Source organism: Mustela erminea, chromosome 1 (genome assembly GCF_009829155.1).
Source record: "Mustela erminea isolate mMusErm1 chromosome 1, mMusErm1.Pri, whole genome shotgun sequence".
NCBI lineage: Eukaryota > Metazoa > Chordata > Mammalia > Carnivora > Mustelidae > Mustela > Mustela erminea.
The window spans coordinates 219,047,365-219,187,252 of record NC_045614.1 but is presented as its reverse complement, the minus strand read 5'-3'; the positions used below and the strand labels follow the sequence as shown (position 1 = coordinate 219,187,252).

Genomic DNA, 139,888 nt, shown 5'->3' with positions numbered 1-139,888 from the left:
CAGACAAGGACATAGGAAGCTCCACACCGTCCAGAAACGTCTTGCTCACGGGTCCCGGTAACTCACTCTAAACACTGAAAAGCAGGGCGTCCCTGGTGTGAAAACAGTGTGAACCGGGGGGTGTGTGCGCCCCCGCCTCAGCGTGTTTCTCGGCCCCGTCCACACCCACACCCACTTCCACCAACTGTCTGCCCAGCCCCGCCGCGTCTGCCGCCAACCTCTCCAGGTGAAGGACTCGGAGGGGTCTCGGCCGCAGTGAGTTACCTCCTGCAGCCCCCGCGGCCCGACCCCCTCCCTGCCCACCCCGGGGTTGTTTCTGCGGACCCAAGGTGGGGCCAGGTGGCCCTAAAGCTGCCCCTTCCCCCCACTCCTTCCCTGGCTCTAGCAGGACCTCCTCCTGGAACTCCAGCTTCCAGAAGAATCTCTAGGTTCTTCTTGAGAGCCGCCTGCCCGCCACATCCCGGCCACCTCAGGGCTGGGATCTCCCGAGACCCCGGGACTCGCACAGCACACCTGCTGGACCCCAGGTCAAAGGCCTTCCCTCTCCTTCTCCCCCTCAGGGGTGGCTCCTGCGGCTCAGCCTTGGGGGGACCTTGGGTGGGAGCAGCTCCCTGCTCCTGGGGGCCTGGCCCTGTGTGCTCCAGGTCGGCCCCTTCCCCAGCCCCTTCCCTCCGCCTGGGCCTCCATCCCTGCGGTCAAAGGCCTCTCTTGCCCTCTTGTGGCAAAGTCCCCTCCGGCAGATGCGGTAGTCGGGGGAGGAGGGGACGGTGAGCGGCTCTGGCTTCACACGGGGGCAGGAAACCTTCAGTATGACTCCCATTGTGCGGGGGAGGAAGGAATTTGGTTATTTTTCTTACTGATTTATTTTTTCTGAGAAAGACTCACAGACCTCTCCTGGGTCATTCCCGTAATCCAGAGGTTGAACAGCAGAGGCGGAAGGAGGGGGAGGGGTGGGGAGGGGAGGGAGGAGGGAAGGGAGGGGAGGAGGGGAGGCGGGGGATCCGCCGGTGTCCAGGTGGCGGGTTCAGACAAGGAGCCGGTGGTGACGCATTTTCTGAGTCAGCTCGTCCCGCTAAGTCCCCCCAGAGCGCTGGGAAAACATCCATCTGTGGGTGTGCCCCTGAGGAAGCTTCCGGAAGACATTAGCGTTGGAACTGGTGGACAGACCAAAGATCCCCTTCCCCCGATGGGTGGACTTCACCCAACCCTCTGAGGGCCCGGGTAGAACCAAAAGGAGGAAGAAAGGGTGAATTCTCTCCCCCTTCTTGAGCTGGGACACCCGTCTCATCCCGCGCTCAGACAATGGAGCCCCCGGTTCTCGGGCCTTTGGACTTGGACTGACCAACACCACCCGCCTCCCTGGGCCCCCCGCTTGCCGACAGAGATCCTGGGGCCTCGGGCCTGCACAGCCCACGGAGCCCATCCCTGTAACCCATCTCCTCACATAGATCCACCGGGGTTCCTCTGGAGAACCCAGGGGGGTCCTGATCTGAGCAAACCTGTCGTGATGCAGGGCGTTCTGAAACCGCGAGGGGCCGGTGCGTGGGACAGTGCACTTGATGTTATAGCATAAGTAGCACATTTTTTGGTGAATTAATGGTATCATGGCTGTGAGAACATGTCCTACTTTTCAGAGATACATACAGAAATACTTCAACTGGAACAAGTTGATGTCATTGCCAAAAAAAGTCATTTACTCTAAAATAGTAGAGGCAACACCAGGGGAACAGGCTGGGCGCAGTCGGCGTGGTGGGAGGCGCCAGGGTTGTTGGGGGCAGCACACACGCCCCCAGTTCTGTCCTTTCTGTTCTGCGGCTGTAAGGTCAGGACCGACCCTGCTGGGAATAGTCTGGGGACGGCTTTACTGAGACAGAGAACAAGAATCCAGTCCCAGGGACGAGGGCTGAAGGGCAGGTCCGGGGACGGGGTCCGTGCTGCTGGCCCTCCTGGAGCAGAGAACCCGGAGGTGACCTTGTGTGCTCTGCAGGCCGAGGGCAGCGGGCAAACACCTGGTCTGCGCGCTGGACCGCACGTGGCTTCAACAGTAGAGGCGCTCCGGCAGGCGAGGAGAAGCCCGAGATCACGGTTCCGGGACGGGAGCGGCGGTGTGGACGTCTCCACCACTCCGTCCCCCCTCGCTGCCCCCGCCCCCGGGGTCCCTACACTGCTGGGCACAGGCTGAGGCCGCCCTCCCCCGGCCCGGGACCCAGGGTGCATTTCATGCCAGAAACTAGGAAGGCTCCGGTCACCCAAAGGGTCCCCCTCGGGCAGGAGCCTCGCGGAGTTAAGCGCCTCCAAGAGAGACAGTGTCCCCGGGGAGCTGCTGGGGGGAGGGGAGGGCGGTGCCGGGAAAGCGAGGGGTGGCCGAGGGGCCCGGAAGCAAGGCCTCCCCGCACCGCCCTCAGCTTCCTGCGGGACCCCTGCCGCCGCCGCGCAGCCCACGCGCAGGTGGGTGCAGACCTGGGCTGCCCAGGGACGGGGCGCGGGAGCCGCTGGCCTGCTGACCCCAAGGTCCGGCTCCTCAGATGCAGCTCCCACCCCAGCCGCTCCGGCGTCCTGAGCCCGCCGACACAGAGGGGCCGCTCTGCCGCCCCCGGGCCGCGGTCTTCCACAGGGAGACCCCCCACCCAGCGGGAGACACCTCGTGCCCCCGGAAACGGCTCTGCGGGTCACCGGGCCGGGCGGGTCCGCGGCGCGGGGGCCGCACCTGGCCAGCTGGGCGGGCCTCGGGTCGGCCCTGCGGCTTGCCGGCCCCGAACCCCGCCGGCCGCCCGCGGAGGCCGAGACCCGCGCCCCGCGCACACCTGCCAGAGCCCACCTCGGCCGCGCTCCGCCCCGCGCGGCCCCGCCCCCAGGCCGGCCCCGCCCCGGCCTGGCTCCGCCCACACGCAGGCCCCGCCCCGGCCCTCTGGCTCCGCCCGCAGACGCGGGGCCCCGCCCCTAGACCAGCCGCCGCCCAGGCCCGGCACCGGCCCGGCCCGCGCCCCGCGCCGCCCGCGAGAGACGTCCGCTCCGGGAGACGCCCGGCCTCGGAAGGACGCAGGACGCACGCGGGGCGTGGCCGTGGCTCCGGGAGACGCGCGGCGGGGGCGGGCGGGGGCGCTTCCGGGGCGGGGCGCGGCGGCCGGAAGTGCGTGGCCGGCCGTGGCCATGGCGGCGCTCGGCGTCGTCTTCCTGGTGCTGCTGGAAGCGGCGTCCTGGCCGCCGGCCTCGGGGTCGGGCGAGGAGTTCTGGCCCGGCCAGTCGGCGGCCGACATCCTGTCGGGGGCGGCGTCCCGCAGACGGTAGGAGCGCGTCCGCGCCGGGGCGGGGCGGGGCGGGGCGGGGCGGGCTCCACGGCGCGGACACCCGCACCCTCGCACCGCACCCAGCACCGGCCCCCGCATCGCACCCCGTCAGCGCCGCACCCGCACTCCCGCACCCGCACCCCCGCACCCCCGCACCCCGCACCGCCCCCTGCATCGCACCCCGCACCCCCGCACCGCACCCGCACCCCCGCACCCCGTCAGCGCCGCACCCGCACCGCACCCGCACCCCCGCACCCCCGCACCCCGCACCGCCCCCTGCATCGCACCCCGCACCCCGTCAGCGCCGCACCGCACCCCGCACCTGCACCCGCACCCCGTCAGCGCCGCACCGCACCCTGCACCGCCCCCCGCATCGCACCCCGCACCCCCGCACCCGCACCGCACCCCGCACCGGCACCCGCACCCCCGCACCGCACCCCGCACCGCCCCCCGCCGGCCGTCGGAACTGCGCCGCGAGGCGGGCTCGGCGGGGGCAGCGGCGGCGTCCCGGAGGCCCCGGAAGGGCCGGCTGCGGGTCAGCGTCGAGCGGCGGGCGCGGGGCCCGGCCCGACCTCCTGGGCGTGTCCGCGCGGGGCCGCCCCGGCTGCCCACGGGAGCGTCCGCGGCGGGAAACGGGAGTCTGCGGTCCCGCCGCTCCCGGGGCTCAGCCCGAGCAGCCCCCGCCGCGCGCAGACGACCCGGGGTGGCCCGCGGGGCCCCTGCGGCTGCGGGCGGGGGTGACGCCCCAGCGTCCTCGGTCGCGGCGGGGGCTGCGCGGGCCCGGGAGCCGCGCGGTGTCAGGCCGGCGTGCGGGGCGGGCGCGGGGCGGAGGACCGAGCGGGCGCTGCCGGCGACGGTCTTCGCTAGACCTTGAGACGCGACCCCGCGTCCGCGCCGCGGCTTCTCACGGGTGTCCTGCGTGAACCGACGCGTGCGGAGGCTCCGGTTCCCTCCGGATCCCGCAGACGGGCGGGGTCTGCGGTGACCGCTCAGAGTGGAGCCGGGCGGCAGACCGGACGAGCGCCCCGCGGGCGGCCGGTCCTCGGGCTCTTGTGGCCCGGACTCCGCCGGTCGCAGGGCGCGTGGTTGCTGGCCCCTGGCCGGCTCCGTGAGTGGTGGGCTGTGCCCGCGCGCTGGCCGCTGCCCCTCCTCGCCGGGAGCTGCCCAAGCGCCGCTCTCCTGCCGCCCCCAGGTACCTCCTGTACGACGTCAACCCCCCGGAGGGCTTCAACCTCCGCAGGGACGTGTACATCCGCGTGGCCTCCCTCCTGAAGACGCTGCTGGAGACCGAGGAGTGGGTGCTGGTGCTGCCGCCGTGGGGCCGCCTCTACCACTGGCAGAGCCCGGACATCCACCAGGTGCGCATTCCCTGGGCCGACTTCTTCGACCTTCCGAGTCTCAACAGAAACATCCCGGTCATCGAGTACGAGCAGTTCATTGCAGGTGAGGCCGTGGTCGGAGCGGTCAGCTGGCTGTCTGTGGCCAGGCGCGCTGACCCTCGTGTGCGCGGGGCCCGCGGCCGTCTCGCACCACAGTTCCCCGCCGTCCTGCTCCTTCCAGAACTGGTCTAGGGACGCCGATCTGAAGTGTGCGAGCGCGTGGCCCCTGCCTCTGAAGCCTGGGGCAGCGGGTGAGCCCGCGCAGGGCGCTCCCACGGCGGTGGGGAGGCTGTCCGTGCAGGGGCCAGGCGGTGTCCCCAAGAGACAGCTGTCCGTGCCCCAGGGGGCGCTGACCTGCTGGCATCTCCCTGCGCTGCTGGCGGAGATTCTCGTCGTAGTGTGTCTCGTTCCCCTGAATCCTGCACAGTCTCAGCTTCTTAGCGAGCGAAGTCGAGGGTCTGCGCAGGGCGAGGGTGCACAGGGTTCAGCGTTGTGTTTCCAGAAGACTCACGCTTAAGAGGCCGCGACACCCTTCTGCTGCCCCCTCAGCCGGGACAAGGGGAGGGGACGAGGGGGCGCAGACACGATGCGGAGCTCCTGCCGCGGGAGGACCCGCGGAGCTCTGGCCGCCGCTGCGTTTTCCACATTCTGCTCTCACGGCACCTTAGTCCCCGTCCCTTTGGGCCGTTCCCGTGGCGGGGTCAGTCCCGAGACGGCTGCAGGCGTGGGGCGATACGGACCCGCTGAAACCTTCGTTCACGGGGAAGAAGCAGACTCTGAGATTTGGAAGAAGCACGTGTGGAGCGCATCCTTCTGGGACCCGTGACGGGCGCCGTCGCCGGGCGCCTGGTCTGACCGAGTCTGGGCATCGGCCTCAGACTTGTCTCAGCCACGGGTCATGGAGCCTCCCGGGGAAACAGCCCTTCACCTCCGCACAGGGCTGTGGCCAGGGGGTTTCTTGACAGGCAGATACGGGGACGGGTGTGAGGTGGTGCTCAGTGGGGGACACGGGGTATGTGGGGTGGGGCGCCCGGTCCCCTCCCTGCTGCTGCTGAAGCCTCCGGCCTGGGGCCAGAGCAGCTGGGCGGAGAAGGCGGCCATCCTGGGTGACGGGCCACGGGCGGGCAGACCCGCTTGGCCTCCACCTGCCCAGCCATCTCCCTCTACAGAGGGGGCAGGAAGGGAGCCTGTCCTGGGACCTGCTGCCGGGACACGTGCAACAGGGCAGCAGGCCTCTTGGCCTTCCTGCGACAGGGGCCTCTGGAGCTCCAGGACCAGACGCCACCCGCGGTGCCGCCGAGTGAGGGGGAGGGTGGAGGAGACACCAGACTTGCACCCGGGGCCGGGCTCCGCTCACCCATCTTCGTGAACACTGTGCGCGTGGCCGGCAGGTTCCGAGGGGAGGGGGTGCCGTGGCGGGACGGAAGCGGACTCCTGCTCTCCTGGGGCTCCTGTGGGGAGCGGGGAGGCGGAAGCCAGGTGACCGGGAGGAGGCCCCGGATGGCGAGGAGCGGCTGGAGAAAATGAGAGCGGCACCGGGCTGTGGGGCGGGGGGCTGTGGCTGGCAGGTGTGCTGGGGTTTAAACGGCTTCCCGAGGGGTCAGGGTCAGCCCTGAAGGGAGCAGTCCCCACGAGGCTGGTCCCTGCAGGGAGGGAGCGTGTGCCGGCGGGGCGGCGTGGGGGACAGCACGTGTGGGGCCCGTGGCTGTCGTGAGGACCGGGAGTGCGGGGCGGCGAGGGCAGGCCCGGCGGCTGGAAGCGGGGCAGGTGAGGAGCGCCTGAGAACAAGCAGGGCCCGGTGAGCTCCGGCGCCCCAGGCAGCGCCTCTCCGCCGCTTGGGACCTCGTGCCCTGATGCCGCTCGCGTCCCGCGTCTGCCCCCGTGAGCTCTCTGCGGTGCGCGGGAAGGAGGGTGGCGTTCAGGGAAGCGATGGCTCTCGTGCCGCGTCCGTTCTGGTTCTCGTCACGCGGTCGTCCTTGGCCTGTTGCAGAGTCCGGCGGGCCCTTCATCGACCAGGTGTACGTGCTGCAGAGCTACGCGGAGGGCTGGAAGGAGGGGGCCTGGGAGGAGAAGGTGGACGAGCGGCCGTGCCTCGACCCGCTGCTGTACTCGCCGGACAAGCACGAGTACTACAGGTGCGGCTGGGCGGGGCCGCGCTGTGGCAGCCGCGGCGGTCGGGTCGCCCGGACCCCTTTGCCATCAGGAGACCTGCCCGCGGCGGGCTGTCCCCCCAGCGGCACCCGTGGACAAAGCATCCGAATGACTGGGTGCTCGAAACTCCGTGCTCCGGGAGGTCGTTGACGGGGCGCGGCTGTTCTGGGGCCGTTACTGCCGGGCTCTGGCCAAGAGGCCCCGTTTGGGTCCCGTTCCCGCCCCTCTGCACGCTCTGCCGGCCGGAGTTCCCCGAGTGGCCCCCCGGCCCCGTGGAATCGGATGGGGGTCGTGGTTTCTTCGCAGGATCTCAGGAGAGCGTCACCAGCCGGAGTCCCGAGCGGTCGCTCTTCCCCGAGAGCGGGGCCGGCGTGTCGCGGTGAAGCCGTCCGCGTGCGCGTCTGGGCTTAGGCGTCGCGCGCTGGGCGCAGGCTGACGGGGGCGCTGGCTCTTGTTTTCCAGGGGCTGGTTTTGGGGCTACGAAGAAACGAGAGCGCTGAACGTCTCGTGTCTGTCCGTCCAGGGCTCGGCTTCCGTCATGGCCCCGGTGCTGCTGAGGAACACGTCGGCCAGGTGAGCGCCGCCGGCTCCGCTTGGTCAGCGGCTGGGGAGGCAGCGCGTGTGCGCGTGTGTGTGCGCGTGTGTGTGCGTGTGCGCGTGTGCGTGTGCGTGTGCGCGTGTGTGTGCGCGTGTGCGTGTGTGTGTGTGCGTGTGTGCGTGTGCGCGTGTGTGTGCGCGTGTGCGCGTGTGCGCGTGTGTGCGCGTGTGTGTGCGCGTGTGCGCGTGTGTGTGTGCGTGTGCGCGTGTGTGTGCGTGTGTGTGTGCGTGTGCGCGTGTGTGCGCGTGTGCGCGTGTGTGCACACGTATGCCTGTGTGCTTGTCGTCCTGCCGGCGTCGGGATCCCTCTTGGCTGTGGCCTGTGTGGCAAGCACGGGAGAGGTAAACCTCGTCCGCACCCCATTCTCGGGCCACAGTGAGGTGGGGCTGAGAGGGAGGAGGAGGCCGCACGTGTCCCTGGGGAGAGCCAGGTTCGGGACTGTCCCCACGCGTGGGTCCCTGCGGCAAGGGCAGCCACTGCCGGCGGGAACTTAGCGGCCGGCGTCTCGTTCTGCTGCTTGTGGGCGGGGGAGTCGGAGTCACACCGGGATAGCCCGGGGCCCTGATCGAGGGGGCGGTGGGCAGGTGTGGAGTCCTGGGGGCAGGGGACAGCGAGGGCTCAGGCCCGACTGGAAGGGAGCGGCGATCTGACCCTCCTCATTCACCGGATCCGGTGATTGCCCGGGTGGCTGACACGGGGTGAGGGGGTGGCCCGCCGTGGCCCCCAGCCGCGTCACCCGAGGTCCCACCTGTGCTCGCCTCTGCAGGTGGGTCTCTCACTCAGGCTCCTCGGAGTGGTCAGAGGGGTGGCCGCGGCCTCCTGTCCGCGCCGTCCCCTCCCTGGCACCCTGTCCTACTCGGGACATGGGGATGAGGGCAGAGTAGGAGGCCACACGCCTCTCCCAGATGCGTGCCCCCGCGTCCTCTAGGTCCGAGTGGACATGGCCCCTGCTGGTGTGTCCCCTCTGCCCGTTCTGATGCTTCGGGCTGTTTGGTCGCCCTGGACGGGGCCTGACGTGGCCTCGCTCTGCAGGGGAGCAGTTGAGCGCTCTCTGGGTTCTCGCGGGTGGCTGCACGCAGGGGGGATGCAGGCGTCCTCCTGTGCGGTTTTGCCCTCGGGCTCGAGTCTCGAGAGTCCCCGACCTCGCAGAGAACCGCGGCTGCGCTCCTGCTGCGAGCCCCCTCGGCGCGGTCCGGCTCCGTGGGCTGCCGGGGCCGTCTCACTCGTTCACCTCGTCCCGTCTGTTTTGTGTCTGGTGCGGGTCGTCCCGGGGCCTTGCCCAGGTCAGTGGCTGGGACAGGAGAGGACGATCCCCGTCCCCGGACGCTGAGAACTTGCACGCCCGCCCCGGGAGTGTGTGTGGAGCCTCCTCCCCGAGGGGTCCCCCCACGGACCCGCGTGCGCCCGGGAGGCGCTCAGCTCGGTTCCCAGCGCACCTGGGGCAGCCGCACCGGCCGTTAGACGCTCCGTGTCGTTCCGAAACAGGTCGGTGATGCTGGACAGAGCCGAGAACCTCCTGCACGACCACTACGGGGGGAAGGAGTACTGGAACGTGAGTGCCCCGCGGGTCCCGCCACACGGCTCGGCGCGCCTGCGAACATCTGAGACGGGGCGCTGGCTGGCCCGCGTGGCGGGGGTGCGGCGGGGGGTGGGCACAGCCGCCGGGGTGCACGTGGTCGGCTGGTCGGCGTCTCTCACAGTGGGGCTGTTGCTTGCGGCAGCCGGTGGCTGGAAGAAACGCAGCCTGCCGTGAGCTCCGGCCCCACGCCGCCGCTTGCTGTGGGTGACCGGCTCGCCTGCGTCCTGGGGCGCGTGCCTGGCGCTTCGGGCAGGAGCCTGCAGAGTCGGGCTTCATGCCCCCTCCTCGTGGCCGCTGGCTCGTGCTTTGGGGGGTCTGCCCTGAGCGAGGGGTGGGGCGCTCCCGTGGGCGGCTGGGCGGGAGGACCCGGGAGACCCCTGCTCCCTGGACACGTGACGTGGGGGCCTCCCGAGTGGGTCCTTCCCGAAGCACGGAGGGGCCTTGTCGTCGCTGCCCACGGGGCCTGCGCCTCTCATGGGCACCGTGGCCCTGAGCTAGTGGTGAGGACAGTGGCTCCCTTCAGTGGGGGGCCTGTCCCTGCGTGTGGGGACCGTCCTGGTGGATCATTCTGCGTTCTGGTCACTGGGCTGTCGCCAGCAGACTCAGGAGCGCGTCCGCGTCCGAGCTCCTCGAGTGCTGGGGCGGCGTCCTCGGGTTCCCTGTCGCAGCCGGGGGCCGGTCGGCGGCCTGGGCTGCGGGGCTCCCGGGCGGGGCGGGCACAGCGGGGCGGGGCGGGGCGCTCGGCAGCGGCTCTCTGGCCCGCAGACCCGGCGGAGCATGGTGTTCGCCAAGCACCTGCGGGCCGTGGGGAACGAGTTCCGAAGCAAGCACCTGAACTCCACGGACGAGGCCGACAGGACCCCCTTCCAGGAGGACTGGACCCAGATGAAGGTAGCGCCTCCCGCGGCGCACGGTCGCCGAGCTGGTCTCTGGGCAGCCGCGGACGCCCCTCGGGAGGGTCCCCGTGTGTCCCCACAGGCTCCGGGCGACGGCTCGGCTCCCTTTCCCCTCGGCAAGCTGGAGGCGCCGCTCTGGGAGTGAGCGCGGCCGCGGACCGGTCCGTGCCGTCCGCCCGGAGGTGCGGGAGCCGCAGAAAGTGAGGAAGGCGACGATTGCGCCGGCGGACGCGGGGTCGCCGGTGTCGTGGAAGTCGCTTCTGGAGGGTCGGGTTTGCACGTAACCGCAGCCGGTTACACGCTGCTGTCCCGAGCGGGCGACGCTTCCAGTGTCACAGGCGTCCCGGCCAGCCTCCCGGCACTGGTCCCCTGGGCGCCTTCCAGCGCAGCGACGGGATCCCATGGCGGTTACGGGGGCGTTCGGATCGCATCTCTGGGGAAAATGCAGGAATAGGTGGTTTTGGTCATCTAATTTGCACGTTTTCCCCAGAGTTGTGTTTACCTGATGGCGCTCGGATAGAGGGTCTGTGTGATTCGCCAGTTCGCGGCCCAAGAGTCCCCTAGATGGGCCCATGGGCGGGCGCTGCCGTGAGGGGGCTCGCGGTGTCCCCAGGGCTGGCGGTGGCCTGGACGCTCAGCGCTCCCCGTCCTCCTCTGCCAGGTCACGCTGGGCTCCGCGCTGGGGGGCCCGTACCTCGCGGTTCACCTGAGGAGAAAAGATTTCATCTGGGGCCACAGAGAGGATGTGCCCAGCCTGGATGGGGCCGTGAAGAAGATTCGCAGCCTCATGAAGACCCACCATCTGGACAGGGTGTTCGTGGCCACGGACGCCACCAGGACGGGTACGCGGCTCCGGCTCTGCCGGCCCCCGTCTGCCGGTCCCCGTCTCGTCCCATCCCGGGCGGGCCCAGGTGCACCGCGAGCCCGCAGCGTGGCCAGGAGGCAGCGCCGGGTTTCGTGCCGGGGCCTCGGACCTGAGCCGCGGAGCCCGCGGAGCCCCCGGTCACCGTCTCTCCGTCGCTCTGCAGAGCACGAGCAGCTGAGGCGGCTGCTGCCCGAGATGGTGAGGTTCGAGCCCACGTGGGAGGAGCTGGAGCTGTACAGGGACGGCGGCGTGGCCATCATCGACCAGTGGATCTGCGCGCACGCCAGGTGCCTCTGCCCGCGGTCGGCCCTGCCGTGGTCTGTCCCTCTCCGTGGCGGTTTGTCCCGCGTGGGCTAGGCTGACACCCGGCTTCGTCTCAAGGCTGTGCTCCCCACCCGTAGCATTCTACCCGGTCCCGCCAGCGGACTGGGTCCCGGCGGTCCCCGTAGGGACCCCACCCGGGACTCTGCTCCCCTGCGCCCGGCCACAGCCTCCCGTCACGCGTGTCCCTGCGGAGCACAGCTGTGGTCTCCGTCTGTGTGTCGTCGTCGCGGGAGGCAGGCCCACCCCAGAGGAGAGCGGGGGGACCGGGCCCAGGAGGAGGCCAGCACGCTTCGAGTGGGGGGCCTGGTTTCTCCGCATCTGTAGGGTCCCCAGAGCCCCTGAGCCCGTGCATACAGGCTGTGGGGACAGGGTCCTCTTCCCCACCTCTGTCCCCAGGTCTCAGCCTGGCTCTCGGCACCCCGCCCCCCAGCCCCAGACTGCCGGGCGCTGGCCGCGTTCTCAACCCCCCCGTGCGGGACCCGTGGCCACTGCTCCGCGCGTCCGGCCTGGCCGCAGGGCTGCGGGGTGAGAGGTCCGGCCGGTGGGTGCCAGGCCCCTTGCAGCGGCTCTCGTGACCTGCTTCCTTGGCAGGTTCTTCATCGGCACCTCGGTCTCCACGTTCTCTTTTCGGATCCACGAGGAGAGGGAGATCCTCGGGCTCGACCCGCGGACGACGTACAACCGGTTCTGCGGGGACCGGGAGGAGGCGTGCGAGCAGCCCACGCACTGGAGGGTGGCCTACTGAGCCGCCGGCTCCTCGTGGGCCCCGCGCCCGGGACATCCGCACACGTGGCCTCGTCTTCCTCTGAGCACCCGTGTGGCCTCGGGTCGCGTTGGCCCTGGCCGGCAGGCAAGGCTGCCCCACCATTGCTTCAGGGTCACGGTCCCTGCTCACAGCCACGTGAGCCACGGCGCACGCCCGTTATCGGTGTTTCCCCCGCCGTGGGCTGCCTGGGGCTCTGCTGCTGGCCGGGCCGGTGTGATGTGAGGAGGTGCAGGGGCTCGGGCTCCTGGAGGGCGTCCGGATCCCCACGGGCTTGCTGCGTTTCAGCCTGCCGGCCCGCGCATCCTGCACTTGGACCCGCGGGAGGCGCCGTGTGTGTTAGCGGGAAGGCGAACCCCCACCTTGCAGAACTGGGCCTGAGGCCTGTGTTGGCCCGTGAGGGGCTCTCTGCTCCCCGGCTCGGGCGCCGGAAGGTTCCTCAGCAGGGCTTTGGGGCTTTGTCAGGTCCACACACAGGAACCCTGTGGCTGGCTGAGGCGCTGCGGGCAGGCCACGGCGAGTGTGGCGGCATCGGGGGTCGGATACCCCGGGCCCTGCCTCGCGGTGGGCGCAGTGCGCTGAGGGGCGAGGGGACGAGCAGGACGGTCACTCTGGCCTCCGGAGGGCTCGTGCCGCTGCCCAGAATCCCCTTCTGGGCCTCAGGTGTGGCCACCACGCACCCCCTCTGACCAGGAGCCCCAACTTCGCACAGACTGCCCGGGTGACCCAGGGACGGCTTCTGTGTTTTCTTCCCGAGCTTTGAAACCCGCCCTGAGTCGCGCTCGGTTCCCGTGGTGTCCCCGTGGCGTGCGGGGAGATGATGAAGTATTTATTCTCTGCTAATTTGTACCTTCAAATGCTATTAATAAAATACATTTTCTAGAAAAGTGGAATTCTCGGAACAGTGTCTTCTTACGCCCTTGAATTTTTCCAGCTGAAAACGACACAAACAGTCCAGACTTTGTCCTCACTCTGTTTGAAGGAGAACGAACGCTTTGTCCTGCTCCGTGTGTGGCCTCCCCTGGGGACCGCGGTGGCAGGGCCGGCGAGCACACGTCTCCCACCGCCGCTGGACGGCTGCTGCCCGGCTGTCGTTGGGAAGAGCAGGGCCCGGGGACAGCAGCAGGTCAGGTACCGGGAAGGCCGGTCCTGCCGGGTCCGTTCCCCACAGCACATACGTGCTAGCGGGCGGCTCAGCTGTGGGCGGCCCTGGGACCCCACGTCCCTGAGCCGCTGTGTGGCCGGAGCTGCTGTGACCACGGCCCGGCCCGGCCCCCGGGAGGAGGAGCGTGGGAGGAGCGGTGGAAGGCGTCTCCCGGGACCCCCTGGAGGGACTGAGCAGAGAAGGGGGTGGACGGCCCACAGCTGCGGCCAGGTGATGGGACGGGGCCGTCCGGGAGGGCAGGACTCCGGCGGGGCTGGGGGCAGGCCAGGCAGTGGGAGGACATGGGGCGGGGAGGGGTAGCGCGGGCACAGGAGGAAGCACGGGAGCCGTCCACCTTGGTGGCCTCAGCCCGGCAGGTGGACCATCGGGCGGCGGAGCTGCTGTGGTCCTGCCCCCCGACCTGTGCGCCCACCTCCAAGACGGGCCGGGACAGCCCCGCACGCGAGAGGTGGGAGCGTTGGAGCCGTGCACACGCCTGGAGCCCAGCAGAAACCCGGTGCCTCCCTGGGCCTGGCCGTGCCCCCGATGGGGCAGCTCAGCATCCCAGCCAGGGCAGCAGGCCGGTGCTCCATGGGGCAGACGGCAGGTGCACGGCGAGGACTGTGTTCACGGACTCGTGTGCATCTGTGCGTCGGCACCGCTCCGTGGGAGAGGGGGGTGCGGTGGCCAACGGGCCCCTTGTGATGCCTGGGCCTCCCGCTCCCGAAGACTGTTCCCTTTGAGCAGGTCAGCGGTTTCCTGCGGCACATCCAACTCCCCACTGGGGCCCTGGGCGCGGGGGGCCGTCGCTGAGGGTCCAAGGGGCCATGGGCGGGGGGACCACGGCTGCCCTCCCTGCGCTGGTGGGGTGCTGGGCACCGCAGCGGGCAGGGCACTTGAAGAGGCTACTGCTGGGCCTGGGGAATCTGGCTGACCTTGCCTCCGACCCCAGTCTGGAGAACCGTAAGCTTCCGGGCACCTCAGAGCCACACCTCGGAGCTGTGCTGGAAGGGCTGGGGACGCGGGGTCGACTCTGACCGTGGGCTGGGCACTGAGCGAGCGTAGAGGGGCCAGGTCCCCTGGCGACCCAGGCATGCCCGCCCCCCGCCGGCCACAGACCCTGACTCCTGGCAGCCTCCGGCCTGACTCTGCACACCCCGCCGTGATCCGGGCCGGGGGCTGACCTGCCACAGCCTGCCGCAGCCTGTCACACTTTCCCCCCGCCCCAGCAGGACAGGCTGGCTGTGGAGAGGGGCAGAACAGTGTGGACCGTGGAGTATGTCTGCTCGCTGGCCCCTTCTCCCCCATTTACAGATGGGGAAACTGAGGCCACTCAGGGCAAAATAAATTGCCAAGGCCACTGTGGGACCGGAAGCCTGACCCAGGCCCGGCCTCTGCAACCCTCCTCCCTGCGGGTCGTGCCTCCCTGACAGAGCGCCTGGTCAGTGCACCTCGTGTGTACCCCCCACCGACTCTCCTGAGCGACCTCGCCCCCCAACCTTGGCCCCCCAGGCTGGGGCTCAGGCATGCGACCTGGGGAAACCCTGTACCCACCGGAGCATTTGGCGCTGGGGACACGGCACCTCCCTGAACCGGGCCTCCCTTGGACCCGGGCCCTGGGGCCGCCAGCGTCCGTGGGCAGGAGCCGCGGTCTGTGTGCCCCTCATCCGGCCGCCGGGTGCCCTCACCCTCTCCCCTCTGCTCAGCCTGGGGAGCCCGGCTCACCTCGGCAGCAGGGTCGCCCCTGCTGGCTACAGGCTCAAGTGTGCGCGACACAGTAAACCGTCGGGAGCTCCCTGGTGGGCAAAGCAGGAGCCGCGGTCAGAGCCCGTGGGTGAGCCTTGCGACGTCCCTGACCCTGCTGTGGAGTGTTCCCGTCACAGGGTTTCCGCCGCGCTCTCCAGAGTGAAGCCACGCGCTGCCCGGAAGGTCTGCGTGGCCCGAGTGGGACGCTGGCCAGGACCGCTGCCGGCGACCCGAGTGCAGACAGAGCCCCCCGCCCTGGCCTGGGCTCAGGAGGACCCTCAGCAGAGCAGAGTGTCACGGTCCTGCGGCCGCGCCCCCCACCCCACCTCACCGTCCCGCCCCTCCCGTCGGGGGCACTGTTCCCTCGGATGCCTTATCCCGTGGGCCCGAGCATGTCCCTGAAGACACCATCAGGGACATGAGTGGCAAGCAGCCTTTGAACGGCCAAGGGCAGGTCAGGCGTGGCCACCACATGCAGACGCGGCCACAAGATGTGGTTTCAGCTCCCTGTTTTCCAGACCGCCGTAGACGCCCACGGGGTCCAGTAACAGCTCCAGCCCGTGTGCCCCCTGCGGACGCCCTGCCCGGCTCGGCCGCCCGCGGTGATGGGTCCCAGGCCGCCCCCTGCACTGCCATGTGTGTGTGCCCATGTGCGCCCGTGTGTGTCTGTGTGTGCGCCTGTCCACGTGTGGCGTGGGTGTGTGTCAGTGCGTGTCTTCACGTGTGTGTGCACATGTGAGTCTCCACAGTCGAGACAGTCCCTTCTCAAGGGCCCCCTCCTGGCTCCCCTCTGCTGCCCCCGTCCACGCCCGGCGGCCACCCCCCAGTCCCCGCCGCTGCCATCTGTCACCTTGTGAGGTCAACGGAAGTGAATCGCGCCATCCGTAGCCTTTGGGGGTTGGCTTTGCTCCCCCAGTGGCCATCAACCCCTTCATGTTCGGGGCGTTAGCGTCATTTAATTAGCAGCATACTGACGGAACATTCCAGTCCACGCGGCTTCTGTGGGCGGGGCCCGCGTCTGGGTGGCGTGTGTGCCGACTCAAAGAGGGGCTACTGTGTAAAGCCGGCACACATTTGCATGCGGACGGCACGCACCGTGTTCAGCCTGAGATGCCCTCTGGGCGCACCAGCCCCGCCGTGACCCTGCGCACTGGAGCAGCCCGGACGCCGGGCAGGGGCTGGGACAGCCGCCAGGAGCAGCGTTCCCTGGGGTGGACACACAAGAATGCCGTTCAACGGAATCGAGAGCTCGGGGTCCTCTGTGCTGGAGATGGGGCCGGTGAGAGCCGTCCTTGGACGGGTGGTCAGGGACCAGCATTCAGGGGAGCAGGACCACCCTGACTCTAGGGCTGCGTGCAAAATGTGCTTGGAGGCCACGGATCTAAGGTCCGTGAGGACTCCCGCAGGGGGACTGAGGCACCTGCACCGGGAGGTCCGCCTGACAGGAGAGAGCTGGGCCCCAGCGGGTGGGAGAGCACCAGAGGAGAAGGCGCCCGTGCAAAGGCCCTGAGGTCAGCTCAAGTCTGGCTTGTTGGAGAAACACAAAGCAGGTTCCAGCCCAGTACAGTGGTGCCGGGGCACGGCACGGTGCCGGACAGGATGGCAGGAGCCCTACAGTCATGGGGCCCCAAGGCCAGTGGCAAAGGGCCTGGGGTGGGAAGCACTGTGCTGCGGTTTCCAGCTGTGGAGAGGGTCCCAGCTCTGGCAGGACGGGGCCCGGAAGGAGCCCCCGCAGTTGGCCAGCTGGGAGCACGAGGAGCAGAACCAGGTGCCCGTCGGTCCCTGGTGGGACAGTGGGCAAAGTCCTAAGCCCAGGGCGTCCGATGGGGACGTGATCAGAGCTAGACTGTTGCCCCAAGAGGCCCGGGCTGGGCGCCCCTTCTCCTGGGGCCTGGAGGCTCTACCTAGCGAATGAGAAGAGGCGTCCCCAGAGCCAAGCCCTTCCCTGGAGGACGGCGCCCTCTCCAGCTGCTTCTGAGAAACACGGCGACACTCGATCTTCACCTTTCCTGTTCCAGCCTGCGGCCAGAGCGGGACAGCGCGTGCGGACACGGGGGCATGCAAGGGCTCGTGTCCTCACCTGTGCTGGAGCTGCTGCGGGGACCGGGGAGCATCTGGAGGGGCACGGAGAGGAGCGCACGAGCGAGGACGCCGTTGGCGCTGCGGCCCCAGAGGCGCGAGGCATGACCTGCGCAGTGACCATGTCCTCCGTCCTGCCGGGCCAGCCGCACCTTCCTGCCTGCGCACATCTCTGTGGGCCCTGGTTCCGGAGGCGGTGCCACGGGCCGTGGACACTCGCCGCTCTGTGGCCGGCGCTAGAAAAGCCGCAGACCGTCCTGTGGACCTTCACACCAGAAAGAAAGGTAAATCATACGAAATCCAAGGTGTTATTTCAAGACAGACTTTCAGAAATTCTTCTTCTGTTGCTTGTGCGCCTCTCTGACCACGGGCCCCTTGGGGTCGATGCCGCTGAGGTTTTGGGTGATTTCACGAAAGTAAGGCGTCATCTCCATGCGGGACACAGGGCTCGGAGGGACTCCCCAACCAAGGGTCCGAGGCCTCCCTGAAGAGGTGGGCACGGGTGTCAGACAGGGTCTGGGTGAGTCCGGTGGGTCCTGGCCCAGAAGAGCTCCCAGAGGAGGTGGGACAGCTGCTGGCCCAGGCCTGTGGCAGCTCTGCCTGGCCCTCTCCAACGGGGCTCCTGCCGGGGGCCGTGTGTCCATCAAGACGGCAGAGACCCGCCAAAGCTGCTCCACAGTCAGCAAGTACAACTGCACCACTCAGAGGCCAGGAGTGGCCACCTTCAGGCACAGCTGGATCTAGGGCACCCCTGGGCCCAGCCCCAGGTGTGGGTACAGCCCCTCCCAGGCCAGGTTGTGGAGGGAAGCCACCCCCCTCTACCTGAGCACAGCCGCTCTGCCCCCAGGACTCGGCCCACAGTCCCACACGGTAATCCGGGAAACCCTTGTCCGCACTCCCCTAAACAGGCTGGGGGGACTTCAGGACAGAGGTCGTGCCTTACGCCTCGTTTCCTTCCTCCTGAGATCACTCTTTCTCATCGTTCTGTCTGCGTCTGCGTCTTAATCCCTGAGCCCGGGAGCGGAGGGAGCGGATCCAGCCTCCCCTGCCTGACTCGCGGCTCTGCGCTGGGTGTCGGGGTGGGGGGCACCACGCTCCCAGCAGACGGCCAGGCCCAAGCCCCTCCGGAGGCCGCCCCCACCCTCCTGTGCCTCTCCAGGGCCCCCGGCCGCGGCCCACTCACTGCCGCTCTAGGGACAGGCCACCCGTGTTGGGACCAGGCCATGGGTGCTCCCGCCGCGCGGTGGGTCTCTCCCTGGAGTGTGAGATGCCCCAGCCGCCCCCACACGGGATTTTGCGGCAGGAGGTCGCGCCCCCGGCCAGCTGAGGAGCGGGTCTGCCTGCAGGTGCAGGGAGGGAAGCCGAGACGCCAGACAGAAGATGCGCACGCGTCTCCGCAGGGGCGCTGGTGACAGCGGCTTCGGACCGTGCACGGCAGGCTCAGCTGGGCCACAGCAGGCCCTCCCCGACCTGCCCGAGTGCCAGGAAGGAGAGACACAGGGAGCCACACACCTGAGTGCTTCCCCAGGGCACCCTGAGAGCTCCCCAAGGACACACCTGACCCTCCCCCAGGACGAGGCTCCCAGGCCCGCGGGGCACAGGACGAAGCCCCTGGATCCTCAGATGACCGCCGTCCCCGGGGCCCTGTTGGGGGTTGGCCGCCCGGAACCTCCACGTCCCCCCCAGGCTCTGAGTCTGCTCAGGGCACCAGGAGGCTCTCTGCTTCCCCAGGGCCCACCGTACATGCGCGTACATATGTTTCTAACCCGGTCCGCAGACCCCCCGGCAGACGGCCATGGACGCCCGTCAGGGCTCGGAGAACCAGGAAGGCTCGGGAGCGGCACGGCCCTGCCCCCCACCCCAGACGGCGCCCGCGGGCAGGTGCCTGGTCTTGCGGCAGAGCCCCTCCGTCAGCACCCTGGGCCAGGCTCTGAGTCCACCACAGCGTGGGGGTCAGTGGCCACCTTTCCGCGGCTCCCAGGAAATGCCCACTGGCCCCTTCTTGCCCCCAGCACTGCAGAGATGGCCCCTGTCGTCCTGCCCGGGGCTCCTGCCGGGACGGCCCAGTGAGCTTGGAAACACAGGCCCCCACCCCAGGTGTCCCGGGACCCCAAGACGGCAGGGTGAGGAGCCAAGTAGGCGGGGGAGGGCCTGGGTCCCACTGTCCCGCCTGGACGCATCCTTGCCAGGCCCGCACAGCCCCACTCCTTCTCCTGCCCCGCCCTGATGCTGCCTCCACTCTGTGGCTGAGCCCCATATCCCCAGGGCAGGGACACTAGTGATGGCCCCATGCACTGCTTGACCCCAGCCCACCCCCTGATGCTTCACAGCCCCGCAGGCCTTGTCAGGGACTTTGAGCCTGTCCGGTGCCAGCCCCACCTCCACCTCCTCCCCGGGCACCTGTGGGGTGACGTCACCACAGCCCCCCCTTCCCAGGAGTCCCGCAGCCTCTCCTGGTCCTCCGTCCCCCTACAGCCCTGGCCTCGGGCACCAGAGCTCTTCGGGTTCCCTTGCTCTCAGGGACCTGCTCTGCACCCCTGCAGAGACCCCCCAGCCCACTTCTCTTCCTCTCTGACCTCCCACCACCTGCCCCCGTGCTTCCTGAGGAGGCAGAGCACAAGCTTCCCGCCCGGGCTCGACCTGCTGTTCCACCTCGGTCGGGTCTGCGCTGGGTCCCGAGCCTCGTCGGGGCTCTGCACAGTCGTCCCCGCTGCTGGTCCGGGGGCCCCGCCTCTCGGCCCCCAGCCCCGGGCAGTGGGCGGCTCTCGGCTGACGTCGCTGAGGACACTCACAGAAGATGTGACAGTCGCTGTCCTCCGAGCCGCAGCCCGGGCCGGGCTCGCTCACCCACGCCCCTGTTTGGGACCCCGAGGCTGTCCACACCCCTCCACTGACCGCTGGCCAGCCTTGGACTTCCGTCTCTGTGGACACTGGCTGATCAGACACGGGCCCTGTCCGGCCCTTGGGCCCGGGGGTCTGAATGGCTCCCCACCTCACGCCGGAGACTCCAGTGCAGGGAGCACGGCTCCGGCTGCGGAGCGAAGCCCGGGTCCCCACACGGCCCCTGACGCCAATGCTGCTGTCCCCACCCCATCCCCCAAGCAGGGAAGCCTCACCCCTGGCATCTTCTGGGCCCCCTGGGGATGGTGGTGCACCGTCCCCTGGCAGACTGGCGCCCAGTGGCCGTCTCCCCACTGCGTCCTGGGGGCGAGCACCGGCCTCAGGGACACAGCGGGGGTGGGGGGGTGGGAAGGCCACATGCCCTGGGCAGCTGTAGGTGTCTGCCGGCCATCGTCTCCAGACTGGGCAACCTCTTGACCCTGACCTCTAACCTTGGGCCGACCACCTCCTCACAGGCACCTCGGTCCAGCAGCTCCTCCCCCCTCTCAAGCCATCCCAGGCCTTGCACTGGAGTCCGAGCCCCGTCCACCCTGGTGGCACAGTGGCTGGGGGACCCCAGGACGGGGACCTGTGGGACCAGTGGCCGAGCTCTCTCTCACCCCGGGACTCCGAACCATCTTGTGCTGGGCGCCCCTGCCCCGCAGCCAGAGCCAGCGTCTCCCAGCTCTGTCCAGTCCTCACCCTGGGGCCCCCTGGCTCGGCCTCCGCTCTGACCTGGGCCCCCTGGTGCCCGCCGCCCGCCGCTGGGGGAACAGAAGCAGGACCTCAAGGCCTGGCTTCATTGAACACCTGTGGAGCCCGCCCGTGGCCTGCAGAAGGAACTGTCCGGACTCCTGCCCTTGAGCCCCCGAAACCCTCGCCGCACCCCAGGCCAGTCCCAAGCCCCCGAACCTCCCTTGAACCACTTCAGATCCTCCCAGACCGCAGCCGGCCTCCTTGTCTCCAGGCGGGCTCGGAACTTCCGCAGCGGGCATCAAGGGGTGCAGACCCCTCGGCCCCTTCCATTCGGGGGACAGCTAGAAAGAGGCGTTCCAAACCCTCCCCTGCCCTCGGCCTGCCCTCCGAGCCCCAGGCCCCACCCCCCCACCCCACCCCCGCTCGGCAGCCCGGCCTCACCCCGATTCCTGCCCCAGTCCCGTCACCGCCCCGCCGGAAGGAGACCGTGAACACGTCACTCTTGGCTCTGGGGACGTGGCGATGTTCGCGTGCCGGTCCTGTTTGGGTCCCACCACCTACAAAGACCCCGCGCCACACACGGAAAGGCCCGGAAGCCCCGGGGACGGCTGCGTGGACGGGTGAGGAGGCGAGAGACACCCTCACCCGGGGGCGTCCAAGCCACCCTGAGGGACCCCGGGGGGGTCTGGCTCCAGCCAAGGGGACCTGGGGTCCCAGCCTTGGCCCAGGGCCTCCGTTCAGAGATTAGAAATGCCGGTGGGCAGGTTGCCTCGTTCAGGTGGGAAAAGGGGCCATGGTGCTCCCCCAGACCCAGGGGGCTACGGGGCCTCCCATAGCCTCAGCTCCCTCCGGTGAGTCCAAGCCCCGCCCCCAGGCCTGGGCCAAGGTCACTTCCCATGAAACTCCGGACCTTGCCCTGCACCTGCAGCCCTCACTGGGCCCCGCAAGGACCCTGGGGAGCCGCTCAGGCTCTAGCAAGGGGGCCCGGCTGTTGGCTCTGGGGACGCAAGGGTGAGTGACATCGGTGCCCCCACTGAGCTGCACCCACGGAGGGCTGGGGAGAGCAGCAGAGCAGGACAGAACCCAGGGGGCAGGGAGACCCCCACCTGCCCCAGCAGGACGGCCCCGCCCACGGGGAGCCAAGACAGGAGGCGGCGTGGAGCAGACGAGCTGGCCCGAGAGAGGTCATGCCCCGGGCCCACAGCCACCAGAGGGCCACAGAACACTGACCAGCGTCTCAGGTACATCCCGCAGCCTCCCGAGCGCGCCCTCTGCTCCCGACCACGGGCTCCTCGGGGCCCGGGGAAGGACCGTCCTCCAGCTGCGGGAGCTGCGGCCCTCACCCCAGGCTCCGTCTCGGTGGCCACGCGGCCTGTCCCCTGCTCCCGCCTGACCCCACCCCCACCATCGCCTCCCTCTTTAGGGCCCCCTGGAGGCGTCAGGGCCCCCGGGGGAAGCCACTGGAGAAGCCACGGGAGAAGCCACTTCTGCACCTGAGCTTCGGGCTGCCAAGGCCCTTTTCCTCACAAGGTCACCTTCTCAGGTTCCAGGGTTGGGACCTGGTGTTTGGGGCCTGGTCTAACCTCCACAACCTCCAGTTCAAGACCCGTGGGGTGAAGAGTGCTCAGGAAGGCGCCTGAGCCGTCGACCAGAGATGGCGTCTCCACATGTGGGGCCGGACCACCCAGGGCAGAGGGACGCTGGGGCGGCCGCTGGGTGGCCTGTCCCACGGGGTTGGAGAGTCACCAGGCTGTAGCCGGGGGCATTTCACCAACAACCTCCTGGGGACGCAGCGGCCCGACCCGGGCGCACCCCTCCCCGCGGAAACTAACGGAGAGAGACACGTGTCCGCGAGGGGCTGGACGGCCCCGGCAGCCGTCCCCTGGTGCGGGGACCCCGAGTCGCCAGCCGCGAGGAGCACACGGGCTCCGCCCAAAGCCATGGGCCACAGATGGGCTCCGGGACCCTCCCAGGGCTGGCGTCCTGGGTCCAGGAGGGAGGCAGCCGGTGGCAGGTGGTGGCCTGGGTCCCGCCCGGCCTCCCCAGGGCCGCCGGGACGGCCTCCGGAGAACTCGAGCCGCAGGTGGGGGGACAAATCCCCTCGTGTCTGTCGCCGGATTCAGTCCAAATCGATGTTCACGTTCATGTGACAGCAGCAGCAGACGGGCGTCCCCGGGTCTGTCCCCCTGGCTACGGCAGACGAGCCGCGCTCCCCAAACTCCTGTCCCTCCTCCTGGGACCACAGAGTGTCGCTTCATGTGAGAAATGTCCTCGCAGGTGAGCCTCAGTGATGGTATCAGGAGGACATCGTCCTGGGGGACATCCAGTCTGGGGGCCCCACAGGGAGGAGAGGAACCACAGAGAGGGCCACAGCCGGGCAGGGGCCCGAGACGCCGCGGCCGCCGGGAGCCCAGCTTGGCCGTCCCCCCGCGGCCTCCAGGAGCGCGGCTGCGTGCTGGGGCTTCAGGCCTCCGTCTGTGGGCTCTGCTGTGGCGACCTCAGGACACGCCCAGGTCTCGGGCTGACTGCCCGATGTCACCGGACTGTGCCCCAGGCTGGCTCTGCGGGGGGCGCTCAGGACGCCGCAGGGCATCAGCCTTGAGTATCCCGCGCGATTTACATCTCTGCCAGTCCGCACACTCCAGAGGCAAAGCCGGGACCTGCGGGGGGAGGTGGACCCGGCAGGGCGGGGACAGGCCTGTCCCTGCTTGGGAGGGAAGCCTGGAGCCCCCGTCCCAGGGCTGCGCCAGACTTCGGTTTGGGATGGGCCTCCGTGCTCCCACCAGCAGGGCAGGTGCACAGACCGGGGCTGCTGTCCGCCCACACCTGCCCTCAGGCTCCAGCCCTGCCGAGGGGACGGCCAGCTCCACCAGACTTGTCACAAACTTTCTCCCCGCCCCCCCCCCCGCTTCTCCCCTGCTCACCCAGGAGCCGCCCGCAGTCACCCCTGAGAGGCCCCCGTGGTGGGACAGCCGGCGCAGCGTCCTGCCGAGGCCCGGAATTCCTCCGACACCCACTGAGAGAGCCTGAAATCAGCTCCAGCTCAGGGGACACCAAGGTGACGCAGCCCTGGCCCAGGGGACACTCAGGTCCCCACCCACAAATTCTGGAGGACAAAGGCTGGCGTGGCTGCCAAGTTTTGGGGGTGATCTGCTGTGCAACAGGAGTTCACGAGCTCACAGAGTGAGCCAAGGGCGCAGGGGATTTGGAGGTGACGACCGGTCACTGCAGGGCTCAGACCCTTGGGCACGTGGCCCAGGCTGCTGGCTTCGGGGCTTTCTTCTGGTGCTGGCCTGTGGCTCTGGTGGCCTTCGCTCTCCTTTTTTGGAGCCGACAGCTGTGACCTGGGGCCCATGTCCCGACCTCCCAGAAAATACGAGGCAAGTGGAGATTCAGGCTCACTGGAGATAAACGTCCCGCTGCTTGTGGTGACAGAGGGCTGCTCATTCTGCACAGCAGTGTCTTCTGCCCTGAGGCCCGGAACATTCTCAGGAGCTCTCCCAGCATGGGCAGCTGCGCGTCCCCAGAGGCACCCTTCAGCCCCCGTGGTCGGCCTGCCCGTCAGTCCTGTGCCCGAGCCCGGCTCCTGAGCCCAACGGACGGCCGACCGGAGCAGGACCTGCAGGACGGAGCACTGGCTGGGCGGGGAGGAGGCCGGCCAGAAAGGCGCCCTGTGCGGATCCCAGGCCGAGGCCGCAGGGAGGGGCCGGCTGGAGCCGGGCTGTGGGCTCCCTAGCCAGGTGCTAACGGGGGTCGGGCCTGACGCACACTCCTCTGGGCTCCAGAGCCATCTGTGCCCGCAGCCGGCCGGCCAGGGCCCTCGAGCCACATGAGGTAACGGTGAGGCCTCGACATTCGTGAAACAGCCCGTCACAGACTCGGGGTTCTGTTTCTACAAAAAGGTCTTTTCAGGACAAACCAGGACGGCTCCACGTCCCCTCGGCCTCGCTGTGCCATGGACGAGCCTGCGGGGGATGGGTAGTGATGTCATCTGTGCGTGTCCCCGAACAGGCAGGACCAGGCCTTCCCCCCCCACCCCGGCCCCTGCCCGCCGACACTCCTGTGCACGAACCGGCTGCAGGCAGGGGCCCTCCCCACGGCTGCTTCCACCCTGCCCCAGCCAGCTGGCCCTCACTGCGGTCCCCAACCGTGCTGCGTCATGAGGGCCCCTCCCTACCCTCCTAGGCCCTCAGCTTCCTGGGGACGCATGGACGGAGCAGCCAGAGTCCAGGCGGCGGCAGCCACGGTGACAGGAGGTCGCCCCCGTTGCCTCTACTGCCCGAACACCCCAGAGACAGCGAGACCCTCAACAGGTGATGGCCAGGACCCAGGACCCACGTTTAATATCCCCCCCGCCCCCCCGCCCCCCGTGAACCGTCCACCTCCCGTCTCCACCGTCTGCCCCCACGTAACACTTCCGGAGTCAGAAGGTCGTCTGGAAAAGTCGTTCGCAGAAATTACGTAATAATTTACCACCTGTCGGTCCGACGAGGCTTTTGTCACGGTGTTTGGAAAGCAAAGGGTGTGAACACCCCGGCCCGTGAAAGCGTCGCTGTCTGTCGCTGTTAGTCCCGGGGCACGGGCAGCTCTGCCCACACATCAAGGGACTGTCGTTGGCCCGTGGCCCCCGAGTACTACCGAGTTCCTTCCTCCTGGACGTGCCACGGGGGCTGCGGACGTCCAAGTGCTGATTTCATGGCCTTGATGCCAACTCGACGTCTCAAAATAAAAGCCTCTGTCGTTCTGTCCTCTTCACGCGCTCTCACCCAAACTCGGAGCCGCCGACGGAGCTCGCTCTCTCACGGCCGCGAGCTGCCTGGGATCTCACTCTTCTCGTCAAACCATCGAACCCAACTAGACTGATTTTCTGTCAAGAAAGGTCTGACCCACTTTTTCAGCTGCAGTAATTCCCCAGGATATTCCCCAAGAAAACCACTGAGCAATGAAACTGTAGAAGACACGCTGTGAAGCAAGTTCCCGGAGGCGGTAACAGCGGCACAAAACCCACGTTACAACAGGCCACGGAGAGAAAAAGTGCTGCACGCTGCTTGCCTTTGTGCGAAATCCACGATTTAAGTAAATGCGTAGGCCAGTGCCAGGTGACCCAGCGCTGAGGGGAGGGTAGATCGAGTGTCCGTGTTTGCTGAGTACTGCACCGCCGCCAACTGCATGTAAAACCATCCCTGAAACGTCCTTCCTTCGCCACTTCTATGGCGCATCAGGATCTGCGTCTCCTTCGTGTTTGATGAGAGGGAGACGCGCACACGCGGCTACGAGCGAGTTAGTCTGGCCGTTGGCGCGCGGCGAGCTGCCGGCCGCGGGACCCCGCACGGAGCACTGTCCCCCCGGACGCTCTTGTGCGGGTCCGGGGATCCCGGGTCTCGCCTGGGCATCTCGCACAAGCCGCCGTCGGTGCGGGTCCTCGTGGGAAGGCTCTGGGGCCGCGAGCCTGTAGCGGTTCGTGCTCTTCCAGGGCCTACGTCCCGGGAGGCTTGGGCGAGTGGCAGGACGGCCGCGAGCAAACGCGCGCCTCTGGCCGCCCGCTGTCCCCGTGTCCCGGGCACGGATGGAGCAGCGTAAGCGTTAGGAAGAGAGCACGCGGGGAGCTGGACGTTCCGGGGACGGTGGAGCGTGAGTACGCACTTCGGGAGACGCTGTCGGTGGCCCCGTTTATGAACCGGGAAGGTTCTGTTGCTGTGGGGGCATGTGTTCGAGCCCCATGTTGGGTGTAGAGATGACTTAAACAAACAAAAAACCCTTCCTGATAGTTCCCTTAATTTTTTTTAAACTTGGGGAATTTACATTCGCTGGCGTTTTATTTTTTCTGTGTGTATTACCTGTGTTTGTGTAAAAACAAATCCATGAGCCCTTAGAATATCATAAAAATGGAATTTTTAAAAAGTCTTTGTTCGGGGCGCCTGGGTGGCTCAGTCAGTTACGCATCTGCCTCTGGCTCAGGTCACGCACGATCGGAGGTCCTCGGGCGGAGTCCCGCATCGGGCTCCCTGCTCAGCCAGGGCTCTGCTCCCCCCGCCCCTCCCCCTGCTTGTGCGCGCTCTCTCCCGCTCTCTCTCTGCCAAGTAAACAAATAAACTCTTAAAGCAAGGAAGTCCCAGCCAGGTCACCTGCTGCAGCTCGGCTGTGACCCTCGCCTGCGTGGGGAGGTCAGTGTGTGGCCGGGTGACCCCGTCGGCCGGGTGTGGCAGTTGCCATCAGCCCCCAAACGTCTCGGGACGTCCTTGTCTTTGTCCCTTGCATCGTGCTGGCCAACTCCACCCGCTCGTCAGCTCGTGGTTTCCGATTCTTGTTTTCTTGTCCGTTCTTACAACTTTTACCAAGTTCACTTTAAAATCTGGGGTCTGCTCTGAAACATGGGAACGCGTCCTTACCGAGTCTAACCCAGTACCGACCATTTGGATATTCCTGGTTGTGCTTTTCAGACATCTCGTCTCCCCGAGGGGGTTTGCCGCCTGCTCTGACTGTGTTCCGGAGCTCGGTGTGACCCCGGCGTGCTGAGGGGGAGAAGAGGTGGAAGCCCCAGGAAGAGGGCCCAGACTCGGGGCACGCCAGAGCCCGCAGGACGCGGTGGCCCTGCAGGTGGAATCAGGCAGGCGGGGAAGCACGGGGCCCCCCACAGGGCACAGGGCCTTTGCACGGCCCTGACTGCTGCAGGGGACGTGCCCACGACCCCCAACCCACGGCGTGTGAGCACCCGTGGTCGTAGCCCAGCCCAAAAGCTGAACCGCAACAGCTCTGTGCACCCCATGGAGTGGCCGGCTGGGGTCTCCGCTGAGCCTCGGTGTGCAGGGCCGCGCAGGGTGGCCGCAGGCAGGGCTTCGGGGCTGCTCTGCTGTTGTGGGACCCACGCTGCCCACAGGGTCATGGGGGGGTGCGCGGCGCCTGCAGGTGCCCACGGGGCTTGGGCACTGCGATGCGGGGACGCGGGGGGCGGGCATGGGCTCTCCGTGGGGGGTTGTGGGCCCAGCAAGCGGCTGACCCAGCTCCGCTCCGGATTCCGGCTCTTCCTGGCACAGCTTCCGGCCTGCGAGCTCGCTGGATAGTTGCCTCTGCTCCTACTAAATATTCGTTTTAATTATTTAAACATTTAATTATGTCACTAATATGAAAGCTTATTAAATAACTGCTCCTCCTCCAGCGCGGCCGCCCGGAGCCAGCATCCGGCTCCGCTGACCACCCCCTTCCCTCACCCCTTCCCTGCCCGTGGGGGCTGCAGGCCGGCACTTCCAGCGTCCTTCCCCCGGGGAAGCTCGGCCTGCGGGGTGGCCTGCGCGGCGGCCACGGTACCAGCACCTGGGCGGGCGGGGACACGCGGACGGGTCCCCAGGCTCACGGCCATCAGGGGCGCGCCGCGGCACAGCCAGCAGCCTCCCCTCCGCCGCCGTGAGCCGGCCCCGTCCTTTCTCAGAAGCTTTGTGTGTCTTTTTAGGTGACATATTTTCATTTTATTTAACTTTTTTAAAAGATTGATTTGTTGGAGGGGGAGGGAGAGACAGAGACTCGCAGGCAGGCCCCCTGCTGAGCTCGATCCCAGGACCCTGAGCTCGCGACCTGCACAGATGCCGCGTCAGACTCACCCAGCTGAGCCCCCCAGGAGCCCCACACGTTTAATGTTGCTTTTATTGTAGGAAAATAACAGAATCAAATCGATGCAAAACAGAGCAAATTACTTGGCAACAGTGCGTTTTTTTTTTTTTTTAAAGATTTTATTTATTTATTTGACAGAGATCACAAGTAGGCAGAGAGGCAGGCAGAGAGAGAGAGAGAGAAGCAGGCTCCCTGGCGAGCAGAGAGCCCGATGCGGGACTCGATCCCAGGACCCTGGGATCATGACCTGAGCCGAAGGCAGCGGCTTAACCCACTGAGCCACCCAGGCACCCAACAGTGCGTTTTATTTGTGTGGGGATTTCTACTTTTAAAAACATTTTCCTGGTTATTTTTCTCTGAATTGTAGGAACATCAGACAAATGGGCTTTAAAAAGTAAAACTGAATTAAAATCACGCCAAATCCTCCGTCCTTCACAGGGGACGGGGCTGCCCCACGTACGCGTGTACGGAAAGCGTCGGCATTTCTTTAGCCCTAAATGCAAACGGTGGTAAAACAGTGCAATTAGCAAACGGTGGGTTTGGAGCACTCGTTAATTACCTGCTCCCTAATTTGTTAATTACCAATCTCTGGTAATCGGTGTCTGCAGCCGGTTTCACCGGTTTATTCTGAACGTCCTGCAGAAACGGGAGCCCTGAATAGTCAAGTCCCCCACCGTAACTTAGCAGCCGGGCCGTCTCCCTGCACCTGCTGCCGCCCAGTCCCCCCGCCCGGCGGCCCACGGGCGTCCACGCTGTCTTCCCGCTCGTGCCGCCCTCACACGGCCCGGCAGGTCAGCGGGGACTACATCGTCTTCCCTTCTTACCCGTGGGATCTCGCCCGGGGGCCGCCGTTTCACGGTCCTCTACACAACTTCCACGTGGGAGTGGGCGTGACGCGCGCTCAGGAAGCCCACGGGTCCCAGGGGCTCAGAGGAACTGTCCTGAGTTGGGTAAATGTGCTGAGCGCTGGGGCAGCGCACAGGGGACAAGACCAGTGGGCGGCTCTCAGCCGGTGCTTACGCACCCCTCCCAATCGTACTCATCAGACAGACTGCGAGGGACCCGGGGGAGAACTAGGAAGGAGAGAAAAGCCAGCCACACGGCAGCGGTGGAACACTGTGTCTTTTATTGAGAACATCTCCAGTCCTTTGTCTACAGGACAGCGTCTCATGCTTGGTTCCGGCTGGTCTCGGTGCGAGGGCAAGCTCATGCGGGTTGCACGGGTGGCATATACAGCAGTGTACGTACAGAGGACACCGAGGCCTGGGTCTTAGTGACAGGGCTCTTGGCTGAATTACATTCATAGAAAAGTGTCCCAATTCTAAAATAAAACAAAATAAAAGCACATCGCCCAATATCTGGAGAAGCGAACTGCTTCCAGGCTCACTCGACACACATTCCACAGACGGCCTTTAACACTGGTGGTGGCATCCGGAAGGACGGGCGTCGGCTCCTGATGTCCCGTCAGCCCACGGCGGGGCCGAGCTACATGTTCTTGGGGCTCGGGGGTCATCCCTGCATCGTGAGCGAGTGCACAGCGGCTCTAGAGGACAGCGTCGCGTCTGGATCGAGCCAGACCCTGGCCTCACCGGCCCCAAGGACGTGACTGGCCGCGTGGCTGGAGAGGGGGTCACAGAACACGCCAGGGGACAAGGACAGACAACACTGGACACGCGCATGGTCACAAATACTCTGCCCTTCCCGCTTACATAGGTGGGGGCTGATAACGAGGAATCTTTTGAGAGACTCTAGCTTCGTAGATTTTAGGGATGGGAAAACCAGCCGATGTTACTTCTCTTGCTAGAACGAATTTACGGTTGGGGTAGACCCTGTATTTTGGTGTAAAATGTTTCAGAAATAAAAAACATCTGATATTTGTGTCTTGAGAAAAAGCGGAGGGGCGTGCAGCCCTCGCCCACAGCGCTCACTGAGCCACCCCGGGGTCTGCCTGCGAGCGGCCTCGCCCCGGCGTCACGGCACAAAGCACGGGAAACACTTGTCACGAGGAAAGCGGCGGTCCCGTCGTCTGGGCAGCAGGGGATCACGGGAATAAACACACCCCAGGGAAGTGAGTGCCGGGTGAGATGCTGGCTTGTACGTTTTAAAATAAAGTAACTGTTTCTGACTAAATGAGTCAAGCACACTCTGATTTAGAATCAGAATTGCGCTGTGTGGCATCTGACCCGCGAAGAGGACACGCCCGGCCTGGGCTGACCCCGGACGCGGGACGAGCCCCGCCGGGGACACCGCTGTGACTCAGGCCTTCCTCTAGCAGGATAGTGGCCCGCGGCCGGTGTCTTCCTGGAATGAATAGGCTTAGCGAACAAAACAGAAGAGAACCCTCCAACCCCCTGGTCAAAATGTCCTCAAAATTGAAGATTTTTCTCAAACACCCAAGTTCTTGGCTGTGTCAATTTGTCTAAGTCTCTAGAATCCTGACTAAGGGCACGGTATGCCAAGTGACGCCTGGGGAGACGGGGTGGTGCACCCTGAGCCTCGGAAGGGACCCTTTCAAGGGCCGAGTCTCCAGACCCGGCGCCTGGAGGAGTTCACGCCTCCGCTTCTGTTCGGCTCCCGCCGGTCCCGGGCGGACGGGGCTCTGTTCCTCCCTCCCGACCACCTGCGGGCCTGGACACGCGCACAGGACAGTCGCGCACTCGGAGCGGGGACGCCGCGCTCGCCTCAGCGGTTAGCGGAAGGGAGGAAGTCGGACATACTGGGTGGGGTTTGTATGTATGATGCAATATATTTCCACTGAACTTTTCATCAAAATCCACGTATTTTTTTAAAAACTAAGTCCATCTCCCAATCCCCATTAGAAAAAATACCATTTATCGAGAGAATAAAAACGCAGCTCTCGGATGTTCTGTGCGCGGCAGCACCTGCTTGGGGAGGGCGGCGACACCAGCTGACACCCTTCCTGCTACAGCGGAGAAGGCCGCGACCCCTGAGCCGAGCCACACCCCCGGTCCCTGCAGCACACCAGCCCCACCCCTGCCCCCCAGGAACCGCTGGCAACAGGGGCAGGCACGACGCTTCTGGTCCCAGTCTCCTGCTCTGAGCACGCGGGGCCCGGGCGGAGGGGACCGTGGCCGCCCTGCTCCTGTTCTGCGTTTTCATAGTCTGGCAAGGGGAGGTGGGGTCTCCCGGCTCTGCCTACAGCCTCCACAGCAGCCCCTGCCCACTTCCGTGTAAACGGCCCTGATCCAGCAGGGGCAGGACGCTCCCCGGGGCTCCTGTCTGATCCTGAGTGGAAGCAACAAGGCAATTGGTGCAAATCTCTGAGCTCAGGTCCAGGTGCCCCAGGACCCTTGCCCGCACTCCTGACTGTCTGCTGGCCCAGCCCAGGGACACCCAGGGGGTGCTGGGGGATGTGCAGCAGCGCCCCTGGGCCACCCCGGGCACCAGCAGCACCCCTTCCCTGCCGTGACCGTCAACGTCCAGACCCTGGTGGGGACGATGCCCGCGGCACGCTGCCTCACCAGCTTCCAGCCTGAATACTGACTCAAACATGTCTTTGATAAAGCTGGAAAGAAGAATTTAAAAATACGCCTTACTGGCATTTTCTATGAACGACTCTATCTACTTAATTAATTCTACTTCCTTCCTGTGAAGGTGTCTGGAGAGTCACCCGCATCCGTGGGATTCGGAGACAGGCAGGGGGATTTCAGGCTGACTTTCGTGCACTGGCCCCTACGGCTTCCTCCGAGTCCCTGAAAGTCAAACACTGTCGAGAACCTCACGAGCACGGCCAGGATCACTGCCCCGTCTCATCTCTGGTTACGGAGACGTAAACCAACACACGTTTTCCATGATGTGATTCCAGGAGGAGCGCAGACGCTTCCAGGGGACTGAAGGTTCCGGGGATCTGGGCTGCGCTCCCCGGGCGCACGCCGTCACTGCGTGGGGGACTCGGGGGAGCGCAGGGCCGGGCCCCTCCTGCGGGGTCTCCTGCGCTGGGAGGACCCGCCAAGGCATCCGGGGCACCTGCCCGCGGCACGGCTGCGAGGCTTCTCCTCCTACCGCGACTTCCTCACCTTCTCCACAGATAAATGCTCTTCTGCAATTAAAATAACGTGGCCTAAGAGTGACTTGATCTAATTACTTTATAAACCACGTTCCTAACTCTGAATAAATTATTTATTCAAAAATTTCACACAAAGTAATTTCTATTTTCCTAAACTTAAGGAAGCCCTACTCAGTAGAACTCGACTTCTAGACGTAAACGGAGATGGAAAGTGGTCACTGGGTCATTCCAGGGGTAACGGTGGTGTAGAGGGAGACGCTGGAGCCCACACCCTCCCTGCCCAGCACCCCGCGTCCCCACACCCCTGCCCCCAGTTCGGACGTGAGGCTCCGGAGACAGCGCTGGACGCCCAGCACCCCGCGTCCCCACACCCCTGCCCCCAGTTCGGACGTGAGGCTCCGGAGACAGCGCCGGCGCGGGCAGCCTCTGCCCCACGCCCCCCCGGTCAGGGCGTGAGAGAGAACTGATCCTGCTCGGTGGGCTTCTCCACCCAGGCGCCCAGCCCCGCCTTGATGAACGCTTTGAACAGACACGCCTTGGCGGCCTGGTACTCCTTGGCCACCAGCTTGGAGTCGTGGTACATGTTGGGCTTCGTGATCTTGGAGCGCAGCAGGCTGGAGGGAGCCTGTGAAGAGTTCAAACACAGGCACAAGTGTGGGAGCAGCCAGAGCAGAGACCGAAGCTCAGTAAGACATTCCAAATCTGGTGTTCGGTCCCGTGCAGGCTTCCGGGGGACGTCACCTGCCGGAAGGCGCCTGCCTCCGAGGGCTGCATCACGGGGGCGGAGCGTGAGCCCCGGGGCGGTCTGTGAACTCTCCCCACACAGGGTCCAGGCCAAACGGGCGTTTTCGGACCCCAGGCTCTAAACAGGCACTTCTGAACCCACAGGGAGTTGATTCTCATTCCCAGGTGAGTGGTTTCAGACATGTACAACCCAGCACCGACCGGCCACCGGTCACGTAGAGGACTGGGAGGCACTGCCCCCGCGGCCGCCTGACTCGTGTTGGTGCAGATCGTGAGAATAAGTGCGGAGCAAGTCCCCCAGCCCAGACGCCCGCCCTGTAGGACCAGGGCCCGAACCTGGTGGCTTCTGTGCACACGGCCATGCCAAGGGCACCACCTGCTTTGCAACAAACACCCGCCACGACCGACGAAGGGGAACCAGGAAAATGCCCGTCGACCAGAGGAGGATTTATCTGGGGAAACGGACTCCGCCCTCCAGCAGGAAAGAGGCCCAGAGCCTTCTAAGGGCTTCAGGAGCCCTGGCTCCCCTCCTCCGGGTGGGGCCAGGGAGAGGCGTCCGGGGGGTGCGGGGCGGGCTGGGAGGAGCTGCGGAGGGGGCTGTACTGGGGGGATCCGGGGCCACACACTCGGGCTGGAGGAGAAGACCCCGGAAGGCTGGGGAGTGGCTGTGCGGGCAGCGCGGGGCGTCGGGGGGGCGGCTGCGGGGGGGGGGGGCGCTGCAGGAAGGAGGGGCCGGTACCTTGCCGTGCACACGCATCCAGCGACAGTACAAGGCGTGCTTACACAGGCGGGACGCACGGCCCAGCTCGTCCTTCCCTGTCGTGGCGTTGATGACCTCGAGGGCCGCGTCGCCCACCGTCCAGTTGACGCTAAAGTTGGGCGCCTTCCCCGGCTGCCGCGCTTCCGCGTTGCTGATGCCTGGAGCAGAGAGACACGGGTGACCAGGAGCCCAGGGCGCGCCCAGCGGTGTGTGCGGCCCAGGCGCACTTACCCCTGCCCAGTGCCACCTGCTGCCGCCCAGGAGCGGCCTTGACGGTGCTCGGGAGGTGGGCCGGGCCCGCAGACACCAGAGCCTGTCGGACCTCACAGCACCTCTGAGCGCCCTCGGGATCAACAGCTCCAAGCGCGGGCGCACGAGCCCCTTCTGGGGCTGAGTCGGTCCCGAAGGTTGTGCGGGTGGGGGCGGCCCTCACGCTCACGCCCCGAGCGCCCCACACGCCAGCGGCGGGGCACGGCCAGGCTACCCCCTTGCGCGCATGTACCCGAGGCGCGCGGAAGCAGACTTAAGCAGCGCAGAACGGTTTCTTGCGAGCTCCGCGGGGCTCCCACGCCAGGTCCTTCGCTCCATTTCTGCTCTGCGCCACTGTGAGCCCCCCACCCTGGACAGAGAGCCGACACCACAGGTGGGCCAGCAGGAAAGCTTCATCGTGGAGAAGCCCCAGTTCTTCAAGCAAAGCAGCCCCCGGTGTCAGAGCCGGGTGAAAAGTCCTCCTTATGAGTCACCCGTGTCTGGGACGGCTGCCATGCCCGACGGCCCTCAGCCGGGAGGCTGAGTACTCCCGTGGCTGCACTCAGGCCGCCGGGAGCCCCGGCCCTCTCCTGCAGGCTCCTCTGCTCCTCTCCGCAAGGCTGGCCACGGCCGGTGCCAGCTCGAGCCGACCGCGTGCCTGGAAAGCTCCTCCCGCAGCCCGTGCAACGCCCCGGGGGCCGCCTTGTGACCCGCTTCTGAGGAAGAAGTCAGGATTGTGGTCGCCACTCTCTCGTGCCGGCCCCTGGGCAGTGAGCGCTTCTCCTTCCTAGAGGCCTCTTCACTGACCTCTCACAGACCACGAGGGCACGGCCTCAGGACTGTTCACAAAGGGCGCACACCCGTCACCAGCGTCCCAGCAGCCGGTCACCGGCCAGGGCCCACGTGTCTGGGGGCTCTCCTGCCTCACAACCGGTCCTGCCCCACGCGGGTCATGGCACTGACCCCAGCACGCTGGCCGGGGCTGCCCGCTGGGAGCCTTACCTCTGTGGGGCCATTCACACACACAAACTCCCGTCCGCCGCACCCTTCGCTCGAGGTCACGTGTGTGAGTCACACACCCCGCGACAGAGCTGCCGCCTGCCCCCCTTTGCACCCGGGACCCTGCTGGGGGACAGGCCACTGGAGGATTCCTCACTCTGTTGTTGTTCTAGCACTTGGCTATTCTGAAGAGTGTGTGTGAGCATTCCTGACCACGCGTCGGTGCCACAGGGCCAGGTGTCTGACGGAGGCACACCAGGCGTGCAACGGCTGCGTGTACACGCAATGTCCCACGGAAGCGTTGAAAATACCAGGCAAACCAGGTCATGCCGGCTAGAGACGTTTCTTACTTGATCGCCTGGAAACGCTACAGGGAGCCACGCAACGGAGCGGCAGTGACCGCCGGGGAGCCGCGCGTGGCCCACCACCCCGCCGACTCACCGCACCGTTCAAGAAGCCACTTGAAACACAGGAAAATCAACAGAAATTACAAATCGATTCAACAAAATTGCCTTCCTACAAAGAAACCCCACTTGCTCGGACAGTCCCTGAACTTCAGCGCGGGGACGAGCTCCCGTTCTCGCGAAGCAGGCGGTCGCACAGGGCGCTGGCACCGTCCCGCAGCCCGCACGGCTCACGCGGCCCCTGGTACCTGTGGCACTGGCTTCTTTTTCCATTTGTCGAGATTAAACACAATTTTAAAGGTTCTGGGTGGTGTATCACTCACAGCTTTTGGTTAGATTTTGATAAAACCCCGTCCTGTCAGTAAGCGAAGGGCCATGAGAAGCCGCAGTCCATCCACCCGAGAGGCCAGAGACGACCAGATTAAGGGGAACCGCAGCCCGTGGGCCATCGGCAGTGAGACACATGGCCTGCCTACGGCTCTATCCCAGCACAAAAAGAATCAGGAAGACAGGGCCAGAATCTGTTTTTTTAAAGGCTTTAAACCAATGCTGATCTTGCTGAGACAGGAAATGCGACGTGTGTGGCCAGCCTCCCTGGGACGGCATGGCGGCAGGGCTCAACCGGACACCCCAGTCACGTGCCCTCCATCACAGGGCTGTGGGTCCCCATACACAAGCTCCCCGGCCGGCCACAGCAGACGGGCCGCGGACAGCACAGTTCTGGTGTGCCACACAGCCCGCAGGCCCCCAGTCAGGGCTCGCGGGGGAGGAGCAGCCCTCTGTGGGCACAGCCGTGCGGCGGCTTCTCCTGCAGTCCAAGCCACCTTTCCCGTCAGACTTCCCCTTCCATCCACCCGGCCGCTCGGAGCTCACACTTCCCGAGGAAAGCGCTTTATCTTCTCCCCTCAGTCTCTGCTGTCCAGGGAACGCAGACCAAGACCTGGAGATGTCATTCCAACTTCCACCCAAAACCAGCCCTGGACGACCGGCTGGCTCAGATGACCAGGCGCACAATCAGGGCTACACTGCAAACACCTCTATTTTGGAAGGGGACCATAGAAAGGACCGGTGTTTAAGAATGGGCATTCTGTGATTTAAATATAGGGTCAGACTTTCATTTCTGGGTGAGACGGAGTAAGAGCTGCCGGATTTACCCTCTTTACTAACATAGTAGCACACCAGACAAAATACACCAAATACCATGTTCAAGACCCTGGACATTAGGCAAGGAAGGGCAGTGGTTTCTGAGAGACAGGAGACCTATGAGGTGAACCCCATGAGTGCTCCAGGCTGCGGTCCCGACAGCGTCCAGGCAGCAGTGTGGAAAGAAGGAGCCGAGGCAGAGCCTGCAGACCCCCTGAACAGAGAGCTCGGGAAACTAAGGTGGCCGGGCGGTGGCCAGGAGGGTGCAGAGGCCAGAGAGCTGCAGAGGGTCCCCTGAGCGTCAGCGGAGGGCAGATAAGAGCACACACGCTGCTCAACACTGGGCAAGAACTGCCAGAAAGGGTCAGAGAACATACCCGATGGTCACATAGAGACATGAAGAGTTTAGGTACACACTTGAAGTCATCAACCACCACACAAAAAGATCTAGAATAGAAAAAAGATGAGTGATCTTAAGGATACAATAACAGAAACTATTCAAAATGAAACACACAGGAAAGAGATGGGGGAAAAAGAAAACCCAGCAAATCAGTGCACTGTTAGACAAGTCTGTCAGCCTGACACACATGTGACTCAGTTCCGGAAGGAGGGGAGGCAGAAGGGGGTACAGAAAACACGAAGAAAAAATTAGACAAATGTTCTGAGATCAGTAAACGCACAGATCTAAGAATCTCAATGAAGCCCAAGCATGAGAAATGTGCAGAAGGCGACACCAGCACATCGTGACCAACTGCTCCACGCCGGTGCGCAGAGGCAACGTCAAGCCCAGGCAGAGGAGCGGCACCACATACGGAGGGACAAAGATGAGGCGGCGGATTTCTTACTGCAAATAGTGCTCACAGCACGACAGGGAGCAACATCCTCAAAGTGCTAAAAGGAGAAGAAAAGAAAACACTGCCATTTCAGCAAAAATATATTTGCCCAGAAATATATATTTTAAAAAGGAATGCAAACTAAAGGCTTTTCCAGACACACTGAAGCTGAAAGAATTCATCACCAGAAGACTCGCACCACAAAAAAGTAAAAGGAAGTCCTTCAGGCAGGGGGACATGGTAACAGAGAGAAATGAGGGTCTACTTAGGGGAATGAAGAGCACCAGAAGTGGCAAATCTCTTTAAAAGCTAATTGGTTGTCAACATAACACTGTTTATCAACTATACTGGATAAAAATTAAAAAATTAAAAAGAAAAGCTAATTGACTGTTGAAACAAAAGTAACAGTATAGTATGGGATTGTTACCATATGCAAATGTTAAATGTACAACAATATCAGAAACACCAGGAGAGGAGAAACGGAAGATTCTTATACATAAGTGCTATAATATCACTTCAGGGCAGACTGTGATAAGTTAAGCATGTATGCTGTATAACCCTAAAATAATCACTAAATTAACAAAACAAAAAGGTATAGCCAAAGGTCAAGAAGGAGTTAAAATGGAATCATAAGACATAATTAATATAAAGAGAAAAAGAGTAAGGGAGGGACAAAGATAATATAGAACAAATAAAAAATAAGTGCCAAGATGACAGATTTAAACCTCACTATATCAATATCACAATAAATGTAAATGCCCTAAGCACCCTAATGAAAAGGCAGAGACTGTCAGTCGGGGAGAGGGAAAAAGCAGATCCAAACATGCCGACTACAAGAAACATATTTTAAATATAAAAAAATGTAAAGCAATTTAAAAATCAAAGGATGTTAAAAGATACACTATGCTAGTATTAATTGAAAGAAAAGAGAGGATCTACTAATACCAGACAAAAGAGGTTTCTGAGTGAAGAGTAGCAACAGAGATAAAGATCATTTTATAATGACAAAGGAGGCCAATTTATTAAAAGGAACCCACAATCCTAATTACAGAACTACAAAGTACAAGAAGTAAAAACTGATAAAAACCTTGAGAAATACACAAAAGCACAATTATAGTCAAGAGATTTTCCATCTTTTTCTCTCAGCAACTGACAGACCCAGCAGAAGATCAGTAAAGTCATAAAAGACACACACAACACAATCAACCGACTCACACACCACTCTTCACAAACAGCAGGGATACACTCTTTTCAAGTTTTCATGGAACGCCAACAAACATCACATCCTGGTCTGTAAAATAAACATAAATTTAAAGGACTCAAGTTAGAAAATGAAACTAAATTAGAAATGAACAACAAAATCACCTCTGCAAAGTCCCCTAATATTTTGAAACTAAATAGCAGACTTCTACATAGCACACAGGACAAAGTGTTTCGAAAGGAGTGAAAGCAGTAACACAACATGTCAAAATTGGTGAAATGTTATGAAAGAAAGAAAGGTCTCAAAACAACGGCATCAGCTAGTACCTTAAACACTAAAAAAAAAAAGAGCAACTGAAACAAAGTAAGCAAAAATAGTAAGATCAGAGCAGAAATTGGTTTGTTTTTTTTAAGATTATTATGTATTTATTTATTTATTTGAGAGAGAGAGACAGTGAGAGAGAGCATGAGCAAGGAGAAGGTCAGAGGGAGAAGCCGACTCCCCATGGAGCCGGGAGCCCGATGCGGGACTCGATCCTGGGACTTTAGGATCCTGACCGGAATGTATGGCAGCCGCTTAACCAACTGAGCCACCCAGGCACCCAGAAATTGTTTTTTAAAAGAAGCCAGGAAACGGAAAAACAAACCCCCAAACCCCTAAAACCAAAAGCTGGTTCTCCAGAGGAAAATGAAACTGACAGACCTCTGGGTAGACGGATGAGGAAAGAGAAGACACGGAGCAGCGGAATCGGGAAGGAAAGGCGCGGCGTCCCCAGAGACGCTCAGGCGTTACCAGAATAATAAAGCAGCGTCATGAACACCTCCAAGCCAATAAATTTGACAACTTAAGAGCAACAGACAAATGTTCCTGAGAGACACGGATTACCAAAGTTCACTGAAGAAAACAGAAACAGACTCACACAATTCGCCGTATCTATCCTGTTACAGATCATGAATACGTAGACACCTTCTCACAGAGAAAACCTCAGGCAAGATGGCTTCGCACTGGTGCGTTCTACCAATGTTTAAGAAAAAACGGGTATCGAATCTAAACCAGTTCTTCCAGAAAACTGAAGAGGAGGAAATGGTTCTCTGCTCATTTTATGGGGCCAGTGTTACCTCGTTGCCAAAAAACCTGACAGATACTCAAAGACAGCTACAGACCAACACCACCACAGGCCGCTGGACCAGAGATACAAACATTCGAAGCAAAATTATAGCACATTTCAGAAGATGAATATATAACGACTACACAAGGTTTATCCCAGGAACACAGGTTTATTTAAATAACTCAATGTCACCATGTCCCGAACGAAACATTAACAAACTAAAAAAGAACCAAATGATCAGCTCCACTGAGAGTAGAAAAAAATGCCTGACAAAATCCACCATTCATTCCTGATGAAAGACCCCTTCGCAAACTAGCGATCGAAGGCTCCTTAAGCGGAGAGAGGCATCTGTATACCCCACAGCTGGCCACGCTTACCGGAGAGAGGCTGACCCTCTCCCCGTGACCGCACACAAGACCCTGTGTGTGCTCGGTGCCATGCTCCACGGTCTCCTGGAGGCCCGGCTGGGCGCCACAGGGGAGGGAAGAACTCACGGGCATCTTGACTACAAGGAAGACCTGAAACATACACATCTCGGCCATCTACAAAGAAAATTCGATGAAATTCATAAAACAGCTATTGAAACTAATATCTCTCTATATCAGAAATGAACTGGAGTCTGAAACAGAAATATAACATTTAAAGCAGCGTCAAAAGAACAAAACACTCAAAGATGAACCCGACAAAAGACGTGTCAGATGCGCACACAGAGAAGGGCAGAGCACGGCTGAGAAATGTGAGCGGCTAACAGAGTGGAGGGCGTCTGTGCTCGTCCCCGAAAGGTTCAAAGTCCTTAAGGTGTCAGTTTTCCCTGAGCTGATCTGCATGTTCAAAGCAAACTTAATCAAAATCCAAACAGGGTTTTATGTAAAGCTGAGAAACTGGTTATGAAATTGCTATTGGGCACCTGTGTGGCTCAGTCACTCAGCACCAGGTCTTGACTTCGGCTCAGGTCATGGTTTCGGGGTCACGAGACCGAGCCCCGTGCCAGCCCCACGTCATGCTCCACGCTCAGCACCCAGCGAAGCGCTCTTGTCCCTCTCCCTCTGCTTCCCACCCCCTCATGCTCTCAAATAAATAAAATCTTTAAAATCGCTATGAAATGCAGAAAGGGCCCACGTAGCCAAAACCGCTTCGAAAAGGAAGTAGAAAGTTGGGATCCAATTCTCCCTGATTTCAAAACTTACAAGACTAGTAATCACGACAGTGTGATACTGGTATCAAGACAGACAGACAGTCTGGAGGTTCCTTTACCCTACGACCCAGCAACTGCGCTACCTATGATCCGAAGGGGCCCCTGCCCCCCAGAGTTCACAGCAGCAACATCCACAACAGCCAGCCTGCGGGAAGAGCCCGGACGACCGTCGGCAGATGCACGGACAGAGAAGACGGGGTTCGTCTACATGACGGAATGTGACTCGGCCATCAGAAAGGGAGACGTCCTGCCCTTGGCATCGGCGTGGATGGAACCGGAGGGGACTCTGCTGAGCAAAGTCAGTCCGTCAGAGAAAGACAATTCTACGATCTCACTCGTATGTGGGGTTTAAGAAACAAAACAGAATCATAGGAGAAAAAGGGTAAAATAAGAGAAGTGAAGTCAGAGAGAGAAACAAACCACAAGACAAATCTCTTATCTCTAGGAAACAGAGGGCGGTGGGGGAGGAGGGGACTGGGGGGCATTCAGGAGGGCGTTCAGGAGGGCGCGTGATGGGACGAGCACTGGGTGCTGCATGCCGCTGGTGACTCCCTGACCTCTACCTCTGGAACTAATAATACACTGCATGTTAACTGAAATGAATTTAAATTAAATTAAATTAAATTTTTTAAAAAAGACAGTAGGGGCGCCTGGGTGGCTCAGCTGGTTGAACAGCTGCCTTCGGCTCAGGTCCTAAGATCCTAAGATCCTAAGATCCTGGAATTGAGGCCCACATCGGGCTCCTAGCTCAGTGGGGAGCCTGCTTCTCGCTCTGCCGGCCACTTGTGCTCATTTTCTCCCTCTGATTAAAAAAAAAGACAAAAAGATCAATGGAAGATACTAGTATCCAGAAACAGACCTCCATGTGTGTTTGCAAATGGATTTTTAATAAAGATGCAAAAGAATTCAGTGGGGAAAGGGTGACCTTTCCCACACACGGCGCCGGGTTGACGGGGATATGCTAAACAAATGAACACGGGCTCAGGAGGGAGGTAGTCCCGAGCTGAAACACTGAGCTGTAGGTTTTCTAAGAACACAACAGAGGAGAAAATCTCTGTGACACTGACTTAGGTCAACAGTTTTTAGATGGAACATCAAAAACATGACTTAACAAAGAAAAGTTGATAAATAAGATTTTACCCAAACTAGAATTATTTGGTCTCTGAAAGCCACGGCTAAGAGAATGGAAAGAAAAACATTTTCAAATCATGTATCTGATAAAGATCCTATGTCCGGAACACGTAAGGAACCCTCCAACTCGGTGAGAGATTAAGCAACTCAGTAAGAAATGAGGAAAGCTTTGAACGGTCCGCTGAAGACAACACACGGAGAGCAAGAGAGCACACGAAGAGATGCGCAACTTCCTCGGTCGTTGGGGAAATGCAATTTAAAAGCCCACGGAGACCCCCCTCCACCCCTGTCGGAAACCCGGAGGGGCTCCTTACTCGGCACTGGCGAGAATGAGCACAGACGGAGGCTCACACGGCCCCGTGGGCGTGTGCAGGGGCACAACCCCTCCGGAAAGGTGTGACGGCGCTCGGAGAAACACGACCCGCACCTGTCTTCAGACCGACCCTTCACACCGCTCGGTACCCCCCGAAGAGGAGCGGCAAGGCATGTCCGTGCAACGGCGTGTAGCGAACGTTCTAGGCGCCTCCTTTGTAGCAGTAAAAGACTGGACACACCCCAAATGTCATCAACGGTCGGACGGACGCACAAGCTGTGGTCCGTCCGCACAACCCATCATGACTTAGCCACAAAAGTAACGACCGGCTGATAAACTCCACAAACGGATGAATCCGAGAACCGTCATTCTGAATGAAATACGCCAGACAAAACAGTACGTATCTCACGATTTTTGTCAAATCCTAGAAAATGCAAACCACTCTCCACTGGCAGAGTGCCGATCCATGGTTGCCTGGGGACGGGACGCAGGAAGGGCAACCGGGGGCGGGGGGAGGGCTGGGTACCCTCCCTGCGGGGAGGGCTGCAGCCACACAGAGTTCAACACTCACAAAACTGTATCTTTTAAATACACGGTTTATGCCAATCATACTTCAGTGAAGCCGAGAAAGAACACCACAAGGTAATTTAAAAAGAAAAAATATTGTTCTCATTAAAAAGTGACACTTGCTCATTGCGGGACATTTCAAAAATTTCCACAAACCTGAAAGATCAAGCTACGACCCACAGAGTCTTAAGCCGACAGAAGCTTCAATCCAAGAAGCTTTGAAGTGTGAGCGCACGCGCGTCCCGCCTCTGAGACCGGACTGGGTAGGTTTGTGTGCGCGGGGCGGGGGGTGGCCTTGGCCTCCAGAAACTCCTGAAGACTCTACAAAGGTTCTTACATCCCCTCCGCCAAGAACTCTTCCTTCCAGATGAGAATCGCCACTTTAATCCCCACCCTTCGGCCCGCGCATCCGCGCTCGAGAGGACGGGGCGCATGCCCCGCGGGCTCGCTTCTGGAACGCACCGATCCGATCCTCTCGAAGTCCACTCACAGCCGAGCGTATGACAGCTGCAGAACCAAGCTACACTTCGACTTCTGGGTCTGTCACTAAACTCGATTCCTAGTATTTCCCTCAGGAGTTTTGCATCTTTAGTCGTAGGTGATGCTGTCTGTGATTTTCTTTTTATTCGTGCCTCTCTGCCCAGTTTTGGAATTAGGTCAACTGTTCTTTCCTATGACCTGGGAAGTTCATACAGAGGCGGAATGATGTGGTTTGGCAGACTGATTCAACTCTGAACGTACTGGAAGGTAATGTGTTGATAGTATTTTCCAAGTCTTTGCTGGAAATTTCCTTTGCCAGATTTCTGCATTTCCTTTGGGGTACATTTTGGCAATTTACAACTCGCTTGTCCTTTTGTTGTTGCTGTTGAGATTTCCAAATTTATCAGTATTAGAGTTGAATAAAGAATTATTTTAAAATTCTGCGGCCGCCTCCATATCGGTAGGTGCAGCGAATCCTACCATTACTTTTGTTTTGTCTGACATTTCGACTTTTCTCTGATGGTGGTAGATCTCTCTCACGGTTCTTTCAAATCAACACGTTTACTCTCACTGATGGCCTATAATCTTGTTCCTTGCTCCGTCCTCCCCTTTGCTTTCTGTGTGTCTGATTTTCTTCCGTCCTCCCGCAGTCAGCGTCTTACTCAGCTCTGCTGCAGCTTTCCTTCTCAGTTCGGGGCCGAATGCTTAGCTCATTGTTTTTCATTCATTCCTTCGGGGCCGTGCACGATTCTGCCGAGTAAAACTGTGGCTCTGTCTCATCATTTCTGATGTGTGTATTCTAGGCATCCAGTTTAAGGACTGGGTTCTTCTCTGATTGAAGAATTACTGCCGAGAGTCTAACCTCCCAGTGGCTGAGGACTTTTGGTTTCAATATCAACTTTTTAGAGCTAACTTTGAGTTTTGAGGTCTGCAGTAAGAGGAGGTCACCTGTACAGTTAATGAGTCTGGATTTAATTACCTGTGACCGTGACTGTGTGAGGCCTGGCAGAGCTGCGTAGTGTGACAGACTTGAGAAGACAGTGTTCATCCTGTTACTACGTCCAAACGACTTCAAGGAGACCATTTCAAGCGTCCACTTGGAACGGACTCTGTCCCATCTCACACCAAGTCCTCAAAACCATGCCAGGGCTAGGTTAGAACCTGGCAGTGGTGCTCATTCTGAGCCCCGAGGCCTGACGACCAGGGCGGATGGGGTAAACCCTGGTCCGACGGCAGAAGAAGGCCGCACGCTGGCGCCCTCAGTGAGGCGGGGAAACAGAAGTACATTCCCCGCTCCGCCACTCTTTGTGCTACTTTGTGTTGTGCATTCTTTGTTCCTCAGAGGCTAGAAGATGTCCTCCACGGCGGGGAGATGCTAATTTACCCGGCAAACACCCTCCCGGACCAAAGCAATGTCTAATCTGGGTGCCTGGGGCAACTCCACGGGACACAATCTCAGCCGCCGCAGCACAGCCGTTTACCCCCCCTTGCCTAAAGAGCTTTTTGTGTTTCCTGGAGTTGCCATTTTCCTTTTTTTTTAACTGTTCACTGAGAAACATTTACTTTCACATTATTGCAAAGACCATTTACGATAGTTACGGTAGTTTCTTAGGCTATGTTAAAATGCATTCACTTTTTCCGGAAGAAAACATTCTTTTTAGAGTTCTCTGATACGATTCTCCATTCTAACATGGAACTGTTACAATTTAGTCTTGCTGACAACTTATCTATTTCACTGTATTCTTAGATTTACAAAGTATTCTTTCTTGGATTTCACATTTCTCTCTTTCTTAGATGCCTTTTTCATTTTGCTAGAGTATCTTTACTTTTTTTTCCTCAAACAAATATATATATTGGAAAGAAACCCTCTGAACCCTTGAATAACTGAAAATTATCACTTTGTCCTAATGCTTAATATTTGGTTAAATAAGAAATTCTACAAAAACCATTTTCTCGTCAGCGCTGGCTTCCAGTGTCCCTGGTAAGTGTTACATAAACCGGATACTCACTCTAGTTAATTTGGAAGCTTTCAGCACCTTCTCTTTATCTCTCCGCTGGTCTGAAATTTGTAAGGATGTGCTAGGAATGGATTTTTAAAAATTAATTCTGCTCACGACCCAGCGCGTTCTTTCCATTGCGGTACTCGTGCGTTTCTTCAGTACCCCCAATTTTCTTCTGTCATCTCCTCCTCTGCTTTCTGTTTCTGAAATGCCGCCAGAGGGACACCGGATTAGCTCTCCACATCTCCTGACTCTTTACATTTAATGCTTTCCTGCTCCGATTTCCAGAGACACACGTGACATACCTTCCTCCGCTCACAAGAATGACAGTCTGGGGGCGAGTTTGGTTCTGCTCGCTCCTCGTCCCAACCCAGAACACTGCCTATGACACACGTAACTGATGCATCTGTTGGATGCCTTCTAGACCTTCAGACTGACACCCGCCTTCCACACTCACAGAGCCCTCGGTGTCGACGCCCAAGGTTGGCTCTTTGTATTCTCTTCTATGCCCGGAGTTAGGACTGTTTCTCCTGTTGTTCGATTTTCTCCTACAGAACATTCACGTTTGTGCTGTTTATTTTCCTCAAATGATCACGGCTATTCATTCATGTTTGTGAATGAAAATTCCGGTTGATTACTTTGGGTGGCCGGCGTGGTTTCTTCCACCTGTTTCCTGCCTGTGTGTGTGACCGGACGGAGAGCCTAGAGGGAAGCCGCGTCCAGCCAGGACCCACATCACCTTCGAGACCAGGACTCCAGAGGTCCAGCCCAGTCACTGCTTGGCTGCTGGGATGGTCAGGGGACACTAACCACTTACAGAGCAGCCCCACCACGGGTGAGACTCCCTCAGAGGAAACAGGTGGCCTCTCCCTACAGAGGTCGCAAGACTATGGGACATCAAGGCACCGTTAGGAGTTAGACATAGTCCTGATACCACCTTTTTCTCATTTTACCGAGTCTCTGTTACCAGGAACCCATACCTTATCCTCTGGAGTTCTGCCAGGGTCTCTGGGTCTTTGACAGGGTTACTAGCACACCTGTCCTCTCTCTGGCACCCGCCTGGCATGCAGGTTCCTCCAGGCCATGAGCTCATCAAAGGACACGGCCTTTCAAGTAGACAGAATCAGGGAGGGTTTCCTGGGGGTCCTGAGTGGAGGTGGGGACCTGTTTAGGAACAAATTGGTGGGGAATCTCTACCATAATGGAATTGAATCTTTCACAAATAAATGGATAATGCTTATATTATCTTCCTTTAGAATTCCATTACTTGTTTACAATAAGATCAAAATAAAGGATTATTTTTAATGATACTTAAACCTTAGAATTACAACATTTCACATATTAAAACTAGAGTTAACTGAGAAAAATAAGACTTTAAAGTACAACTTGTTTTTATATTTTCAGCTAAATCAAGTGCCGTCTTTAGCAAGAATGGAGAAAATAAGGCAAAAAGAAATAGCTAGCCTGAAAGTTCAATGCAAACCATATGCCTTTTCTGGGGCGGAAAAGCTCTCAAATGGTCACAAGAGTGTATGTGTGTCTATGAGTCCCCGGGGCCAACACCACCATGGGGACAGACACTAATGAGGAGCTCCTCTTTCTGGGGCCACAGAGCGAGAACTAGGGTAATGAGTCAATCATGGGCCGTGGTGCAGAAACCAATAAAAGCAGGAGCAGCTCGGCTGGTAATGGGCGCCCCCCCGCCCCCCGCCGCTGTGAATGAGGTGTGCTGAATCCGAACTCTCAGAGCCTAACTACAGACTGGGAGCTGGCCTGACGACTGACACCGTGAGCCACTGAGAGCTCTGGGGGCAGTGGTGCGGCTGCGTTCCCTTCCTCAGACTGTATTCTACGGTTCCTCACACACTGATGGGGCCTCAGAACTGACGTCTGGATGGAAAGGTTGGTGACAGAGATTTAGGGCCATGAGGGGTTCCCGTTACAGAAACTGTTTGCCACTTGCTGGTTGACCAGAAAAATGTAGCGTTTACGATCTTGGTGGAGGCGGCCTCTGTTCTGCAAACAGCCCACGACCTGCGAAGGCGTCCGTACAGACACCGAGCATGTGGCCTCCCGCAGCAATGCCCCCAAGCCTGGGCCTGTGTCTGCAGACGTTTCCGCTGGCAGCAGAGCACCCGCGAGACGGTCATTCTGATTTTTGTTAAGGAAGGTGACTCCTGAGCGGACAGGGAAGTGAATGAAACCGCGGGGCAGTGAGGCTCAGGCTCCTCCTGGCCTGGGCACCGCCTCGTCTTCCTGGGTGGCCACTGACCCTGGCCACGTCCCTTCACACCAGCACTTCTGGCCAAACAACACTTCTTCTTGGAACCGGGCCTCGGGGTGTTAAGCACTGACTCCGGGGAAGAGCCCGGGCGCTCTCGTCGAGAGGCGAGCATGACGCCGGCGGCCGGGGCTGGGGGAGAGCCCGTCACACAGACCCGGGGCACAGGCAGGATCCTCACCGGACTCTGCGTTCCTGAGGCAATACGGGGCTCAAGTGTCCACCAGCCAGCAGCCCGTGGGAGTGACAGAGGGGCTCTGACTCGGGACGCGGGAGGAAGGAGGCCGGCAGCGCGGCTGTCCGTTGTGTGTCTGGGCGGCGCGGGGCGGCGTGGGGCGGCGCGGGGCGGCAGCTCGCTCCATGCCGAGGGGAGCCGGGAGGCAGGTTGTATGCGCCCCAGGACCTGGTCTGAAGGCAGCACTCCATCACGTATTACAACTTCTCTCGAAAAATCTTCAACGACGTCAATTAAGTAAGTAAATACTTCACCACCGGAGACCCCAGTGGAGAGAATTTCTGAAAAGCAACGTGCAGACCACGTCCACAGGACTTAAGAGTTTAGAAGACACGGGCAGGTCATCTCGGTGGCCTCCCACCGGAAGCTGCCGTCACCGGGTTCCCTGTAGGCCCTGGGGTCATCCAACGTGAGCACTTGCTGCTACCAGGGGCTGAGCTCCTGTCCGGAAACTCTGGCCGAGGCCGTTCCAGCCCCTTGCACCTGCTTCTGCCTGGAAAACACCCTCCTCACCCGCCGCCTGTCACACAGGCCCTCTCTTGTGCTCTGGGCGAAAGGCAGACGTGGGCTCCTCCGACCACGGTGAATGGGGACGTGGCTCTCCACCGGCGAAGGTGCGCATCTCACCCAGCAGGCCAGCAGCGCCCCTGCTTTCCTTCTGCCACGCGTCCCAGAGGCCCCCATGGACTGGATTCACGAGAACCTACTCGCTCCTGGCATTGCCAATGGTCATGCCCTGTGTCCACGCTGATGGCGCAGCCGGCCACGACCCCAGGGCCTTGGGAAGGTTCAGACCATGGGCCTTTCTTCCCGAGGTCGCTGCGTGCACCTGGACAGCAGCCCGGGCTGGCACAGAAGCTCAGACTCGAGGAGCAGACAGGTGGGAGCCAGAAGCCAGAAGTGTTCTGCAGCTCGCAGGGGCCACATTGGAAATGAATCCGGAAAGAAGATCCAAGAGCTCAAGAGGCTGCCACGTCCGAAACGTCAGGGAAGGCGTCACGGGCGTGCCCGTGGCCCCATGGAAGCAGCTCGCCACCGAGAAGCGCTTTCTTCTCGTAAAAATCTACTTTCTGTGCTGAGAGGAAAATGGCTCATCCGTCCTCAGTGGCACCAAGGACACCAGCCCAGAGCGACACCTTCCGCTGAAGTCCGCCTGGGTCTGCTCTGGTCTCTGCGGAACAGGCCGTTCCCTGTGCGGCGCTGACGGCCACCCCGTCCCTCCCCGGGATGCCGTGGACCTCGGTGCTGCCGCGCTGTCCATCTCCCGGAACCCAGGCACCCTCTGCGAGACAACGGGAGGTGACGGGCAGGACGAACGCCCGGAACTTTATCAAATGCACACACACCGCGACGCACGGGACCCGAGGGCAACAGCTCCAGCACCCGGCTGTTCCGCCGCCCAGGTCCCTTGTTCAACAGGAGGCTTCCCTCGCAAGCAAGCCTGCAGGGCTTGGCCGTGGGGCCCGCCTCACAGGAGTGTGACCTCCCAAACGCATGACGTCAACAGTCTCTGCTCTAGACTCCCCGTGCTTGAGTCCCTGTCTGGGACCACACATGCCACGTCGTCAGCCCAGACGGCGGGGCAGGACGTGGGCCCACGGAGCGGTGGCCGCACCCCCTCCTGCGGTGCTGGTGCCCCCAGTGCGCTGCCCCTGCCGGCCACGCCAGGACGCCAGGGCCTGACGACGTCTCCAGAGCTGCTTGCTGCACAGACCTGAGGTAAAGCAGCAGCACAGTCTCTGAATTCAGCCTCGCCCAAGGTAAACTGCCGCAAGCAGTCTGCGTTCTGAGACGGACTTTGCCGGCAGAGTGACGCTGCCCAGAGGCCCAGCGTCTGAGGAACGCTGTGCCTCCCGAACCCCAGGGCAGCCCTTGGATTTCACTGACGGGTCGTGCGGGCACCGGCCCGGCCCCGTCACGGGGAAGACCAGGAGCCCGGGCTGTGCAAGCCGCCGATGAGGCCCAGCAGCCGGCCACCCAGCCCCTCAGGAGGCCCTCGGCACCCACGGGCTCCGTCCACCAAAGCGCCCGGGAGCGGGAGCTACGCCGGGAGACGGCGAAGAGGAGACAGTCACCCGCGACAGACCTGGTCTCTGCGACAAGACGCACCGGACGACGCCGCGGTCTCCGCCTCGCAATCGCCGTTTTCACCACCGTTTCACAAGTACGTGCACACCTCACACACGCCGTGCTAAGAACACTCCTGACTGTCACAAATGAGTTTCCTTCCAGTGTCTTAGAACATCCCCTCGGCAACAGCACCCTGGGCACAGTCCTGGCCATCACGGCGCTGGTCAGGCCACGCCCGAGCACCCATCCTGTGCCCGGTGTCGCAGACGGCCGGCCGCTGAAATGGGACAGACCGCGGAGGCCCCGGGGGAAAGCGATTTTCTGCGTCATGGGAAATGCGCGTCCTACCCCACGACAGGATACTGACGCGTGTCCCCTCTCCCCGGGGCAGGCTCCCTGCGTGCAGACACCCGGGGCCCTCGCCGTCAAGTTTTAGCAGAGTCAGCACTTTTTCATAAAAGATCAAGGTTAAAGTCAGGAAGCCATAAAATGTGATCAGAAACAACCACTGGTCTTCTCCATTTTGCCTAACTTATGTGCTCTAACAGACGTGCCTTCAACTCAAACACCGTGCTGCTCTCCTCCAGCGAAGGGCGAGCCGGCAGCCAGCACCGCAACCAGGAGCGTGCACACGACGCCAAAACACACGTGTTAGTTTGGGGTTACGGTTTTAGTTCTGAGCGTTAAAAAAGTGAGTAAAATGATATTTTCAAAAGAATAAAAATACCTTAATTGTGTCCCTTAAAGAGGGGTGAACTGAGAAGTTAGGACCCTTGCACTCGAGAGCTCTACTCCCCTCACCGGTCACCACTGAGCTGCTAAAGGGAACACAGCAAACAAGTCAGTGACCCCAGGCCAGGACCGGCCACCGCCGCATCACGGCCTGTCCCGGGGGGCGCACACCTCCATCCCAGCCTCCCTCTGCAGGAGGCACTCGCATCCCTGAGTCTCTCGTCTGGCGCGGGACGTGAATACGTAGAAGGCAAAGAAAGATGGTGGGTGCCAGGTCCGTGCTGTAATCTCTCTACAAAGGCTTTCGGTCAGTAAAGAAAGGAACAAGGACCTCTCAGTGGCCCAGAGGCCCTGAGACACAGCCTCCCACTCTCTGCTCTGACAGAGAAGAGATTCCCTATGGCATTTTCACAGGTGAGACCCCGACGCGGCCCGGCTGGGTCATGGGAACACGGAGCCTGAGAGCCCGACGCAGCTCGGTCACAGTCACAGGACACCGACAGCCGCGCGGCCCAGCCCAGTCACGGGAACATGGAGCCTGAGAGCCGGACACGGCCCGGTCACGGTCACGGGACACCGACGCAGCTGCGTGGCCCCGTCACGGTCACAGTCATGGGAACACGGAGCGTGAGTGCCCGACGCGGCCCGGTCACGGTCACGGGAACAAGGACCATGAGAGCCCGACGCGGCCCGGCCACGGTCACAGTCATGGGAACACGGAGCGTGAGTGCCCGACGCGGCCCGGTCACGGTCACGGGAACAAGGACCATGAGAGCCCGACGCGGCCCGGCCACGGTCACAGTCATGGGAACACGGAGCGTGAGTGCCCGACGCGGCCCGGTCACGGTCACAGGAACAAGGACCATGAGAGCTGGACACGGCCTGGTCACGGTCACGGTCACGGGAACAAGGACCATGAGAGCCCGACGCGGCCCGGTCACGGTCACGGACACCGACGCAGCCACGCGGCGCAGGCACTTGCCGCTGAGCAGGGGCTTGTTGAGCACGTAGAGCGGGGGCAGGTCCTCTATGCCGCAGAGCCGCTGGTACATGGCCCTGGAGAGGTGGTCGCCGTGGTAGAGGCTGCCCAGGATGATACTCGAGAAGTAGATGGGCTCCACGAAGACGCTGAGCAGCGACCCCTGCACGCCTACCACGTTCCACCTGCGGGCAGAGGGCACACTGTGAGGGGGGGCTCCGCGCCGGGGGACGCCACAGCCCTGCGCGGCCCGGCGCCTGCACACAGACGTCCTTCCCGGCGAGCGGACCGCACAACCGGGAAGAGGCGGCACCCAGAAGTGACACAGCGAACCCTGCTCAGCGCTCCTTCGGGACTGTGCAATGGCCTCTGGCCACTCTATCTCCTGGGACGCATTCCTGAGGCTCAGTGCTGGGAAGGGGTCCACGAGCCACATTTCCTGGGAGAAAAACCAAAAGAGCACATACATTTTTCTTACTTCCAATAAAAGCAATGGCAAAGGAGATCTTGAAAACCTCAAACTGGCTGCTTCCTACTTCCTGGTGACAGGGTTTGACAAGTGGGGGGAGGCTAGGACGGGAGGGGAGGGCGAGCTCCCCGCCGCCCTGGGCCACGAGTCATGGCGCCATTCCCGCCGCCGGCAACCTAGGCCTTCTGCTCCCGCGCAGCTGCCCGCTCCCCAGCTGCCCCTCCTCCTTCCTGAGTCCCACAGACAGCAAGAAGCCCGTGGTGCTGGGTGCCAAGGCCACGGCGCCAGGGAAGGCCCCGCCCCGTGTTGCTGGGGCCGGAGGGCTGTCTGGACCGAGGCTGCGCGGGAACAAGGCGGACACAGGATGGAGAGCCTCGAGGGAGGTGAGAGCGACTGCGGGCAAAGCAGGGTTCCGAGAACAGGACGCGGGCGCCGGCCTCAGGGAAGGCTCCGAGGGCAGCCCTGACGCTCAGGCCCGGGAGGGACCCCTGAGGTGCATGGAGGGACCCAGTCAGACCCTGGAGGGCCGCAGTGGCAGCGGGAGGAAGACCAGGGGAAGGCAGGCCAGGGCCAACCTGAGCAGCCCGAGAGCCTCAGGGAGCCACGAAGGACTCTGGGCAAGGCAGTAGCACCATGGGATTTCACGGGAAGATTGCTGGAGACGACTCCCCTCCATGCTGCTCTGGGAGGCAGGAGCCACGGGGGGAGGCTGCTGCGGGCCGCCATGGTGGCAGCACGAGTCAGAACTGAGCGGGGACAGGAAGGGAGGCCCGTGGGCTCAGGTTCGGGGCTGAGGATCTGGGCAGGCTGTGGGGGTGGGGCTGGGGTGCCGAGCCCCTCTCCGCCCCCTGCGCTGCCCTCACCGCAAGGCCACTGTGGCTGCACCGTGCTTGTACTTCGGGCCCAAGTCCAGTGGCCCCCTTGGCCCTTGTAGAAAGGGGCAGAGGGCAGTGCCCAGTGGGTCAACACTGGCAACCAGTGGTGGCACAGGGCCCACTGCCCACACTCCTGACCCACCCAGCTCCATGCTCCGCACTGGGGCCAGAGCTGCAGAGTCACGGTGGGCGGCTAGCAGAGCTGGGGACGCCCCGTCAGAACGGACCCAGGAGGCCCCATCTTGCCACGGCCCCTACTGGACCACAGATCTCAAGTCCCAGGTCCCCATCTGTTTCGCCGCTGTCTCCCACCCGCAGTGGCCCGTCCCAGGAGAGCCGCCGTGGGACCCTGTGAACACAGGCCAGGCCACTTCTGTGCACAAACCCTCCAACACTCCCATCTTCCCCCTGGAAATCATGGGCATTTCAAAGGCCCCTCCACCCCATCTGGCCTGGCTTTCCCTCCCCTGCCCTTCCCCTCCTGGGCGTGGGCCACAGGGGTAAGGGGGCTTCTGGCCACTCCTCCCAGGCCCTCCAGCCTGGAGCCCGTCCCCAGCAGCCTCCGGGCCACAGTGCCTGCACCTCTGGGTCTCGGCAGGAAGTCCCTCTCCAGGGGTGGGGGGAGGGCTTCCACCTGCCACAGGTGTGGACGTCCCAGCCCTCCCCGGGGGCTCTAGTCCTCATTATCTGTCTCCACGCCCAGCCCCGGTGTGCAAGCTCCCGGAGGGACGCACTGGCTTCGTCCCCCTCACTGAGACCGCGGGGCAGCGGAACCGCGTCCCTAATAAAACCCGCTGAAGGGATGTACCCCAGTCCACATGTTCCTCCCACCCCCTGGAAAGGAAGTTCAAACACAGATTTTCCCATCTTCCAAGAAAAAGCGTGAAATGGCTCCACGCTAACAAAAACCACAGGGCCCCCCTTCTTATGTAAATCCAAGCCTCTATGGGGGTTTAGACAGTCTCCAAGTGGAATTCAGCTTCCCAGGGCAAACCCTGAGGCGTGATCCTGCAAAACCCTGCGTCTGTGCCGAGTCAGTAATTCTGAACACATGCTCCGTGAAGAATTCTAGCAGCCACGATGGCTCTGGAGGCCCCGGGCGGGGACACGTGGGACGCCAGCACTTCTGCAGATGGGCTCTGCCAACGCGCCACACAGAGCATGGGGAGGGCGGGGAGCGCAGAGGCAGCTGGGCTCCCAATGTCGCCAAGCAAACCTCTGCAAAGACTCGGGCCAGTGTGCCCACCCACCTAAGCCTTGGGGCCGGCTCAACCCCCCTGAGGGCGCCAGGATCCGCAGCACAGAGCTGGCTATACTAGGAAGAACCCGCAGGATCCGCAGCACAGAGCTGGCTATACTAGGAAGAACCCGCAGGTGTCTGGGTAAAACGGCCTCTCTCTCCCCACCCCATCCCCGCCGCACATGATTTCTCCGAGGCCAGGGCTCAGAGCTCGGTTGCCCTGGGTCGCCTCTCCTCTCCACGGCCCTACTGCCCTGCTCCCCACCCTGGGCTGCCTCTGAGTCTGCCGGCCCAGCAGAGTGGAGGGCACCCGCCTCAGGTAGGGGGTCCCTGCTTCCTCCCCCTTCCCGCCACGCAGCTGAGGGCACAGAGGCTACGGTCACGGGAACAGAGCCCCCGCTCCTTCTGGACAGGACTGCGTCTCCCCGGGCCCCGTGGCTACCCTCTCATCACAGGCCCCCACCAGACAGAGAGACAGCACCTGGTGACCCCCAGCTGCAGGGCCGCTCCTGCCTCCCCACGCCCAGCCTGCCCACTGCCCCGATCCTGTGTTCTTCTGTCCTAACAGGGACGTCTGTGGCACAGGGTGATGGCCCTCTGTAAGGGACACGGGCCCCTCACCTTCCAGAGGGGCCACCCGGGATGCTCTCACTCCCTCGGGGCAGGGACAGCCCCGCAGCCAGCTGGCAACACCCTGGCCGCCACAGCATTTCTGAGCGACATTCTAGCCGCCCGGCCCGTGCTGCTCCCTTCAAGCCTACCTGAGTCTATGCTGCTGAGGTGACCCCGAGAGGGTGGAGGCTGGTCCAGGGACTGGAGGGCTGGGCCACCCGGCCCCACTCCCGCACCCCACCCCCACTCCTGGGTACGGCAGAGGGCTGGAGCTCCCGGCAGGCACCAGTGACCAAGGACTCTTTCTCTGTTGCCTTCCAAAATCATTTCTTGACTGTTTCCTTCTTCCGATGTATTGGGATTTGTTCCTTTGTCACTTAGCAGCTGTGGGGCTTTCTGTGATCTGCTTACAATCATTTTCTAATTTCCGCTGTGGTTCCTTCTGGGAGTCACGGAGCTGCGGCTGACATACATACCGCGCGTGCTAAGGCACACACAGGGTAAGGTAAGGTGTGTGCTTGCTTGTTTTGAAGGAAGCTCCAAGCCCAGCGCAGGGCCCAGCACAGGGCTCCAACTCACGACCCTGAGATCGAGACCTGAGCTGAGATCAAGAGTCGGACCCTTAACCAAGCCTGAGCCACCCAGATGTCCCAAGAGGTGATCTGTGTGTGTTCTCTTGAGACCATCACCCCCAAAGCCCTCTCAAACCTTGTCCTATGCCTGCTCTGCTGCCCCCCCACCTCCGGCCCCTCCCTGGGCAACCCCGGCCTGCTTTCTGTCGTGGGGGTTGGTGCACTCTTTAGGAGGTCTGTAAATGGAACCAACCGGCACGCACTCCTGTCTGGTTTCTCTCACTTTGCATCATCCTTCTGAGCGTTAGCCGAGGCGCACAGGGCAGCACTGTTCACTCTCATTTTCCCCAGGGAGTAGCCCACGGCACGGACACACCAGCACGCGTTCATCTACCTCCCTACAGACGGCCGTCTGGGTTGTTCACACTTCTGACTACAAGGACAGCCGCTAGGCACACGCATCTGTGACTCTGGACGTGCGCTAGGCACATCTTCAACTTTTAAGACACCGCTGAACTCTGCACGGGTGGCTGTGCCGTCCGTACGACCACCCTCGGTGGCTAAGGGCACGGGTCCCCGGCATCGCCATCCACACCGCATCCGCTCAGAGTTCTGGTGGGTGTGTTTTGTGTCTCGCATGCGTTCCCAGTGAGGACGGGGCTGATGGTCCTCTTGACGTCTTCTTTGATGAAGTGTCCTGAGATGGAATATTTTGCCCATTTTAAAATTGCTTTTCCCCCATGTTGAGTTTTGAGGGTCTAAAGTTTAATAATGCAAACAGGCCCTTTATCAGATACCTGATTTGTGAATATTTTCTCCCAGTCAGTGACTTTACTTCTTATTCTTTCAATGGTGTGTTTAAAAGAGTTTGGGGTGCCTGGGTGGCACAGTCGTGTAAGCGTCTGCCTTTGGCTCGGGTCATGATCTCAGGGTCCTGGGATGGAGCCCCGCGTCAGGCTCCCTGCTCAGCGGGGAGCCTGCTTCCCTCTTTCCCACTCCTCTTGCTTGTGCTCCCTCTCTTGCTGTCCTTCTCTCTCTGTCACATAAATAAACAAAATCTTTCTTAAAAATTAAAAATATACAAGAGAAATCATTTTAATGTGATGAAGTTGAGTGCTTTTGGCATATTGTGCAAGACGGCGCCTACCACAACCGGGTGTCCCTGCTTCCTTCTACAGCTCCTACACATCTCAGTCTGCGATCCACCTGGGGTTAACCTTGGTATTTGTGCAGAACATGAAGTTCATTTGTTTGTTTTTACTTCCGGACGTCCAATTGTCCCAGCACTACTGGTTAAATAAAAAGACTTTTTCGACACTGAATTAACACTGCACCTTGGTCAAAAGTTAGTGCGACTAACATGGAACAAGTGGAATTTGAAATTATAGCACATAAATCCACTTACATTACTGACACCAACAATTAAATACTTAGGCATAAATCTAACAAAACACATACGAGATCTATATGAGGAAAACTGAGAAACTCTGATAAAAGAATCCGAGAGAGAAGCGGGAGAGGTATCCCATGTCCATGGACAGGTATACCCAACACGGTCCGGATGTCGGCTCCTCCCAACTCCACACAGATTCGACGAGGCTCAGTCAAAGGATTCCGCAGGTACTGACAAACGGATTCTGAAGTTCAAGTGGAGGCAAAAGACCCAGAGAAACCAACACGGACAGCACAGGAGGAGAACAAGGCTGAGCCAAGACCGCGGCTTCATGACTGACTACAAAGCTCCAGCAACGGTGATGCTGTGATTCCTGAGAATGCATCCGGCCTGACGTATACTTGGTCTCCGTTCCTGCTTCCCGGCTCATGGCTCCGAAAACCCTTGGGATCTCCCGAGTGAGCAGAGCACTTAGAGGTGTCTTTTGCTACGTGAATGAGGGAAGTTTTAGAAAGCACTTGAGGACGAGGGTGGAACCTCTAGTCCCATCCCCCAATCTCCAAGGAGCAGAGAGGGGCTAGACACTGAGGTAATCGCCAGTGGCCAATGCTTTGGGGGCCTGGCTGGTTCAGCTGGTAGAGCATGTGCCTCCTGATCTTGGGGTCATGAGTTTGAACCCAACGTTGGGTATAAAGATTACTTAAGAAATTAAAAAAATTTTTTTTAAATCACCAATGGCCAATGATTTAATGAATTGTGCCTGTGTAACGAGGCTTCCATAAAAACCCCAAAGGACAGAGCCTGAAGCTTCCAGGCTGGTGGACACGGGGATGTGAGGAGAGCAGAGCCCCTGGAGAGGGCTGGTAAGCTCCCTCCCGAGGCCTCATGCGACCCTCTCCCTGTGACCCGCCCTCTGCGTCTCTTCATCTGGCTGCTCTGAGTTAATCCTTTCCTTTTCTTTTCTTTTTTTTTTTTTTTTAAAGATTTTATTTATTTATTTGACAGACAGAGATCACAAGTCGGCAGAGAGGCAGGCAGAGAGAGAGGAGGAAGCAGGTTCCCTGCTGAGTAGAGAGCCGATGTGGGACTCGATCCCAGGACCCTGAGACCATGACCTGAGCTGAAGGCAGAGGCTTCACCCACTGAGCCACCCAGGCGCCCCTTAGTTAATCCTTTTCTAATAAGCTGGTGATTAATGAGGAAAACGTTTCTCTGAGATCTGCGAGCTGCTCCAGCAAGTTAATCGGACCCAAGGAGGAGGGCCTTGAGACCCCCAACTTATAGCTGGCGGGTCAGAAGCACAGGCGAATCGCGGGACACCCAACGGGTGCTGAGGATTCCTTGTTAGACGTGAGGGACCGACCCCTCCCCCAAACAATGGAACTGGATTCAAAATCCAACGGTACGACCGTGTAGTGTGGCAGAACAGCAGACAAACGAGTCCCGGCAACAGAACAAAGCCCAAAGACAGACCCGCAGAGATGCAGTTAACGATCCTTGATGAAGACACAGAGGCCACACCAGGAGGCAACCAGAGCGTCTTCAGCAAGGGTGGCCCAATAACCGCGCAGCCACGTGCAAACACGGATCCTGACACAGACTTAACGCCCCTCCCGATTCACTCACAGTGGGTCACAGACCTAAACGTAGAATGCAAAACTGGAAAACTCCTAGAAAAGAGCTCAGAAGACAATCTGGACGACCCTAGGTCTGGTGATGACTTTTCAAAACACCAGAAAGGCACAACCCATGAAAGAAACACCGACAGGCTGGACTGCCTTAAAATTCAAGACTTCGGTTAAACACAGTATCCACAGAATGAGAAGACAGGCCACCGAAAATTCTGCAAAAGATACGTCTGATAAAGGACTGTTATTTAAAATATACAGAAAAAACTCTTAAAACCCCAAAAGAAAACAAACTACCCTATTAACAAATGGGTGAAAGGTCTTAACAGACAGCTCACCATGTCTGTAGTTCTTGTGAGCTAACTTGAGCGTGAGTGGCCGTGGTGAGCGTGAGTGAGCAAGGATCTCTTGGAGACCCGCTCTTAGTCATTCGGGGCAAATACCCAGAAGGGGAATCGCGGGGTCACACGGTCATTGTATGGTTCACTTCTTAAGGAGCCAATATTCCTGGATGGATCGATTGAACTTTATGTTAATTCTTTCCATTTCCACCCATAATTTCACAAGTCCACACAAAATCTAAGCAAGACATCTGGTGACACTTGAGCAGATTCTAAAACATTCTCGGAAAAACAGAGCTGCGTAAGAAGCTGCAAAATACTTGGAAGACGGAAGAGCAGAAAACGACAGCGACACCGAGTCAGGCCGTCAGACACACTGCAGCGCCAGACGGGCAAACACTGCTGGGTCCGTACAGTCACGCCTGACGATGAGCTAACGGGGGTTCGAGAGGCTAGGAACGGACCCATCTCCGTAGGAAGAGAAAGGCCTTCACAGATCAATGAGGAGCACGAGGCCAGTAACTTAGTAAAGAGTATCCGGGAAACAGGTTCGCTGTATTAAAATAACAAAGCCAAACTGTTACTTACCATACAAACTTGTTATGGGCCTGAATTTGAAAGTAAAATGATAAAAGTCTCAGAAAAAGGTACGGGAGAACATTTTTATGTCCTTAATTTGAGAAGGAATTTCTTAAATAAGATCCTGAAAGTGCAAATCACAGGGTGAAACATTAATGAATCAGGTAGTAACAACACGAGCAGTTTCTGTTCAGTAAGAGCACGGCACGGACCAAGACAAGACATGAGTTTGGACTGGAGAAGACACGGAACCGTTTTTTTCCCAAAGATTTTATTTATCCATTTGAGAGAGAGAGAGAGAGACAGAGAGAGAGCATGAGAGACGAGAGGTCAGAGGGAGCAGCGGACTCTCCATGGAGCAGGGAGCCCAATGTGGGACTCGATCCCGGGACTCCGGGGTCTGACCTGAGCCAAAGGCAGTCGCTTAACCAACTGAGTCCGCCATGTGCCCCGACACGGAACTTCCGAAATCGTCAAGGACGGCAGTACGTACCACACGAGGAACGTCTATAGACAAAGAGGGAAAAAGCACGAGATCCCAAAGACAAATGGGCAGAGGGTATCGCCAGGCAAGTCTGACGAGAAAGCTGCCGCCCCATGCGCCCAGCAGACCCCAGTTTTCAGATGAGGAGACCGGTGTCACACACGGATGGTGGAGGTGTGAACCGCGTGAGCGCTCCGGGGCACGTCTGCTATCATCTGAGAAGTCCCCCACGAGTGCAGCAGAGATCCTGGACGGCAAAGGTCTAGAATGAGCTACGCTCGCGGAAACTCAAGGCTGACCCGTAGAGGAGAGTCAGGGCAGACCCAAGTCTGCTCAGTGAGGGAACGGACAGGGTAGGGTCCGCGACGGCGACAGGGTCTTTGCAGAGCTAAGAAGTTATCAGCATCAGGGACAGTCCCCGAACACCGGCTTGAGAGAAACTGCGAGATGCAGGACAGCACTTAAAACCCAATTTCGGGGGCGCCTGGGTGGGCTCCATGGGTTAAAGCCTCTGCCTTCAGCTCAGGTCATGGTCTCAGGATCCTGGGATCGAGTCCCGCATCGGGCTCTCTGCTCAGCAGGGAGCCTGCTTCCTCCTCTCTCTCTGCCTGTTTCTCTGCCTACTTGTGATCTCTCGCTGTCCAATAAATAAATAAAATCTTAAAAAAAATACAAATCCAATTCCATCTCTAAAAATGACAACAGACGCATAAATACCCCAGCATGACGCGTGTTTTTCAAGGCTGCACACACACACACACACACACGCACGCGCACGGACGTGAAACTGAACAGAGGGCGGACACGAAGGGCACGTGATAAGCAAAGGCGTCAGGGTGGGCACGTGGGCACCTGTGCTTGGGGGGGCAGCGGCTGCGTGTGAGGAATCAGGCTCCATATCCTTGAGGTTCCCTGACAAGATCCACTCAAGAAAACCAGCCCGGGAGGCTCACTGACCCCTGCGCGGGGCGCTGTGTGCACACGCTTGCGGGGCCGGCCGCTCTGGCAGCGCAGACGGGACACGCTCGCGACGGGCGGCCCAGCAGGGACGGGAAGGCGGACGAGATCTCAGCCTCACGGGCTCTGTACCGTCCACTCCCTGCCATCTCCCTGTGTTACTTCGCTTCTCTTCCCAGGAGACATCTGTGAAAACCTACGAGCACTGGAGCTGACGCCAGCATCTGAGCAAATGGTCACCCAGCCTGGACACACCTGCTTCTGAAGACACACCGTCACACCAAGGTGAACAGTGTGTCTGCGGCAGCCCAGCCTCGCGCGGAGCCACCCCCCGCCCGGACGCTAGGGACACCTGCGCTCCGTAACCCAAAGTAGCCGGTCGGCGGCAAGCAGGACCGCCCGGGTGGCAGCCGGGAGGAAGAGGACACTGTCCCTTCAGACGGTGGCAGACGCGTGTAAAGTCACCATCTGCAGCCCCAGACTCCGCAGAACCCACACGTGTGAACCCAGACGCGGAGCAGCGCGAGGGGCCCGGGGCCTGCGGCAAGCGGGGCCCAGCTCGATCCCCACCGGGGAGGAGCCCCGGGCCCGCGGAGAGCACGGCGACCAGAGCCCGGAGCCCGCGGCCGGCCTTACCGCGCCATCTTGTCGCTGCAGGACATGGTGAGCAGCCTCTCGCCCTGCAGCACCCCATCCCACGTCTGCAGGCTCGCGCTGGGCCGCACGGGGATCGTGCCTTCGCCAGACTCTATCTTCGTCCGCAGCTGTCCTCTGGCCTTGCGGTTCGGGTGTCTGTCCGCCGGTTCTAGGAGAGGGAGGCCGGGTGAGGGTCCCCGCGGGCAGCCGCCCCGGACGGCGGACGTCCGCTCGCAGCCCTGCGCACGCATCCGTCTCTCCGACACGGACGTGCAACACGGCAGAGAGAAGACCTCATCCGACAGACCTAATCCGGGACACGGGTCTGTCCGGGGTTCGGGAGGGAGGGCTTCCGTTCGAACCGAAATGGTTTCCCTCGTGAAAAAGGAGCTGGAGCAGAGGGGACAAAACGCGAACGTGCGTGACTCTACATGACATGACGGGTGTCTGAGTGTCGTGTCTTCTCCCTGCGTCTTTAAACTTTCAGAAACAAATCCCAGAAATGCTGAAATCAGCGGGCGGAAGCGGGCACGCACACCCACCTAACGGGCTATCTCTGGGTTACATGACCCCGGGCGGCCAGGGTGTTTTCTTACACGGTACAACGTGCGGCAATTTCCCATAGTGGGCGCGTGTTTCCTCGGTAATCAAGGGGACGACGGCCTCAGATGCTGAACTGGAGCTGCTCCCGCTCAGGACAAGAGATGAACAAGGTCACAGGTCACTCCACGACAGCGGCGCGGACCTGGCGCGACGACGCACCAGGGCCCCCGGTCACTCGTGTGTGCCTGCTTCTGACGTGCCCGCCACAGCACGCAGGTACACGCGCACCAGAGCACAGCTCGTCCGAAGCCCAGAGGCGGAGAACGGACGGCCCAAATCTAAATACGAGTCTGACTCAGCAGCCTCGCTCTAACCCGCTAGTGCACGTAGGGCACCTCTCAGGTTTCCTCATCCAATTATTCCTTGAAAAGAAAAGCCTTGGGGGCGCCTGGGTGGCTCAGTGGGTTAAGCCACTGCCTTCAGCTCAGGTCATGATCTCAGGGTCCTGGGATCGAGCCCCACGTCGGGCTCTGTGCTCAGCGGGGAGCCTGCTTCCTCCTCTCTCTCTGCCTATTTGTGATCTCTGTCAAATAAATAAATAAAATCTTAAAAAAAAAAATCCTTAAAAAAAAAAAAACAACACCTCGTGCTTTTATATATTCCCATCAGATCTACTTTCGAAGCCAGAAGTTTCAAGAAAAGGACACTAATGTAGGTCTGCTCTGCTGTCACCCCATAACCCGAGCCTCCCAGAGACGCAGCTGGCCGAGCCCCGTACCTTCCAGGATGGGCTCGTGCGGCGAGAAGATCCTGGCGTCCCCGCAGGGAGACGTGCTGATGTACAGGTGGAACTGCACGCTGTCCCTGAGCTTCAGCCCTCCACGCTCCGACTTCTGGAAGATGGATCGCTTTTGATCCTCTTTGTTACTAGAAGGAAGAGTTGCAAAAATGAACTTTAAAGCCGTATACAGCCAAATTTTTGTCGTAACTCACGACGATTGTCAGAGGCCACTGCTTTCAACAGGGTACGGGTCGCTCGAACCGGGACGTTTCCGTGTTGGTGAGAAGAACACAGCTAGTGACCGAGTCCACCCAGTAAAGAAGCCGTCGGAACGGCACGAGCGTCCCTTCTTCCCGTTCAGAACTTCGACACAGACAGACGGCACGTAAGCAGCGGCTCGGGAAAGATAAGCAGCTCAGACGGGACTAGAACGAAGGGCCCTGGGCCCCAGGCGGCTCAGCTCTGCTCAGGCTCCCGCTGCGCCCAGAAGCTCGCCGCCCTGAGCACAGACCTCAGATCGACGGCCGCGTGGGCCACGAGCACACGTGTGCCCACTGTGTGTGGTCACCCCTGGACTCGGAAGCTGGAGCATCATGGGAAAACAGGACCCAACTTCATCCTTGCCAATAAAGTCACTATTTTAAGAATTTTTCAGAGATTACAGAAACGATGGTTTTGCAATACACTCTGACGGGAGGCGTGGTTTTTAAAAACTGCTTCCTCGGGGCGCCTGGGTGGCTCAGTGGGTTAAAGCCTCTGCCTTCAGCTCGGGTCATGGTCTCAGGGTCCTGGGATCGAGCCCCGCATCGGGCTCTCTGCTCCGCGGGGAGCCTGCTTCCTCCTCTCTCTCTCTGCCTGACTCTCTGTCTGCTTGTGATCTCTGTCTGTCCAATAAATAAATAAAATCTTTAAAAAAATCAAAATAAACCAAAACCAAACACTGTCTGCTCTCGTCTCGCGCTCCCGGACTCACTTCAAGTAGAGCTCGAGCTGTGTGTAGAGGAAGCGGAGCAAGGCCCGCCGCGCTATGATCTCCGCGTGGCAGTCGTTCAGCGCGAGGCCGCGGTCGCTCATGTACTCGCCGTTGATGCACTTTGTCCCCGTGGAGACACTTATCACCTTGGCGTCTTTCACGTCTGTGCCTGGAGAATGAGCAAGAGAGGATGCCTCCTGCCTCGCCCCCTCCCGGCTCTGTGGCGCTCGCCGCCTGTGCTCCCGGGCGGAGAGGCCTCTGCCCCCGGCTGGTACCTTCCCGAACTGGAAACCGCCCCCACCCAAGGACTCATGGCGTGACGCTTCTGGACACAAACCTCCCTCGCCTGTGAGTCTATAGGCTCTAACCCCAAGGAAGGTGTTTCCTCTGGGGCAGCCTGGTCTTCTCCTGAACGTTCCCCGCTGGCTCCCGGGAGGCAGGCCCAGGTACGGGCCGACTAACTGGTCCATCAAGCACCGCTAGGCTACAGGGAAGGGCGTGCGGCCGCCAGAGGGACAAGGTGAAAGAGAGGACGTGGCCCATGGGGTGTTGGGAACGGCCCTGGGAGCGCAGCCACTGATGGGACATCTGCTGACAGACCACGCGCTGCAGACAGGGGCAAGACGTGGACACGGCCCTGCGGTAACCTCCCTCACCGCCCGCTACACGCACGGCGCGCCCCGAGCAGCAGGTGCAGCGCCGGCCCGCAGGGCAAGGGCTCCCCTTCATTCCCACACGTGCCCTCAGGGGCACGCGGCCTGTCTCCATTTAGCAGATAAGGACCCACGGGGCCAAACGGCCGCCCAAAGTCACTCAACCAGCAGGAGCCCAACCTGAACCGCCATCTGACGCCAGGGCCACAGGCCACAGGCTGGGTGGCACTATCTGCAAGGGAACACGGTGGCCCTGAGCATGAGGTCCCCAGGGAGATGCATGGCGAGGGCACCACGGCCCGGGAGCCAGTCCACCCTCTCCGGGCCGGCGAGAAGAGCTGTCCAAGAGGACCCGGTGGCTGCTCACTCCTGCTGCTGGCCGGGGCACAGAGCCTCGCCCAGGGAAGACGGCGTCCCAGGAGCCGAAGCATCCCCCTTTCGTCATGCGACAGACAGCAGCAAAGGGAGGGCGGGAGGGCACGGGTATCTATCCGCAGAGTTAGACCTCAGGGCATGTCCAGAGCACGTCCTCCGACCGCAGACCCACGCTCAGCTGCGCCAGGGTGAGGACGTGGTGCAAGGAAAAGCCGTCACTAAAACGGCACTCGGGTGTCCTTGACCACCAAGGGGCTGGCCACCCTGGGACCACGGACTCACATCCGGCCCGCGATGGGAGAGAGAGCTACCTTGGAAGAAAGGACAGTGCGTTCGCCCACACAGAGGAAGGGGTTTCCTCCCTGACCGGCAGGTGGAGACAGGCAAAGCGTTCCCAGCTTACTCGCTTGCTCTCCGGCCTTCGGGGCCTTTTTGCACACGGCCCTCCAGGCTCAGCCAGCCAGCGTGGGGCCGAGTGGATGCCCCAGGGCAGAGGGCCCCACAGGAGCAGGGGTCCCCGCTGGGGCCACCACTGTGGTCTCCTGCCCCTGGGAGTGGTCCCTGGGCAGACAGGGCTCAGCGTCCTCACCCCTGGGGTGCAGGAAAGGACTCAGGGGTACCTTGCGATGGTGGGAACTTCTGGGTAAATTTAACAGGGCTCCTTCTGCCATCCCCAAGTGTGCTTTTTACCTGTGCATTTCCTGTTCTTGCTAGAGCTGCCTGTCCCCACAAAACTAGCGATCAGGGTCACTCCTGGGTAAGTCAGATGTGACCCGCTGGCAAATGAAGCAGGAAGGGGGGGTGGTGCCATTTTGCTGGACTTTTCCAGAGTTAGTCAAAACCGCTCACATGGGATTATAGGAATCAGATGCTAATAGAGCAGCACGCGTTCTCCAAATAAGAAAATGTAGGTTAAAGCAATGAACATGTAAGAGAAAAGTTTGGAAAGTGCGGTTCCCACGTTTGCAGGTGGCAGGGATTCTGAAGAACTAGGAAAAGAGCCCCGTTAGTGTCACAGAGACGGTCGGTCGCGGCCCGAGAGCACGTCCTCTCTCTGTTCGGCGTGAAGCACAGCACAGCGTTTTACCTGTGGTCATGACGACGCCGGCTAGAACTTTCCTGCGAGCGTGCGGAGAGGAGAAGTTGTCCGTCAGGTCGCCGAACTTATCCTGCACCAGGCGGGCCACGGCATCGGCTAACACCTGAGGACCACAGCAGGGAGTCAGGGGTGTGGACTGGCCCCTGCCCCGTGCACACCGACAAGGCTGTCCCTTCGGAGTGGCCTTACAGACGGCTTCTCTTCTGGAAAGCCGCACGGGCAAATCTGGCAAACAGACACGTGTCTGTGCGTGGGCGGGCGGGCTTTTTTCTCCCTCCAAAACACTCCCTGGAAACACAGGCCCGCGGAGCTTTGGAGGCTCTGGGTGGAATTCTTCGAGAGTCTCAGGGACAGGGACAGTCCAGAGCCTGTGCCACCCCTCCGGCCCCCCCCGCCCCTGGATGAAGAAGCTGAGGCAGGCCCCAGCCAGAGCGGCCCCCTCCGGCCACCCGCCTCACACCCTCTGCGGCTCTGCGCCCAGCTCTCCCAGCCTCTGAGGCCACGGGGAGCGACAGGGCTTTTGGAGGAAGTGAAATTGCTCCATCCACTCGGGGGCTGACGGGGCCAGGGAACACTCCCCTGAGTGTGATCCACAACATCAGGGCAAGAGAAGGGGCTGCGTGATGAACGCCCAGGAGAAGAGCCACGCAGCTGTGCTCAGCCTCCGCCTGGGGCACCTGCTGCACGGCCTGGGAGGGCCCCCACCACAGACCCAGCTGCCCGCAGACAGCACTGACGGCCACGCTCCCTGGGGAAGGGGTGACAGGTGGCTGGTCCACCGCCAGACCAGTCGGCCTGCCCTGCAGGCCGTATTTCCCAGCAGCGAACACAGCCGTGGTCTTGCTTCACGGTTTACAACGTATCTTGGATACAAGCGTTTCTGGGAAGTGAAGCCCGACGGGACGTGCGTGTGGGCAGTACGTCCTCCAACCTCACACTGGTCCGTGAGTATCAAACGGCTATGTCTGGTGTCCCCAGCTTGGCCTGTGATAAAACACTCCCCAAATGGACGGAAACGTCCATCATCCTAAATGGTGACTTTTTTTAAAAAAAATTATTTATTTATTTGTGAGGGAGCGAGAGAGAACACAAGCAGGCAGGGTGGCAGGTAGAGGTAGAGAGAGAAGCAGGCTCCCCACTGAGCAAGGAGCCCGATGCGGGACTCGATCCCAGGACCCTGGGATTAGGACCTCAGCTGAAGGCAGCAGCTTAACCAACTGAGCCTCCCAGGTGTCCCTTAAATGATGACTTTCTTTGAAAAAAACAAAAGTCACCAGGATTTCTTCCTCCTGCCTTTGCCCCAGTAAGTACCAAAGAGCCCCCAGAAGACTGCGCTCAAGTCGGGGGTGGGGAGCATGGACAGAAAACGGGGGGCAGCAAGCCCCCCCGCACCCCAGGCAGAGGCCTCAGTGCCACACGCGTGGGAGCAGGCGACACGGTGGGAAGGGGTCAAAGATGAAGGACCACGTGTTCCAGTTTGCGTAAGAGAAAAAGTCTCGAGAGGCTCAGAATAAGCCACAGAAAAGAAAAGCTTCCGTTTCGTGCAAGGTCCGGCCAATCTCCAAACTGCAGAGCTCAGAGATGCTCAGAGGAGGTCAGGCCCTCGTTTGGACACTTACTGGTCAGAGGCGGGCACGGTCAGCACCAGGACTGCTCCTCCAGCCCCTCAGAGACTGCAGGTAAGGAAGCGAGTCTCTGTACGTGCTGGGGGCGCCGTACGCGGCAGTCACGCCCGCGCCCCCCAGCCCACGCCCGCGCCCCCCAGCCCACGCCCACGCCCCCCAGCCCCGGGTGTCTCTGCAACAGCCCCAGGTGCTGAGAGGCCACGGCTCAAAGCTGGGCTGGGGCCGATGGCCGGCTTTTGCCCCTCACAGAACCCACTAGAGGCCGAGGGCTCTGCACGCCTCCATGGTCCATGGCGTCTGGGTTTAAACCCTGGAATGCCACTATGGACACGATGAAGGCAACAAGTCCCATGACCAGGGACTCAAGGGCCACTCCAGGCCAATGGTGTGGATGCTCAGCGCTCCCGAGCGCGGGCCTGGAGACGTCCCGTGCAAAGATGGCGGAGCCCAGAAATCAAGCTGTGAGGGCTGATTCTGCAGGGACCACCCCAGGTCCTCCAAGGAAAGCTCCCGGGGGGTGCTCCAGAGACACCACGGTGGGGGCCCAGTGAGCAGACACGGGGACAGACGGCTCCATGGCCACAAGGTTCAGAAACGAGTACTGGGAGCCCGCAGAGCCCAGGCAAGCGGCCGGGGGCAGGGCTGACATGACCCCTGCCTACCTCCTCCCTCCCTTAGGTGGGATTCCCAGACGCTCCCCACCGGTGAGGCCCCACGTGGACCCCAGCAGAGCTCTGGTCTCTGCTCCCGCAGAAGTCCGGGCCCAGGCTAGGACCCCTGCCTGCCTCCCTGCCATGCTGGGACCCCTCCACCCTGCAAAACCCAGGCATCAGGGGTTCGCAGCGCTTGGCAGGTTTCCAATCGTCGAACATGCGACTCTTCCGATGCTAAGGGAAGTCAGGTGGCCGCAGACCGTGAACAGTCGCGAACTCAAGCTGGAACACGTGCAGCAAACAGCAGACCTGAAAACAGGAAATCTCCAGGGAACTAGTGCCACCAACGTGTGAAACGGTAAGTGGACTGACGTCCTCTGACACACGTTCGTAACAGGTTAATGTGGGACGTATTACCTGTGGGAGGCCATGGTAAGGCTTGAGACGAGGACCCAACCAGGCCCTGACTGTGCCTCCTTTAAAGGCTGAATAGCAGAACAAAAGGCTAAGGTCGATAAAGTCGAGTAGCTCTGAGAAAGGGTCTGTGCTCTGTGTTGGGTGCTCGCCCACGTGACCTCCCACACGTGGGCTAGTCAGCTAGAGGCGACTGGGCCGGGGTCAGACATTCTCGGCCGGACCTTGCTGTCCGTGCACGGCTCTAGCCTACACCACAGTAAGACTGAGCTGTGCTTACACAAACTATGTCTTGAGTGGCCTTGAACTCAGCACATCTGGCGCTAGAAGGTCTGCTATTGGTGCTTAGGAAATGATAATGGGAAAGCTTGGAGGATTTTCTGTGCTTGCTGCAAACTCTTTAGTAATCAGCTAAAATTAGATACTTTTCTTAGGATTGTTTCTGTTAGCTATATAATGCCTCACAGCCTTGAATAAAATCGGCTCTATGGGACGTCCTCCCTGGTGCTCCTCCTGCCCCGTCTCTTTGTCTCTTAATTTCTTTTCACCACCCTCTTACCCTCACGTTCCTGGTGGATTTGTCGTGCCGGCCGCGACAATTACCGGGTTCATTAACTGCCCGCAGGACACTCTGAACACGCTACTTCTTACATGATGCTGTGTTTGGCTCAGCTTTAGGCAGAATAGTTTCTTCTTCTAAACCCTAGCAGTACCGGTCACCTCGGGCAACAGCACAGAGAAATTACTCTAACTGTGTTCAAAGGCACCAGAGAAGCCACGACCTTCCAGATTCTTCTACGAGAAATACAAGCGGTCCGTGTACCAATCGGAGTCCCTTCATTCTCTCCTCACATCAGTACACAATTCATCTTCAACCTCGGTACTACTTCAACAAAAAGGAACAGAGAAGGGTAATCGATTTTCTCTCTAAAAAAAAATTTTTACCCTCACCCAGAAAACTGGATTTCCAAGAAGAGAAGCGACACACAAAGGTTTCTAGGCTGTAGAGATGCCAGCCACCTGCTATCCCCCACTTCGTGCTTCTCCTTTTGTGTGCAAGCCACGAGCCCGCCTGAAATTCTATCTTTGTCCTGGTCTTATGGGGGGGGCCGTCCAAGCCCAAACAAGAGTGGACGCCTCCCTCCGGCCGAGCAGCAGGGAGGTCCACATGGACCGCACCTAGGACATTCCAGGTACAGATTCCCAAGCCCCGTGAGGGCCTCTGGAGGGCCCCGTTCCATCCCTCACCCTCCGAGAGGGATCATGCCTGTCACGGAGCACCCCCCGGCCGGCCCCGCAGCCGTCAGCCCCGCTGGAGCTGGGAGACACCCACTCGCACCCAGGCTAGGCTCTCAGCAGCTGGCCGGCCGGCCTCTCTTCTGTGCTCGGGGTTCCCCGGGCAGACTTCGCAGGAAACCGCTGAGCTGCTCATGTCACAGGCTGCTACGGGACCTGGGTCCCCGCAAGGGAGGCCTGGGGGGAATGGAGCCTCGGGCTGCCATGGGGCGCGGGGCAGGGCTCGGCCTGGAGGCCACCGACAGCACTGCCCCGGTGGATGCTGGTGCACGTCCTAGCCCTGGACAGGCCGCCCAGCATGCGCCACCTGGGCAGGCAGGATGCCCGGAGCCAGACTTACCAGTGCCGTTCCAACGGGACATCAACAGGGACCAGGAGAAGGAGCCCTGTCTGAAAGCACTGTCAAGACATGGCCACCGTTTCCGGCAGCGGCGCGCGTCCTCACCTGCGGCAAGTGCAACTGCAGGCCCTCGCTGGGGATGGGCTGGCGAGACGGCGTTTGATCCAAGTGCAAGTTAAAAATGGTCGCCAGGGCGGACTGCGCGGCCCGGGCCTTGGCGAGCTTCTTGTTCCTGCCCGAGCCCTCGAAGAACTGGCCGTCCACCACCACGGACATGACGAAGCTCTTGGCGTGGCTCTCCCCGCTCTCCGACAGGAAGTCGTACTTCAGCCCGGGCCGCAGCTCGTTCAGGATCATCACGGGGTTCTTGCCGCTCGGCGGCGGGAACGGCGGGGGGCCGGGGAGGGGGGGCTGCGCGAGGCTCGCGGGCGCGGGGGACGCCGCCAAGCTCAGGTCCCCGCTGGAGCTGAAGGAGTCGTCCCCGTTGGAGCCCAGGTAGAAGGGCACCTCCGACCGGTCGGGGGTCTCGAAGCCGTTGAAGAGCGTGTCGGGGAAGTCGGCCTGGTCGGACGTGAAGTCCGTGTTGGCGGACAGGGTCCTCCCCATGGCCAGGTGCGCCTCGGAGGCGTTGGGGAACTGCACGAAAGAGCGCAGGGCCTTCTCGGCGGCGTGCAGCTTGGCCTTCTTCTTGGTGGGGCCGGAGCCCTCGAACACCTGCCCGTTCACTTCCACGGACATGACGAACAAGGGCGCGTGCACGGGGCCCGTCTGCGAGAGCAGCGCGTACTGCAGGCCGGGCTTGATCTCGTTCAGCTGCATCAGGGCGTTCTTCGGCAGCGCGGGCCCCGGCGGCCGCCTCCTCTTCTTCAGGCGGAACTTGGCGTGGCCGTTGCTGCCCTCCTCCAGGGGCCGCTTCCGGCTGGCGCCACCGCTGCCCCCATTGGAGAGCGGGGCGCCCTCGCCGGGCCCGGGCGCGCTGCCGTCCTTGGGGGGCACGCTGTCCAGACCGCAGCTTTCCTTAACATCTGTGCTGCTCGAACCTGCGGTGCCCAGAAAGAGTAACTTACAACGCCTTCGTTGTAGGATCTTGTAAATGCAAAATTTATAGATTCCTTCGTCTCTCTTTGTAACTGGGTAAGTGATGTGTGCTTATCCCTCCTTCCCCACGGGGCGTGCGGACAGCCATCCGTGCCACCCACGGACCATCGCCCCGCCACCACCGCTAGTCTGAATCCCCAGCTGCTCTGCATTAAAAGAGGAATCTTGGAAACAACTTTCTCCTACAAGAATATTCTGAGTGTCTAGAGATGCGCTGTTCAAGCTTATCAAACTGCGGGATGGCAGCCAAATCCGAAAACCTCCCGTCAGCGCACACACACCCCTCCTCCCCGATGTCCCTGCTCTCGGGCCCTCAGGCTCTGGACAGCAGCGCTTCCCATGGGGACAGGACTTCAAGCAGGCATTCTGAGCTCATCAGCGTTCAGGCTCTGAATATTCACATCAGGTGCAGTGCCTTGATTTAGTCCTGAATCGATCTCAGGGGACACCTCTCGAGTCCTGGGAAGCGCTCTGGCTACGGGGGGGACCCTGAGGGGGCGGCTGCACTTCCAGTACGTGCTTCCACTCTTTCCACGCTGTGTGGGGACTGTTCCCCTGCGAACCCTTACTACATTCCAGTACAGGGAAAAAATATGTAGAAAAAGACGTAAGACTGAAACTGCAAACGGCCTACAACTTCCTAACATTCTAAGTAAAGCCAGTGATTTTGTCTTTTTTTTTAAAACAAATATTTGATGGACTTACAGAATAATTTGATTATTCTACCTTTTAAGGATAGTTTCTGTTTACAATTAATAAGGATAATTTTAAAACCCTTAAAGTTCAAGGCAAAATAAATATAATTTTAATTTCAAAAAGGGAAATAGGAAAGTATTCACTCTTCTCTGTAAGTTTATCAAGACTTAAAAGAGAAAAAAACGGAGAAAAACCCCATGTTTTCCAGGTTCATTTTCATAGGCTGCCTGCCGGGAGGCTAAACGGGACAGACAGTCTGGGCTGCCGGCCACCAAGCCCCAAAGTTCAAGTTCTTGAGCTTCCAGAGCTGAGATGCGAGGAGGAATGCCCTGGAAACTGCCGAGGGCGGGAGGAGGGAGCAGAGACGGCTCTCTGACACTGCCCAGTGCCCGGGGCTCCCAACACACACACCACTTCTCCCAGTTAGCAAAGCTGACGGAATGGACACTAAATTTTCATTTATAACATCCTCCAGCAAAAGCTCGATAGGTTACTCCTTTCGGTGCTCAAAGGAAACAAAGGTTAAAAAGGGCAGAGTGAGACAAAATTCAGATCCACAAGTGAGTAAGAGAAACACGCGCCGCCCGACCGCGTACCGCTGGGCTGGTGCCAGAGAAGCTCCCAGCACGAGGGTCGGGCCACGGCCGCGAGCACGCGAGCACACAATCACACACACAGCCTTGGACACAAAGGCTGGCCGTGCACGCATGAACACAACCCGTACTGGGGCGACAGACAGACTTGAGATTGTCAGAAGAAGTGCTTCCGGGGACACAGACCACACAGATTCCGGGCTGTCGTCTGCTTCGGGGCTCAGATACGGCCCCGCTTCTGCCGGATCGGAATTGCTACTACGTGAAGGAAAACTACATTAGAGGGAGAAGAGGCCCCAGTGCCCCGGCTCTTAAACACACGGAGCTGCTGCTTTGTTTCACAGATGTGAACACAACCGTGATGAGCTCTTTCGTTGCCTCTGAAACCACAGAAGATCTAGGGCTGCCCGTCACCTCCAGCTCGGGAACCAGCATTCGCGTCTCCTGCAGATCACTCAGAAGACTCGTGTACCTTGGAGAGTTACCACAGGGTCTACACACACGCGATGTTTCCACCCAAACCCACGGCTGCCGCTGTGGAGGACAGCCCACGGGCCCGAGCAAAGGAGGCTTGGGGGACAGGTGCTCGCATGTCCCCATGCGGGGGAGCGCACGGGCCAAAGTGGCCACGGCGAGCGGAACTGACCTCCCGAGGAGGGACTGACGGGGACAGCAGCCTGCAGGAAGCAGGAGGCGGAGCTCGGGTCTCGCTGCTGAAAAGCAAGCGCTCCCGCTCTCTCACGCCCCCGACCACCCAAGAGAGCACTTTCCGCGCGGCTCGTGTGACAGAGGCCCGGCCCGTGGCCCATTCCCCACTGCAGAGCCCGTGGAGCAGCCCGTGGGGCAGCAGGCCCAAGGGTAAGGCCTCAGCGGGCCGGTCCTGAGTGAAGTCACAGGGAGCCGGACTGACCTCCGCTCTAGTCACGGGGCACCACGCTCAGTAAAAGGTCACTCGTCATTTCGACCTGCGGGTCTTCCTTGGGAGCCACCGAACACAGACAAGTGAGAATGTACACATGTACATATATCCGAAAAAAATACTGTGTACATATATCGCCAAATGTGCTCTGCTGTAATTTCCACACTAAAAGCTCCCAACTTCTGTGGGAGCCTTTAAACCTTACGCAAACGCAGGCTATCTGGGAATAAAGATAAAACAGAGGACAGGTGTTCAGGGAACGTCTCACAGAGGACACCGCTGGGGAGGGAAGCTGTGCGCCCCTGAGGCTCGCCAGCCGGCACTCCAGAGAGGACAGTGTGGGGCGCGGAACGGGCCGAACAGTGAGCTCTGGCCCACAGCGCCCAAAGGCTCCCGGAAGACTGGAAGCGAGATCAGCTCCCTTCCCTCAAAGCACGAGAAGAATCCATCGCATTTACAGGGAAAAATCTGGGTAGTGTTATCCTAGATGAGCAAGTATTTAAATTAATCTCAAAGGGTATTTTGGATTGGAACAGATGAACATCCGGCCGCCTGTGGGAGACCAGGCTGTGATGTCTGATGAAGCCGGGCAGCTCCGTGGCCAGCGCATCCGGAGGCCTGTATTTGCCTCCAGGGACACACACGGCGGCCCAGAGTGACAGACGGTCCCACACACGGCCATAGGGAAATGCCCGCACCAGGTACCAACACCTCCTGTAGAGAACACATCAGAGACTTCAAACAGCCACTGTCACTGGTGTAGGAAATACTGTAGGAAAGAATCACTTTTCCCAAATTAGTCCCATTAGAAAGACTGACAAGAACACTAGGGCTCGAGCGGAGAGCGAGCTACTCGGTGCCACACGGCAGGCCGGTCTTACTCGTGTTTTCTTCATCTTCTGTGTCCATGGCAAGGGCCTTCTGAGGGCTTCTTGACCGGCGGAGGCGGTTTCTGTCTGAAAGACAGCAAGGAAAGACTGGTCAGTGTGCCCGTCACGTGAGCAGATGGCGTCCGCCTGCTCCGTGCTCCTTTACTACAAGCTAAAGAAGAAAGTCCCGAACAAGGATGGTTAGGTCTGCGGCCCAGGACGGGACATCTGCGTGGTCAGGGACACCGAGGGGCCGCCGCCCGGGGCTGTGCCGTCAGGAGGCGCCGGCAGGAAGGGACTGTCCCATGACTCCAGGGCCACTCCGAGGAGAGTGGCCCCGCGGCAGGGGCTGGGTCCCAGGGGACAGCGAGGACAAGGATGTGTCAGAGGGAGCCCTCCCACAGCGCGAACAAAGACGCGCCAGGTACACGCCGGTCCCCCCGCCGTTTGCTCGCTGCTCGCGGGACTCTGGCCCAGGGCGTAAACTACAGACGCAAGCAGGAGCGCCGGGGTTGCACCGGGCGGCTCGCACCGGGCTGCTCTTCTTCACCCCGAAGGGGTCTCAGGGGGATGCGGCTGAAGAGCACAGGCCTATTCAAACCGGATCTAACCCCTGAGCAACCTGTAACTTCTAATCCTGTGGGCGGGGAAACCACAGGAAGTCCTCCAAGAACAATTACTCCAAGGATCTAACTCTTAACAATGTAACAGTCTCCTCTTCCCAGACACTGTACTGCGGCATCATCCGTACATCATCTGGACCCATCACACCGCGAGCCAGGAAGAGAGCATGGCACATGCCGTAGCCACGTTTGCTTCGTATACGAGCAAAATTTATCCCGTAAGTCACCGAGAGGCAATTCAGTTCCTTTAGGAAAATGGTGACGAAAATGTGCCCAATCGTTGCGTGTTAGAAATCTCCCGTCTCTCTAAAACGCACGTAGTCTTCACAGCAATCAGCTGTGAACGCTGTTGAACCTCAATGTATATGCACCAAATCTGTGGCTAAACGTTAAATAAGTTTCGATACAGAATCCTTCATTCAAGGGGCACCTGGGGGGCTGGGGTGGTTAAGCATCTGCCTTCAGCTCAGGTCATGATCCTGGAGTCCCAGGATCAAGTCCCACATCGGGCTGGCTCCCTGCTCAGCGGGGAGTCTGCTTCTCCCTCTGACCCTCCCTCCTCTCAAATAAATAAAATCTTCTTTTATTTATTTTTTTGTTAATAAAATCTTCTTTTAAAAAAAGATCCTTTAAGAAAGTCTTCCACATAGTTTTAAAAGCATTTTTATTTTATATTATCTTATCTTATTTTATTTTTTAAGCATTTTTATTTTATATTAGTTAATTACTTCAAGACACAGTTTCTGAAAATGTACTACTTGCAAATCACACTGTGGATAGCACAAAACCTAAAGAAATCAGACGGATTCTGCCACTGAGACACCTGGGTGGCGCGGTCAGTCAAGCATCTGACTCTTGGTTTCGGCACGTCGTGAGTTCAGGGTCGTGAGGTCGAGTCCCGCGTCAGGCTCCGAGCTCAGCGGGAGTCTGCTGCGGAGTCTCTCTTCCTCCTTCTGTCCCTCCCCACCGCGCTCGAGCCCGCTCTCTCTCTCTAATAAGTAAGTGAATACTTAAAAAAAATATTATTTGAATAGCTGATTATATTAAGAAATTATTAGTCATCTTCGGTGTGAAATAGTACTTAAATCTCAGTGACCTATACTTCAGTACTTCCAGATGAACTGAGAGCATCTGAGACTTGTTCTTATCACCTGACACGGCACGGCACAGAGAAACGCAGACGCTGTGTGGGTGACACGGGGCGGAAGGCCGGCACGCTCACGCCAGCCGATGGGCACGTGGGTGTTCTTATGCGCTTCTGTATTTGCATGTGTTTTAATATTCCCATTATGGCAAGTTTTAATAAAAAAGTAACTCCCCTGAGTTCCAAAGTGGGAGGGAAGACACAGTCGCGAGTGCAGAAGTCCCACACGCCCTCGGTGAGACACAGGGGCTCTGGGGAGTCCCTCGCGGGACGACGGGGGCACGGGTGCCGACTGGAGCCGGGGGTCAGGGCAGCTGGGGCGCACCCTGAAGACGGGACGCGGGTGGCAGAGAGGAAAGCACAGAGCTGGTGTGAGACCGACCGTCACAAAGCACTTCAGAGAAACCCAAACTACTACAAACAGCAAACATCCGAGGGGCTCTGAGGGGGAGGGAGGAAGGCAGACTAGCCGGGCACAAGGAGAGCACGGTAGGGAGGCCCCGCCCCTGCCTCTGCATCACCAGCCTGGAAGCCCAAGACGCCCAGACGACACTGGGGATGGGCACAGACACAAACAAAACGAGAACTGTTCCTTCGGCCAAAGGTCCAAGACAGGGAGCTGCCGGCTACACGGGGAACGGGCGGAGTGGAAAGACCCCGCTCGTCCCGGCCATGGTGCAGGGTCGGGGGGACACTCGGGCCGAGGTGCTTAGGGGCCCATCTCATCCCCACTGGGGCTGTCAGGAGACCACAGAAGAGGAGCAAACTTGCAAGCTGTCGGCAGAGGCCCGGTGGGAACCGGACCCCCACCAGAGGGAGAGCGGCGTGAGGGACAGTCAGCTAGCACACAGGGTTAGGTAAGATTCAGGTCCTGTAACGTAGTATGTTCATGTTTCAATACAAATCATTCCTCATACTGACAGCCACGAAGATCCCACACTGAATGAAAACATACAACCAGGAGATGCTGTCCAGAGATGTCAGACTCACTGGAGGAAAGCTTCCAAGCAGCCACCATAACGTGCTTACTAGACAGCCTGAGTCCCCAGGACGGTGTGGAATTGGTGCAGGACAGACAAGCAGGTCACAGTGAGCAGGAGGAAGGACCTACGGAGAAGCTCTCGCCAGCACACCCGGGCAGGTCAGCGCAGAAAGGACAGACAGCCCTGTCAGCAAAGTACGCCGGAGCGGTGCGACCTCTCCCCACACGGCAGGCCACCTGCAGCGGGCCAGGGGCTTCCACGTAAAACACAAACTGTAACACCTTTAGGAAATTCATGGGAGAAAACCCTCCGGATCTAGGACGAAGCAAAGACTTTGCAGACTCTTTTGCAGATCAAAAGCGTGATCTATGACAGGAAAAACTGATAAAGTGGACCTCATCGAAATGAAACACTTCTGCTTAAGACCCTGCCGAAAAGATGAAAAGACAAGCTACCGACATGGAGAAAATCTTTGGAAGCCACATAGCCAACCCACACCCTATGTGAGAAATTCTCAAAGCCAGACAATAAAACAAGCCAATCAGAAACTGGGCAGCAGACATGAAGAGCGGTATCACCAACAAGGGTGCACAGACGGCAAATGAGCCCCTGAGACGGTGCCGGACACCGTCACCCCTCAGGGAGACGCGACTCAGGCCACATGCGGCTCCAGCACTCACCCGTGAGGACGGCTATGAGGGAAAACTGCAGCCACCCCACACACTGGCAAGGATGCGCAGAAGCGCGTCCCACACTCGGCTGGCGGGAACCTAGCAGGTGCAGCCGCCCCGGAGAACAGTCTCGCGGTGTCTTAAAAACGAAACATGCGCATTCATTCAGAGAAATGAAGACATGGTCACATAGAAAATGGATACAGGGGGACGCCTGGTGGGTTCGGTGTAGCGTGTGACTCTTGATCTCGGGGTTGTGAGTTCAAGCCCCACACTGGGGGTAGAGAGGACCTGAGAAATTTTTATATACGTACATGCGTGCTCAGAGCCACTCGATTCACAGTAACCCCAAACTGGGAAAACCCAGGGGCCCCTCAACAGCTGAATAATGAACTACAATACGGTCCATCCACACCACGGAACACCGTGTGGCAATAAAAAGGAACAGACTGTTGATATACACAACCACCTGGGTAGATTCCCAGAGAATGAGAACGTGTGGAAAACCCCGATCTCATGGTCCGTTGTATGGACCTGTGTGCAGCCCACCATGCGCACTACTGCGGAAATGAGAAAACTGCAGATGGAGAACAGGTCGGGGCCACCAGGGCTCGGGAAGAGGCGGCTGTGGCTATAAAAGGGCAGCAGGAGGGACCCCTGCAGCGCTAGAATGTTCTGGATCTTGACTGTACGGAGGTCAACATCCTTGTAACAGTGCTCTGTGGAAAGCAAGCAGGGCTCTCGTGTTATTTCTAACAGCTGCCTGTGAACTGTCGTGATCCCAAAATGAGAAGTTAAGTTAGACGTAGACACAGGCACACGCGATCATTAACCAATAACTGGTCCACAGAGAGGGCCGGCTTCCCTGCAGGTCCGGCGCCAGGAAGACGGCACGTGCAGTGATGGGGAGGGTGAGTCTGCACCACGGGACAGGCTTGGCCCTCGTGGAGCTCACCTGACTTGGGGAGCTCACCTCGCTTACCAGCTCCCACATACTAAAATTCTAAAAACGGACACAGAAAATGTCTCACGGTAGAAAATCATCAGGCTATGCACAGTGGCAAGTGGGTACGTGCATACTAAGAACAGACGCCAGAAATCTCTTGCGGAGCAGAAGCCAACATTTCCAGCATCTACAGATGCCAACTCTAGTACAGAAGGTTATAAAACAAACCAAAATAATAAATGCAAGCACTGCAGGGCATTTCACAGAACCATGTTTCTTTCATTCGCAAAAGCACTTCTTATGGCCTGAACGATAAACAAGAAAGAATTAAAACCCCGTGAAAAAACCGCATATCGAACAAAATTCCAAAAATGGCCAGTTAAAGAATAGCTTTCTTCGACAGCAATATTCAAATAATCTCCCTAATGCTACAGAAAGTAAGCTAAACTGGGGGGGCACTGAAGTGTGAAAAGACCCTTCAAGTTGGCATCAAAAGACCGGATTTAAGTAGGTTCCAGGTACAACTGCAGCCTCCCTTTGTCTGGCAGCATGAGGCGAGCTGGATCCAGAGTTTATGTGGAAAAAGGAACGGTCTGAACAGTCGTGCGGCGATGAGGCCGGGCTAGCCCTCCTGGACTGGACCTGATGGGACGCCAGCACCCAGGACGGCACGTGCGGTTCAGACTGACTGCCAGGGTGACAGCTGCGCAGCTGGAGTGGCAGCGAGCACACTCAGAAGTCCGCAGTGTGGCCACGGTGGTGGCCCGCGTCAGGGACGGGCACTTCCTAACACACCAGACTGGATGCTGGGTGACCGCACACAACTGACTTCAAATAACACAAGTCAACTGGCCATGTGCTCATTCCTAAGTGGACGTGCTATTATTCACACCTTTGTAGATGCTTACGCTGTAAGAGAGCGTGACTGCGGCAGTGCCCTCTCCTCGCAAGACAGTGAAGCTGCGTTCACTCCTACCCTTTCACGCCCTCCCTCTTCCTTAGTGAACAAAGGTATTCTGGAATGAAATATAAAGACATGACTTCTTGTACTGAAAATGTGTCAGAACTTGAGTATATTCTATTGTGCTGCTGGAAATGCTATCATTAGGAATTCACTAAAAACGTATAGATTAAAAAGTATTTAAGGGGTGTCTGGGGGGCTCAGTGGGTTAAGCCTCTGCCTTCGGCTCAGGCCAGGATCCCAGGGTCCGGGGATCGAGTCCCACATCGGGCTCTCTGCTCAGCGGGGAGCCTGCTTCCATCCCCCTCAGCCGCCTCTCTGCCTCCTTGTGATCTCTGTCTGTCAAGTAAATAAATAAAATCTTTAAAAAAAAATAAAAAGTGTTTAAAACAAGCAGTAAACTTGGTTAAGATTACTAGCAATTATTACTAGATTTTATCCATTTTATTCTCAAAACAGAATGGCTGTAAGAAAAGTTTTACTTATTATTTGCAGCTGCTACGGGTTTTATCTTTAACAGTCATACACAGCAAATTTTTAAACACAGAAGTGTTAGGATGGAGATGATTTGTGTTGATACTTTACTACAAATCAAGCAACTTGCTAAAGTCTAGATTAATTTTTTAGCCATAGCAAAAATGCCAAGTGATGATTTGGCTATTTAACAAAAGTAACTGAAATATATAATTCTTATATCATTTGAAAGAAAATAATCTGAAATTCAACAACTTAATCCAGCACCTTTAGAGAATAAACCTCACGATTTATATTTTGCTTTCACCATTATATGAACAAAATAATATCCTTGAAGAAGGAACGGACAAATAGAGCAATGGGACAGCACAGAGCGCCCCGAAACACAGCCACACACACACTGCCCCAGGCACAAGGCCACCCGCGTCTTCAACAAGTGGGCGGGAACAACGGCACGTCCACACGCAAAAAGTGACTCTAGACACAGACCTCACGCTCTTGACGATGCTCTCACCGTGGATCACAGACTCCATGCAGAATGCGAAACGATCAAACTTGGAGACGACAACACAGGAGAAATCCTGGGGGACCCTGCAGAGGGGGTGACTTTTCACACTCAGCAGCAAAGGCACAATCCGAGAAAGAGAGGACGGATGAGCCGGACTTTGTTAACGCGTCAACCTGTGTTCTGTGAAAGACCGTGTCAGGAGAGTGAGAAGACAAGCCACAGCCTGGGAGCAAGCATTTGCCAACGACACCTCCGATACAGGACAGCGATCTGTAATATATAAAGAGCTCTGGAAACTCAACAATGAAACAAATGACCTTTTAGAAACGGACAAAGGACCTGAACAGAGAAGACACACAGACGGCCAATCAGTAAAGCTGCCCCACGTCCCAGGTCGCCGGGGAGATGAAGCTCAAACAGCGGCGACACGCTGCACCCCTCCGAGAGCGGCCACGGTCTGGCGAGGACGGGAGCCCCCGGAGCGCCCCGTCACGGCTGCGGGGAAAGCAGGTGGTGCCGCCACCTCGGAAGGAGGTTTGGTGGTTTCTCCCAAGACGAAACCTGCTCTTCCCACCCGACCCGGCGATCGCACTCCCTGAGGTCCCCCCACGGCGACGGGAACACACGCCCCCACGGAAACCCGCACACGAGGGCGGCGGCAGCTCCGTGCGTAACTGCCAACCCCTGGAAGCCACCCAGGGGCCCTCCAGCGGGTGGACGGACACGGGAACTGCCCCTCCAGCCGTGGGAGGGTGTTCAGCACGAAGAGGACATGAGCCATCCCACCATGAGGGGACGCGGGGGGCCGTGAGTGTGTGTCAGAGTGACAGGAGCCGGTCTGAGACGGCTGCGGCCCGTGTGATCCCAGCGACAGGACTCTGTGGCGAAGGCACCGTCGTGGGGCCGGTGACGGGTCGTGTTGCAGGGGCAGGGGGAGGGGGGTTGGGGCGATGAATGAGTAGACCACAGAGGCTTTTTAAGGCTGTGAAAACAAGGTGTGTGGCAGTGCAGGGGTGGCTGCGAGCCGTCCCACATGTGTGCAAAGGTGGTAACGGTGTGTGAGTGCAGCCTTATCCGCAGTGACACACACACCACTCCGGGGGCAGAGAGACACAGGCGGTTTCCCCGGTTCTGCTAGGAACCTAACACTGCTCTAAAACACGAAGTCCTCGTTTTTGAAGATAGCACCAATGCACACGGACACTCGCGACGCCGTGGGGAACGCTGCTGAGAAGCACATCCACGGAGCCAGCGGAGCACGGTGCCGGGAGGGCGGCCAGCAGCCGGCGCGCGTGGAGTTAGCGGGCTCATGTGCGCGTACAGGTCGCCAGCAGCGGGTGCACAAACCAGCAGGAGCGACCCCTAGAGACGACGCGTCCTTCGCCATCAGACGGATGCAGGAGCTGGCGCGGTGCTGAGCTGTGGGTCCGGACCCCCCTCAGGAAGGAGCTGCAGGCTGAGCCCAGGGGCACGCGGACGCAGAGCTGGCGGGGACAGCGCTGGGGGGGGTGGGGCACAGGAGACCCGGCTCCCAGGCGACCTGGCCGGGGCCTCTGGCATCTTCTGGCTGGGCTGCAGGTCTGGTAGTGATCCCATCAGTGCACGTGTGTGTGAGCCTGGGCCCTCACTTGCCCTACCAGCTCCCGCACGCGCGCAGCAGGAGCTCCAAGCCACCAGCCCCGGCCTCTGTGTGGCCACGCTCACCAGGCATCTGGGGCCGGGCCCCCTGCGACCTGCCTGTGACATGGCCACGCCCCCACACGGGAGCCGCCTCTTCTCCAGGTGACCGGGAAGTCCTCCCACGCACAAGCATGGCACTTAGAACCACACCCCCAGGCTTGCCCACAGCCCCCAGGAGCCGGGAGGCCACCTCCCCCCGCACAGGGGACCTCCCTGGCCCCGCTGTCCCTATGCCCAACCTAGGGCCTTCCTCAGCACTCTCCCAACTACTCTTCTGCATGGGGCCCTGTGCTCTTGGGTCACGGGGCCTGCCGTGCTCCCCCCCGCAGGCTGCCCCTCCCGGGAGGTTCGGCCACGGTCCTACCCAGGGCGCCCTCCACGTCCCTCCGCTCACTGAGGCTTACGATGCGTGGCCTGACCCCTGCTTGTCACCAGTCTCCCCCACGCCCCCACCGGGCCTCCGGACCGCCTTGCCTCTGGCTGCCCAGCACCTGCCTGCAGGGACAGGCCCGACAGCGAGCCCGAGCTCCTCCAGCTCCGTCTCCGAAGCCCTGGGTCTGAGCTACACAGGCCTTGCCTCTGCTCAGACAACCTGCACAAGCTCACAGCTGCATAGGTGCCCCTGCCTCCAGCTCCTGCCCCCGGCCCAGAGTCTCTACTTGCTGCCACAGCTGTTTTCCCCAAAATAAGCTGCACTGTGCTCCGAGAACCACACATACCCAGGACCCCCCCACCCGACCGTGGGACAGGAGCACGGGGTGCTGGCTGATCCCAGCTTCCGTTCCCTTCAGAGCTGCTGCTCTAATGAGGGCATGTGGTCATCTGTGCCAGAAGCAAAGGCGCAGGATTTTACCCATTTTTCCCAATTTATAATTTTTACTGAAATGTGCCAACTAGATGTCAACTCGTGCAAAGACAGAGGAGCTACTGTTAACAATCCAGACCTCATTAGAGCACACACAGCCCGAGCCGCTGAGCCGGGCCCGACTCTGCGTGGTGGCACGGGCAGAGGCGCTCCCCCGCCCGGGTGCCCTGAGCAGAAACCAGGCCAGCAACAAGGCAGCGGACACAAAGCAGACAGTAAGCATGCGCACAGCCATGGCCAAGATCAGAGTCCCCAAGTTCCAACACAATTCTGCTTACTGGCTTCCACTCACCAATAAGCACCCACTATCTCGGGTTTCCTGACACAGCCAAGAGCGTGCCCCTGGCACGCTGACTTCCACTCCCAGATGAGCTCTTCCCTCCACGGTGGCACACCCCTGGGCTCGCGACACCTGGAGCTAGGGGTGCCGCAGGCCTCGGAAGCCCCGGCCAGGGCTCTGGCTGTCCAACCGCAATGAGGCCGCACCCCCCTTGAGCGCTCCTCTCGGGGCAGACCCCTCCCTCCCACCAGGCCTCAGAGCCAACGGTCCCTGCTTGCAACCCTCCGTTGGGCGGCACTCAGCCAAAGCGCTGCTTGCTGTGGAGGACGGGTGTCCCCCTGGGGAGTCCCCAGCCCTCTGACCACATCTCGACGGCTGCCTGTGGCTCTCTGAGCAGCTGTCTGTGAAACGCGTCTACAATGAAAAACACTCCCTTGCCCCTCGAGTCCTTAAACCTGAAGCAGCTGTAGCGTGCTCCCCGTGGGCGGGAGAGGACAGTTCAGGAGGAGAAATGTCTTCCCGGCAGCCACAACCTCGCTCTTAGATGGGCCGTCAAGGCCTTGCGGGAGGCCAAGCTTCCCAGCACCCACTTGCTCGTGGCCTGCAGGATGCCACTCGCTGGGGTGACCAGCCCCCGTGCCTGTTTCAAGTTTCAGCTCTGCAGCCTCAGGCAAGGGTCTGCTGTGACCCGCACAGCCTGCGGCCTGCGTGCAGCGAGCCCCTGAGCACCGCCGGCGGCATCTGGACGCGGCGGCACGGCCAGGCCCTCACCCTCCTGCTCGTCCCCGTGCCGGCGCCCGAGGCTGCTGCTGGTGACTCCACACCACAGGAGACAGACGGTCACCGAAACACCAGATACCGCGATAACAGCCGACAAACGCAGGGGATGATTCTGTCTGTGCCATAAGTCCCACAGCAGACGGGAGAAACCTCGATTATTGGCAATCTCTGGGGAACCAAGAAATGTATTTTCAAAGTCACATCCCAACTTGACCTTCCCAGAGCAACCCCTGAACTCCGCGTCTGACACCTTGGTGACCCCCAGGCCAGAGGGGGTAAGACCAGAGCCAGAGGAACGCCAGCCCCAACTAAGACACCAGCGGCCAACAAAACCCATTCTTACCTATGATGAAAGCCCCTAACATGAGGTGTTCGAGTCCCACCCAGAAAGATTTCCAGCCAACCAGGATTCTAGACACATGAACTCTCGACTCTCCCCTTCCAGGTAACCAGTTCTCTAGGCTGAGCGCTGGGGAAGCGCACAGAGCAGAGCAGCTGGGTCAGCAAGCGGCCACGGTCAGCGAGCCCACACCGCCCGGCGCCACCGCCACGGCGGAGGAAGCGAGTGGGTACACTGCGGCGCCCGCAAACACAGAACACCGAGGCAACTTGCTCTGGGGCTCCAACAGCCGAGCCCCGTGCTCCCCAGCCCCGGCCCCTCGGCCAGCAGCCGGTGGGTGTGGCAGCCGGCGCCGGCGCCTCCGGGAAAAGCTGACCTCTCCACCCGCTCTTGCCGAGTCCCCTGGACACGCGGCCATGCATCTCCCTGCACGCCCGGGCACTCGGAGCCCCTGGGCCAGAAGGCAACACCTTCTCAATGAGCTGACCTGAAGCCTCAGTGACCTCCTGGTGCCAGCCTGCCTGAGAGTAAGACGCGCGTCTCCCCGGCCACGTCTCAGGAGCCAGCTACAGTCGTAACACGAGGACGGACACCTGATTTAAGAAAAGGTACGCGACAGAACAGAACTTACAAAAGGACAAACGTGGACGGGCTCTCATAAGCTTTCCAGTTCCGCTTCGTTCGCTGTGAGCCCAGGAAGACGTCCGCTGCCAACCGGTCAGGAAGCATGAAAGGCACAGGCTGGCTGAGCTACAGGGAAGCGGTCCCCGTACAGTGACCGGAAAGAAGTGGCCCCCACGAAGGCCAAGGCCGTGCCTGCTGCAGGAGGCTCCGGCCTTCTCCATGTTGGCATCCAGAGAGCAGAACCCTCCCAGGACTCAGCAGGGACTGGGTAGGAGCGAGCCGGGGGCCGTAAGAAATGCTTTGAGCACTGGAGTCGGGAGGGGGTCTGCGAGAGGGTGCTGACCTCCCAGGGTCTGCTGGGAGGGCCCAAGGCATAGTAGGCGTCCCTGGGCTCCCACCATAACAACACAACACAAAGGCTCAACCGCCACGAGCCTTTGCACTCTGAGCCCGGTCCTAACAACTGGAGGAAACTAGTAAGACTTATCCTTATAGTCAAAGATTTAGTTACAAGAATTACTGCCTTTGCTTTTTTATAAAGTTCATTCTGCGTCTGTACTTCCTAATTCCTGCCATAAACATTGCTTCTATAATGAGAAAAGCAGAATTTTTATTCTAGGCCGACCTTCTACACACCCGGGCGCGCAGCTTACTGCACAGACTCTGAAAGTGGGCCAGGACGCGGCAGACCCCATCCGAAGCCAGCGGCTCCGTCCCTGCAGCCCACCCGCGGCCGCTGCCAACAGACACATGCCCTTCCCGCTGGTGCTCGGCAGACAGCGGATGCCCGCGGACTTCGGCATCATGTCAGAGCTCAGAGCGACAGTGCAGAGCTGAGCTATGGGCAGAACAGGACCGGCTCAGGAGAGGACAAGCCGATGGGCCGTGGGACCGCCAGGGAAGGAGCGACCACTCTGGCTACCTGGGGGCACCGCGGGGACGGCTGCTCAGCGACCTTGGGCAGGCCGCCCAGCTCACCAGGAGCCTCCGTAAAATGAGGTCACTCGTACAGGGACCAAAGGATTCTAAGCCCTGAACAACGCCGTAAGTCTGAGGCACTTACTCCCTTCAACACCGCCGTTACACACACGATTCCAAACACGCCTATTCTACTCCTAGCAAATACACGGAAACGGGTTTGCCCAAGATTAGATTTTGTGGCTGGTGAGGCCCCCAGCAAACCGTTCAGACGGTCGCCGGCTCTCACACGGCCCTCGCCACGTCAGGTGGGGCCCTAGAGGACAAGCAAGAACCCCGGGACGGAGCCGGCGGCTGGGGGGTGACGGCCCCCTCAGAACACGCTGGGCCAGAGGGCATAAGCCCAGCCGGGCAAGACTTCCCCAGCGGTGGTCCCAGGCTACCCGCCCCGGGCGGGCCCTCTGACGTGGCGGGCAAGGACACGGGTGTATCGCCTGGGCCGCCGCCGCACTCTCCGTGCTGTGGCCATGCTTCCAGGCCTGGCCACGTGGCCTCCTGTGTGCTTCCCCGAATTCTTGCCCATCTTTCTCTGCAGGACTGGGGTGGCGGTGACCCCCCAGGGTGACTCCGGAACCTTCTGTCAAAGAAGGAAACAGGCCTGAGTCCCTGGGTGCCTGCGAGGGCCAGCTGTGTCTGAGCACCGGGCTGGCCCGTCCCACGGTCAGTGCCTCCAGCCACACCGCTCACCCGCACGTGCGTGTGTGTGCACGCTCACGCACACAGACCTCCGTGCCCTCCCCCGCCCTGGGCTGCCTCTCCTGCTCCTCAACGGGGCGAGAGCAACCTCAGGGAGGGCACACACCTGGCTGAAGCTGGATTCCAGAACCACAAAGTCACATCACCGGCTCAGAACCAAGAGGAGGGAAGAGAAACCTTCACAAAGTACTGTTTTTACGACCATTCTTTGTCCTTCAAGACGGACACACAGTCACACTGCATTTGCAATCCTGTCTGCTCTCTTACCACTGCCTCACCAAAACCCTGGTTATTTGAAAAATACGCTTCATTTTCTGGAATCAAAGGAAAAGCAGACAAGAAGGCGCAGAACAGTACTAACGAAGGGAGGAAGGAACACGGCCGAGACCCGAGGCCCTTCCCGCAGTACTCCGAGAACAACCTCACCTGTCTCACCCTGGGTTTCCCTCACAACGTCTCCCGCCAGCCCAGCGCGGCTCCGTCTCCCAATGTCTCCGCTAGCCGAAGCAGCCCCTTCAAGCGAGTGGGGCCCCTCGTGTGCTGGGAAGCCCCTCAGCGTGAATGCCAGGAGATACACCCAGACGTCTGGCACAACAGGTTCAGGAAACCTGGGCCTTTGATCCGTCACTGCTGCTCCCTGGTGGGGGCGGAGCTCAGCGGCGGTCCTGCCGCGTGTCCTTCTCCTGGCGGACACGGGGACTTCCACTCTGACCGGAGACTGGAAGGTCCGTCCCTTCCTCCCTGATAGAGCAGAGCGGCCACGCGCCACACATCCGCCCTCGCCCTCCACCACGGCCCATTCCAGAGCAGATCCCGAGCCTTCTCACTGGGCTGTCCTTCCGCCACCGCCGCCCTAGCTCCGACACCTGCCCTGTGCGTGCCCAAATCCCCAGTGCCAGCACACAAAAGGCTCTAATGGGCACCTGTCGGATGGATGGACAGACGGACGGACGGACGGATGGATGGGTGGGTGGGTGGGTACGGCGAGAGAAGGAAGGCAGGCTGGATGGACAGACAGAGGGACGCACGGAGAGATGAGGGGTGAGTGAGGAGATGCGCAATGAACGGATGGGTCGACGGATGGCTGAGGGGGAAGATGGCTGACGGACAGACAGACGGGGACAGACGGCTGAGCAGACGGACGAACGGACGGGCAGGCGATGGGTGGGTCAGTGATGAACGGATGGATACGTGAACAGGTGTGAAGACGGATGGACGAACCGACGGACGGACGGACGGGCGGACGGATGAACACTTGGGAGGATGGGTGGGTCACGGGTGAGTAGACGGACGGACGGACGGGCGGGCGGATGGAGGCACGAGCATGTGGGCAGACTGGTGGACGGGTGGGCGGACCACCCGACGGGCAGACGGACGGCTGACGGGGTGGACGAGTGGGGAGTGGGCGGATGGGCGGACGGATGGGTGGACGGACAGACGGATGGACAAATGCCATCCCACCCTGCGTCTCGAGCTGCCAAGTGCTTTGCACCTTACGAGAGGCACGTTCTCAGCAAGGTGAAGCCAGGGCTGCCGCGAGGGACGGAGCCTGCTCGCTCCTCAGGTCCCGCGGCATCGGCCCGCAGCCGGCGGCATCTCCTCGCTCTGCGAAGGACAGAGGGCAGGAGGCTTCCGTGCCTTCCTCCGGCAGTGTCAGGAAGCACAGCTCTACGGGTCTGGGTCTCCGCGTCCACACAAGGAGCCCAAACCCCGCTTCCTCTTCCACCCTGCGACGTGGGAGGGCCCAGCCCCAGACCGGCGCGGTGCAGAGCTGCGGCCCGTGGGACAGGGGTCGTCAGATGGCCTGCGCCCAGGTAGGGGGTTCTCACACCTGAGACAAAACGCTCCCCGAGAAAGCCTTTGATCCGGAACACAGAGCTCGTTCACACAATGATGGGGGGAAGGGGCTCTGGGTCTTCCCCCCCCCCCCCCCCCCCCCCCCCCCCGCCCCAACGTGTCTTTACTCAGCAGCTGTGCCAGCCCTGGAAAGAAGGCAGCAGACGCCGTCCCCGGGGCTGGCCAGGGCCCAGGGAGGGTGGTGCGCAGCACCTACCTGTCCCAGCAGCATCTGCTTTACAGGGGGGCCTGGTCAGCACTTGAGCTGTACGTGGTTCCCTTCCAGCTGTAACTGCCGGCCGACTCATCTAACCGTCTGAGCCTCACCCAGTCAACAGCCCATGCCCTGCCCTAGACGAGGTAGTAACTACATGGGTCATTGAGAAGCTACGAAAAATCCCTGAAATCTTAGCATTCCTGAAGCCAACAAGTAACCCGCTGCTGTTGTTCTCAAAAAAATAATTCCATTTGAAAAAGCAGGGCCTGGAGCCTGCTTGAGATCTTCTCTCTGCCCCTCCCCTGCCTCTCTAAAAAAAATACTGGAAAAGCTCACCTGATACCGTCTTAGGAAAAATTCAACACACACGATTCAGAGCACCTTAAAATTACGGAATACTAAGAGAAGATGCTGTGCATCTTGTAAAACTTGGTTCATCCGGTATGAACGGGATGGCCAAGCTTAAAAATACTGGTTTTTATTTTTTCAAGATTTACTCATTTATTTTGAGAGAAGGAGAGCGAGCGAGCTCACGGGAGCAGGGAAAGGGCAGAGGGAGAGGGAGAGTCTCCAGCGCATTTAGACTTCCCACCAGGCACGCAGCCTGACACGGGGCTCGATCTCAGGTCCCGGAGATCATGACCTGAGCTGAACCCCAGAGTCCAACCTGATGGCTGCCCAGCGCCGAGACTGATCATTTTGAACGGCAGAAGGGCCGCCACCACATGACGCGCCGCTCAGCGCCAGCCACAGCGCATTTACGCCCGCAGGAGTGCCCGGCGCACGCGACTCGCTCGACCCCGCGGCTGCAGTGCCGTACCCTGTGGCGTGCTCGGCCTCCCCGGACGCCGGCCGACGGCGCAGCCTATTTGGGGGTGACTGTTCTACTGAAGAAGGTGGTTCTAGAATGCATGAAGGAAACATTTTAACAAACCGTTTGAATTACAGCAAGTTCCCCCCCAAAACCATTATCCCTGTGGCTTTCAGTATTTTCCCCAAGCTAAATGTTTAGTGATGAAGGGCCATGGAGAAACAGCGGCCAGCCTGGATTTAGGGCATTTGAGCGAAAGTTCTCGCAGTTTCCGTTGTTTGTCCTCCTTCTCCGTGGCTCGTGCTAAGGACATTCGGCCTCTGATGCTGAACTCGGGAACAAAGAGCAACACCGCCGCCTGAGGCAAGGGTCTGTGACAGCCGCACTGAAGACACGCGTCCCCCGGGGACGGCGCCGTGTGTCCCGGAGGCCCAGCACCCCTGAAGTAGGCAGATCGCAAAGCCCTCGCTGCGCCCAGACGCAGAGCTCTGCGGGACCCATCTCCGTAGACGCAGCAGGATGCTGTCATCTCAGATTGCTGCTCCAAAATCGGTTTCTTCTTCTCTTCCCGGGGAGGCCCCACTGAAAACTGGCTCACCTCGTTCCCTGAAGGGCCGACGGTCTCTGCCACAAAACAGCCCCAGAGTGCCGGGGCAGTGACAGCCCTACCTGGCCAGAGAGAGAGGCTCCCTGGACAGTGGGTGGTTCCCTCTCCAGAAGCCTCTTTACCCCGAAGACACACTGTGTCAGGTAACCCGGAGCACACGAGGACGGCACCCTCTCAACACCCTCATGGCAACGACGCTCCCCACGCCAGTGCGGTGTGATCTTTACAGCCACGGACAACGTTTAGGTCTGGTGTCAAGAAACATACAGAGATTTTCAGTGTCTTAAAACATCAGGTTGAACTGGAGGCTAAAAACTACCCGGTGTCGAATGCAAGGAAGTTGTTCTCTGTGTTGTCAAAAGCAGTTTTTTGTGTTTTGGGTTTTTTTAAAGATTTTATTTATTTGTCAGAGAGAGAGGGAGAGTGAGCACAGGCAGACAGAGTGGCAGAGGGAGAAGCAGGCTGCCCACGGAGCAGGGAGCCCGATGCGGGACTCGACCCCAGGACGCTGGGATCATGACCTGAGCCGAAGGCAGCTGCCTAACCCACTGAGCCACCCAGGCGCCCCTCAAAAGCAGTTTTAACAACGGCTGCCACAGCCTCATTTCCACGCTTGAAGAGCAGTTTTCAGGTTAGAAAAGTTACGAGTGAAGCACGGCAGCAGAAGGCACCACAAGGCTCCGTCCCAGGAGGAAAGATCATTGATACCCAAAGCCACAGCCGTCTAAGGCTTCATAAACACCTTCCTTAGAATATACTCCAAACACTGGAGCTAAAATGACTTCTATCTGGGTCTTTTAAAACCTTTGCATTTAAACTAGCCCCAAATCCTATAAAAGCCAGCACAGAAAGCAGAGGCCCTTCAGAAGGGCTGCTGGGAAGGAGCCGGCACCGGGAGACGAGCTCCCTAGGAAGCCGTCCGTCCCAGAAAGCGCCTCCGCGTGTGAGGTCCCGCACTTCCCATTCTAGAATGAAAGCGAAACGAGTTACCTTTCCTCTCAGAGCGCTTCTTCCGCCTCCGTTTACAGCGACGCCCCGCGATGCTGAAGAAGGTCCCCATGGTCCAAGTCCCGGCAATGAGCGAGGCCATACAGACGAGCGAAACCAGCCCGGGCCGGCCCCAGCCTTGCCCCTGCCCCCGGCCACCGCGGAGCGGCAGCACGCGCGGCCGGCCCCCCACCGGCTCGGGGAAGCAGCCCCTCCTCCGTCCCGGGCTCATTGCTCAAACTGCAGAATGAGGGCTTCGCGGACACCACAATGCCTTCGGAGCACACCACCCAGCAGTGACGTGTGACAGTTAACCCTTCCGCGCACTCCCGGACACAACACCGCGGGAAGGAGTGAAAGACGTGCCGGGACCCCTTCCAGGGGAACAGGAATCCCCACAGAAACACACCAAGTCTCGCCTTAGAAAGGCTTCTGTCACCTTGAAAACAGACAGAGCTCGCACGGCAATGAGGGAAGCCACCAGGGAAGGAGCACAGCGCACAAAACACAGCTGCGGAAAGCCCGGGGCCACCGCACGCAGCGCAGAGGCTCGGCGGCCAGCCGCCGCAGGACCCACAGAAGTGCCCGCGAAGCGTGCGGGTGCCCAGAGGAGCCCTGGGTCAGGGGCTGCTCCTCCTCCCTGCCGCGCCCACCGGACGGCCCACGTGCTGCTGTCTCCTCCGCCGGGGAACAGCTTGTCCCCCTCCGCAGGCTCAGCACCCCGGGCGGGCAGACACTGAACCTTCACGGAGTCCCCTGCACCCAGGGGACTGTGTCCGGGACCCAGCATTTAGGGCTGACACAGCACAACGCACAGCCCCAACCTCCTCCTGTCCGACACAGACGGATCAGGCCCCAGGGGGACACTATCCCAGATCACGGCTCTGTGTCCTTGGAACAAAAGACCACGGCACCCGAAAGCCAGCCGATCAGGGGCTGTGCCGGGGGGAGCCAGGACGGGGGAGGACGTCCGTGGGAGAGACTGGCTGAGAGCGAAGACAACGAAGTCGCCCAGCTCCTCTCTCTTGCAGAGCCAAGCCCCTTTCCAGGACCCCCCAGCAGCCGCCTGCCTACACGGTCCCCCAAAGGCCCACACGCTCGCGCAGGCCCCAGCCGAAGCGGAGGGCCCCTTCCTGAGAGAGAGGCGCTCTCCCCCACGAAGCGGTCCCTCTCCCCACGGTGTGCTGAAGCCCAGACCGCTCGGGGTGACCAGAATCGCCACGAGTTTCATTCTTCTTAAAATTATTCATACCATTTAACTAAATTTTCAAAGTACTAAATTAAAAATCCAGCTTTCTTTAAATACTTTTGTCTTAAAAATTTGATATTGACGGTAACACATTATGTAACTTACTTTTAATAGATAATTGTGAAGACATTTTCTGAAAACATGAAAAAATTACAATGTTTTGGTTTGTTGTTTAGCAAGATTTGCATTTTTGACAGAAATATATTCAAATTTTATATATTTTAAACTTGATTATGTATTTTATTTTGAATCCTTTGGATAAAAGAGCAGACAGTGTTTCAGACTTGGAGGCCGTATGTTTCTGTCGCTCGCAAACTCATGGAGGTGGTCATGGCCTTGGGGCTGGGACCAGGAGAGAAGCTTCTGGCAAAGGCTTCCCCTACACATGGCGCAGATTCTTCAGCAAAGCAGAGAACTCTCGGCTCGGGAGCTGGGTTTGGGAGGGAGGGGGCCACGGAGACACGGCATGGTGCGGGGCCGGCCTCCAGGCCAGCCGCACTCAGGGAGCAGGGGAAGGTCCGGGACAGAGCGGAGCCGCGGGAAGGAAGCTAGGGCAGGATGAGGAAAGGTCAGCCTGCAATCTGGCGAGGGGAGCAGGCGTGGGGCCCCGGGACGTCGGGTCGGGCCCCGGGACGTCGGGTCGGGCCACTGTCTGTGTCCACACCCAGACGGCTCCCGTGAGGAGTGTGTGGGCCCAGTGCACGGGCAGGAGAGCTGGGGCCTGGTGCCCACCAGGCCGGGATGTGCCCCCTCTCCTGCGGCTCTGCATTTCTCATGCCCGCAAAGGCCTGGCCTGAAATACCCACGGCAGCTGGTTGTGGTAAAACAAGATCCAACAGCCTCCCTCTCTCCAGCCGGCCGCCACAGGCTTCAGTGCTTCCTGCGACAGGTTGTCTTGGGGGAAGCCCCCGCCGGCACCGAGCACCCGGCCGGCCGGCCTGCCACCTGGGACTCGGGGGCTCGGAGCCTCTGCTGAGTTCGGATGCAGTCTATCCCCGACAGAGGAATCCTAGAGCAATCCAGGGGCCTGAGAACCAAGAAACCACGGAGGAAACCACGAAAAGGAAAGGAAAACAAAACACGAAAAGGAAAACGTAAACACTCTTCAATTATTTTAAACAAGAAACAAGAACATTTCTTTGGACCTATTTTAAAATACGAAGTTACTTACTGTATTTAAAATCTGTTTGGGTATTTTTTCCATGAGTTTCTTTGTTAATTATTCCCTTGCCACGCGCCAAAACAAGTCAGGTGCCTAACCCTGCAAATGGTCACGCGCCGTGCGTAACTGGCTGCAGACGCCGAGGACGAGCCGGAGCGCACTGGCGCAGGCGGGTCTACACAGCTATGGGCACTGGCCCCAGGGCTCTCCTGATGGGAGCTGAACCAAGGAAGCAAGATTTGAGAACAGAGCTGCAACTTCTGGAACCCTCTGACCCATGGGAGAGAGCCCAGCGCTCTCAGAGTCTCGGAGAGTCCGGATCGGATCAAACACAGACCGTTTTTATAAGAGGTAAGCGATAAGGAGCTGTCTGGAGCCCAGATCCCTTAGGACGAGACCATCTGGGGAAACAATGCTCGAAGACATCAGGTAAAAACAGGGAATGTGTCCCCCGCTATCAGAGACACTCCCATTTTCAATGTTTTCTCTTTCTGCATCAGGGTTTTCACTGGGATCTGGTCTCCCTCCCGGTGGGGGCCCACCTTGCCCCAGGCACAGGCACAGCGCTGGTGAGCCACCTCAGGGCCAGAACAAACTGGCACAGGCTTCCTCTCTGCGCCCTGGAAAGGAGAAAATTTTAATTTCTCCATCTCCATCATAACCCTGACCTAAAGGAGACAAAAATGTTTCACATCACGACACACCACAATTCATAAAAAGAAAAACTTGCAAAGTGAAAAGCTTGCATACGCTCCTAGATCTAAAGTTCCCAGAGCATGAATCAGGGCGACCTGAAACCATAAAGCCGGGAAGTCGGGCGCTGGCGTGAGAGGCCGGCTGCCCTGACCCGAATGCCCCAGCAAGCACGGGGCCGGCAGTGCGTCCAGGCCCAGTGGCACAACTGCCAAAAGGCTAGCCCGTGTGCAGCTCCTCCGGCCCCAGCAGGTGGAAACGCAGCAAACCAAGCCCAGGAGATCTGCCGTCCTTACACATGAATTTGGAAATGAAAGCTGACGCGATGAAAGCCACAGCGGTGGGTTTGCCGGGAGACCCTCTGCTGGTACCGTCTGGACGTCTGGACGTCTGTGTGTCCTGGTGTCCTGGGTCAGCTGCGCCGTGTTCTCAGTGGGGGCTGCTGCTCTACCTGCTGTCTCAGAGGCTGTATTTGTCTCGTTGGCACACATTTGTCACGGGGAAAGTCCTATCTCCTGTATTTTCTGTCTCTTGATACTCTAGCATATGGGAGCCTTCCACACGCAGGGAGAGACGCCCCCCCGCCAGGGCTCAGCCAGGACTGCATCCTCCTATGCACACGACCCCCTCACTTCCTCTTGTCACTGTCACGTCAAGCCAGGGTTGCCCTTGCCCTGAATCATTCCAGGGTCAGGTACCAGGCAACCAGACCACGCAGAACCTGCCATAGTTCTTCAAACTGCCGGTCGTAAGCGGTCTCCGTGCCCTGCCCTGCCCTGCCCTTCCTATGGAAACCCCAAGAAGACTCTGGCCTACCTAGGCCTTCCCCTCGCTCTTTCTGCCTCCAGACCAAGACCAATGCTCCCCATATGGCCCTGCATGGCACGGCTCCTCCTCCAGGAAAACGTGAGTAGTAAAATCTTTCGATGGCTCTGGCCTCCCTCCCCATGATGTAATAAACTACCCTCCCGTGGGGACAAGCGGGACAGCGGTACCATTCTCGAGGCCAGCACGGTCGGACAGAACCAAGTCTGCTTCATTTCCTTCTAACTAAAGGGCACATACGGGCTATAAAACGAAAGGCCAGCTGGCCCCCGACCACCGCCCTGCGCGGCCTTCTCCCGCACCCGCTCTGCGCGCTCACGACGCGCTCGATGAGACAGCCGTCGCCCGTAGTCTCCCGCCCCACACTCATCACGGGTCCCTCCTCACAGGACACCAGCCAGCGCACAGCAGAGCTTCCTGCCGTGACAAGTGCTGTGTTTTCTGCTTTCCTGAAAGTCAGAGAAGCCGAGAATCCACGAGCACGACCAGGCCCACAGGGCCCCAGCCTCGGGGGGGCCTGCACCGCTGCCGAGGACAAGCCCCATGGGGACGCTCCCCAACTCGACGTGAGGTCCCGGCTCTGCGCCTCTCAGTTGTTTCTTCCTTCTTTCCGATTCTTTCTACCTTCACGATCACTTAAGAAAAGCATAAAAACAGAATCCTGCGTTCACGAGAATCAAGGAGTTGCCAGCAGAACGGCAGCGACTCAGTGCCCAGATACGGTCTCTGCAATGACCGAACCGACAGTTCATAATTTAAAGAGATACTTTGAAGATCTTTTCTGCAACTGTAAAAGTACATCCATTTCTTTTGTTTTTTAAATTTAATTTAATTTCGTGTGTGTTCCAAGACTGTGTATGCAGCACACCCAGTGCCCCGTGCGATCCGAGCCTCCTCAATGCCCACCGCGCGGCTCACCCAACTCCCCGCCCCTCCAAAACCCCCAGCGAGTTCCTCAGAGCCCACCGTCTCATCGTGGGTCTGCCCCTCCGATCTCCCCCCGCTCCCTTCTCCTCTCCATCTCCCCGTGTCCTCCGTGCTGTGTCCTACTCGCTGTCCCACAAGTACACCCGCTTCTGACTTCCGCGGCCGCGTCTTTGCGAGTTAACAGTACCGAATTCTAGGAGAATGTCATAAAAAGCCCTACACCATGTAGCATCTGACGTTCCTGGTACCTCATTAATTTTATTTTTATCCATGTCCTCAGAGTAAAGACTCTGAAATTTAATGTTCCTAGAACATTAATTTATGAAAAAAACTCATAACAACTATTTTTCTCTTATAAGAGAAAAAGGAGTTGATTCCATTAGAACTCTAAAGTCTGTGAAATGAGTCTGTTATTACCACATAGAATCAACACATGGGAAATTGTGGCACTACTTAATATTAAAGTGCCTCGATCTGTTAGCATGAAAACAGCAAATATCCATTCCTTCAACGAACAGTGAGCACCGGCTAAGTGAGGGCCAGGCCTGAGCAGGTGCTGGCAACACACCAGGGAACAAAAGCAACTTCTGCTCATGCAGGGAAGAGAGACAGGCGACAAGGGGCCCCACAAGCCGTCGACTGGCCTCGTATGTCAGAGGGAGTAGGTGTCACCCCAGAAGGTGACTGGCGCGGGAGGGCAGCGGTCTCTCTGGGTCTTGAGGATGACAGCAGGGAAGCACACACGTGACGGTCCAAGGAACTGGCAGGAGGCACCTGGAAGACAGTGTCGAGGAACACAGGCAAAGGCTCCGTGGCAGCAGCGGGCACAGCCCAGGAACAGCCAGGAGGCCAGACTGGCAGAGGTGAAAACCAGGAGGTCCAAAGGCCAGCTCTGGGCACTCTGGGCCAGTGCAGGGACCTGGCAGTCCCTCTGCCCAGGAGCTTTAGCCTGGTCCTAGCCTCTGGCCACTGTTGAAGAACCGATGCGGGGCGAGGGCTAACACAGGGGGTCCTGTCAGGAGACCGGTGCGGACACACCCGATGGCTCAGGGCACACGATGGCAGAGGCAAGAAATAACCAACCTGGACACATGCTAAGGGACAGCAGACAGGTGGCCTAGAAGGGAAGAGAAGACACAGGATGGCCAGGGCTTGTGGCCCGAGAGTCTCGAGAGATGGGAAGACTTCGGGTGGGGTGAAGAACCAGGGGTCCAGTTTGCTGTCTGAAGTCAGAGACAATGCAGATGCCCAGGAAGAGACGGTGGGCAGACCCAGGGTCCGAGGCTGATAGAAGTGCACGTGGCTGACACACCAGGTCACGAGTACAGATAGAGCCCAGGAGAAGAAGCCAGGACTGGGCCACTACGGCACCACCGCGGGCAGTGACGGGACGGGAAGGATGGGCAGAAGCCTGCAAGGGAGCAGCCACTACAGCACAGTGTGGAGGACAACTTTACCAGGAACTGTCCCTCCCAGATACCACACACAGGTCAGCTCACTTACACCTCACAAACGCCAGCCTCTGAACTGCCTGCGCAAGGGGCAGCCTAGAAACAGCCGCCATCTGTTTTACAGCCATCAAGGATGTCACTCAAGTCTTTGAATGGAGCTGTGCAGTGCACAGTCCATACAGCTGTACAGTGTGACCGTGATTACAGCCAGCAGTAACTAACCAGCACAAAGCCCAAAGCAAGTCTGTGTGGTCCAAGGCCCACCCTACCCCCCGCTAGCCCGGGAACTTTGGGCAAGTTCTTACCCTCCTGGTTCCTCAGACTCCTCAGTACAACACAGAAGGCAGTGACAGGACCTGCCCCAGGCTCGCTGGGGGGTCAAGAGAAGACGGTGCAGGACACGGTGCCCAGCGAGCTCTGGCCACTATCATTCCGTCAGCACTGCCGCTTTATAAAAAGGAGCCCTTCGGCCACAGGGCAGAACAGCTCACCCAAGGTCACACACCGTGTAAGCAGCAGAACACGCTTCAGAATCCGGGACACTTGGAACCCGAGGCCCGAGCTCTTCACTCCAATGCCGCCCATTAAAGCAAAACCATGACTGCTCGATTCTACTTCTTTATATGTTACGATTCCTCACAACTTTAAGTCAAAGTAACACATACATATTTCTTTAAATTAACACATCTTTATTTCCTATATGAAAATGGGTTCAAACAGATGGAGATAAGTATAGTTTACGTCTGCTCACAAAATTCCTCCGCTCAATTAAGATCGTAAATTCAATTAAGCTTTTTCCATTTTCTTTTACAGTAACTCTATCAAGGAATTTTAAATTAAAATCAGAACATACATTTCTCAAATAAGTACAGCAGATGTTGGATTTGGCAGGGGGAAAAAAGGCACTTAAATTGAAGGCCCTAAAATTAGCTCCTGAAGCCTAAAGCTACCTAGAGCTAAGGAAGCAGCCACGGGCGGTGGCCCGTGGGTGGGCCAGGTGGCCCGCGGATGGATGCTGGCGACGGGAACTCCCATCCAGCAGGCCCAGGGCTGCCAGGGAGAGCTCTGAACCCGTGCTACGCACCGAAGAAAACTCAGAAAGAAATGCTATGATCAAGCCTAAATATAAATTTGAAACTAAACTGGCATATGCAATGCGTAGCCATGGTTCAAACAGGTATTTCTTTAAAGATGAGTTTTTGAAGCAGCCTTTAAAAATAACGCTTATTATTACTGAACATGAAAAAAAAACGAAACACAAACCTCTTGAAATATAAAGTAGAACTGGTTGGTCCTTCAAAGAAGACAAAGTGACTTTACTCAGTCTGGGGTAGAAAACCTCTGGCCAGCCGCGTGTCTCTGCGGGGGACGTCAGGCTGCTTCTAACTCGGACACGTGCGGAGAAAGGAAGGAGCACACACCTCAGTGCGAACAAGAAGCGCAGGACAGGGACGCGTGTGACTGCAGACTCCAACGAGAGTCAACGGAGAGGAAAACCATAACAAGGGACCAGACACGAAGACCTGGACCCACGGAGCGCAGAGCCAAAGCCACACAACCTGTGGGTCCGCGGAGCGCAGAGCCAAAGCCACACAACCTGTGGGTCCGCAGACCCGAACACGCAAACCAGGAAAACACTCGTTAGGATGGAAGAAGACGTCCTAGAAATAAAAATCCGAATCGGCCACTCGAAGACGCCCCGCGTGTGCAAAAGGTGATAAAAAGCAAAGAAAAGTCGTGTTTTTCTCAGCAACATCCCTGAAATCCAAGAAGAAAGAATTCTAAGGGAGTCTAGACCGAGAGAACCTAACCACTGAGGAGCTCGAGTCAGGCCAGAGGACAGTGAGGGGGACATCCCCGTTCTAGGAGAAGGGCACTGTGACCCCGACGTTGAGTTCTGAGACGCTGCTCAAACAGCAGGTGGGGGTGGGGGTGTTCCGAGACCCTGACACGTGTCGTCGCACCTCCACGACCAAGTCCAGGGTCCTGGGGCAGGCGGCCCCCGGGCCTCATGTCCTGTCTGTACAGACGCAGGTGCACACGGCCCTCGAGGACCCACAGCCACCTCTAAGCCACGAGGCCCGTGGTGGGCAGGAAGCGGCCCATCACCCTGAGCCTGCAGAGTGGGGTGCACCCTGGACCAACACTGAGGGGGGGTTCTGTAGCAGTCACCCCCAACCCTCTGCCCAGAGGCAACTCTACACACTGGACCTCCCCCCCATCTAGAATCCCAGAATTCTGTGCCTCGTGGGCAGAATCGGAGTCAGGACTTTTTCGCCCCTGGATGACATCCCAGATGTTAGCAGTTGCCTGGCCAGGCCGGCCCCCCAGGACCCGGTCCCCGCTGCTGCCCCGCCAGAGAAGAACAAGCAGTGCAGAAGGACAGGACGGCAGAGTGGGAACGGGACTGACCTTCGGCCAGTAAAGGTCCAGTAGGTGCAAGACCGGGTTCACAGAAGGGAGAGTTTAAAACTCAAATACTGACATTACTCTGCAGTGCATGTCAGACACACACGTCCACAAACCGCTCTTCTCTTACTAAAACCGGCAACCTGTCAGCACGACTAAAGACAAGACAACCGGCCCCAAAATGGACACACTTAGCCTGAGCCCCAGGTCACCAAACTGAGATGTCACCCAATCATATCTACGGCCTCGCCCAGAAGTGGGAGCCCGATGTCCATCAGGAGTCACTGGGCGGGCACAAGGGAGGTCATCTGTCCGGCAGGCCCCACGGTCCCCTGAAGGAGCGTGGCCTTGCCCAGCCAGCCCGGGCCCTCCTGGGTTGGCGTCCTTGTCCCGCTCCCTCCTGCCCAGACGGTCTCTCATCTGTGCGGCTCCCTGGCTCCCGGGGCTCCTTCAGGGGTCGCTGGACGAAGCCATCAGACCTTCAAAACGAACTCTGCTGGGTTTTACCGCCACACATTCAGAGCTTGGTGGGATAGGCTTTTTTGCATTTTATCTTGCCTGTTCTAAAATAGTAAAATCACATCATCATGTTACACGTAAACTGTACAAAGTACTGATTTTCTAAATACTGGCACAGATGTATGAAATTGTGTCTTCCAGGCCCCTCCACAGACTCAATTAATCATTGTTAAATTTATAAACTGATAAAATCTAATTTACAAATCCTACCACTCACTGAACCAAATCAGTTACAAATGCTCCGTACCCTGACCTCCCGGGTTCTCTAAAAACGGTCCTAATAAAGCCATTAAGCAGAAGCTTTTCAGAAGGAGCCCAGCATCGGGGTTCACAGAGGAAATGCCTGGAAAACCGGAGATGGGGCCGCAGCTGGGCGTCCCGGCGCGGTCCCACAGCACCGCCTAGTGGTGAGTCGTCCGCTCGCGGGGCCGGCGACTCGGGGGATCACAGGAGCCCGCCCTGCCGCCGGGATGCGCACTCAGACCAGGCCCCGCTGGGGCCATGAACAACCAAGACCCCCGGGGGGGCGGGGCCCATGTCTTGGCTGCAGCGGGGGCCGTGCTAACCACACACACTTGTCAGAACGCGGCAAAGCAGGTGACGTTTGTCCTGTGTAAATCCTACCTCAGCTAGTGCAGCTGAAGAACACAGAAATCCGGTCTCGGTTCGAGGTAAGACAGAAAACACACAGATTTCAGGAAGAAGGAAGGAATGTGTTCCAGCGAACAGAACGAGCGGACAAGGCTTGGGAGTAATGGAGCGTGCGGGTCCTCACCCGACGAGGACACGACACGCGCTCCACGGGCAGCCGTGCCCAGACCGGCCCCCGCGTGCCCGTAGGGCTGCTGCAGCACCCCTGCCACCCCCGGCGCACACACCAGGAGGCTGGGCGCGGGGGCCGAGCAGGGGGCCTGGGGACGCAGGGCTGCCACGGGGAGGGCCACGCTCCTGCCCGCTTTGTTCCTCCGGCCGCATCGTCGTGAGCTTCAGGAAAAGGAAACGTGCACCAGAAAGGCACGATCGATCCAATGATAAGGTATGTTCAAGCGTGACATGACAGTCCACCATGCGCAGAGAGAGCTAGAAGAGGAGTGTGCACACGGCGGCGAGGGAGTATGACCACACACATTTTACTTGACTCTAATGAACACTTACTCCTCGTAATAACACAAACACCACTTACGAATTGGAAACGGACTGACGCATGGTGACAGAACAGAAAATAAAGTTTTCTGCTTCGATTATGTAAAAGGAGGAAAGCGGGCCGGACCCAGACCTGCGGAGCAGCAGAGTGAGAAGGAGGTGACGGGCAGGGCCGGTGTCTGCACGCGCCTGACGCAGCGGGCCGCTGGGAGGCAGCCTGAGCTCCAGGGTTAAGAACCGCTTCCTCGGACAAGCAGTACAAGAGCATGGCTGCCAGTCCGGGCTGCCTGGCCCTGTGCTCCCCCCCTTCACCAGGGGTGCTACAAGAGTCAGACACTCATGTTCTCAGGGTCCCTTGGGACAACAGTTGGCCACAGGATACAGTGCTAGATAAGAAGCTATAAATGAAAGTATGATGGAGGTTTCTGGAATGCCCCGATGTAAAGGACAGACATGGGCCATGCTGCCTGACCATTCCCAGTTATTGTTGCATTGACTACAAATGTGATGGCTGGAGCTTCAGCAGCCACAGTGCACCATGAGAGAAGGGTTAGGAGAACCAGTGAGACACAGATCCAGACCTCTGACACGGCTGCACTATCAACCAACTCTAGCAAAAACCTGAGTTTGCATTCTTCACGATGAAGTGAAGGAATAAATCCCCACTCTGTAAGGCACCGTAGGTCATGCATTCTGGGACTTTCAGCCAAAAGCATTCCCACATAACACAACAAAGAAGGGCAAAAAAAGGGTGACGTGAGCTCAAGCTGCTGGTATCTGAACTGAACGTCAACAGATAACGTCTAAAATATATAAATCACAAACCAGCAAAGTTATTATTTAGAAACGAAAGTACGGCAGGGACTGCCACCTTCATCCCAACATCCACTCCCTCCTTCCTCTGATGCAGAGCACCCACGTGCCGCGTCACCAAGAATGACACTCCCAGCCCCCTGGGACTGGCCGTGTCATGGGACTGAAGTCGTGTCTGCTGGGATGAGCACAGAAGTGTGACGTGGAGGCTTCTGGGAACCTCCCGAGACGGCATCCACGCACACTCTGTCATCCGCGCACACTCTGTCGCCGTAGGGGAGCAGCAGGTGAGCTCACACGTGACGGGCCACACACAGAGCAGAGTCGGGCCGGGACAGCTGGGACCTCACCCAGCCCGTGAGCCCGAGCATGGCTGCTGTGCGGGGCAGCCCTCCCTCCGGGGACCCCTTGCACTGCGGCGCTGTCACGGGCAGCGGGTCCAAACACTGACCAACCCCGAGGTATAAATATCTACAACTTTTTAAAAACATCAGAGGAAAGTGAAGGCTACGGATGGCCGATTTTCATCAAAAGCCTGAATTAGGTGACCTGCCTATGAAGGCATCACTTGGATAAAAACGGATACAACACAGCCCCGGCGTGGGCCCCACGGGACAGGCATCCACCCAGGCCCTGCCCTGCCCTCCCACACCCCTACCCTCTCCCTCCGCTCTACCCCCCCACCACGCCCCCTCCCACAGTCACAGACGCACCGGGTGGCTGGAGTGCCCCACGAGCCCCTGCTCGGCAGCGCCCCTGCCCGGTGCTCCCGTCCCACAGAAAACAGCCCTGCACCCTCCCGGTGGGTACCGCTGCAGCCCAGGAAGCCACCTCCCTCTTGCCCCCACTTTTGTCAGGGCAGCAGCAGATACCTCTGTCCCGCGAGGTCCCAGCCCCCCTCCCAGGCCTCTAAAGCAGCTCTGCAGTGAGCACGAGACCCCTGACCCCTCCTCGAGACGTCCAGAAGGGAAGCCACCCTCGGTCCTCCCATGCTCCGGCCCCCAGATCCCAGAGCCCGGAGGGAGGCCCGCGGCGCCGGCTTCCTCCGCGCAGCTGTGGTGGGGGCGCCGGCACCTGCTGGCACCTGCCCGTGGACGCGGGTCTGGCAAGGAGCCCATCCGCTTGCCTTCCCTCCGTTCAGCGTGACGCGGCCCACAGGGCGCCGGGGTCCCTGCGAGCGCCGCCCTGGGAAGAGCCTCCGCAGAAAGCTCCGTCTTCTCCGGGCGGGGAGCCTCGCGGCCCGCATGGCCCACAGTGCCTCCCGCCGGCTGAAGCACCGTCCCACTGGCTTCACGCGCCGGAGCAGGGCCGGCGGCCGCCCACCAAGCGCCCTGCGTCTCCAGGGACCGCGCCACACTGGGCGGGAGCGCCTGCCCCGGGGCGCGGGTTCCCCACGGACCCTCCCCGGATGCGGGAAGCTCAGCGGGGTCTGGGGGACCATCGCGCCCCTGGAAGCAGCTCCGCCTCTCGCCACACGCCCAGGGCGGGCCATGGTGCCCCGCAGGGGCCATCCAAGCCAAGGTCGCGACGAGATGCAGAGCTTCACCCCGGCCGGCCGCGTCCACTCCGGCTCCCCAGTTCCACCGCACAAGAGCCCACGAGTGCCGGCGGCGCGGCTGGAAGAGCATCCCCGAGGCAGGAACTCTGGCAGGACGTGTCTCCCACTGCAGCGACTGCCGTGGGTCTGAGCTCGCAGCACCGCAGAGACACAACACCTTGTCCGGCGAAGGCCCGTGAGCCAGGCCAGACCCACAGAGACACCTTCTCGGGGACAGTGACCAATGCCAGAAAAAGAGAATCACAGCTCATTTGCAGCCAGACTCTGTCCGGGAAAGTTCAGGAACGCTTCTAAATGGAGGCGTCATCTGTGCCCAACAGTTCCTCAAACGCGAGACCACTTTAAAGGAAAAAGGGTCAAGCTATTGCCATGATCCATAAAGATCCAAAGCTCGGGGCGCCTGGGTGGCTCACTGGGCCGCTGCCTTCGGCTCCAGTCATGGTCCCGGGGTCCTGGGATCAAGTCCCAGGTCGGGCTCTCTGCTCGGCAGGGAGCCTGCCTCTCCCCCCCACCCCCACCCTGCCTCTCTGTCTACTTGTGATCTCTGTCTGTCAAATAAATGTATAAAATCTTAAAAAAAAAAAAAATCCAAAGCTTGGTGCCACTGCAGCGTTAACCTTCACCGCAACAGCCCTCACTGGTGGGACATGCCACCTGGATTACTGTCACGTGGACACCCGCGTCACTTGCTCCCCGGGAGCCCGCTGCTGCCTCCACCGTGAGCTGGAGACACAGCGCGGGAGGCCCTGCGGGACAGCCCCATGGGACAGCCGTCCGGGACACCACCCGGTACTGCCGCTGACTCTGGGCCCAAGGCTCACAGGGAACACCCTCCTGCTGGCCGCTCACCAACGAGCTGGGTGCTTCCGGCATTCTGCAGGCGAGGGCACCACGGGGACACGCAGGGCGGTCCCAGAAACACAGAAGCCTCCTGCACCAAAGGACTGACGCGGTGGGGAAGACAGCTCCCCAGCCCAGACCCCCACTGGGTCTTACATTGAAGCACGAGGCGTTTCTCTGGTCTTTGCACACCTGACCGTGCAAACACGGAACAGCCACATGGGGACAGGCAAGAGCGAGCCAGCGTCCTTCGGAACCGCCCCAGGCTGCAGGTGTAGCCGGAGGTGAGCCACCAGCCGCAGGTGCCGGCACCACAGGGCACGCCTCGGTGTCCCCGGCCAGCAGCCGAGCCTGAGTACCGGGTGCCGCGCACTGGATGACTCAAGGGGCCTGTATTATGCGCTCGTAATTTCTCTTTTACTGGGCGTGGGCACTATATGCCTCTTTAAAATTGTATGGTGAGAATGATACAAAGTAGCGCCTTCTGTCATCCTCACTCAGAGCACCACGGGGGAGTTCATAAATATTTGTTCCAGAAAAGTGTCCGGGTGTGGTGGTGATGAGAAGCACAAGCGTGGTGGCTTCCCAGCCCCTCTCGTGGGGGAGCCCCCGGGGAGACACTGCAGGGGTCCTCAGGCGAAACCCCAGCTGCCCCAACCGCGGCAGACACTCACGTGTAAGACACATGAAACAGGGCGCCTGGGGGGCTCCGTCGGTGGAGCGTCTGCCTGCAGCTCAGGTCATGATCCCGGGGTCCTGGGGTCGAGCCCCGCGTCATCGTGGCCGGGCTCCCTGCTCAGCAGGAAGCCTGCTTCTCCCTCTCCCTCTGCACCCCCGTCTGCCTGCGTGTGCGCTCTCTCTCTGCCAAATAAATAGATAAAATCTTTTAAAATTTTTAGAAAAGAAGACACAAGAAACAACTCCATCTCTTCGAGGCAGGCAAAAGCAGCAAGCACACATGGAACTAAATGAAGCTATGCGCTGTGGGGTCGCCAGGCGCCTTGGGCTTCTGGGGAAGCCGCAGGGCCTGGTGGGCTGTGGGCCAGTAGCACACCCAGGCAAAGGCTCGGGCCGGCCAGAAGCTTTCGGGCTTACTTTTCTTCCCAAACCACCCTGGAAAAGGAAAGGTGTCATACGTCAGACTATGTGTTGCCAAATCAGCTTTCATTTTATGGGAGAAATACGACCTCTCTCCTCTGCCGCGGGAACAGCCACGGAGGAGCGCCCGTGGAAGGGGCCTCGAGTCGCTGTGCTGCCCACTGCTCGGCCCTCGCTCCGCAGCACGTGCTCCGCGGCCCTCCTTCAGGCCTCGGTATTGCTCCTATGCCTTCAAGGACCATTTATTTCTACGGATCACGAATAATTCATTTCCCCGGTGCACGCTTCATGGGACAGAAATACTTGCCGTCTGGCATACGGGACACAGCGACTGTGGTGCTCACTGCCTCGGCACCACATGTAGGTTGTCGCCGACTGCACGGCCCCAGCGACACGGAGGGACGGTGCTTCCCGCAGACTCAGCCGCTCGGGGCCACTCACCACCTGTCCACACCCTCTAGCTACAGGGACGCTGATTTCATGCCCCTAATCCGGCTCACAGAAGAGCTGGGGCTGAAGGCACCCCCACCGGCACGGCAGATGGAAATAACCAGAACTTCACCCCTTCCGCGCTTTCAGGGCTCTTGGGCCAGAAGGGGTGGGGATGGGGCCTGCGGTTAGAGAGCAAACCTTCCCTTCCCCTGGGAGCTCGTCACCTCACGCTCCCGACACGTCCAGACTTCGAAACGACCAGCAGACGTGGGTGCACCTGCACCCCCCCAAGACGGCGGGCACCCCCTGCCCACCGGGAGCTCAGCGCCCCCTCCTGCGGCGGTCGCCCGAGTCGCCGGCCGCCTGTCAGCCTCTGCGGCACGGGGAGCCAGCACGGGCGTCCAGCGGCCTCCACGGCGACTTCCTCATGCTTCTTCCCCAAGACAAGTCCTCCTGGATGTTGAAAACCCAACTTCGTCGAATTAGTCACTCCACAGCCGCAAATTAATCTTAGGATTAACTTCAACGGGACTTTAAATTTGCCTCAATTTCTCTCAAAATCAGATGCTGAATCACATAATAGTCACCAAACAAGTAAGTACTAAATAAGTTTTCCTTTAATCACCTCAAAGGCACTAACATACGGTAAAAAGCTTCCAGCAAGCGTAATTCGGTGCCGGGCAGGAGGCACGGCGGCACCCGGTGGAGCCAGGACGCCGGGGCCGCTCTTGGCCACACAGCCACGGGGGGGCAGCAGCGCACCGACCCCGAGCGGCGCTGGCCCTGCAAGAAGTCCCCGGAGATGACGAGCCCAGCCGGCGATCTGGGCTGTAAGTTACTAAGAAAACACACTTGAAGAGGCAAACAGCCTTAATTCATCAGTTTACATCAAGCAAAAGGTGTTTTTTAGTCCATCAGACATCAGCAGGATTTTGCAAGTTTGTACCTTACCTTTAGATTTGTGTAGCGTCTGAGTTTGCTCGGACCCTGGGCAGAGCGGCCCAGGTGCAGGCGGGGCCAAGGGACCCGTCTCCTTCAGTCACTCCCGGAGCTCACCATGCCCGGCTGGAGAGACTTCACTCTGTGCAAGAGAAAGACCCAATCACTTCACCCGCTCAACACTTCAGATGAGAATTCTAATAATAAACACTGTTAATTAAAAGTCCTCATTCTAAATAGAAGCTTGAGTCATTTTTGGTGTCCTCAGCAGGTGCACAGCCATGAGCCTCACCTCCACCCTGACGCTCACGAGAGGCAGGTGTGCACGCCCGCGCTGGCCGCGTCCGGATGGAAGCGTGCGCCGACCCACGAGCTGCGGAGGGAGGCCTCCGGGGAAACCCCTGCGCACCTGTCATCTTCGGGAAGATAAAAGGCCACATGCACACATGTGGCACGCACCCAAGCATGCGTACAGACATCAGAAACGCACAGAAGCAGGCCTCCCCGGCCCTTCCCGCCTGGGCTTCGAAGACACTGGCCACGCGTGTGTCATAGAAACGTCGCCACGCCACTTCCTCTCGGCACAGATGTTCTCAACTCACAGCTCATTAAAGGGAGCATGTCAACATGCTTATATACTGACAAAACCTAAACACGCAATGTCGACACTTCCTTTTAGAGAAACAAACCGATATCCGCATGAGGGGAGAGTCCAGGGTGCAGCCTCCCCGGCGCAGAGCTGCGCCCACGGGGAAGAGTGAGTAAGTCCCCGAGTGGGCGCCCAGAAGACCAGCAGTGCGTGTAGACCGGTGTATCTCTGAACGCGGAGGGGCCCCTACCTGCAGATTTAGTCCAGTCACCACAAACCTCCTGGGGCACGTGCCCTGGCTGTGGGGCCTCCAGGGTCAGAAGTGACCCGTCTCTAAGCCCCACATCTCTCAGCCGTGACTCCGTTTGTCGGTAACGTATGTCAGCAGGCCTGTGAGGACAGGTCTCAGACACGCTCCCCACGTCCCGTGCTGTTGTCGCCGGGCTGACAGTGACTGACGACAATGGCCTCTCAGCCTGGGCTCGTCCCATCCAGCACAGAGGCATCGGGGCCGAGCACAGAGTTCTGCGCACACTGTCACTGAGCCGTTAGCACCCCGCCGGTCCTGTCTCCACTCCCGGCTGAGGAGAATAGAGGAAGTGGCAGTGCCGTACCCCCGCCCCGTCCTCCACGCCACCACCATCTGCTCGGTAATCTGGCCGTCAGCTCCTGCCCTGCTGGAGGGTGTACAGGAGACACAGGGCGCCCCCCCAACAAGGAACAAAGAGCAGGACCCGGAGCCTCCACAACCCAAGGAAGGACAATGTGTGGAAGAATTCAGAGGTCACCGCACCAGTCAAGGTCTCACGGTCCAGAGAAGGGAACCAGCAGGAAGAACACGGCCGCGGCTCACAGAAGCCAGTTCCAGTGCCCACGCTGTGACCCGCTGGCCCAGAGTGAGGGCAGAAGTCGGAGCCCTGATGTCAGCCGGAGGGACCAGGACCAGGACAGCCCAGTACAGCTGCCCCGGGGGAGCCGGACTCACGTGGGGATAGCTTCTGCCAACTGCAAAGCGTCAGCAGGACAAACAGGAATGGGGCGGTGGGAGCTGCCACACACCCTGGGGGCTGTAGAGCTGTGGGTTCAGTCGGCAAGAGGGTGGCCTTGGGATGCCGCCCGGCTCCGCAGCTGCAGGAGTGGGGCGGCCTCCAGGTCCTGGCGGTCACGTGGAGGACGGTGCCACATATGGCATCGCGAGGACTGAACGGAGTCACAGACGTGGAGGGCTGGGCCCAGGGACAGCGACAGTCACAGCAGGGGCGTGACAGAAGGCAGGCAAAGACGGAGAAGGCTGTGGTCCTGGGGGCCGTAGCAGACGGCCGCTGACAGAGAGCAGGGAGCAGCGCCAGGAACACGCCGCAGAGCAGGGACACAGAGGCCCGCGTCCAGAACGGACGCGCCGGGACGCATCTAGCGAACAGCGGGGCCCCGGGGGCAGGGGGCAGCTCACGGCCCCCCACTGCGCCACGCACAGCATCCCATGCAAAGATAACTAGAGAGGCCTCCGTGCGCTTGTGAGTTAGGCGGTGTTCTTCTAAGGCATCCATAGTTGAAATAATCACAGCAGAAGCCAGAAAATATTTAAACCTAAAAACCAAAGAGATTCCACGTGGAAACGTGTGGCACGCAGATAAGGCAGCACACCAGAGGGAAATGCGTAGCCTAACACTCCCACTTTTAGAAAAGGGGGGAAAATCATGAATCCCCACCTCAGAACAAAAATAAGCCCAGAAGAACAAAATAAGTGCAAAATAAGCCCAAAGAAAATGGGAGGGGGAAAAAGGAAGAAATAAACCTGCATTAATCACACAGACTAGCAGCCACACACGGACGGACGCTGGCCGGGCTAATCCCAACACACAGAGGAGAGAGAGGAGGCCCTGGAAACGGTAGTGGAGAGCCGGGTGCCCACCTTGATGGGGCACCCCTGCCACAAAGCGGAGTGGTCCTTTCAAGGCGTCCCTGAGAGGCTCAGCAGGCTCTAGGCCCACCACGGAGTGTCGGGTGCGGAAGGGTCACTGTGTGCTGGGCCCGTGCCTTCTGGGGCTGCTCTGAGAACTCTCCGTGCAGGAAGCCGGTTCTGCGGCTGAGCCCACCCCGCTGTGCGTCTACACCGAGGATGGGCCCGCGTCCACCCACGCAGGTGCCCGCCACGTCACTCAGGAAGCCTCCTCGGACAAGATGGACAAGATGCTGACTGCGAGGACCAGCGATGCAGACACACGGCCACTTCCGGTCATCGAGGGGCCCTGCGGAGGTCCCAGGCCCACGGAGCACAGACGAACCGTCCCCGCTGCCCCCTGCCCCCCTCCTGCCCCACAGCGTCAGCGCCAAAACCGCATGGGGGTTGTTCCAGCCACGAGCTGCGCTTTATTTGGGGGCGGGGGAGAGTGTCAGGCAGCAAGAGACACCAGGACAGAATTACCGTGCCAAAGTCTCACACTAAAAATATAGTAAGAGGGTATTAGGAACTTTATTTCAAAAATTTTGTAAACTTAGGTATAATGAGCAAGTTCTAAGAAAAATACAAGTTATCAAAACTGACTGAGGAAGAAATAGAAAATCTGACTCAACTACAAAGAACAAAAATCAACACAAAAATCACGCTCAGAGTGTCAGCCAAACTGACCCACAAATGCAAACGTAAAAATCCTATCGGAAAGATCCGCAAACTCAATCCAACCACCTTCGGAAAGGCTGATACATGGTCCGGACGGGTTCACTCCGGGAGTGCAGAATCGAGTCAGCGGACGAAAACCAACGAATGTAACCTGCCCCACTAACGAACCGAGAGAGGCGCGGGGGGCACCCGCGACGCCACTGGCAGGTGACACGGAGGCTGACTGCATAGGGACACACGCCCCCGCGGCCAGCCGGGGAGCAGGGCCATGCGCTGGAGCGCAGGCAGTGGGGGGCCACGAACGAGCAGCACGAGGGAGGCTCGGACCTACAGCGTCTGCTATGTCTCCGCTGCCGGGTGCCGGGGACAGGAACACGTAAGGAAAATCATCCTTCACACATGCACTCTTCTGCAGCAACGACGGAACTCACAACAAACGTGCCCTAGGAAACCCCCAGGCAACGGGACCCAGAAATGGCCCACGGTGACCACCGTTCCCACCGAGGACGGTCTACCACGACAGAACCAAGCGGTGGCCGTGCCGTTACTGACGTGCAGCAAGTGACTGGCCGACACCACCAGCAGCCAACTGTTGGCAGCAGGGAAGGTAGGAGCTAGGGCACCAGGGGTGCCAACCGCCACCAGCCTGGGGGGAAGCCGGTGAGGCAGGGAGAGGTCTCAAGGGAGAAACCCAGGAGGCAGAAGCACAGGGAGACGTGCCCTCCAGGCAAGGAATGAGTTACCAAAACCTCAATCTGCTCGGAGCCACCTCAAGAAACAGTGGGCCCTGGGGTGGCCCAAGGACCTGGACAGGGCATGGAGGTCGTGTGGGACCAGCACTGTGGCCACTCTGGGGCCTCCAGCTCCTGCAACGCTTGAGGGCAACAGCCCAGCTCAGCCCACACCACCGCCTTTCTGGAGCCTTCTCCCAGTGCCCGCTCCTGGCTCCCTGAAAGCAGGGCCGAGCTGCAGGGGTCTCCATGCCATCTGGTGCCCAACTCCTTGCTACCACGAGGAGACTCGGGGCCACGGCGCTGTCCATGACACAGGGCTCACACGGGGCTTCCCAGCCCAGCGCCGACAGCAGGACAGGACTAGTCCCGCTCAAAGACACGAAACACCCAGCACTCAACGGACTTGCTGTGCCGGTAGTAACCGCACTAAGTAAAACCACTGCATTTCCTTTAAAGTGAAAGTTATCATCATAATTTAATTAGACCATGGAAATTAGGGCTTTCCTCTGCCAAAAAGTAAGTACTCTCACTGTCCATCTCATAGACACGTAACTAGACCACACAGCTAAACAGAGATGTTCGGCGGCTACTCGGTCTCTCGTGTCTAGAGACGACAATTATTTCAGGATAGAAAGGCTTGATACGCTCAAGACAAATGCAGGAACTAAGCAGCCAATGGAAGATGCTAAGAGACAGAAGCCTTCTTCCTAATTTTCAACAGCGTCTTCCATATTAAGTGCTTTGTCAGTCCTAAGAATCCGTTCCCCAAGAGAAGGACCGGAAGCCGGGGGGCACGGAGAGCAGGGCCACGGTGGGGCCGGAGTCATGAGCCCAGAGGCTCCAGAAGGACACAGTTCCTCAGCTGAGATGAGCCCGGAGGGCCTGTCAAGATGCTTCTGAGGCGGACGGGGCGGCCCCTCAGCAGACGCACTGCACACGCACTTTGGTAAGGAAGCGCTCTGGCCTGTCTTCAGAGGGACGGCTCTCCTGGCTCCGGGGGCCACGGCTGGAGTCTGGGAGGGCAGCCAGGGACAGAGGGACGGCGGCGGGGCCAGTGCCCCCAGCGGGCGGCTCCAAGGACCCTGACGCTGTCAAAGGGGTGATGGAATTTCCAAGAACCAACATGAGAAAATCGAAAGAAAGGAGGAAACTTCAGAAGAGAGGCATCTTTCAGTTGTCTTCAACTATAAAAACCTTCAAAGTACGTGAACTACAGTCGTCGATACTTGGACGTCAACAACGCCCCGGCTGCCTGACATCTCCGAAGGAACAAGTCCGTTCTGCGTTAGGGACCACGGGCAAAGGTAAGGTCTTCCCGTGGTGAGGAACCAGTGAGCACTTCCGAGGCGAGCGCACCTCCACAGGGGACCAAACCCACTGGGCAGCGCGGGCCGCGGGCACACCGCCAGGCACCCGGCGTTATCAAGAGGCCGGGAGGAGGGCGCAGGCCCCCCTTTCCTTGGTGCTTCTAGCGAGGAGGAGAAATGCAAGAGGAAACAGTGCTCTAGTCCAGAGGTCCTGGTTTGATCTAGATTTTTTAATATTATTTAAATTCCACTTAGGAAGTGGTTTGCAGAGCACATTCTGTTCTGTGTTCTGGGCCCGAGCGGGGCCCAGCTCAGGCGGAGGACACACGCCCTCTCCCTGGTGCGGAGCGTGGGACCCGCTCAGTCCGGGGGCCTTGACTCAACACTGCGCCCGCCACGTAGACCACGAAGCCCGGGGGCCCTTCCCTCCACTTCCCCGGCGTTCTGGTCTTAACAAACCAGCACGATGGACTTGGTCATCCCTTCGACTTCCTGAATTCAGCATACTCCGTTTTCTTAGCAAGTAGGAACGTCTTTCGCCTCGTTAGAAGGACTGCTTTAGAATGAACCAGGACATACGGCACAGATGAATCTCGAAGCAGTAACGGGGAGTGAACCAAGCCAGACAAAAGTACCCACTGTCTGACCCTATTTACATGAAACTCTTGAAGAGGCAGAGGGATCTATGTGACAACAAGGAGGGGGCGGTGGCCCGGGCAGGGAGAGGATGGGCCGGGGACCCCAACGGCGACGGCACGTTCACCACCTACTGTCCAACCACCTCTCCGGCGTCTCAAAACTTTCCAAGCTGCACAAGTTAAAATATGTGCCGTTTTGGCATATCAACTACACCTCCAAAAAGCTGGCTTTAAAAACAAACTACTTTGCTTTATATTTTAAAACCCCTCATCTTATTTTCTGAAATGAATTAGGAAACATTACTGAAAATATTTGTGTGACCTGAGGGAAAACGTGATTTTTTTAAACTCTGAGTAATCTAATGTTTTTTGGGACATTAAAGCTTGCTGCAAACATTAAAACAGCTCATTAAACAGGCCAGAGAGTTCTCCCCTCCAGCCCCACTCTGCTGGTGTGTGACCCTTCCCAGAGGGACCCTGCTCCCGGCACTGGGCATGAGCTCTGCTCTCACAGACACAAGGCACGTGCGGGGAGAGACAGAGGGACAGACCAAGGAAGGAGGGAGCACTGAGGTCAAGCAGGCGAGTGACCCTGGGCGTAGCGGGTGGCACCCGCTTCATCCCAGCCCAGAAGACCAGCGTCTCGGGTCACGGCTCGGAGGGGACGGCCTCAGCCACCGGGATGTCAGGTAGGGAAGGTCGGTGAGAAGGACGTGGGGGCTCTGAGCCTCCCTGCCCTCCGCACCTGCGCCCTTCAGGACAACTGTCCACCCTTTGGCCACATACGTCAAAACAACCCAGAAAGGCCGACAGGCCAGGAGAGGGGGCTGTGCTACGGGGGGCCATGCAGGCGCGGCAGCAGTGCCGCACACAGGGACCTCCTGTCCTGGTCCACGCCACCCGCTGCAGGCTGGCCTGTGTACTCGGGCAGCGGGAAGCGGAGGGCTGCCGGGAGTCCACACCTTTGTTTTTTCATTTTTATTTGTTTTTTTAATTCTATTTAGTTACATATGGTATATCATTAGGAGTCAGCACCGCTTACGGGCGGGACTCGAGGCCTTGGTCTCCCACGATTAATAGTGTCGTGCGAGAGATCCCCGACACCAACAGAGAGGATCAGCCACATTGCTTTTATTACGACTTTCCCCCGTTGTTTTACAGAGTGATTTTTCATAAAAATGAGGACTGATTTTGCCTCATCACTGCTAGCAAACAAACACGACCCACAGAAAAGCACTTCAGGCCCCAGCCCGCCGTGGAGCATGAGAGCCGCGGGCCCGAGGCCCGCCCCCGTGTCTGCAGTGCACACGCACACGCAGGGGACACAAGGTGCTCCCATAAGAAACTCGGGCTGGATTACACCACGAACAAAAGCAAGACAGGCGACAACCTCTCCACAAAGGCAAAGCCAAGTAAGAAAAAGAGAGTGGACGGGAAGATGATTCTGAGAGCCCTCCTATGACGGGGGCGCAGACCTGTCCGGCCGAGCACGGGGGGGCACTGCAGCCCCGGGCGGGTGGGCAGCTCCAAGACCCCCAACAGACTTCAAGGTCTAGAACAGTCCACAAGCCCTAAGCTTCCTGAGGGACCTGTGGCCGCGGGTCTCCTCGGTCATCATGTACCTGCGGCCTCCGTGGACTGCAACATCCCCGCTGCTCTCAACACACTCGTGTCCGACGAACAGCTTCACAAGTTCTTCATTCAAAGCCAAACAGATAGGACGTCTGTATTTAAGTGACATTATAATTTTAAGATGATTCAGGTTATTTACCAAACACTAAAATTTAGTGTAATAGTATCCACTGCAAGGAGATGAATTGTCTAAAAACCGCCTTTCACTACTTTACAGAAATCTCTCAAACAGATCTCACTCGCTTATGTAATACCAGATTTAAGTTCTTAACCAGGGGATGCCAACGCCTCCTCTCTTTGGTGACCAAAAGCCAGGAACAGAAGCTCCCTGGCAAGGTGTGTCAGAAGCCGATCTCCCGAGCCCCAAACCACACCACCCAGATGCCCCCAGACATATCCAAAGGGCCCCGAAGAAAAGCTTTCCCTGAACTAGCGGTGTACACAGACACGTGGCAGAAACGAAGGAAAACCGTCTCTGGAAAAACGCACCATCATCTGAGGCCTCGAAGAATTCATACAACTGAGAGTAAACAGGGAGACTCCCACAGGAAGCGAGGCCTGAAGGACAAACAGCATCTCCAAGACACAAAGGACACAGACCTGCGGATGCGCGGAGCTGCCAAGCCCACGACGCGGAAGATACCCGGTTAGTAACGAACAGAGAGCCGGGCCTGGCGCCCGCGGCTCCGTCGGTTCGGCCTCCGACTCCCGATTCCCGCTCAGGCGGTGACCTCAGGGTCAGGGACCGGGCCCCGTGTCACGGGCTCCGTGCTCAGCCGGGAGCCCGCCTGAGGGTCTCTCTGCCCCTCTCTCGGCCCCTCCGAGCCCCAGGCGCGCTCTCTCCGAACACAAAACCAGACGGGAAACGGGAAAATGAAGTCGAACCAGTCAGACTCAGGAAGGAATAAGCTTCCTGTCAATAAGAAACACTGAGGACTAAAATCACCAACGTTAAAGGCTCGACGGTGGGTTTTAACATCCATCCGGCGCGCGCAGGGGAGCGAGCCGGGACCGGCGGCTGAGGCGGCGACCCGACCGCAGCCTGCGGGGGAGCGGGACGGAGCGCGGGGCAGGGCCAACGCGCCCCGCCAACCCCACGGACAGGCCGCCAGGCAACTCGCGGCCCAGAAACGGCAGGGGTGGCAGGCGAGGCTGCGCCCCAGACAGCCGGGGACGGGCCGCTCTCGGCGGGACGGAGAGAAAGGCTGAGCCAGGAGCCAGCGACCCACGCGCAGACCCACGCGCCCTCCCTCACAACGCGGCCCGTGAAGACGCCTCCCCGCACGCCACAGCCGGGATGCCGGCCGCCCGCTGACCCCAGTCTGGGAGAATCCCTAACGGATGCGATTCGGGACGGAAGCGACCTTCGGGAGAAAATAAGCGACAACAAAGGAAGAGATAAAAGCGAGTGGCCTGTGGGACGAGACATTTTCTTCAGGACGGCTTCTGTGTTAACGCCCTGAAATTCAAGTAAACGCTTTTACGTTTTCTTTTTAAGAGCTTTAATTTAGAGTCTTTAATAATCCAAACTGGTATTTTCCTACATTTCCCTCAGTACAATGAACCTGACATTTTTCTCAAAAAATATGATCCAACTGTGAAAAACTGAGAACAGAGGGAAAAAAAGAAGCTGATAAAATGAAGACATTTTTTTTTGGCAATCATGAAAATAGCTCAAGTACACAGACATCGCCGCACGTTCCTTCCCTCGGGAGGACCGAGGGCAGCAGAGCTGGCGACAGCTCGGGGCGGGGGGTGTCCTCGAAGATCCACGCGTGTCCCCCTGAAGGTACCAGGAGCAGAGACAGAGGGCGTGGCGGGGGGCGGGGAGGTGCACCCCAGCCCGCACGGCCTTTGCTCGTTCCCCGTGCGCGGGCCACAGCCTGGGTGACGGCCCCGGGCAGAGAAACAGCCGCTTCCCACACGGGTCCGGAGCAGGTATCCCTCAAGGCTTCACATCCATGACAAAGGCAAAATTGTGTACAAAACGGTGTGTTTCTAAGCCCACGTGCATCTTTCTAACGACAACGTCCACGGCTTCAATCAGGCGCTCAGAAGGACCTCTCGGAGGACCCCGAACGGACCGAACCGGCAACAGTTCAGGCCCTTCTTTTCCCACACGGTGGTGGCTCGTCCATGGTGACCTACAGAGTGAGGTGCATTAACAGTGGGATTCGTCACCTAAACCAGAAGCGTCACCAGCGCTGACAGGCCCCCAGCTCAGTTCCGAGCCGTGCGGCTCCCACACACAGCGGCAGAGGGCCACAGGCCCGCAGTCCAGACGGCGGTCACCATTCCTCACCGCCCTAAGTGACCACGGGCTTCAACGACGACTGTCCCCGTGTCTATCACTATGATGTAAATTTTGCTTTACCGGTGCACTTCGGTGTAATATGGGTTATTTGTGTCCACAGTGATGAAAATTTCATCCGGTTTTTACGCATATTTTTTTAATAACTAAACTTCTTGGTGTCATGAATCATCTCCAACCTCGTTTCAAAACAGACGTATAGAACCGCCCCCCCTGCCCAGTTTCGATTAGGCAGTGACACTCCATTCACTGGCAACCTTCGGTCTCAGAGTGCGAGCTCTGACTTGCCACACACTACAAGGTAACGGGACGGTTACCCCGCTGTGCTGACGCGGACGGACGGCCCTTACACACTCTAAAATGACAGGTGGAAAGTACCACGTCTCCTGAGCCGGCTCGCTTCATCTCTAACCAATTCTTCGATAAAGCTGAGCAATTTTCCACTAGAAAAAAACCACCACTGTTACAGATATTCAAGGTGTGGAATCTTGCCATTAAGAGTGATCTGAAAAGGTTGGGGGTGCTGAGTGACTCAGTCAGTGGGGCCTCCGACTGGATTTCAGCTCAGGTCACGGTCTTGGGGTTGTGAGATGGAGCCCCATGCTGGGCTCCGTACTGAGTGTGGAGTCTCCCTACTCGCTCTCTTAAAAAAAATAAAAAAATTTTAAAAAAACTTAAAAAAAAAAGATTAAAAGGCTTTTTATTGAAAATGGTGAGAAAGTACTTATCTTCTTTCTTCTTCTCCCAAAACCCCATCAAAGTGGCAAAAAAGGTACTTCCTGGCAATGAACCATCCGAGGAATGAACCGTGATGAAGCGGGCTGAGCCACAGACACGGGGTCTCCGTACGTGGTCAAGGCAAGAAGACGGAATCGGGTCGACCTGAAGCAGCAGCGGGAACCACAGTGCAAGACAGCGGAGACGGGGCTCCGAAGAGCGAGAGCCTCGGGGCAGTGCTCTCACTTCTAGGCTGAGCCGGAGAATTGCCCTGCAAAGACGGTCTGGGGCTTTCCAAAGGGGGGGATCCACACGTGGCCATTTGGTCTCGGAAGAGGAGCAGATCAGAGCACAGGGCGGTCCCCCATCAAGGCATCAGCGCCAGAGGCGCAGGGGAGAGCGGAAGACCCGGACCTGTGAAGGAGGATCGGCCGGCGGCTGACTTCTCCGCGGCAACACCGGACTAGGGAAAAGAACAGGAGATGTTCTCTGAGTTTGAAGGGAAGATTTTCAGAACCTGGAATTCTGGACCTCGCCAAAGGATCGGTCAAGTGTGGGAACACAGTATCTGCACACAAGAACCCAACACGTCTCTCAGCCATGCAGTCCGTAAAGAAACGGATTACGGACACGCTCCAGCAAAACCAAAACCGAATCCAGAAGCAAATGGACGTGACACGGGAGACCACGGCACCTGACGCAGCTCAGAAATGTGAGAAGAACCAGGGGCTCCGGTCAAACACGCTCTTTTCCTGCGCAAGAGGCCTGGGGCAGAGACTACACTTTCTCCCGTCAGAGTGCTCAGCTCTGCGGGGACATTCACACGGTCGCAGCCCTACAGATGTTGTCTCCCTGTCACCACGTGTAGACGAACGCTGCAGAAGAGACACAGAAAGCCCGCACGGAGACCAGAAAGACAACAAACCCAAACTGTGACTCACGAACACCGAGACCTGTGAGACCCGGCGCGCGGCCCGCGTGAGCTACCACAAGTGGGACAGCGGACACACACACACGGGGACTGGTCACCCCCGGGAGGAGGGGACGGAAAGAAGCACCTTTCCCTGAACGGACTCGCACTGGCGGGTGGGAGTATGTTCTCACACCACGTGCTGGTCTCACCTCAAGATGTTTTGAAACAGTTCGATGAAAGGTCAGCGCATCAGTCGGGCATCTACAGGACCGGACAACATGCCCTCGTGTGGGAAGAGGCCGTTGTGGGCCTGAATCAGTTACATGAAATCAGGACAGTTTTGAGAGACACGGTGGGGAGAAGGCGAGAAAGAGCCTCAAGCAGGCTCCACACAGCACGGAGCCCGACACGGGTCTCGGTCCCACAGCCCTCAGGTCACAACCTGGGCCGAAATCAGGGCCGGAATCAGCAGTCAGACATTCAACCGACTAACCCAGGTCACAACCTGGGCCGAAATCAGGGCTGGAATCAGGAGTCAGACATTCAACCGACTAACCCAGGTCACAACCTGGGCCGAAATCAGGGCCGGAATCAGGAGTCAGACATTCAACCGACTAAGCCACCCAGGTGCCCCTAAAGTCAGAATTTTTTTTACTCTGGAAGAAAAGAGATAAAGCGCATCGGTCCTACGACGAGGGAGAGACCATTGCACAACACGTCCGGGGCGCGCCAAGACGGGCAGTACAGAGTGAGGGAAGCCCCCACGGGACAGAAACCCTACACGCATCACAAGTCCTGTATACCAGAAGTCCTTGTGCACCATAGAGGGATTCCAGTGTGCGCGCAGCACGGAGCCCACGCACGGCGGAAGCCGGTGTTCACAGGCACCACGGGCCCCCCCCCACGGAGCACCTTCGGCTGGCCTAGCGCCGAGCACGGGGTGACCAGGGCGAGCCCGCTGCCGGAAGGCCATCCCCATGGGAGCGGGCAGGGCAGTGGGCCCAGGCCGCGGCGGAGACGAGCGTGGGTCGGGCCGGCGCTCCAGCAGAGCCGCAGCCCCTCCCTCCGTCCCCAGAGGAAGAAAGCCAAGAAACCTAGCAGTGTGGCGACCACACATGGCGGCCTCACCGCACCGCACAACACGTGCCGGACCATCTCTATTCACACAGCGAAAGGGAAAGCGGAGACCATCGGTCCATGCGCCAGCGGGTCGTCTACATCCAACCCGGGCCACGGCCCGTTCCGGTGACCTGAACAGTGACGGCCATCGCTCGGCGGAGCTTTGGGGATAAAGAAGGTATTTGTCCAGGAAAACAGACGCAAACAGACTCACCTGCGCCATGTCTCCAACGCCTGCGGTGGGGCAGTGGGGCTCACACAGACCTTCGTCCTGTCTGCACCTCTGCCAAGTACACGCAGCTCACGGGAGCAGCTCGTTTTCAAACAGCCCTGAAAGACACTCCCAAGTAGGAATGTTCTTCCAAGCCGCTGCCAGGGGGCGCAGGCTCGGGTCCACCCGGAACCCTCCCCTCGGCCCAGGCTGCTTCCGTCTGTCCTGTCATTAGATGGAACTAGCCCTGGGCCACGGGGCCACGGGGCCAAGGGGCCACACAGCCAGCCGCAGCCTGCTGACCCCACGTCCCGGGAAGCACCTGTCTTTGCCGCAGGGCCCACCCTCAGGCACAGGGCTCTGCCTCCAGGGTAAAAATGCGGCCCATGGCTCCCAGAGCAGAGACGCCATCCGGGCAGTCACTGATGAGCAAACATGTGGCTCGTCAGCTTCCGGTTCCGCAGAAAATAAAATAAGGCCCCTAAAGCACCAGTCCTGTCCCTACCGCTTCATGGGGTGGTCGTCCTTGCCCCAGATCTCGGGCAAGACGCTGGACCCTCTGAGCAAGGCCAGGGCCCTGGGACTTGACACGGTGGGCCACGGGACGCACAGCGGACCGCACGGCGGGGTGTGAGAGCAAAGCCCCCAGTGCGGACACGTTAGAGACGCGAGCAGAAAGGGCCTGTGGCTCTGCAAGAACCGAGACAAGTAAATACCGAATCCCGCTCTTACACAGTGAATATGTAAAGTTCAAAGCCTGAGGATGCAGAAAAAGGGGCAGACTCTCGCTGAAGTCGAGACGTGTGCCCCTAGAAGTCACAGACACGTGGGAACGTCCAGCCCCTGTGAACCCTGCGTGGGCCCCGGGCCTTGCTCTGCCGGTGGGGAGCGCCCAGAGCCATCACGGAGGCTGTCCACAACCCTGACACCTGAGTGTCCAGTGAGGACACAGCATGCACCAGAGCTTCTTAAGTGACCACAGGGCCCCAAGCACCACTCAGTCTGTGGCCCACAGCCAGAGAGCAGGACTAAAGTGGGTCACCTCCTCCTAACCACGAACAGGTGTGATCAACTGTGCAAAACCATGTATTTTTGCATTTCTGGGAAGAGAGAACAGAACTAAGTCCACAATACCGTCTATGACCAGATGACTGGCGCTTGGATTACCCTCCCTGCCCTCAGCAAGTGTGTCCACGAGCCACCGCCCGAGTGGGAGCTCCAGGCCCCACTCCCCGGCGAGCCCCGGCCTCCGCACACAAGAGTGGGCCCTACGAGCCCGGACGGCGGGGCTCCGCGGGGAGGCCGTCTGCTCCGAAGCCAGTTCCCCAGCCCCAGGCGCCTCACGCTTTCCCACCCGGAACCCAGGGTTAGCAGCCGTGCCCCCCCGCCCGCGGCACGGCCAACGACTAGAACGGTCAGGCTGAGCTGCCCACACACTCGCCCGGCCCCCCAGAAACTCAGTGACGGTGAACAGTTTCCCCATTGTTTCAGGGCCATCGAAGCTTTAAACGATGTTCCGCTGCAGCCCCACGTCCTCCGTGAAGACCCCGCAGACGCAGAGCTCTCCCAGTGAGGGAGGAGCTCCTCTGCCCGCGGGCGGCCACACACCTCGGGGACTGAACCCAGCGCCGCCCTGACACGTGCCCCAGGGCTGCCACGGCCCCATGGAAAAGGCCGGCAGGGCAGACCTCCCACGCCTGCCACCGGCAGGGCGGTGCCCCGCGTCCTCCTGGCGTCCCTGACAAGCTCTGCTTCCTTCTGCTGTGACCCATGTGGGCCCGCGGCCCCCACCGAAGGGCTGACCGTGGACGGAGGAGCCAGCACTGCCTGGCCGCACCCTCGGGCCCGAGCCCCGCTCAAGCGAGCGCTCGTGCCACCGGCGGGGACCTGACCGGTGCGCGGGCTGCGTCTGCTACGGACGCTCGCGGGACAGAAACGTGAGGCCGCACCCGTGTGGGATCACGCGGAGCTCCTCGAGTTATGGAAGGGCTCCAGCCCGGCGGCAGCTGTTTAGAAGTACTTGTAGCTAACTAAACAGCTCCTTCTCCTCCGCGGTGTGTGTACGTGACTAATCATAGCAGCGGCTGCTTACAGAAGAACAGCCAGCGGGGACTGCCAACTGCAAGTCTGTGACAGATTCATAAAGGGGCTAAGCTAAACTGCCCTTTGCCCTTGGCTAGGAAGACCCGGCGGGGCCGCAACCAAGTCGGGCGCGAGGAGCTCATTCACACGGTGACAAATGGGCACGGCCTCTCGGGGAGTCAGCGTGCCAGGCCAGCAGGAGCTGCAGAGGCGAGACGGGCCGCCCGCCGCCCCAGCGCCACGGTCCCTGCACCTTCCTCGGCAGAATCAAGTACACTAGCCGGAGGAGACCGAGTTCTAGAGGCCCTTCCAAGACCCTTTAAAAAACAGAGTTGAAAACAAAATCAGTAATCACATTTTACAAAATATTTTTAAGTTTTATTACCACATTTTATTCCCCCAACTAGCCCTATGGAAAGGGATTCCAACAAGATGAACAGATTCCCTTTCCCATGAATGAATAAAACTAAACATTAAAAGATGACGTGAGAAATACTTAGACACACTTAGAAATTCTGCCTCCAACACCAGATCCTCCCACGGCCCCGATAGGCTCCATCTGGCTGTGGTTCAGAAAATACACGGGACCCCTGAGCGTCCCCTCTGGGTGTGGCTACACAGGGGACACACAGGACCCCTTACAATGCCCGGTGGACCCCTTTCCGCCTCCTGGTGACCCTGTCGGCCTCTGGATGGCAATTCTGGGATCACGACCCCATGGGCCTAGGACATCCAGATCACCGTGCCCTCTGTGGTAATTCCTAACCGCAGGCCCTTGGCTCTCAAAAGCTGGCACCATCCCAGCAGCAAACTGCCTGCCCACCTACTTTACCACAAGACTGTTACCCAAACCAGAGGGGACAGTGAGGGTCTGCAGAGGACGGCTGGCTGCCCAACTCCCCCTCACACCAGGCAGAACAAGCAAGAGATATTTGGGGACCCAGGTCCCCTTACCTCTTATCTCCACCCCGTGGCTCTGAGAACAGAAGGAGAATCCCCCAGAGCAGCTGTGCGTGGAGATAAGCTTGAGATCAGGGCTTGCGCGCTGGGCCTGGCCCGTGCCCAGGCAGCCCAGGGAGTGGGAGGAGGCCCTAGACGGAGTCCCAGAAGCACAGAGAAGGCGAGGCCCTGCCAGAAGCTTCTGTGTATCTCCAGGGAACTGGCCCCACGAATAGCAAGGCTATCAAGTATTCATGCCTTTCTTAAAACTAAATACAACTGGCAACTCCAGGAAAGACAGCAGAGACAGAACTCAGGAAGGATGAGCCAATTTCTTTAACTCACGAGGGAAACAGGGTTTGCTTGTTTTTAAGAAGAGACGTAGGCTTGACAGAAGCTGCGGCAGGGACCCCGACCCCAGCCCCACTTTCTTCCCTGGGGGCAGAGGTGTGAGCTGTGCCCTTTCCCCGGCAGCCAACAGGGAGCCCAGGGGCACCTGGCCCAGCTGGATTCCAGCTCAGGCCACGACCTCAGGTCATGGGTCCAGCCCCGTGTCGGGCTCAGCGCTCAGTGGGGAGTCCACTTAAGACTCCCTCTCCCTCCGCCCTCTCGCTCATTCTCTCTCTCAAATAAATACGATCTTTAAGAAGAGAACGGAGGGAGGGAAGGAAGGAAGCCCCCGCGACCACTAAACACAGGACAGAAGTGCTCGGTCTCATCGGCGTCCGGGACGGAAATCTACAGCCGCAGGGAGACCCTCACGGCAGCGTCGGGAGCATAAGGCCTGCGAGGGCAGCCGATGCCCCGGGCGAGTGCGGAGAAAAACGGGACGGCCACACACGTCCAAGTGCGCCCGGGGAGGCCCAGGCCCAGGGAGACGGGCCCTCCTGTACAAACAGTGCGTCGGAACGGTCGGCGGCGGTGCTCGTAACGGATGAAGAGCCGCCATCGGAAGGAGAGGGAACGGACGCCGCGGTGCGCAGAGGACTAGCTCAGACGGCACAAAACCCCCCACCAGCCCAGCCTCTCACCTACAGCCCTGAACCAAGGGAAACAGACACAAAGATGCATTCTGTATTTATAGGAAAAAGTTAAAACCAACAAACAGGCAGGCAGACAGACCTACGGCCCAGAGCTGCAGGCCAGGAGCTCCGGTGACACACCTGTCACCCAGACGTCTGTGGGCCAGCTGCGCCCCACGGCTGCTCCTGGGCAGAAGCTCCGCGGGAGTGTGCTCTGGGACAGCTCGTGGAGGACACACCGTGCTCCATGCGCTGCTCCTTGGGTGGTTACGCCACCAAGCACCACCACAGCTGCCGCAGCAGGGCAGGAAGCGCGGGAAGCAAGGGCTGTGGCCGAGACACGAGGGACCCCCAAGCGTCCCCTCTGGGCTGTGGCCGGGACATGCGGGACCCCCGAGCGTCCCCTCTGGGCTGTGGCCGGGACACGCGGGACCCCCGAGGGTCCCCTCTCGGCTGTGGCCCGGGGACGCACGTGGGAAGCCGAGGGCGTCCGGTGCCAGATGTGGGAAGAGCGGCCTCAGCCGCACACCCGCAAGCTCCCGCCAGGAGAATGAGGTAGACGCAAGCCCACGTTCACGCAGTGTGAGAACCTGTTGTGAAACGCTGTACGTGAGATTTGATTTAATATGTTTATTTATTAGCCTTTAAAGTAATTAAAATATTAACAATAAACAATTAAAATATAACAATAAACAAGCACGTGTCCCGGGGACTGGCGTGTGCTGCCCGCCCACCGTCTCTCCCCCGTGCCTTTCCTGGTGTGTCCTCTGTCACTACGTTGTACGCTTTCCTTGCTCAGAATAACGGGAGCCCTGACACCAACTAGCAGTGCTAAAGGCACAGCAACTCTAGCCACTCCTGCGGCACGAGAACTTCCGGAAGGGTGGGCACGTGCTTCAGTACACTAGGATTCTTCTCAAGGGGCTCCGGGGCGGGGGGGGGGGGTCTCCTGGAATTCCAATGGGTTCCCGCCAGTGACAAGTGCTCAGCTCAGTTCCTAAAGAAAACAAAAGGAATAAACACCAAAGCGTGAACAAATTCTCTGCTGTGTCGCCTCACCTGGTTCTCGGACACAACGACCCCCACACGCAGCCCGCCCCACGCCCCTGGGTCTCGAAAGCCTGCCAGGCTGGCTGGGAGCACGGCCGCTCCTTGGGATACGCGCGTACCGTGCTCCAAACGAGCCGGGATTTAAAATTATTTCATAGACTAAACTGACGAGCATTTGAAAGTTCGTTTCATGAATGGAAACCGCGAGACGTGCCACGCTGGGGCTAACTTCACCACCTGCAGAAGAAAATTGTGCGGGGAAGAGAATCTCACATTTTCTTCTCAAAATTTAGAAGTGAAAAGGTCAAGTAAAAATAAATACAAAGCAAACTAATTTGAGCTCCTCTTCAGTTCGCAGAGCAGAAAGCTCAAGTTAACAATAAAAGAAGTGTGAGCTTTCTGGAGCAAGGGCTGGGGGTAAAGTGTCCGCGCACATCCGGCGTCCCGCCGGCACGGGACAGGGCGGCAGCGCCCAGCTCCGCCCCGCTCTCCCCGGATACGCTACTGAAGCCAGGAGGAAACAGAGAGACCAGCTTCTCGCAGGGGAGCCGACAACCCGATACTGACGAGCTCATTCCGGCAATGACCGGGGAAATCCAAAGGAAAGTTTCGGAGTAAAAACCCTGTTTTTACTTAAAACTACTTTGTGTTGGCGTCTCTATCGTGTGCAGCGAACACGTGAGCAAACCCGGACACCAGAAGGCACACGACGAGGCTGGGAACACCGTGGTCACCCGCTCACCCTCCACTGCATGGCCAGGGCCGCACCGGGAGGACACCCATGGCACGGAGGGGAGGACAGGCACCCGAGAACTCAGCGTCCCGAGGGGACGGCGGGAGGACACCGCACAGCCCCTGAAACAGCTCCCAGAGCGGGAAGGCGCTCCCATGTGGGGCTCTGCAGCGGGCACGCCCGCGCTCTCGGGGGGGGCAGTAGGGCAGATTATCGGCTCACACGTGCACTCCGAGCCCCGGGGACCGCCAGGCCACCAGCGCCACCGCGACAGCCGTGCGTCCCGGGCAGCAGCAGCGCCTGTGGCCGCGGTTCCGCGGCTGTTCCGCCAGTAGGTCAGCAGAGCTCGCTCCCTGCGGCTGCGGGAGGCCAACCACGCCCCCCGTGCCCGGTGACACCCGCATGCACACGTGCACGTGTGTACACGCGAAGACACCTCCCAGCGGGGACGGAGCTTATCCCGTGGGGAGACCACGGCTCTCGACGCCCTCCCTTGTCTGCACCGTCCGCACGTCCTGTGACGAAGCCCACGGCTTGTGAAGGGAAGAGCACGTCCAGGAGCGGCGCGAGGGGACAGCAGGCGGGCCGCACACACCGCCCAGGCCTGTGCTCACGGCTCCCTGCCCCGTGCTGTCCCTGCTCTGACCAACCGACATACAGAACCTCATTAGCTGCGGAGGTGGGGGTCAGGCAGTCCCCAGCTGCATACGACACCCAGTGCTCGCCCCATCCCGTGCCCTTCCGAATGCCCGTCCCCCGTGACCCCAGCCCCCCCGAACCTTCCCTCCGTAACCTCAGTCTGTCTCCGACGGGTAAGAGTTTCATGGTTTGTCTCGCTCTCGGATTTCAAGTTGCTTCATGTTTTCCCCTTCCTCTACGCTCCTCGGTTCTGTTTATTTTAATCCCACACGTGAGTGAGAACCTGGCAACTGTCGTTCTCTGACTCGCTGACGTCCCTCAGCACAGCCCCCAGCTCCGTCTGCGTCGTTGCAAATGGCAAGATTTCTTTTCCTTTTTGGTGGCTGAGTAATATTCCATTGTGTGTGTATGTGTGTGTGCACGCACGTGTGCGCGTGTGTGTGTGCACGTGTGCATGTATGTATGTGTGACTGCATGAGTGTGTGCGCGTGCGTGAGTGCGTGTGAGTGCGTGTGTGTGTGCGCGTGCGTGTGTGCGTGCGTGAGTACGTGTGTGCGTGCGTGTACGTGTGTGTGCGTGTACGTGAGCGTGCGTGTACGTGAGCGTGCGTGTACGTGAGCGTGCGTGTACGTGTGTGTGCGTGTACGTGAGCGTGCGTGTACGTGTGTGCGTGCGTGTACGTGAGCGTGCGTGTACGTGAGCGTGCGTGAGTACGTGTGTGCGTGCGTGTACGTGAGCGTGCGTGTACGTGAGCGTGCGTGTACGTGAGCGTGCGTGTACGTGTGTGTGCGTGTACGTGAGCGTGCGTGTACGTGTGCGTGCGTGTACGTGAGCGTGCGTGTACGTGTGTGTGCGTGTACGTGAGCGTGCGTGTACGTGTGCGTGCGTGTACGTGTGTGCGTGCGTGTACGTGAGCGTGCGTGTACGTGAGCGTGCGTGTACGTGTGTGTGCGTGTACGTGAGCGTGCGTGTACGTGTGTGTGCGTGTACGTGAGCGTGCGTGTACGTGAGCGTGCGTGTACGTGTGTGTGCGTGTACGTGTGCGTGCGTGTACGTGAGCGTGCGTGTACGTGAGCGTGCGTGTACGTGAGCGTGCGTGTACGTGTGTGTGCGTGTACGTGAGCGTGCGTGTACGTGTGCGTGCGTGTACGTGTGTGTGCGTGTACGTGTGTGTGCGTGTACGTGAGCGTGCGTGTACGTGAGCGTGCGTGTACGTGTGTGTGCGTGTACGTGTGTGCGCGTGTACGTGAGCGTGCGTGTACGTGAGCGTGCGTGTACGTGTGTGTGCGTGTACGTGAGCGTGCGTGTACGTGTGCGTGCGTGTACGTGAGCGTGCGTGTACGTGTGTGCGCGTGTACGTGTGTGTGCGTGTACGTGTGCGTGCGTGTACGTGTGCGTGCGTGTACGTGTGTGTGCGTGTACGTGAGCGTGCGTGTACGTGTGCGTGCGTGTACGTGTGTGTGCGTGTACGTGAGCGTGCGTGTACGTGAGCGTGCGTGTACGTGAGCGTGCGTGTACGTGAGCGTGCGTGTACGTGTGTGTGCGTGTACGTGAGCGTGCGTGTACGTGAGCGTGCGTGTACGTGAGCGTGCGTGTACGTGTGTGTGCGTGTACGTGTGTGTGCGTGTACGTGAGCGTGCGTGTACGTGTGTGTGCGTGTACGTGAGCGTGCGTGTACGTGAGCGTGCGTGTACGTGAGCGTGCGTGTACGTGTGTGTGCGTGTACGTGTGTGTGCGTGTACGTGAGCGTGCGTGTACGTGTGTGTGCGTGTACGTGAGCGTGCGCGCACACGGACAGTCCGGCCGTCGCAGGCATCGCTGCCGCCGACACTGGGAAATCGAGCCCCGTCGGGTCCCTCCACCGCCCCGCGGGCCTCGAGGACCGGACCGAGGCTGTGTAGCCAGGGCACGGCTCGGGACACCCCAGCCATCGTGGGGCAGCCTGTGGCGACAGGCGGAGTCATCAGCGGCACAGCGGGAGCTCAGGTGTGCACTCTTGTTGCAAACGCTCCGCTGTCCCTAAGAGCCACAGCGGAGGAGGGGGAGGCGCGTTCTCCCCAGCCGGGCCCCCGAAACACCTAAATTCGTCCAGACGTACTACAGAAAGCAAAAGCCTTTCTCCCAGCCACAAACACCTCCTCCCAAACGGGCCGTGGTCGGCAGAGGAGGGGGCCGTGGCAGTCGGGAAGGGGACGGCAGGGGATCGCGGGAGGCAGAGCGCGCAAACCCAACGCCAGAGATGTGGAAGGGGCCGGGGAGACATCGCGGCGGGAGGCAGCACCGTGACCTCTCCCTGACCACGCCTGCACCTGGCCTGGTCTCCTCACGCAGGGTGACACCTGCCTGAGGCAAAGCTGCTCCCCACGCCACGTGAGAACCAGCGCCTCGCGAGCCCCCCGCCGCCGGCAGGATGGACACGGGCCCTCCCGTCCACCCGGCACGGAGTGAGGGAGCACTGCCTGGGGGCCTTGGCCTGGGTCCCCGCTCCTGCCCCACTGGGCACACGAGGACCAGAAGCAGAACTGGTACGCGGTGTGCATCACCCCCCTGCCACGCCATGTTCTCCACGCAGGAGGCACCAAGCAGAGGAAAGACTGTGTGGTCTTAGGTCCACACTGGGAGCCACACAATTAGGTCTTCAATCAAAACAACAATTCAGCCTCTAACAAAAACCCAGGGGCAGAGAACACGGTCTCCTGTCAACAGAGGGTGTTTGTTGTAAGGTGGCCGTGGGAGGGCCAGGCCTGTGGTTCAGGAACGGAAGGTTCCAGCACACCCCAGAGCAGACCTTCTGCCCTTCGGGAAGCTCTGCGGGTCTCCAAGTCCTCCTCTCCGTGTCCTTCCTCTTCTCCATCAGACTTCTTCACTGCGAATCCCCAAGACAGACTCAGCGCCGTGTGCACAGAGCTCGTCTCGCCACCGAGGATGGGTTGCACCGAGAGGCCCATGCCGGTGCCGTAGGGCCATGGCCACACAGCCCGCAGACGGAGCCCTGCCTCCTCCCTGGGCTCCCCTCTGCCTCAGACCCCTTCCAGGCCGACGGGAACTCCCACGTGAGCACAGAGACACCGCAGGAAAAACGGCAACAGAGCAGACACCCCAAACTCAACAACCCCCGTGTAGGGATGAGGCATCGGGAACAGCCCAGAGCAGCCACAGGAGCCAGAGACGGAGCTAAGAGGGTGTCTGGCAGGTTCCCAAAAACCCACGGACTCGGCGAGCTTAGTCCCCGCCACCTAGAGGCAGAGCTGCGCTGCCCCAAGTCCAGGTCAAAGGACCCTGCCTGCGAGCAAGCCCGGAAACGAACCAGAAACTCCCCCACTCTGAGGAACGGGCCGTCTACCCCGCCACGGCCAAGGGCGCGCAGCCGCGGCTGACAGCTCACTTCCGCCAGCGTGACGGGCGAAGCGGCACCGCAGCGACGCTGAAGGGCCGCCGTCGCGTGTGTGAGCGTGCGCGGGGACACACGCCCGCGTCTTCATCTGTTTGCCTACAGGGGACTGGCCTCCCTCTCCGTGATTTTTAAATATCCAGGGTACGCTGCAAAGCTTTTCCTCGCGGTCGGTGCTTCCGTCTCTGACTCTCCGTTCGTGTTCTGTTCGGCTCGGGCGGGTTCCCACTGCGGCAGCACCTCCTCTCGCCGCTCGGCTCGGCCATCTTTCCTCTCGCGGGACCTGAGTTCTCAGTCCTCTGTGACAAGCCTGGCCTCCCACACGGGCTGCATTCGGCTGCGTCTCTGTCCGCACGCGCACCGTCCGCCTTCCGCACCGAGCTCCCTCCTGCTCCCGGGGCTCGCGCTGCACGTGGCGCGAGGCGGACGGCCAACGCTGTCTTTCACACGACGGTGCCCGACTGTCCCCAGATCACGTCGCCGGGCGTCCCTCACGACCCGGCAGTCGGAGACGCCGCCCTAGCCACAGACGACACGCCCATCGGGATCTGGGCTTCTCCCCGAGCCGTCGGCACCGTCACATCACACGCACGGACTCGACCCGGACGTGCTCTCTGGGCGCCTCGGTGTCTGGTGGGCCGTGCGCCTTTCCGCGCCCCTTCTCTTCTGAGTTTCTAGGTCTCCACGAATGCCTGTTTTTCTGTGTCCGTGTTAGGTTCCACACGTCCAGCCCGAGGGCACTAACGGCTCTTGCTGCATTCATACCTTTATTGGAATCCCATGAACTTTGCCCGTTACCCCCGGGCGAGAACGGGCATCATGGCTGCGACCCCTACCCATGAACAGGGCGCGCCCCTCCCTGGGCTCCAGGCTACTTCCGTCTGTCTCAAGAGTTTTACTGTCATCTTCACTCAGGTTGTGAACCTTTCATACCACATTCATGCCTGGGGTCGGATCCTTCTGTAGCTGCTGTGAATGGGGGGCCTCCTCTAGGGTATCCGCTGGCAAGACTCTGTTTCTAAGGATGTTTGCACGTTACGTGTTTATTGGCGAATTTTTATGATTTCGATTCTTTATGATACAAGCACCCGTTACAGAGGGGTCTCCTGAGCACCCTGCAAACACATCATTTTACCTATTCTATTTTTAAAAGTTTTTATTTATTTATTTGACAGACAGAGAGATCACAAGGAGGCAGAGAGGCAGGCAGAGAGCGTGGGGAGGAAGCCGGCTCCCCACTGAGCAGAGAGCCCCATGCGGGGCTCAATCCCAGGACCTTGAGACCATGACCCGAGCCGAAGGCAGCGGCTTCACCCCCGGAGCCCCGTGTTCTACGTATTCCACTCCAAATCCCATGCCTGTGTTTTCTCTCGTCCTGTCCCACGCTGCTGGTAACAACACTTGGATCCTCCCCGCAATCGTTCATGAAACCGCACATCTGTGCTTCGTGCAACGTCTGCTCCTGCTGTCCCGGGACCCGGCGCCCAGCCCTCCTGGCCGCGAGATGACAGAGGAGCCCCGAAGTTTACTCTGTTGCCTTCATCTTCAGCAACATCTTCCTCAGCCTCAGGCTCGTGTTTAAACTTGGATACGACTTTTTCCTCGAGAAAAGGAGAACTTCCATCAAAAACAAACCGAATGACCGACATTCATGGGTCCTAAAAGAGATTTTTACATTTCTAAATGTTACATTTTTATTAAAACTTGAAATAAACAGGAAAGTCACATCCGACTCCTGTCTCATTACTTGAGGATTCCAGCAATCCCGCAGCACACTGCGTCCGCCACGACCGCTCACTCTCAAGGGGCGCCTCCCCCGCTCACCCCGGCTGCGAGTGCCTTCCGTCACAAGAACGCTAACGAACTTCAGACTGCACTAAACAGGCTTTGTATAAGGAAAACATGCTAAACTTTTCTTACATTGCTGGGAAAATTCATTTTTTATTAATTTGTCATTTTTTTTCTTTTTTTTTTTTTTTTTTTTTTTTAAAGATTTTATTTATTTATTTGACAGAGAGAAATCACAAGTAGATGGAGAGGCAGGCAGAGAGAGAGAGAGAGAGAGAGAGGGAAGCAGGCTCCCTGTTGAGCAGAGAGCCCGATGTGGGACTCGATCCCAGGACCCCGAGATCATGACCTGAGCCGAAGGCAGCGGCTTAACCCACTGAGCCACCCAGGCGCCCTTAATTTGTCATTTTGACTAATTCCTAACTCACTCACTTTTAGGAGAATAAGAGAAAAGCGTGACAGCAAACACACCGAAGGCCTGTAGCGTCCCTGGTTCTTTACCACAGAGGCTCACATCTGGGAAACTCCATCCAGGTATCAAGGTGCGCACGTCTACACACACTTGTCTCTGGCCACACGGTTAGGACGGTTTTGGAGCAACGATCGTGAGCACGTTCAGACGATGAGCTCTGACAGGCTCTACGCGCATCCGCTGCGCTCGTCTAGGCCGCAGCAGTGAACGCGGCCTCCAGCCACACTGCACACGGGCGCCTGGTTAAACGTCGGGACAGGGCTCGAAGGTCAGCAGGCGTCGCAGCTGAATGAAGAAACGGAACTATTAAAAACCAACAAACAAGGGATCCGGGGAGGCCACTGTCCTAACACAACCGCAGGAAGCACGAGGCGACGCCACCGCGGGAGAGAGAGGAGCAAACGGCTCGGAGCGCCGCGCCCCTCCTGGTACCAGGACAACTTCGTCAACAACTCAAGGCGCGAAGAATCCTAAAACATGAAGCGACACCAAGGCAGCTTTTTCTCACAAAAGAGCCTCCAGACTGGACTGTTCTCTTCGTCCGCGGTTGTTTCACAGAACAAAGACCCAGGACCGCGGGGAAACCAGACGAATCACCCCAGTGGCTGGTCTCGGGCGGAGCGCCTCGACACGGGCGCGCGGTAGAGAGAAAACTCACCCAAGTTCCGAAGCCTGGACGCGGTGGGTTTCTTGGTACTCGGCGGACGGGCGAGCCAGGACTTGAGGTCCCGCACCTTCCACGGCACCATCCGCTCGCACGATGGGCCCAGTTCTGGAAACTCCAACGACGCACGCGTGCACGCTCTCACCAGGTGAAGTCTGTAAGTCAGCACAGGAGCAACGCCGTTAGCAAGCCTTCATCTGCGCGCGGCTCGGACGACTCCACGGCTCCTTACGCCCAACTCTTACGGGCGGTCTCATCCAAGATACTTTCAGCGGGGGCGCCTGGGGGGCTCCGTCCTTACGTGTCTGCCTTCGGCTCAGGTCATGATCCCAGGGTCCTGCGATCGCGTCCCCCATCGGGCTCCCTGCTCCGCGGGGAGTCTGCTTGTCCCTCTCCCCCTCCCCCTACCTGTGTTCCCTCTCACTGTGTCTCTTTGTCAAACAAATAAATAAAATCTTAAAAAACAAAACAAAACAAAGAAAACTTTCCGTTCATGGCGACCTGAGAACCGGCGAGGCTGCGAGGGGGCAGCAGAAGGAAGCGGAGAGACCGAGCCGTCGACGTCCTTTGTCAGACTTGAAAGGCCAAAATGAAACCAGATCTCTAAAAATCACAAGCGACAAAGTCCAATATCAAAAAAGCAAGGGATCAAAGATGCCCCGAAAACACAACAAAATCACCTCAGAAGTGAACGCAGCACCCACGTCACCTCGCTCTGTCCCCACGCTGCCCTGGATCTGGCTCAACACTCAGAAGGTGCCGGGACTATTTCCCCTCAAGAAAGATGCCAGCTTTGCATTAATGTCATAAAAACCACGACCCCTTGCAGCTAGCTGTCCCCCCAAGGAGACTTGCAGGGTAAGTACGGGCAGCGTGCTGTGCCAGGACCCCCAGACCGGCTGATGGGCGCTCACCAGGCCAGGAGGTGGCACTTCCAACCCCACGGGCTGCCCACGGCTGCAGGGCAGGGGCCTCGCTCTCAAAATCCCCACTCGCCACTCCGGACACTTCCTCTGCCCCAAGCCCCTCGTGGTGCCCCCTGCAACACTGTGTCTGTCCACTGGGCCAAGCAGACCACCTCGACTTTGCTGGAGCTGACCGCCAGAGGCTGGACAGGAGCTTCATCTCAAAGCTCCTTGAGAACACCTCCTTTCCTGGTCCAGCCCCCACCCTCAACCCCATCCGACTCCCAACAGCAGTTGGGGCCGGCCCCTGCCGAGATCTTCCGTGTTCTTTCTGGAGTCTAACTCTCCCCCAGGGTAAACGGGTGCAGTGGGCAATGGTCCTCTCATTCTCCCATCCGGACCTACTCCTTTATGCCCCCCACACATGGGATCCAAGGTCACAGCACCGGGCAGCACCCGAGTCTTCCCAGAAGCGACCACACCCATGTGCATGGATCCTGCTAGACCCAAGCTAAATGCAGCCCAACGTGACTTCCTCTCAGCCAGCTCAGGAAGAAGCCCAAGGACGTCCACGGCCTCCTGGGACAGGGGATGGGCAAGAGAGAAGCCGGGGGACAGGAGGCAGCAGGCCTGGTGACTCCAGCTAAAAGATCGCACTCTTGAGAGATGTAGAGTGTGTGCGGACACCGGCCAGGAGGGACCTCCGCGAGTGAAGCCCCAGCCATGCCCGGGGCCCCACTGGCCATTTCCTGTTTAGGGGAGTCTGGGCCGGCAAAACCAACGGATACGCTGCTCAGAGTAACCAAAGTGATAAATCCACAAAGGAAACCGGGGAGCAATTACCTCAAGAGTCAACGGGACTTAGGGCAGAGGATGAGATCACAAAAGGAACGTCTGAGAAATTATTAGATTTTTAAAAAACATTATTTTTTAAAAATAGACTTTATTTTTTAAAACCATTTTAGATTTAAAGAACAAGTGAGATGATGGTAAAGAGGTTTCCCACGCGCTCACACCCGATGTCCCACGCGCTCACACCCGGTTTCCCAGGTACTCACACCCGGTTTCCCACGTGTTCACACCCGGTTTCCCACGTGTTCACACCCGATGTCCCACGCACTCACACCCGGTTTCCCAGGTACTCACACCCGGTTTCCCATGTGTTCATACCCGGTTCCCCACGTACTCACACCCGGTTTCCCACGCGCTCACACCCGGTTCCCCACGTGCTCACACCCGGTCTCCCAGGTACTCACACCCGGTTTCCCATGTGTTCATACCCGGTTTCCCATGTGTTCACACCCGGTTCCCCACATGCTCACACCCAGTTTCCCAGGTACTCACACCCGGTTTCCCACGTGTTCACACCCGGTTCCCCACGCGCTCACACCCGGTTCCCCACGCGCTCACACCCGGTTTCCCACGTGTTCACACCCGGTGTCCCACGCACTCACACCCGGTTTCCCAGGTACTCACACCCGGTTTCCCATGTGTTCATACCCGGTTCCCCACGTACTCACACCCGGTTTCCCACGCACTCACACCCGGTTCCCCACGCACTCACACCCGGTTCCCCACGTACTCACACCCGGTTTCCCACGTGTTCACACCCGGTTCCCCACGCGCTCACACCTGGTTTCCCCTTTATAAACATCTCTCATCGGTGCGTTACATTTGTTACAATTAACAAACCAGTATTAACACGTTATTGTTAACTAAGCATCAGATTTCCTCAGTCCCCCCAAGGCCCCGTTCTGTCCCAGGATCCCTTCAGGACACCACGCGACATCAGTCACGTCCCTTTCCGTCTCCTCTTGGCTGTGACCGTCCCTCCGAGGACCCCGACCGTTGGGCGGAGGCCCAGTCAGGCAACTGGGGAGACGCCCCTCGCTGGGGTCCACATGGCGGTTCCTCGTGGGTGGACCAGGGCCAGGGGCTGTGGCGGGGAGGACCGCAGAGGGCAAGTGTCCGTCTCCTCCCATCCGCACTGCGCGGAGGGGGACCGGGCGCTGGGGCACCTGTCCCTGCTCACGTGGGCCGTGGTCACCTGGTGGGGGTGGGTCTGCCGGGTGTCCCCCCCACGTGGCTCCTTCCCTTCCCTGCACCGTCCCCTGGGTCCCAGCCCACCCCTGAGGAGGGGGAGGCACACTCCACTCCCGAGGACAGAGCGGCTGTGCGGACACTGGGGGGTCTCCTTCGGAGGAGGAAATGCCGTTTCGGTAGCAGCGCGCGTGAGCCGCAGACGATGTCAGTGCGGACTCGTGGGTAGTTACGCACCGTGCAGGCTGCGATCCAGCACGACTTCACTCTGTGGCTGGCACGGGTCCGGCTCTGGCTACCGGAGCGCCTTCAGGTGGCTCCTCTGTCCCTCTGACATGCCCCTCAGGGTGGGGGCTCCTTTCCTTCTGGCTCTGCCTGGTGCTCTAGGGCCCCTGGGGCAGGTCCTGCTGGGCCCTGAGAAGGAGCCCTTGCTCTTTATTTCTTATACGCTCTTTTACAAAGCACACTTATGGAAGAAGCTAGTTTACCCGACCCCAAATCCATCTTCCGACCTCGGATACAGCACCACATTTGTTCTAAGGAAACGGACTCCCCAGGGCTACCGACCTGGTGGTCCTACGGAAGGGGCTACCTGTAGCGACTGGGGTGGGGGGGGGCACGAACACTTCCATTTTGAAGTCCTTGCACACTTATTTCCAGAAACATGCATACTTTTATAATTCAAGAACACACAGAATTATTTCAAACCCTTGTGTGGACTGCATGTAGACACCCAATCCCAGTAAGGAAGACGCACCAACAATCTTCAGAAGAGGAATAAGCAGAAAGTAGGCTCCCTCTGCTCAGAAGTCGATAAACTCCATCTGGCAAAGCACAGAGCGGCTGTGAGCCTCTGAGGCTCTCCGGCAGTGTCGCCAGCGGCTCTCTCCCGCCCAGCAGTCAGCAAAGACTGAGGTTCCTACGGGCATTCAAAACGTCCGGGTGTCCGGGCGCACCTGGCTGGCTCAGCTGGTACAGCAAGTGATTCTTGACCCTAGGGTCATGAGTTTGAGCCCCACACTGGGTGGAGAGTTACTAAAAAAGATAAAATAAATAAATAAGTAAAATTTAAAAATTCAAATGTCTATATATTAAGTGTATAGTACCTGGAAATTTTCACAAGAGCTCTGCCTGGGGACAAAATGTTGCAGCTCTGCAGACGGCTGGGCTCCTCCTAATTTCCAAAAGCCAGAGAGTCCGGGTTTACAGAGAAATAAGTTAACCCTTTCAAAGTGCAGTCCAGGAAGGAAGCGGACACGAGGAAAACTCTGGAGAGGCACTAACAATGTTTTCTCTACAGGACAGGCACATTTAAGAAAAGGATGCCACAATCTCAAGGTTTTTAACACGAACGCTGTGTGCACACTGCAGGAGGAAAGGTTCCCAAAGTTCCCTGAAGCTGCTGAACCCACGGATTGGCAAAGGGGTGGTACCTTGTCACCAGCCTGCTGGGAGCCCCTGCTCAGCACCTTTGCAGCCAGGCCTGGCCACCGCCCCGGGCGCAGTTTGGGCACTGGGGGAACTGCGCGGAGGAGGAAGGGGCCGGGGCGCTGGAGGCACCGCGCTGGAGCGGGAGGTGGGAGCACCGCGGGGAGGGGTCGGGGCGCGGAGGGGGCCAGGCGCTGGAGGCACCCCGCGAAGGGGGCCTGGGCGCTGGGGGCACCGCGCGGAGGGGGCCGGGCGCAGGGGGCACCGCGCGGAGGAGGCCTGGGCGCTGGGGGCAGCGCGCGGAGGAGGCCTGGGCGCTGGGGCCACCGCGCGGAGGGGGAGGTGGGAGCACCGCGCGGAGGGCACCGGAGCGCTGCGGCCACCGCGCGGAGGGGCTCGGGCGCTGGAGGTACCGCGCGGTGGTGCGCACTCAGCAGGCTCAGGGCGCGCAAGAGTGCGGGCGCGCGGCGGGATCCCGGGAGCTGACCGTTAACCGCTGCCAGAGGACCAGACCTCAAGGGACAGGACCTTGAGAGGACTGCGCCCAGGAGACTTGCCAAGCGGCAGCCACTCCCGCCAGCACTGAAAAGGGGACTCGCCCTGAGCACTCGGGCATGGCGATCCAGCCCGTGCCCACGCTGCTGTTGCTGCTGCTGGCCCTGCTCCGGTCTCCACACAGCCGCATGGAGCCCACAGAAACCGCGCCCACCCTGGCCGTGGCCCCGGCCTCAGCCCCGACCCGACCCTGGACCCTGGTCGGGAACTCGTCAGCAGGCCAGCCCCTGTCGGGCTTCGAGTTCAAGGCCGCAGCGCCTGCCCCGCGCCCCGCGCCAGGCCCGCTCGCCCTGCGGTGCCCGCTCATCCCGCTCGCCCTGTGGCTGGTGCTCGGGTAGGGCACCGGTCCAGCGTGGCCAGCACTGCCCAGCGTGGACACAGAGCTCCAGGGCTCACCGGCCTCCACTCCTTGACTTCGCTACAGAAATGGGTCCAGAAAACAGAGAACCCCACCATGACTGGTTTGCAGCATGTGGATACAAAGGTCACACCTCCTGTGACTGCAGGAACAGACGGGGAGGAGCTGGTGACATCCTACTGGGTTCAAGATGGGGCTTGGGAGCTTGGGGCACCTGCAGCTCTACCGTGAGAATTAAAAGATAGTTTACCTTTACTTTGGTTCATTAAATTTATAAAGTCACAAAATGGGTAGTGTGGCAGGTGTTTCTGTGGATTGTGGGTGACGGGGAGTGGTCAGGCCTGGGGCCTCCGGTGAAGCTGGCAGCTGTCGGGGGAGCCGCGGCTGCACCTGACACGGGGACGGTGACCAGGGCAGCACGATGAGAGCAGACCACCCCACGCCCGGCGGTGCACTCTGCACCCTTCAGAGCCCACACAGGACCACTGTTCACCTAATTCCTAAGAGGAGCACACCACCTCGCATCTCCACACGCTGCTTTACTTCTGTGTGTGCTGAGTGCGTTTTGCCGTTTAAAGGTGACTTCTTGAACACAAGGTCTGGCTTTACACTGCGTTCACCTGAGTCATATCCACATTTTTTTAAATACTTATTTTTATCTTTATAAACCCACATTTGAACTCTTTTAATATGTTTAGAACGTACCTACAACAAAGCCTACAGTACTTTCCGGAGGTTAGTCTAATCCAACCATCAACACACACACACACCCTCCCCAAGTCCCTCAGTAAAGCAGACACGGGGCCTTCAGAACCAAAGACACGCCGGCCTCCGAGCGTCCCAGAAACAGCAGGCTCGGCAGCCCGCAGAGCACGAGCACGGTGACACGCAGTCCGTGTCCTGGAGCGCGCGCTCTGGGAGTGGTTCCGCTTCGATTTCCATGAGGGGATCCAGTACTGACTTGCACCAAACACAAATGCAAACCATTTTCTTAAAGGCTGAAGGAGCGATATAAAGAAAACTCCTAATTTAGCAGGTTTTACTCTGTGCGTTACAGGGTGGCCGATTAGAGCTCTCTTTGACATAACGGAAAGGCTGCTCTCCCATAGGAAACTACACTTTCTTGGTCACCACTCCGACCCCTTCTCTCTCGCAGCAGTGCTGAATTAACAACCCCTAATGGAAGACGTGGAAATTCCTATCAGATGAGCCGAGGATTCATTCTGAGCCCAGGAGTCCGTCAGATTTTACCTCCCCTTCCAGCTCCACCTGCCTGCTGGTAAAAAATCTCAGATGCATGTTTTCTTGGGGGAATCTTATGTCCTCAGATTGGGGATCGTTTGTGTTCCGCAGGGAAGGTGCCCAGTGTGGCCTGAAATACCAAGAATCACCTGGCGTGTCTCTGGTCCCAGGGCAGAGGCAGCAGGGCTCAAGGATCGGGGGCCCAGCTCCTGATTTCCGCACACCTGCCGTCCTTGGGGAGCTCGGCCAGGTGCCGGGTCCAGGGCACACCCAGCCCCCACGATTCACAGGCACGGTCACCAGTGGTTGGCACAAGCATCCCATCCTCACGGTCATGAGGGGATATCAGTATCCCCAGTCTGCAGACTGGGAGACCAAGGCCCCCAAGGTCAAATAACATGTCAAGGTCACACAGTGAAAGGTAGCATTGGGATGGCCGAACCCTAACAGGCTGGTTCCAGAGATCAGGCAAATAAGGACTTCTCTCGGCTGCCTCCCAGCTGAAGAGGAGAGGACAGCTCCAGAGATGGGTCAGGACCGTGGCCGAGGTGGCCACCACCATCT

At 59.3% G+C, this 139,888-nt stretch overlaps 3 protein-coding genes and 2 long non-coding RNA genes across 7 annotated transcripts in view; 1 reads left to right on the top strand and 4 right to left on the bottom strand.

The window, feature by feature from the left end:
* The window catches only part of LOC116592929, a 4,023-nt gene extending 3,203 nt beyond the window's left edge, over positions 1-820 (bottom strand). The window contains 2 exon segments of the mRNA XM_032346579.1: positions 1-67; positions 713-820. The exon segment at positions 1-67 is cut by the window's left edge and continues 65 nt beyond it. Coding sequence (XP_032202470.1) covers positions 1-67; positions 713-820 — 175 coding nt within the window.
* Positions 821-3,103: 2,283 nt separating this feature from the next.
* POFUT2 (protein O-fucosyltransferase 2) lies at positions 3,104-11,933 on the top strand. Its single transcript, XM_032357298.1, has 9 exons — positions 3,104-3,284; positions 4,480-4,730; positions 6,657-6,801; positions 7,280-7,390; positions 8,901-8,967; positions 9,760-9,885; positions 10,552-10,732; positions 10,919-11,042; positions 11,671-11,933. The coding sequence occupies exons 1-9, from the start codon at positions 3,151-3,153 to the stop codon at positions 11,822-11,824; spliced, it is 1,293 nt and encodes a 430-aa protein (XP_032213189.1). The 5' UTR covers positions 3,104-3,150; the 3' UTR covers positions 11,825-11,933.
* Positions 11,934-28,829: 16,896 nt separating this feature from the next.
* Positions 28,830-107,367, bottom strand: ADARB1 (adenosine deaminase RNA specific B1). 3 transcript variants are annotated; one of them, XM_032357218.1, is made up of 12 exons: positions 107,238-107,367; positions 88,763-88,896; positions 74,169-74,243; positions 70,087-71,021; positions 65,642-65,756; positions 63,527-63,695; positions 62,551-62,699; positions 61,230-61,398; positions 51,447-51,628; positions 33,547-33,681; positions 32,391-32,644; positions 28,830-32,321 (listed from the first exon to the last, which is right to left on the bottom strand). In XM_032357218.1, the coding sequence occupies exons 2-12, from the start codon at positions 88,851-88,853 to the stop codon at positions 32,235-32,237; spliced, it is 2,361 nt and encodes a 786-aa protein (XP_032213109.1). In that variant the 5' UTR covers positions 88,854-88,896; positions 107,238-107,367; the 3' UTR covers positions 28,830-32,234. The 3 variants fall into 3 exon arrangements, 2 of the variants coding, with proteins under 2 accessions (XP_032213109.1, XP_032213119.1); XR_004289064.1 differs by lacking the exons at positions 28,830-32,321; positions 32,391-32,644 and adding an exon at positions 50,460-50,550 and having other exon boundaries at positions 33,577-33,681; XM_032357228.1 differs by lacking the exons at positions 28,830-32,321; positions 107,238-107,367 and having other exon boundaries at positions 33,503-33,681; positions 88,763-88,784.
* Positions 43,378-50,453, bottom strand: LOC116598452. Its single transcript, XR_004289069.1, has 2 exons — positions 47,956-50,453; positions 43,378-47,614 (listed from the first exon to the last, which is right to left on the bottom strand). It is a non-coding gene; the product is annotated as an uncharacterized LOC116598452 (long non-coding RNA).
* A 23,768-nt stretch (positions 107,368-131,135) lies between the features above and the next one.
* LOC116598456 lies at positions 131,136-132,184 on the bottom strand. The gene is made up of 3 exons (XR_004289071.1): positions 132,093-132,184; positions 131,620-131,757; positions 131,136-131,530 (listed from the first exon to the last, which is right to left on the bottom strand). It is a non-coding gene; the product is annotated as an uncharacterized LOC116598456 (long non-coding RNA).
* Between the last annotated feature and the right edge of the window lie 7,704 nt (positions 132,185-139,888).

Excerpts from the sequence above, each read along its gene's own strand:
- POFUT2 (XM_032357298.1), top strand. The coding sequence starts at position 3,151 with ATGGCGGCGCTCGGCGTCGTCTTCCTGGTGCTGCTGGAAGCGGCGTCC. Across the intron at positions 8,968-9,759 it reads GGGGGAAGGAGTACTGGAAC|ACCCGGCGGAGCATGGTGTT; the intron begins GTGAGTGCCCCG and ends TCTGGCCCGCAG. Across the intron at positions 11,043-11,670 it reads TGGATCTGCGCGCACGCCAG|GTTCTTCATCGGCACCTCGG; the intron begins GTGCCTCTGCCC and ends CTTCCTTGGCAG.
- ADARB1 (XM_032357218.1), bottom strand. The coding sequence starts at position 88,853 with ATGAGTCGGCCGGCAGTTACAGCTGGAAGGGAACCACGTACAGCTCAA. Across the intron at positions 65,757-70,086 it reads TGCAGTTGCACTTGCCGCAG|GTGTTAGCCGATGCCGTGGC; the intron begins GTGAGGACGCGC and ends TGTGGTCCTCAG. Across the intron at positions 33,682-51,446 it reads CAACAAGCCCCTGCTCAGCG|GCATCAGCAACGCGGAAGCG; the intron begins GCAAGTGCCTGC and ends TCTCTGCTCCAG.